The sequence below is a fragment of the Mobula birostris genome, chromosome 4 (genome assembly GCF_030028105.1).
Source record: "Mobula birostris isolate sMobBir1 chromosome 4, sMobBir1.hap1, whole genome shotgun sequence".
Taxonomy (NCBI): domain Eukaryota; kingdom Metazoa; phylum Chordata; class Chondrichthyes; order Myliobatiformes; family Myliobatidae; genus Mobula; species Mobula birostris.
Genome location: NC_092373.1, coordinates 159,735,916 through 159,858,340, shown reverse-complemented (window position 1 = coordinate 159,858,340; position 122,425 = coordinate 159,735,916). Strand labels below are relative to the sequence as shown.

The 122,425-nt window shown below is 39.4% G+C and overlaps 3 protein-coding genes across 6 annotated transcripts; 1 reads left to right on the top strand and 2 right to left on the bottom strand.

The window, feature by feature from the left end:
• Positions 1–7,650: 7,650 nt before the first annotated feature.
• Positions 7,651–52,131, bottom strand: helq (helicase, POLQ like). 4 transcript variants are annotated; one of them, XM_072256331.1, is made up of 18 exons: positions 51,254–52,131; positions 47,029–47,794; positions 45,427–45,605; positions 43,424–43,624; positions 37,643–37,715; positions 36,049–36,146; positions 35,496–35,594; positions 34,255–34,400; positions 30,368–30,607; positions 28,142–28,283; positions 26,269–26,373; positions 25,236–25,461; positions 24,840–24,997; positions 22,695–22,793; positions 20,628–20,801; positions 14,617–14,730; positions 9,583–9,717; positions 7,651–8,133 (listed from the first exon to the last, which is right to left on the bottom strand). In XM_072256331.1, the coding sequence occupies exons 1-18, from the start codon at positions 51,449–51,451 to the stop codon at positions 8,056–8,058; spliced, it is 3,231 nt and encodes a 1,076-aa protein (XP_072112432.1). In that variant the 5' UTR covers positions 51,452–52,131; the 3' UTR covers positions 7,651–8,055. The 4 variants fall into 4 exon arrangements, 3 of the variants coding, with proteins under 3 accessions (XP_072112432.1, XP_072112434.1, XP_072112433.1); XM_072256333.1 differs by lacking the exons at positions 43,424–43,624; positions 45,427–45,605; positions 47,029–47,794; positions 51,254–52,131 and adding an exon at positions 42,022–42,526 and having other exon boundaries at positions 7,652–8,133; XR_011885778.1 differs by lacking the exons at positions 7,651–8,133; positions 9,583–9,717; positions 14,617–14,730; positions 20,628–20,801 and adding an exon at positions 23,028–23,249 and having other exon boundaries at positions 22,735–22,793.
• Positions 52,132–52,306: 175 nt separating this feature from the next.
• On the top strand, positions 52,307–66,148 carry mrps18c (mitochondrial ribosomal protein S18C). The gene is made up of 6 exons (XM_072254768.1): positions 52,307–52,399; positions 58,756–58,808; positions 59,975–60,058; positions 62,536–62,593; positions 65,377–65,436; positions 66,005–66,148. Exons 1-6 carry the CDS (start codon positions 52,369–52,371, stop codon positions 66,079–66,081), a joined length of 363 nt encoding a protein of 120 aa, XP_072110869.1. The 5' UTR covers positions 52,307–52,368; the 3' UTR covers positions 66,082–66,148.
• A 5,733-nt stretch (positions 66,149–71,881) lies between these two features.
• Positions 71,882–114,516, bottom strand: abraxas1 (abraxas 1, BRCA1 A complex subunit). Its single transcript, XM_072256330.1, has 9 exons — positions 114,325–114,516; positions 108,658–108,748; positions 104,068–104,104; positions 101,414–101,480; positions 96,743–96,936; positions 96,489–96,608; positions 91,172–91,256; positions 82,023–82,137; positions 71,882–74,942 (listed from the first exon to the last, which is right to left on the bottom strand). Exons 1-9 carry the CDS (start codon positions 114,514–114,516, stop codon positions 74,500–74,502), a joined length of 1,344 nt encoding a protein of 447 aa, XP_072112431.1. The 3' UTR covers positions 71,882–74,499.
• Between the last annotated feature and the right edge of the window lie 7,909 nt (positions 114,517–122,425).

Genomic DNA, 122,425 nt, shown 5'->3' with positions numbered 1-122,425 from the left:
AAAAAAAGAGAACCCATTAGGTGTACAACCCCGGAGCCATGCGTCATACAATAAGCTTCTAAAAATAAACATCAAACTGCCAGCAAGAAAAGAAAATATACTAAAAAAATTTACAATTAGATCGTGGAAAAATTATATCAATTAACTCCAATGATAATAACGAGCAAATGAGCCCCATCTTTTCTCAAAATCAAATAAAGATTCAAAGGTTCAACTTCTAATTTTCTCCAAACTAAGACATAGCATCACTTGAAAGAACCATTGTGACAAAGTGGGAGCTGATGTATCCTTCCACTTCAACAAAATGGCCCTCCTAGCTATCAATGTATCAAATGCAATAACATGTTGGTCAGACACAGAAATACCGTGAATATTTTGAGGAACTATTCCAAAAAGCACAGTTAATTTATTAGGTTGTAAATTAATTTTAAGTGCTTTAGAAATTGTTGAGAAAACCGACTTCCAGAACTGTTCCAATATAGAACAAGACCAAAACATATGTGTCAGTGTAGCTATCTCAGTTTTACATCTATCACAATGACTATCAACATTAGGAAAGATTTTAGAAAGTCTCTCCTTTGTCAAATGATAATGATGTACAATTTTAAATTGAATCAATGAATGGCTAGCACAAATTGAAGAAGAGTTAACCAACTTCAATATCCGCATCCAATCCTCCGTCATAGAAGTCAAATTAGGTTCCTTTTCCCAATCCTGTTTAATCTTAGACAAAGGATGCTATCCCATTGTAATAGTAAATTATAAATTCTTCCAATAGAACCCTTAATCAAAGGATTCATACTCATAATAGTATCTAACAGGTCAGTCTCCAATATGTAAGAGAAATTACTTAAATATTTTTGTAAAAAATGTCTAACTTGAAGGTATTGCAGAAAGTGTGAGTATGAAAGAGAATATTGATCAATTAATTGTTCAAAGGACATCAATCTATCTTCTTTAAATAAATCCAAAAAAGAATTAATACCTTTATTTTTCCAAAGTAGAAAAATTGGATCACTCAAAGAAGGCTTAAAAAAGTAATTTTGGTAAATTAAACTACAAAGTTTAAATTTTAAGATTATTTAGAGGAATCTAATGGACATTGAGATTTATATAGCTCAGCATAAAAGTCTTAAAAAATGTTATTAATTTCCTCATATTCCTGAGCTAAGGTACCACCTTTCCTACGAATTTTCATGATTTGCATTTTGGCTGCAGCCATTTTTAATTGAGATGCAAGCAGTTTATTAGTTTTACCTCCAGACATATAAAATTGGCTCTTTAACTTAAGCAAATAACCTTCAATGGGATGAGTTAATAACAGGTTATATTGTGATTGAAGTTCCACCCTTTGTTTAAGTAAATCAGTATTGGGGGAAATTGCATAAATATTATCTAAATCTTTAATTTGTTTTGAAATTCTATCTAATTCTGCTTTAGTTTGTTTTTTAAGTTTAGCTGAATAAGAAATAATCTGACCGCGTAAAAATGCTTTAAATGTATCCCATATAACTAATTTAGACATACCCCCTATATCATTAAAAAGAAAAAATTCTTTTATCTGGGTTTCAATGAAAGTGACAAAGTCAGAGTTTTGCAATAATGTCTGAGACATGTACCAAGGTGGGCGGGCAAGAGTGACATCATCAAATTCAAAAGACAAACTCAGAGGCTCATGATCAGATATAGCAATAGCGTCATATTCGCAGGTTTTAACACTAGGCAAAAAGCGGGGATCGATTATAATATAATCGATCCTCGAATATTTTTTATAAACGTGTGAGAAGAAAGAATATTCTCTATTGTCGGGATGAAGATACCTCCACAAATCAATCAACCCAAAATCAATCAAAAAGGAATTAATAAATGATGCAGATTGATTTGGAAGTCACTGATTGGTTGAGCTCTTATCAATCATAGGATTTAAACAACAATTAAAATCCCCACCCATTATGAGCATATATTCATTTAAGTCGGGCAGTAAAGCAAATACCTTTTTTAAAAAAGGATCATCTAAGTTAGGACCATACAAATTAACCAAACCAACTTTTCTGTTACAGATTATTCCTTTAACAATTAAAAATCTACCATTAGAATCTGATTCAATATCCTCTTGAATAAATATATTAGGTTTAATGAAAATAGACACACCTTTTGTTTTACTCTGAGAAGTAGAGTGGAATTGCAAACCATTCCACCATCTAAAAAATCTATTTTGATCTCCCACCCTGATATGTGTCTCTTGAGCAAAAATTATATCAGGTTGGAGTTGGTTAATAATTTTAAAAGTCTTTTGTTTAATAGGATGATTCCAACCATGTACATTCTAACTTATTATATTAATCCGTTTGAACAGCATACTATAATTTCATTCTACTTCATATATGCACAAAGCACGTACCAATGCAGGATGTTCAAAGATGGCAGTGATGAAGAATACAGCCAAGTAAAAAACACGCATGCTCCGGAACCACCCAATGGGAAAAAACTCCTAACTCTAAACCCACCCACCCACAGCCGGAAACCCGAAAAAGGCAAGCGATCTATGATAGAATTCAAAGCTGCTGACTACTTTGTCTGTGCTTTCTTTCCCTCCCCCCAGTTAGTAAAAAAGTAGAGTAACCTTGTGAAAAAGACAATAAAGTCTCAGGAAAAAAAGGTATTTACATTCCATCGACTGATAAACAAGAAAGAACCAAAATAATGTTATCTCTTAGAGAGAAAAACCAGCACCATGATTAAGTTTAATATTAATTCCCTAAAAAAGCTTTAAGTTCAATTATAAAATGTTATAATAGAACAGAAAAATATATAAAAAGCCCTATTAGTAGGAAAAACTACCAATTAGCTACGAAGTATTAAATTAAAGGAACAAATCGCCTTATCTTCTTCCCTCAGTCATAAAGTGTCCAGAGATCATTTGAGCAGAGATACGTAAACCATAAATCTTTCCAAAGGAAAACCAATAATATGCAAAAAGAACAACTCCCCATGTTCTTTAATTAGTCTCTCGATGAAATATACAAGTGACCTTCATAAATCTTCTTTCCAAAATGCGAATAATATACAAATAGCCAAATAGCCTTTCCGATGGATCACTCAACAGCGGTCTCGGTGACAGCGGCAGGCAAAGCCTGAACAAAATCCAGTGCAGCTGTTGGATCAAAAAAATTACGAGGAGGAGAATTAGGAGGGAAAATTTTAAGTCTTGTCGGATACCTCAGAGACGGGAAAAGATTCTTATCATATGCTTGTTTCATTACCAGGGCAACTTTTGATCTTTCTTCCATTACCTCTCTTGGATAATCTTCGTAGCAGCGGAGCTCAGATTCCATAAACCTAAAAACTCTTTGTTTTCTTGCCTGTCATATTATTTGATCTTTAATTTTAAAGTGATGAAAGCAAACCAGAACAGATCTTGGTTTACTAGAGTCCTTCAATTTCGAGATAAACACCCTGTGTGCCCTCTCTATTGCAGGCGGCTTTGATAGAATGGTAGGAAATAAAGTGTGGAAAAGCTTACCAAAGTAAGCCGTTAGATCTCCATCTTCAGCTCCTTCCTGCAGCCCAACAATTCTTATATTCCTTCGTCGAGACCTAGTCTCCAGGTCTATAATCTTATTTTGATATCTTTCCAAATGAGTTGTAGCTTCAGACAGCTTTTGCTTAGTTATCTTCAATTCCTCTTCGTGTGAAATAACTTGAGTTTCCAGGTCTTTAAGTTTTCCCGGAAATGACTTCATTTCATTACTGTTCTTTTCCAGTTGGTCTTTAATTGATCCATTCTGATCCTTAATTGAATTCAGTGTCTGAACGATATCTTCAGCCCACGATGGCATTTCATCAGATCTTTCCTTTTGCACCTTTCCTTTCCCATTACCTTTATCAATAGGTTCAGGTAAATTCTTCCCACTTCTTGTAGACATAGACATATTGATCACCCTCAAGAATCAACAAGTAAAAATTTTAAATTCAAAGCTTAAACTAGGGGGAAAGAAAGAAAACTAAGAGCAGCAGAAAAATACTGCTACTCCATTGGCAGACAGGGGCGGTCCTCGTAAACTTCTGACACACTAGGAAAGTGATGAAAGAAATAAAAGCTGAAATAAATCATTCTCTCTACTATTATTCTGACATTTCACATTCTTAAAATAAAGTAGTGATCCTAACTGACCTAAGACAGGGAATGTTTTCTAGGATTAAATGTCAGGAATTGTGAAAAACTGAGTTTAAATGTATTTGGCTAAGGTGTATGTAAACTTCTGACTTCAACTGTAGATGAGTAAGGACTGAACCAAGGGGAATAGAATAGGGTTGAGGTTTGAAGATATGAGTTCAGTAGAGCAGGAGTAGGCAGAAACAACGGGCCTACCTGGACAGGCAGATTTGTGGATCTTGGGTAGGAGATAGAAGTGAGCAATGTGGGGTAAGGGAACTGTGAGTTTGGTGGCGTGGATGGTAGTTCTCCAGAGTTGATAAGGTCAGTGATGGTGTTGGAGACATTTTTCTAATGGTCTGCCGTGGAGTCCTCTCAGGGGTAAGTAAGAGGAGGTGTCTGAGTTGCTGCCTGGCCTCAGCAACATAGAGGCCAGTCCGCCACACACCACCAGTACTCCTGTTGTCTGCAAGTTTGACAGCAAGGTTGCGATTGGTTTGGAGAGAGTGGAGGGCAGTATGTTCAGAGATGCTAAGGCTTGAGGAAGAGTGAGGAGTGCCGAGTTGAGCCAGTTGATGTCTCGTCGGCAATTAGAGATGAAAAGATCCAGGGCAGGCAGAGAACAAAAGTGGAGTCCAAGAAGAGGAGGAAGATTGGAGACAGACAAGGTCATTCTTATGGGGTGGGGAATTCTGCTCAAAAAAGTGGGCTCGGAGACAAAGGCGACAGATGAAGAGATCAGCATCGTGGCAGGCACGGAACTCACTGAGAGCGGGCGAAAGGCTCTTTCTGAGGACAGAATGTTCCTCCTCAGAGGAGAAGGTCAGAAAGAATGGTGAAGACATGATGAAGGCAGGGATTAAAGCTGGGATCAGAGGGGGGAGGAGAGTTGGTGATGTCAGAGGAGAGGGCAGGTTGGGGTGTTCAGGGAATGTAGGGTGGGAGATGGAGCCTCCGAGGATCCAAAAGGTGACAATGGAGCCTGAGAGACTTGGGGTAGGAGAGTGGTGATGGGGAAAGGGGAGCCCAGGGGCCCAGCAGCAACGTGGAATGTCTTGGCCTGGAGGTGCTGCCTCCTGAGGTCCAGGCTGGAGCTCTAGATAGAGGTCGCACAATTCACAGTCTGGAGCCAGAGTTGCCGGTGGTGGAATCTGCAGTCTGGAGCCAAAGACATCCAGGGCTATCAGAACCAGGGTTGGAGTTGGCAGGATCCACGGCCTGGAGACAGATGATCTTCTGATCATTCCTGATGTGAGGAACGCAAAGAACTGGCAGTTGAAGGTGTGGATCCAGCAAAGGACTAAATGTCGGAGAGGTCTATGGCAGATGGAGAAGAGAGAGGCGGGGAGCTGTGGCAGAGACTGAGACAGGGCTCACAGGTATCTTGCATTGCAGTGATGGTTGGCACGCAAAATTCGGAGGGAGAAGCAGCAAGGGAAGCAGTCAATCAAAAACAAGTACCTGGGATCCTCAGTGGGTTCAAACCAGGAGGCCTGAAAACGGAGCTGGAAGACATGTAGAACAAGATGGCGGCGAAGACAAGTTCTCAAAAGGATAAGTGGCTGTGGTAGCAAATCTGGGAGCGTATATTATTGAAGAGTCAGAGGGCAGTAGAGATCACAAAAGAGGAGAAGTGAGAGAGGATTTCACTGAACACTCGAAGAGAAGATTTAAACTTCTTCAGGGTAGGCATCCCTTGCAGAGATAGTGTTCATGGACTGTTCAGAAATCTGACGGTGAAGGGGGAAAAAGCCGTTCCTAAAACCGTAACTAATAGAAAGAAAAAAATCAGATGCATTTTCATGAGCTTCAGTGGCAAATACTGTAAACAAATTAAGAAAACAGCACCAATGGATTTCATTCTGAAAGCATCAGGCAGAATTAGGTTGTGGAGGCCAAGAAGAAAAACTGTTCAGAATGACTTCACAGTGCATATTCTCTGAGTTGGGTGAAGGCATTTTCCCAGGGTGTTTAGAACTGGGAAATGGGCTATAAAACAGATTACTTCAGCGGGATCACCCAGCATCATTAAACTGCAGAGCTTAATTAGGGGTTTTCTAGTTCAAAATGAATAAATATTCTGACATTCCAACAATCAAAAGTTGAAGTTACTAAATGGTTAAAGCAAAATGAAACTACTTAAGAACTTACAGCAAATCTCTTTTGATGTTGATTAAATTGAGTAGTTGGATATTATCTTTATCCTGTATAGTATTTAGGCCATTGAATTATTTATATCGTGTTACAACATTAGAGCCCATTTAGCCCATTGAGTCCATGTCAGCTCTCAAAATAACCCCATCAATCCACTCCTTGACTCATCTACCTGTATTTACTCTCATGTCTGTCATTTTCCTACCACCACCTTTACTCAGAATGTTACAGTTGGCAATAGTCTTACGTTACCCACATCCATGATTACGGTAATAAATTCAAAACAATTATCCTACAGTATTCAATTATCCACGGCCTCCTGTACTGTAAAGATGAAGCCACACTCAGGTTGGAGGAACAACACCTTATATTCCGTCTGGGTAGCCTCCAACCTGATGGCATGAACATCCACTTCTCTAACTTCCGCTAATGCCCCACCTCCCCTTCGTACCCCATCTGTTACTTATTTTTATACATTCTTTCTCTCACTCTCCTTTTTCTCCCTCTGTCCCTCTGAATATACCCCTTGCCCATCCTCTGGGTCCTCCCCCCCCACTGTCTTTCTTCCCGGACCTCCCGTCCCATGATCCTCTCGTATCCCTTTTGCCTATCACCTGTCCAGCTCTTGGCTCCATCCCTCCCCCTCCTGTCTTCTATCATTTTGGATCTCCCCCTCCCCCTCCAACTTTCAAATCCCTTACTCACTCTTCCTTCAGTTAGTCCTGACGAAGGGTCTCGGCCTGAAACGTCGACTGCACCTCTTCCTAGAGATGCTGCCTGGCCTGCTGCGTTCACCAGCAACTTTGATGTGTGATCCTACAGTATTGTAGGAGTTGCACTTGTCAGTTTGAAGCCTACCTACAAACGAGTGTGGAGTTAATTTTACTTGCGTAGTAATGGTAGGAAGGAAGTTTATGAAGGGTGAGATGCACTGGATGAGTTAGCAGTTTTGTGAAGTGGTGAGAGTGGGAACATGGAGACGGCTGCATGTGGAAATATTGGGAGAAGTGGGAAAGCAAGGAATAAACAATGAAATGTTACAAAATGCACAAGGCATGGGGAACAAGTATTAGGGAAAGTAGTGAATGGTTGTCTATCACAGGAGAATCAAATTGGTTTACTTTTTTCAATGGACAAAACTACCAAAATAATGGCAATTAATCTATTTTCATAATTTCATTTCTGCTCTTTATTTAACCTACTTGATTATTTTTGAAGGTCATATCTATATATTGATTAAAAATAATCAATTAACCTAGCACTATCTTGTGTGAATGTAAAAATACATCATCCACCCTGGAAGCATTAGGTCAGTGTCCAAATGTCAGAATCATTCACTTCAATAACACACATGCATTTTCTCCCTCGGAATCCCACTCCCCAGAACCACTCAAAAGCATATAAGCAATATAAGTTTCTAATATTTTATTGCACTTGCTTTATGTACTTTTATAAAAAAGGTATGAACACAAGTTTGAATAATGGCACAATTTTGAAGTTACTCCATTCTTTCTACATGAACAACTATATACATTGTAGTTTAGACAGAGGCAGTTTTTGCATACTTGGACAACTTTTCTACTGAGTCTAAAAATATAACAAAATAAGCTAAAACCCCACTTAGTTCAAGAATGTGTTGCAGTTGCATGTGCAGTACAGATTACATCTCTTTGTTCATTAGCAATTGTGAATAACAGTAGTTGCAGATTGGTAAATTGATGGCAAAATCCATTAGGTACACCCTCTTATAGTAAGTCAATGGGTCGTCTCATTAGCTCTTCTACTTCTTCTAGTAAAGCTTCTGCTTTTTCATTTAGCAGCATCTATAAACGGAGAAGAAATCAGTGTAATTTTAAAATAAAAACAGATAAAGCTGGAAACATGAACCAGTCTGCATTATGTAAAGAGAAAAGTCAGACATTGATGTGCAATCAATGACTACTCTTGGTAGTCTATATTCTCACATCATACAGTGTGAAAATTATGACATTTTCGAATTCTTCTTGCATAATCAGATAATTTCCTAATGTGGCAATAAAATACTTCTCCTTTAATTAAATGCAACTCGAAATACCATGTTTACAGTTCAGAAAACAGATGTACATTATGCTTTTGGGATGGAAATCAATCGAGGGTAGAGTAGAGTGCAACATTGTTTGGGAGTGAATCACATTTAACAAAAAGTGTAAGGACGTTAGATATCATTTCTCCAATTTTTTTAATATTCATTTATGGGATGCATGCATTGGTGGCAAGACCAGGATTTACAGATTCATTTGGGATTTATTCCTGCATCATTTTATGAATATTTTATTCTGGTAGGACTTCATGAACAATATACACCTACAACCGAAAGCCTAAGATCACCTTGATTTGGTTGTTCCAGTTTTGCAGGGATCAAGAAATTGTTGTCTTAGACTGTATAAATCAGCAAGTGTATGCAACTACTGGTCATTGTCTTCTCAGAGAATGAGAGGAAAGAAATTAAGTTATTTAATCATCCATTTCTGAGATTAAGAAAGAAATGAGAAATAATCATTCCACTTGCAGAGCAGCCCTGCATAAACCAAAAACAGACTGAGAGTCAATGTGAAGATGCACTTGGTGCGTTTGGTTATATATAACCTCAGCATATTAGTATGGGAGAACTAGGTACACACATCTGCCAACTGTAAGTCAAAGTTTATTGTCATACACATGTGGTTGTATGCCCAGGTGCAATGAAAATTTATTTGCAGCAGCATCACAGGATTCTCAAAAAAGGTAGTTCCTTTCACAAGTTCAACATGTCATCATGTGCTTTACAGGCATGGTAGAAAACTACAGCAATATTTAAATCTATGATGCAATGCCAACTCCATATGTCAAATGTTGTATAATTAGCAGTTTTACTCATGATCGGGACCTATTTGTCAGTCATTATGGAATTCCTTCAGGGTAACAATGGACTTAAAATTCAGCTAATAATATCCAGCTGAGAAGCAACAAACGTACTCTACTCGCTACATTATCAATGTAGTCCAAACAATAATTTATGCCAGTAATGAAAACAGAAAATGCTCAAAGCACTCATTAAGTTGGTCAGCAACTTTGGAAAGAAAAAAACGATTAATATTTCAGGTCCAAGAGTATGACAGAAGGTCTTCAACGTGAACCATTAACTGCTTCTCTTTCACAGATGCTGTCTGACCTGCTGAGCATTTCCAACATTTTCTATCTTATTTCAGGCTTCCAGCATTGCAGTTAAGAAAAATCCAGTAAATGTTCCTTACCTTAGCAGAAGAAACTATTTGATTAGCTTGGCGTCTGGACATATGTTCAACTGATTTGACCAGTGTTTCAGGGCTTACATTAGCCAGATACGATAAAGACTTATAACCAGCATTGTATAACTGTCGAGCTCGAGCCTGCAGACCAAAGCAGTATACAACAGTCAGAAATGTTCCTAAAGGGATATCAAACTTAAAGGAGATGCAAATAAGTAACTAAAGGAAATGTTAAAAAATTATAAAAGATTGTAAAGGTTAAATCAGTACTGAACAAAGTCATTGTTTTGAGCACAGTTCAATTGAAATTTTATGTAACTATCAAAGTTCATGGGGATGTATTGATCTGAAGTGCTATTTTGTTCTTGGTTTCATTTTAACTCAACCCTCCATTACATTAAAACTCTGATAAACTAGCATCGTTGAGGCTTTGGTGCTGAACTAACAGATTTTAGGGAATCCTGGATGTTACTCTTATTAATATCCAAAATACACTTTTATTCCACTTTTGTTTTACATTTTACACACTGGTATAATTTTAAGTGAATTCAGTGAGATTAATGAGAACAGGAAATATACAAGCACCCTGAACCCTGGATTTGTTAGGAGGTAACACTAAAATAGGTAGCACTGCTGGCAGTGACGATAATCATCAGGAATTACAGAGGGACCTTCATGAACTGGGTAGTAAGTGAGCCAAGGAATGGCAAATGGAGTTTAATTTGGATAAGTGTAAATTGTTGCATTATGGAAAGACAAATTAGGTTAGGACTTCTACAGTGAATTATAGGGCCCCGGGGAGTGCTATAAATCAGAGAAAAGTACATGGTTTGCTGAAAGTGACGTAACAAGTATACAGGATAGTGAAAGAGGCTTTTGGCACAATGGTCTTCATCAATCAAAACATTAGGTAGAGAACAACAGAAAATCTGCAGATGCTAGAAATCCAAGCAAAACACACAAAATGCCGGAGGAAGTCAGCAAGCCAGGCAGCATCTATGTAATAGAGTATAGTCGATGTTTCAGGCCCGAAATGTTGACTATACTCTTTTCCATACATGCTGCTTGGCCTGCTGAGTTTCTCCAGCCTTTGTGTGTTGATTAGGTATAGAAGTTGGGTTGTTATATTGCAGTTGTGTAAGACATTATTGAGGCTGCATTTGAAATGGTGTGTTTAATTTTGTTCACCCTGCTATAGGAAAGATGTCATTAAGCTAGTAAGAGTGTAGAAAAAAATTACAAGGATATTGCCAAGACCTGATGGACTGACTTATGGAGGGATTCAGTAGGTTGGGACTTACTATGTTGGAGTGTTAGAAAATGAGGGGTGATCTTTTAGAGGTGTATGAAATTATGAAGAGCAGACATAGGTTCAATACTCTGTCTTTTTCTAGGGGTTAGTGAATCAAGAACTAGTGGGCATAGGTTTAAGTTGAGAGGTCAGAGATCTAAAGGCAACCTGAGGGACAACAGACATTGTGATACTTGAACTGCTATTAGGGAATGAAACAGGGCAGGTGACAGAAGTTTGTGTAGGGAAACACTTTGCACCTGGTCATCATAACGCCATTAGTTTCAAATATGGGAAAAGATAGGTCTGGTTCGCAGGTTAGGATTCTAAATTTGAGAAAAGCCAATTTTGATGGCCTCAGAAAGGATCTGTCAAGTATAGATTGGGACAGGCTGTTTTCTGGCAAAGGTGTACTTGGTAAATGGGACACCTTCAAAAGTGAACTTTTGAGAGTACAAAGCTTGTATGTGTCTATCAGAATAAAAGGTAAAGATAGCCAGGTTTAGGGAACCTTGGTTTTCAAGAGATATTGAAGCCCTGGTTAAGAAAAAAAAGGGGAGGTGCATAGTAGATAGGAACAAATGAGGTACTTATGGAGTATAAGAAATGCACAAGAACACTTAAGAAATCAGCAGGGCTAAAAGAAGGCCTGAGGTTGCCCTAGCAGATCAGCTGAAGGAGAATCCTAAGGGATTCTACTGATATGCTAAAGGCAAAAGGATTTCAAGGGACAATATTGGTCTTCTGGAAAAACAGAATAGTAATCCATGCGTGCAGCCAAAGAGATGGAGAGATCTTAAAGAGATTTTTTTCTGCACCTGTATTTACTCAGGAGATACACAGCCTATAGAAGTGAGGCAAAGCAGCATCAACTTCATGGACCCTATGAGGAGGTGCTTGCTGTCTTGAGGCAAAGTAGGGGGATAAATCCCCAGGCCCTGACAAGGTGTTCCCTCGGACCATGTGGGAGGCAAGCGCAAATATTGCCAGGGCCCTAAGAGATATTTAAATCATCTTTAGTGACAGATGGGGTATCAGAGGATTGGAGGATGTCAAATGCTATTCTGCTGTTTTAGAAAGGCTCCAAATATTATCCAGGAAATTATAGGCCAGTGAGCCTGACATCAGTAGTGGGAAAGTTATTGGAAAGAATTGTAAGGGACCGGATATATGAGTATTTGGATGGACATGGACCGATTACGGATAGTCAGCATGGCTTTGTGTGTGGTAGGTCATGTCTAATCAATTTCAGAGTTTTTCGAGTAAGTTGTGCTGGTTGTGAACTACAGGTTCACAACCAGCGAAAGGCTAGCCCCTATTGACATCAATCGATCTGCGGTTGAGAGTATGATCAGCTTAAAGTTCCTCGGCATAAACATCACTGAGGATCTCACGTGGTCTGTACATGTCGGCTGTGTGGTGAAAAAGGCACAACAGTGCTCTTTCACCCCAGACAGTTGAAGAAGTTTGGTGTGGGCAGTTTCAGTCCCTCGGCATTCAATGTAAGGTAGTAAAGTGGATTAGATATTGGCTGTGTGGGAGAAGCCAGAGAGTGGCAGTAGATGGTTGCTCTCTGACTTGAGGCCTGTGGCTGGTACAGTGCCACAGGGATCGGGGTTGTTTGTCATCTATACCAATGATCTGGATGTTATGTGGTGAACTGGATCAGCAAATTTACGGCTAACACCAAGATTGTGGGTGTAGTGGACAGCAAGGAAGACAATCAGAACTTGCAGTAGGATCTGGACCAGCTGGAAAAATGGGCAGAAAAATGGCAGGTGGAATTTAATACAGACAAATGTGAGGTGTTGTACTTATGTAGGACCAACCAGGAACTGAGGAGTAATGTCGAACAAAGGGATCTGGGAATACAGGTCCCTAACCCATTGAAAGTGGCATCAGAGGTAGATAGAGTTGTGAAGAAAGCTTTTGGCACATTGGCCTTCATAAATCGAAGTATTGAGTACAGGAGATGGGATGTTATACTGAAGTTGTACAAGACGTTGGTAAGGCCAAATTTGGAGTATTGTGTGCAGTTTTGGTCACCTCCCTACAGGAAAGATGTAAATAAGGTCAAAAGAGTACAGAGAAAATTTACAAGGATGTTGCAGGACTGGAGGACTTGAGTTACAAGGAAAGACTGAATAGGTCAATTGGTTGAAGAATTGATTGAAAGATTGAATCCTTATTCCTTGGAACGTAAAAGATTGAGGGGAGACTTGATAGAGGTATACAAAATTATGAGGGGTATAGATAGGATGGTTGCTTAAAACTTTTATAGCTAGGGGTGGTAATGGGGACAAGCTCCCACTACTTACTAAATGCTCCCGATGGCGTGCGGCTCAAATAGCCTCTGACAACCAGGCCCAGCTCATGGCTTTCACATGTGGCTTAGTTACTAAGCCCGGAGGAACCATGGTTACTGGCGCCTTAAAACCAGTCGCTTTGGGCAGATGGGGCTTGGCAGCTATGGTGGGCAGCTCATCGAGGAGAAGGAAAACTCTGATCTCAAACCTCTGCTGCCTTGTGGCTATAGCTGGAGTCCCTAAGGTAGTCCTACACTGAGATCAATGCTGACTGGCAACTCCTGTGACGCTTCTGGTACTAAACTGTATCGGTCTCTGCCATTCCTTTTGGTTCATCAGATGCGTGGAGAGGGGGTGCTTGCTACATGGGCAACAGCTTGCACACTGCCCAGGCTTGCGTATTGAGACAGCCAGGACACAGCATCCATGGTCGACTCTGACCGACTGAGTCCTCAGACTCAGATTCATTTAGATAGGATAAATTGAAGCAGGCTTTTCCCACTGAGATTGGGTGGGACTACAACCAGAGGTCATGGGTTAAAGGTGAAAGGTTTAAGAGGAACATGAGGGGAAACTTCTTCACTCAAAGCATTGTGAGAGTGCAGAACAAGCTGACAGCATAAGCTCGATTTCAACATTTAAGTTTAGATAGGATGGGAGGGGTATGGAGGACTATGGTCCTGGTACAGGTCGACAGGAGTAGGTAGTTTAAGTGCTTCGGCACAGGATAGATGGGCTGAAGGGCTTGTTTCGGTGCTGTACTTTTCTATGACACCAAGAGATTGGTCAGTATATGGAATGAGCTGTCACAGGAATTGGTTGAGGCAGATATACTAACATTTAAAAGGTACTTGGACAGGTACACGGAGAGAAAATATTTATAGAAATTTTGGCCAAACGCAGGCAAACAGGATGTGCTTAGGTGGGAATCTTGGTTGGTGTGGACCAGTTAGGCTGAAGAATCTGTTTCCGTACTATATCTGCTGTTCCCACCCTGACTTTGTCTGCACAATCTAGACCCTGGCTGCACACTGGAAAACACATTGCGCATTGTTTCACTCTGGACTCCCAGCTCATATTTCCAGATGAACAAGTGACCCAGACTGCAAACCAACAGCATTCCTGAAAAACTGAATGCCAGATTAACAGACTTTCACAGTACTTCCTTGCACCTAGATTGTGATTTTGGGCAGCACAGTTAAATCTCTGGTCATTCATAGATTTCAAACAATGGTTAAGCAGTGGAGAAAGCTTACACTATGCATTTTTTCTTCTTCTAAACTACTCGTCCAATATTTTTTAAATCTCATCCCTCAAACGGAGTAACCCAAATCTGCATGAGTTGCATTTTCCTTCTTTACATCCTAATGCTGTAAAACCTTATATTGTTCTTGTAAGGAATAGCAGCATTTTATAAAGAGAATAAAAATCCAATTTACAAACCTCTCGGACACCTGATACTTCCATAAGAGGAATAAGTTCCGGTTTCACACAGTATGATAGTTTCTGAGTCAGATCTGTAAAGAGAGCTCGATATGCCCAGAATTCCTCTAATTCCTATAGATGATAAAACAGTAGCGGATCCAATTAAATTAAATATAACACCCTGGTTAAGATTTTTACTGTTATGCTGTAGGTATTTCATTTTAGCAGTTCTGTAAGAGTAGTCTGCTCTGCTTTCAACCTGTTTGGGTTTGAGCTGAGATAAGGGGCTTTGTTGTTCAACTTAGGAATGTGCTGCCAGCCAATCACAATGGTGGAATTGGGAGAAGGTGTCTAGAGGACACTGGTGTAGGTGGAGATCTTTTTCACGGGAGCTGGAAGAACAGAGGAGGGAAGATGGCTGAGGATACACAAGGTGCTTTGTGCAGATGAATGGCTTTGAGGAGGATGGACCAATATTCCCGTGGGAGAGCTCATTTGTTTGAGATGGATTTCGAGCGACATTCGGAAGGTGGTGTGTTTTTTCATGCAGTCCGAGGGTCCAGCGTGTGAGTTACCAACAACTTCAAGATGAGCTCCAAATTATGTACACAGTTGACTGCTTAATTATAATGGGCCCTTTTTGTTTTTTTCTTTCTTTTCTTTAATAACTCTTTGATTAAGTTAACGTTCATAAATATATTTCCTTTATAATTGTATACAGCGTACTATTTGTTATTTCTTGCCAACAGGCAATAAATCACACAGCATTCACACAAACTGGGGTTTGGGTGAAGGAGACATCCCAACCTCATGGGCTTGGCAGGACCAAATATACATCCTAGAATTACAGAGCCTGAAAAAGGTGGTTTCCTTGTTGCGGAGTCCAGTGGCTGTTAGCTTGGGGCTAACGAGCTGCATTTTCAGAGACACCCAGTAATAAAGGGTTTCATTGGAGATTATCATCCTGGATTGAATTCATTGAATGCTGTGTGATTGCCCTAAGAATTGATTAAGGGGTTTTATGTTTAAGCTTGTGTTAAACTATTGTCCGGGAATGTGAATAGGATAAGTGGTCATGAATGCTGCAGGGATTATGCATTGGTGCAATTCAAAGAAATTCCCCATAACTAATGCCTGTGTTCTGAGTGGGGTGGATATCCACAACCCAGATGAATTGGTGACTAAGGTTTTAAATTCCGTTAAACCAGGGGTCCCCAACCTTTTTTGCAAGCAGACCAGTTTAATATTGACAATATTCCTGCAGACTGGCCGACCGGAAGGTGGGGTGGTGTTCAAGTAGGGTTAAACTCACCTCAACATGTCTTTTACAGTTAGGGTTGCCAACTTTCTCACTCCCAAATAAGGGACAAAAGTAGCAGTCAAATCCCGGGACACTTGTGTTTACCACAAGAAAGACTACCATGAAGCCTTGCGCGGGCACCTATGTGCGCATGCGTGACGTGCGCATGCGCGTATGTGCCAATTTTTTTCTCCACAAATCAGTTTTGGCTTAATCTTCCCAACTATACTGTACATACATTATTTCTACTTTATATAGACTGTGTATTTATCATATCATTCCTGCTTTTACTGCATGTTAGTGTTATTTTAGGTTTTATGTGTTATTTGGTATGATTTGGTAGGTTATTTTTTGGGTCTGGGAACGCTCAAAAATTTTTCCCATATAAATTAATGGTAATTGCTTCTTCGCTTTACGCCATTTTGGCACGAAAGGTTTCATAGGAACGCTCTACCTTACCGAGGGAAATACGGGACAAGGGCGGTCCTGTATGGGACAAACCAATCTAGCCCAATATACAGGATGTCCCAGCAAATACAGGACAGTTGGCAACGCTATGTTTAAGTTCAACAGTGCGTGACAGGGAATGAGGAAAAGGTGCAGCTGACTCATATCATTTCCTCGCGGCCCAGTAGCACATGCTTTTCGGCCTGGTACCGGTCCGGTGGTTGGGGACCGCTGGGTTAAAGCATTAAGGAAACTTACGATCATGGAGAGGCACTTTGACCAAACAGTGGGCAAAGTATGGGTTTAGTTCAGACTTGTGATGTCGTGATGGCAGTCGATCTGCCTGTTACTAATGGGGTCCCAGGACAGGCAGGGCCAAGCAAGGGCTGTCCATACTTTCAGAGAAGAGGGGTGTGTAGGCAAAGCTGCTGAATTGAAAGTCAAGTTTCCCTAAGCTGAGGGCGGAGACTTTAAAGGAAAATTACTCTCATTTCTGCGGAGTGAGAGGAAGGAGTTGTCTGATGTGATAGGTCCAATGAGTCCTTCAGTTGTTGATTTAAATTCTGAGCTCATTTTGGCTATTACATCACTGGTTGATAAATGCAGAAGTATACCTGTGGAGAGCCACAATTATTGTAGGCTGGGAGTGTTCTCTAGGGTCAAGATCACACCTGATGCGGAAGAAAAATACGAGCCTTGGGCTGAGCAGACATCTCAGTTACTGGGTGAATGGCGGTGCTCAGATATTATGAAAAAACTGAGACCGGTAGAGAGCTTAAAGGGGCTGGTGGCTGATATAGTGAGGTTCCTCAAGGCAGAAAATCCATTAGCCACGTCAGCTGATTATCTGCAAGTTCTGGAAGATGCTTTTGGCACTGCTGGAAGTGCAGCCGATCTCAGGGTGAAGCTTAGGCACACATTCCAGGAGGAAGGAGAGAAGTTGTCTGCCTACATTTTCAGTTTGGAGAAGCTGCTGCACTGTTTGTGCCACAAACGGGGCACTCAGCTGTCTGAGAGAAATTGCTTGAGGATGGAGCAAGTTTGAAGGGCGAACTGTCACATGACGTGATTGCTCTATATATTCAAATGATCCACAAGATGCACCCTTCTCCATCTTTTACCAAGTTACTCAAAGAAGCTAGAGAGGGGGAAAATGCGATGGAGGAGTGGGAGATCTCCGTCAGCAGGGCACAGTCCTTGGTAATAGCCTCTGTTGCTGAAACGACCTCTAATGCCACACAGGTGGGGGTTTTGCAGGATTTCGTGAAAAGATTTGTGAGCTGAGGTGTTCTGGTTGATATTGGCACCAAGCATGACAAAGTCTATAGGGAGTCGGACCCACTGATGGGATGTACTAAGCAGAGGGCTGCTGTTGAGTGGGGTCCTTCAACCAGGGGAGTGACCGGTGTTTTCTGTTACATCCGTGGAGAACATTGACATTTCAAGCAGGAGTGTGAAGGACACACCAAAATCTTCGGAAAGTAAATCAGCAGTTAATCAAACAGAAGAAAAGAGGTAAAACTACAAAGGGACCCAGTAAAGGAATGGGCTGACATTTCAAAGAGGATACGTTCCTATCAGTGTATCAAGGGTAATACTAAAGTACCAAACACTATTCCTGAAGGTTTAGTGGGACCAAGCTCTGTTGTTTCTATACAGATTGAAGGTGTTTATGCTAGAACCATACTTGACACAGGTTCTCAAGTTACTTTGCTTTATAGATCCTTTTACAACTGGTATTTGACGCATTTATCATTGACACCACTCAGTGCCCTTGAGATTTGAGGGCTTAGTACCGATGAGTACTAAGACAGTTAATTGTCATTGAAGCTAGAGTTTTTGGAAGCAGATGTCAGAGTAACTGAGACTATTGACACACTACTGTTGGTCTGCCAGGATCCAGTTGAAATGGGTGGAGCTTCCATTTTTGTGGGAACAAATACTACTGTTGTGAGAAGGCTCCTGGGAGCGTGCAAGGAGAGAAATGGAGAGAACTTTTTGAAAATCCTGTCCATTCACCTTGTGTTCAGAGCTGCTTTTGAGAGGGTGCAAGTTTCTCCTAAGCAGGATGATGAGCAGAAACGAGGAACTGTGTGGTAACCCAGTCTAAGCCTGTCGCGTTACATCCTGAAGTAGTTAGAGTGCCAGGAACCCTGAATTTGCCGGAATGTCTGCAGAATGTAGAAGGTCAACTGAGAAGATGTTGGGGCATGAAGAGGCATTTTCTACTGACGAGTCTGATTTTGGTTACTCCAAGAGTACTTGCCACACTATTGAAGCGACCGAGGACACCCCTTCCGAGAGAGATCGCGCTGGTTAGCACTAGTGGAGGTTCAGCATATTTGGCTACACCGGCTTAAACTGATGGAAGTAAAATTCGGTTAAAATTTCGGTTAGGGGGACTCGAGTGGAAGACACGAGTGATGGACAGGGAGGGGCACCCTCTAGTAGACAGGAAGGGTCACAAAGGGTGGTTGAAGCTGGAGGAACTGAACATGGGATAAGGAGGTCTCAAAGAATCAGGACACCCCCAGATAGGTTGGCCCATGATGCACTGGGAGAAGAGTGTTGCTTCTATTCCCCCTAATGAAATATGGCACTACCATTTACAAATGGATTGGAGGTCCTGACATCACAAAATTCCTTTGAAAACTGTGTTAATAATGATGGGTTGATAAATTTCAAAGTCATGAGGACATGACTATTTTAGGTAAGGGTTGAGTGTAATGCCCTGATTAAGATTTTTACTGTTATGCTATAGGTATTTCAGTTTAGCAGTTTTGTAAGAGCAGCCTGCTCTGCTTTCAGCCTGTTTGGGTTTGAGCTGAGTTAAGGGGCTTTGTTGTTCAGCTTAGGAATATGGTGTCAGCCAGTCACGATGGTGGAATTGGGAAAAGGTTCTATTTGGTGGAGGGAGGTCTTTTTTGGTGGGAACTGGGAGAACACAAGAGAGAAGATGGCTGAGGATGCCATCTCTGTTGCACAAGGTGCTTTGTGCAGATGAATGGCTTTAAGGAGGAAGGGCCAATACTCTCGTGGGAAAGCCCATTTGCTCGAGATGGATTTTGAGCGACATTCAGAAGATGGTGTGTGCTTTCACGTAGATTGAGGGTTCAGCGTGCAGTTACTGACAACACCAAGATGAGCTCCAACTTGTGTGCACATTTGACTGTTTAATTAGAATAGACCCTTTTTGTTTTTTACTTTCTTTTCTTTAATAATTCCTTAGCTCAGTTAACGTTCACAAATGTATATTCTTTATAATTGCATGCAGTGTACAATTTGTTATTTTTTGCCGACAGGCGATTGCAGAGGGGCGGTAAATCACACAGCATTCACACAAACTGGGGTTTGGGTGGGCAAGATATCCCAGCCTCAGGGGTTTAGCAAGACCAAAGTCATATAAACCTAAAATTATGGAGCCTCAGAGAGGTGGTTTCCTTGCCACAGAGTCCAGTGGCTGTTAGCTAGGGGCTAAGGAGCTGTATTTCTAGAGATGCCCAGTAATAAAATATTTCATAAATGTTTGAACTTTAATCTAAGCCAATAATATATTATTTCAATACTGGTGCTATGGATTAAGTACAGCAAATTTGATTGTAAATGTTTTATGTTGTTTTTCAAGTAGTTCCTCAAAAAAAAACCATGGTGGTTAAAAATAAATGTACTGACACAACACAGGAAGAGCCAGCTTTGCCGCATTTGCAGGAATCTGGGTTCACCTCTGACCTGACCTTATTGCTGTATGGAGTTTCCACATTCTCCTTACAACAATATGATTTCCCCCGGATACTTTGGTTTCTTCCTACATGTCAAACACATCCTCTGAGCTAATTTGCTGTTGTAGATTACCTCTAACGTGTGGAGGCTGCGGGCATAGATGGTTAAGGTACGTGTGATAGAATAGGTTGGAGGGAAATAAATAGGAAAAAATGGTATTGGTCTAAGAACCGGCGTGGTTCATGTCATCTCCCATTTTGTAATAAAATATGGAAATGCAGATCAAAGCTAGTCTATGGAATAAAAGAGAAAACCCCATTGCAAAGTTATTCTGTATATGCTTAGCATAGTTATATAGTTATTGCTTAAAAAAAACAGTACTGTCAAGATGATGTCCAAATTTTATGTTTAAATAGTTGCTTATAAAGTTACATTACAAATACTAATCTTTGTAAATACGTTTTCAACAGTAGTTTACCATTAAAAAATTGTTCAGTATATTATGGAACTTTAACAACCACAGGAAGAAACTGCTCTGAAATAATTCAAATTTTACAAATACCTCACAGAAATGCAGGACACTAGAGGAGAAAGCTGCTGCCGAACTCAACAAATTCTGAATAAAGCCACGGGGTAGGTTAAACTTCTGTGCCACAGCCCACATGTTCATCTCTTTGAAAAGCGAGTAAAGGACCAAAGTCAGGTACAACCTTCTTACGACAAACCAATTTATAGCCTGAAGAAATAAAAATGTATTTGAATATCTACTACAGCTTGAAATAATAAAATAGGATTCATTGGCAAACATACGTACAGTACTGTGCCAAAGACTTAGGCACAAATATATAGCTAGGGTACCTCAGACCTTTGCACCGTATTGTACTTGTCAACGTGGAGAGGAGAGCAAGTTTGTAAATCTGGCAGGAGCAAAGGATGTTGAGAATGGTGAGGGTGAAGTGACATGGGAGGGATGTTAAACAGGTGGTAGAGAAGAAGTGCCAGGGGCAGGGAGGTGACACTGGTGCAGACAGACCCAGCCCTGAGACACCAAGCCAGATGATTTGATTCCAAACAATTGGTTTATTGATCATTACAGAATGTCTCTAAGGTGCTTCCTGTTCCCTTTCCTCTTCCCTCTCCTCTTCCTTCCCTCTTTCCCAATCATAATTCCCCTTTTCCTGACCCCTTCCCACTCACTCTCAGTCCACAATAGAGAGTCGTTTCAGAAATCACTCATGCATGTTAGGAAATCTGTTTTTTTTGTGGCAGTAGTACAGTGCAATACATAAAAGTACTATGCAAAAGTCTTAGGCACCCTAAGATTTTTGCACAATACCGCACATACTCAATGTAATTACACCTCCTCTCTCGCTACCATTCAGAGCCCCAAACAGTTCTTCCAAGTGAGGTGACACTTCACCTGTGAGGCTGCTGGGGTTATGTGCTGTATATGGTGCTTCCAGTGTGGCCTCGTGTATATTGTTGAGACCCGCCATAGTCTGGGAGACCGCTTCACGGAACACCTATGTTCTGTCTGCCAGAGCAAATGGGATCTCCCAGTGGCCACCTATTTTACTTCCACTTCCCATTCCAACATGTCAATCTTGGCCTCTACTATTGCAATGAGGCCACGCTCAGGTTGGAGGAGCAACATATTCTGTCTTCAACCTGATGGCATGAACGTAAATTTCTCAAACTTCTGGTAACGGCCAACCCATCCCTCCCTTCACCATTCACCTCCCCCTTGCTCTCTCTCTCTCTCTCTCTCCCTCACCTTATCTCCTTACCTGCCCATCTCCTCTCTGGTACTCCTCCCCTTTTTCTTTCTTCCATGGCCTTCTGATCTTTTTCAGTTAAGAACTACATATATAGGACTTTTCATATCCATAAAGTCATTAAATTAACTTTGAAATGTAAATAAAGTTGCTAGATGTCAAAGTAATGACCAATGTGATGTGCTAGTTGAGAGAGACATATAGGCCTTACTATTGAGAGAACGTGTTGTTCTCTGAGTGAAGATTTTCTATGTCTAATTTTCATCATACTATAGTACACAACACAATGGTTTCAACTGGTATGTGCGGCTTTTCTGCCAATTGATGAGGGAACTAACTGAATAATAAACTATGAAACTTACTGTTTGAGAAATAGCATCATAATAGGTGCAGTAATATTCTCCTTCCCAAGTAATTTCAAAGTTCAAAGTAAATTTATTACCCAAGTACATATATGCCACCTTATACAACTCTAAGATTTGTTTTCTTGCATCGTACTCAATAAATCAATAATGATTCCTGAAACTGGTGGTGAGAGTCCTGAGGCTCTTGTACCTTCTTCCTGATGGTACAGCAAGACAGCATGACCTAATTGGTGAGGATCCACCTAAAATAGGTCCCCAGAGAAGTTTAAACACAAACCTTTCTAAACAAGTTTCATGGTAAAAGAACATCCCAAAGTGCTTCATTAAAGACTTCACCTATATAGCATCATTTATGTAGAAATACGTCCTGAGGGTTTGATTATTAGAAAGAATGTGGAAAAACCTCACAAACTTCTAAAAATCCACTTTGGATCAGAAATTACAAATAATAAAAGGCTGTATTTTTGTTTATTTTGTGCTAGATCTTACCTTCTTGACTGCTTGACCAGATGCCTTCTTTGTAAGGAAGCTTTCTGGTACACCTACAGTGGCGAAGACCTTTTGTTCAATTACATCCAACTGATGATACTAGGATTAAAACATAACACTTAAAAGTAATATTCAGCATATTTGTACTGTAAACATTTAAATATTTCTCTAATCTCTACATAGAAATAAAAACAAATTCTGAAGCAATTATAATTGACCTCAGTAACTTGAAGTGTATGAAAAAGAAATTGCATAATGAGGATCAAGTGTAGTTATGAGAATTATCAATTTTAACAATTTCAGTAGCAAGTTTTATATATAAAAGCTATATACTCAATCTGGAATGTGCGAGCCAGTGAAAAGATCGTTCCACATTGCCAAAGGGGGAGGGGCTTTCTCCTTGAAGTGTTATATTTCACACACTTCCCCCCAGCTACATTATCAATCATGTTCCTTCCATCATAAGTAAGGTTGTTCATTCAGGATTATGAAAAGTTTGGTTACATTTACAAGTTCTTGGAAATGTAGCAGTCACTGTATGCCTGCAGCAAGAGACTGAAAGACATTAAAATGACAACAGAGTCAACAGGTATGGGGACAAAGCAGGAACAGTGGTTTTGATGGCAAGAATGAATCAACTATGATCTTATGGAATGGCAAAGCTGGCGCAAGGACTAACTGGCATTCTGCTGGTTCTTGTATTCTTAAGAATTATGCTATTGAGTAGCATGTAACATTTGTACTGTCCTTGTCAGGGAATAGTTATCTTCACTCAACTTTCAACAATATTACCATTGCTAAGTCCCCCAGCATGAACATCTAAGAGGGTCTTCTTTGATAAGAACCTCTCCTAGTCTGGCCATGTAAATACTGTGACTACAAGAACAAGTCAAAGGTTGGGGAGTCTGCTGCAACCAACTCATTTCATGATTTTAAACCAACTACAACATGAAAATCAGGAATATAATGGAATACTTTCCACTTGCTTGATGGCTGTGTCCCCAATAACATTCAAACTTGGCAAAACTTGGGCAAAGTAGCTCACTTGATTAGCACTCCACCCACTATCTTTAACATTCATTCCCTCCACCACATCATGGCTACATGTCTAACATCTACAAAGTGCACAGCAGTCATTTACCAATTGTATTTCATCAGCAGCTCCAGGCTTATCTTGACCTCTATTTAGCCCATGAACAAAATATATATGGGCTCCCCATGACACTCTACCCTAACTTGAGTATACATCACCACTTCTTCATTGTTACCAAGTACAAATTATGAAAACACATCCCGAAAAGCAAAAGGAACTGTCTTCACTAGAAGGATACAGCAATTTAAGATAGCAAAGGCAAGAAGTACCAAACTTGCTTATGACACACTTGTGCCAGAAAATAAATGACATTGAATTAGATAGCACATTCCAGGGTATCAAGCCAGTAATGATGAGGCAACAGCTAAGTAAGCCTACGTCAGAATTTGGAGGGCACCCACCAGGTATAATATAATACTTAATTACAAGGATACTTAATGGTACACTGTAAATCAACAGAAAATTTCAAGGGAAATAAAAATTAAACAAGTTCATTGTGGCATTGTATTCGATGGTGTTCACTCAGTTTTTGAAACCTTATACAGTGGAATGGAACTCTACAGAGTAGGGTGGTGTAATTGGGAAAAATGTACATAATTCACAACCACTGAAATTGAATTTGGGCTTCACTTTAAGAGGCTGGTCTGATATGATGACATTATTACATAAAGATTTTTAGCGCGCTTAAGTATTTAGGTTTCGGAGTTTAATAAAATATGTTACAGGTTTCATTAAACATAAAATGCCTCACTTAGTTTTATTTGCAAAATGTTACATTGGTGACCCTGATGTTATTTCCACAATGGTATTGTATGTTCTCAACCTAATTATAGTTTTACACTCAATTGTTCATAAATCAGAAAAAAATCCATGCATGCTCTCAAAATTTTCTCTGTTCCAGCCAATGAAGTTCAAGCTTCTCATTATCAATAATCAAATAACTGACTTGTTCAATTTTGCCCTGTGAGTCCAAGAGTATGCACCAAGCTAAACACTGACGTGGTGCTTGTGTTGCTGTGAATGATGTGAAAAATCTCCATACTGTATCTTACCTGTCTAAAATAAATCATCCAATCTGGAGAACATTGGGAAACCATATCATATGGTGTTACCAAGTGAATTAAATGAAGGTAGTTGTCAAGCACCAATCCCTCCAAACTTTTCTTCAAATCCATGTTTAAAGTATCACAGTAAGCCAAGTCTATTGACCCTAGAAGATATCAATAAATATTCCTGAACATACATACTAAAGAGACTGAAACACTTTCAACAGATCTAGTCCGTTAATACACAGTTAGTAAATCAGTCCCGTGGGAAGTTCCCCAAATGTGCAGAATATGAAGAATGCTTCAGAAGGAAAGTTCACTAATTTCAATACTGCAATCAAAAGATACATGTACTCTTTATTAAGCAAGAATCCAGCAGACGAAGGTAAGTATCTAGCTCACCTTTGTAAGCAGCGTGACCCAGATTTGTGATTTCCAGTTGACAGCTTCTCTCTTCACTTTCACTACTCCTTGATACTCGGCTTTTTATTAAACCTTTTTCCATCAAAGGCTGAAGAGCTTGTTCTATGACTTCCAAAAAGCTTTTTTCTTTGAAATGGTGTTGCTTCTGCACTCCAAGCAAAGTGATTTCCATGAACTCAACAATTTTATCAAGTGTCTGAGCAATCTGCAAAAGACGGGGGGTGGAGGTGGAAAGACAATATAAACAAGTAAAAGGTAAATCTGTGTTGACATTTTCTCCACAATCAACACATAAAGAACACTTGAAATTAAAAAAAAATACATTTAACTAAATTATGTTATATTTAAAAGTCATTTCCTTGCTTCCTCACAGCTATTCTTCTTCATTCAAATAAATGGAGTTATCACAAGGAACTGTAGATTGGTCACAGTCGGCAAATTGCACTCTACAAGTTCACAATATCCATGTTTTTGCAGGAATCCTGAACAATATGTTACCAACAAATGGAAATAAATGCTTGCAGCTCTGCATGGCATTGTTATTGCTCAAATACTTTACAGCTTTTCTATGACTGTTGAGGCAATAATACACATCAACTTTACTGTATTATTTGCCAACAGTCAATTACAATTCCTTTTTGTAATGATTTTATAATTAATCTTTCAGCATTCTTTGAGCATACTACACAATCATCTGCTGCAATGACAGTTGCTCTGAGCAAAAGCAGATTTTAGAAGATAATTAAATATTCCCAAAGTCCTTAAAACACATCTAATATTTCACATTATGTTAATAGTGAAATCCAAGATCTACAGCACCCCTACTACAACAGCAGATCAAGAACTTCGGAGAAGATAAGCAAGTGAGTTGTACACCATGGATTACTTGTGGAAGTACTAGACCATGGATGCGTGCTTTTGTGATTACAGCCAATTAGTTATGACCCAGTAGTTTAAGTGAACAGTGCCAATCAACTATTATATTTTTATTGTATGTGATTATATACTGTACCTTTAGTCCAATAAGGGATAGCAGCAGATCTTTAATTCCTTTTTCACCATCTTGTATAAGATTGCTGTAGCAACACTCTACTGGTCTACTTATCAAGTCTGTAACCTGTAGACAAAAAAATGTAAAATGTAATTTTAATGTAGTCAATGTAGAACTGAACTTATAAATGACATCTTTGTTAGTCAGAGAATTCTAATTCCCACCTTGCCTAACAGGCAGAACAGGATATGTGGGGAAGGTGGCAATTTTCCATTTGGATCTATTTCAATTCACACAAAACTGTGCTAAATTCAGAAGTTCCACTCAAACTTACCTGCATACGGCTGAACATAAAACTTGCTATGAATCAATGCAATCAGGCAACATTTTAGAAAGGAATTTAGAAAAAACTCCCTCAAAAATGCAACTCGATGCAGATTAACACATTAAACATCTCAAGCACTATCTGCAAGTAACCCTATTTTATTTAATAATGACTTTAAAATTAGGACAGAATCAGTTTCAAGTTACGTTGGTTACTGCACTTGTTATATGTTGAGTTTTTTTAAAAAAAGATCATTAGCCAGGATATGAAAATATTGCAGCAAGCTACCTTAGAGAAGCATATCAGTTCATCCCGAAGTTACTCGCACATTGGTATTGGTGCAAGAGTGGGGTGGTTGTGGCTCCAGAATTTAGTCAGAGCAAAGAAATGATATATAATATTTTCAAGCCAGGATGCCATACAACTTAGAGGAAAACTTTGAAGATGGTAGTTTTCTCAAACATTTGAAGACTTCATTAATGGTTGCCAGTTTAGAAAGTGCTGTCTAAATCGCTCTGGTGAGTGCTGTGATTTTTTAAAAAACTCACTTTTTACTAAAATAAATGACTGTACTGCACTGCTATGGCCATTCTACATTCCGCTTGTCAATGCTCTGAAACTAAATATCTCTAAAGGCGTTATAAAAATTACTCTAATGATATAAAAAATTTTAGGCTGTGCTCAGGTAATTATTTTTGTCTTTACAGATGTCCATAAGTTGATATAGTCCTTATGTCAAAAATACACAAAATTCACTTAATAAGGTAACTATAGCTCCATGGTATTGTAATTAATGGCATCACAAGCATACAAAAATAATAAGAACAATTTGGAGAAGGGAAACTAGTTCTGCCTTTTTTCAGAATCAATATTTTTATTCATTAGGAAGTTTCATTTTAATATTACAGAGCTAGTTTATAAATCAAGAATAGTATTTCACTTTTCAGATCTAGGCCCTTTACATTAAATACTCCATTAGCATCCTTGCCTAATTTTCCACTTGTGAACCACTTCTGAGCAAATTGTGCAAATGGATTCAATCCAATTTCCATTCCAATGCATAACTCACAATAACAACAAATATTTGTCTTTCTCAAATTTAAGATGAAGACCTTCACACTTTCCCTCATTGAAGTCCAGCTGCAATATTCTACCCCTTTGCTTCATCCTTTTCACTTTGTGACTTCATGCCACTCCCAATTTAGTATAACTTCCAGACTTGATATATACAATTTCCTACTGTTTTGTCCACTATTAATAAATACATATAATATAGAAAACAGGTATTTTATTGCTGCTCCCATCCCAACCACTTTTTTGACACCACATCGTCTCTATTTTCAAGGAAGATGAGACCATGTATTATATTCAAGGATAGTAGGGTTTCCTTTGTCATGAGTGAGACCTAAAATTTTGGCTTAACTATATTGAATACTTTCACCTTTTTCCAGGATATTAATAACAGAACATAGCTATATAAAATAATAAGTAGCATCAGAAGTAATCCCATTGAGTTCAGCAGTCATGTATAATATTAAAAAATCATTTTATTGCAAAAAGTGACATCACCAGCTTCTTATCCTGTTCCTGTGTTATCAGAATACTTTCTCCTTCTGTATCAATACCAGCTCGGCCAGCTCTCCCAACCATCTGTCTGTACTGATTTCTTTTTAGAAAATCTCTGGCAACATAAGGAGATCTCAGAATAACCCTAGGAAGTTAAAAAAAAAAAGGAAGCACAAGTAAAGTCTGAATATTTGGAGTATTAACAAAAGATCAATCTAAAACTTTTTTTCCCCTTTCTCAGCGATAGTTTGAGTATTTCATGTATTGCAGCCTATTGGCAACCTCTTCCCCAACACCTCACAAATAAATATTGCCAAGTCTGGATATAATGTTTTTTAAAAAAAACTTTCATTTCAATGTAATTTCCATTTCAAAGACAAAAGCCAATTTTCTTTATTCTTCCCAACAGTGGAGATTATATTATCAATGATGCAGCTGTTGGGCAAGACTGCTGAATTTGCTTCACCTGATAGGTAACTGCAAGCATAGTAACAGAACAAAGTTTCAGCAACATGACTCGTCGACTAAAATGCATGTGCCTAACCAAAGGGATATCCTGTTCAGTATCCACAGCCTTACCCTCTAGTTGGGGCATTACCAACAGTACTGGGTAAGGAGGGAGCTGTATTCCTTGGAGTTTATAAGGATGAAGGGGGATCTCATTGAAATCTGTTGAGTATTGAAAGGCTTGGATAGAGTGGATGTGGAGAGGACGCTTCCACTGGTGGGAGAGTCTAGGACCAGACGGTACAGCCTCGGAATAAGAGATAAGGAGGAACTTCTTTAACCCGAGGGTGGTGACTTTGTGGAATTCACTACTGTGGACAGTTGGAGGCCAAGTTATTAGATATATTTAAAATGAATAGAGAGAACTATCCTTTTGGCTTATATCTTTCATGAGGATTTCAGAGTTCCTTTGGGCACTGAAATCTGAGCTCACTCCCTTCAGTAGATATTGTGCGCATTGCTTCTGGCCAAATGCCATAAGGCATTTTTGATTTTCATTGAGTTATATATACTGTAATTTCTAATGAAGAATTCCAGCCTTGAAGGCCCCCTCCACTGTCCAAAAGGATCTTCATCTATCTCTTTTGCCCTCTCGTCTGACAAAGACTCTTTGATCTGAACCACTAGCTGTTTCTCTTTCTACTGACGCCACTTGACCATTTGAGGGTTTCCAGCGTTTTCTGTTTTTATGCCACAGGGAGAGTGTTTCTATTTATTCATAAGAATTGACTTATAATACGAGGTTCTGTCAAGGAAAGTACAGATTCCCACTATAGTAAACGGAAGAGATTCTGCAGATGCTGGAAATCCAGAATATCACACTCAAATTGCTGGAGGAACTCCATACGTCAGGCATCAATGGAGAGCCAATGCCTCGGACAGAGACTCTTCATTAGGGCTGGAAAGTAAGTGGGAAGAAGTCAGGTCCTCAGGGATCTTGGGGTTGTATATGGTGACATACTGTATATGTACTTTGATAATAAATTTACTTTGAACTTCAAATTTTAGTTTGAGATCCCACATAGTAGATCTTTCCTGATAGCACATTATTCCTGTTCCAAACTTCTTTTTAGCCAACTTTAATGCTTTCTGAGGACATAAATGACTGCTAGCAATAAAAATAACTACATGTAACAGATGTTTTAATTAAAACTCTTATTAACTCTAGCCTGAAGAATGGTTTCTCCTTAATTCCATTTATTTCAGTTTAACTGCAGGGTTCTTTCGTATCACACTTTGTTAAATGAGATCTTCATCTCAAGGGTTTTGTTTCTCACCGTCTTTGCAATTCAACTGCTTTTTCTATGGGTGCAACAATAAGCCCTGATATGGGAAAACTGCACTGATGAACTTAGACTTGATTGGTTGAACAAAGCATATAAGCCGTACTTGTGCTATAATTGTGCTGTGCTGTTCATAAAAGTACCCAGATAACAATTGTAATAGTGATTCTATAAAATTCAACTTGTATCAAAATACAATAAGCTAATTTAAAAGTAATACCAGGTAAAACAGTGTTAAGTATTTTACACCAAGTTTTCATTAAATATCCTTGCCTTCCAGTCATCGATCACAATACCAGGAAACAACTCTCTGCTTTGATTCACATAGCATCAGCTGGCTGAACTGCAGTACATGTTTCTGATGCAGTACTTAAATTGCTAGTCAATTAAGGTGGAAGAAAACCCATGAATGATGGTTCAGTAACGATTCGGCACTGACCTCCGAGCTGGTAGGTTAACACCAGCAGCAAGTGTGGATGTACAAGTTAGCAAGCAGAGTATTCCTGCAGAGTAGGCCTGCTCTAAAACTTTTCTTTCATCATTTGTCAGCCCACTATGATGGTATGCTAATCCATATGGCACAGTTCCACGTAAAACTGGGCATATCACACCATTTCCTATGTTTTTCAACTCCTCAATCAGAGCACACTTCTCTTTCTTCTTGACTGAAAGCAATGACCTGGGGAAAAAGAAACAAAACTGAGAGGATTAACAAAACAACCATATAAACTTGAGAGAAAATTAAGAACATAAATATAGTGTTCAATGTTTTTGATTCGATATAAAATTTCTATTTTAAATGTACGATATACAACATGGACACAAATTTTTTGGAGTTCCCCTGTGTTTACCTTATCATGTGAATGCAGTTCTATTTATATCTACTCACACTTTACCAATATCCCTTCACCTCTATCCTTTTATTGTTTTACTCAATCTAAGATCAGTTAAAGCTCAGTGGAAAGACGTACAGGTCACCATAACAACTCTCTATTGCAATGATGATTGATCCATTACCTTTTGCTTTTAGTCATTAGTGAGGATAATGGCTAATATTTACATTCTTAAATTGGGTTAGCAATTGCATAATTATTTTCAGGCAAGGTATTAAATCAAAAAACTTTTACACCACAGCTGATGTAAGATGATTTCCTTCAATAGACAATAGGTGCAGAAGTAGACCATTCGGCCCTTCGAGCCTGCACCGCCATTCTGAGATCATGGCTGATCATCTACTATCAATACCCGGTTCCTGCCTTGTCTCCATAACCTTTGATTCCCCTATCCATAAGATACCTATGCTCCTTCTTGAAAGCATCCAGAGAATTGGCCTCCACTGCCTTCTGAGGCAGTGCATTCCACACCTCCATAACTCTCTGGGAGAAGAAGTTCCTCCTCAACTCTGTCCTAAATGACCTACCCCTTATTCTTAAACCATGCCCTCTGGTACTGGACTCTCCCAGCAACTGGAACATATTTCCTGCCTCTATCTTGTCCAATCCCTTAATAATCTTATATGTCTCAAACAGATCCCCCCTCAATCTCCTTAATTCCAGCGTGTACAAGCCCAGTCTCTCTAACCTCTCTGCGTAAGACAGTCCGGACATCCCAGGAATTAACCCAGTGAACCTGCGCTGCACCTCCTCCACTGCCAGGATGTCCTTCCTTAACCCTGGAGACCAAAACTGCACACAATACTCCAGGTGTGGTCTCACCAGGGCCCTGTACAAATGCAAAAGGATTTCCTTGCTCTTGTACTCAATTCCCTTTGTAATAAAGGCCAACATTCCATTAGCCTTCTTCACTGCCTGATGCACTTGCTCATTCACCTTCAGAGACTGATGAACAAGTACTCCTAGATCTCTTTGTATTTCTCGCTTACCTAACTCCACACCGTTCAGATAATAATCTGCCTTCCTGTTCTTGCTCCCAAAGTGAATAACCTCACACTTATTCACATTAAACGCCATCTGCGAAGTTTCTGCCCACTCACCCAGCTTATCCAAGTCACCTTGAATTCTCCTAACATCCTCATCACATGTCACACTGCCATCCAGCTTAGTATCATCAGCAAACTTGCTGATGTTATTCACAATGCTTTCCTCTAAATCACTGACGTAAATCGTAAACAGCTGTGGTCCCAATACCGACCCCTGTGGCACCCCACTAGTCACCACCTGCCATTCCAAGAAACACCCCTTCACTGCTACCCTTTGCTTTCTATCTGCCAACCAGTTTTCTATCCATATCAATATCCTCCCCCCAATGCCATGAGCTCTGATTTTACCCACCAATCTCCTATGTGGTACCTTATCAAATGCCTTCTGAAAGTCAAGGTACACCACATCCACTGGATCTCCTGCGTCTATCTTCCTGGTTACATCCTCGAAAAACTCCAATAGATTAGTCAAGCATGACTTGCCCTTGGTAAATCCATGCTGGCTCAGCCCAATCCTATCACTGCTATCAAGATATGCTGCTATTTCATCTTTAATAATGGACTCTAGCATCTTCCCCACTACTGATGTTAGGCTAACAGGGCGATAGTTCTCTGTTTTCTCCCTCCCTCCTTTCTTAAAAAGTGGGATAACATTAGCCATTCGCCAATCCTCAGGAACTGATCCTGAATCTAAGGAACATTGGAAAATGATCACCAATGCATCCGCAATTTCCAGAGCCACCTCCTTTAGTACCCTAGGATGCAGACCATCTGGACCTGGGGATTTGTTAGCCTTCAGTCCCATCAGTCTACTCATCACCGTTTCCTTCCTAATGTCAATCTGTTTCAGTTCCTCTGTTACCCTATGTCTTTGGCCCATCCATACATCTGGGAGATTGCTTGTGTCTTCCCTAGTGAAGACAGATCCAAAGTACTTATTAAATTCGTCTGCCATTTCTCTGTTTCCCATAACAATTTCTCCCAATTCATTCTTCAAGAGCCCAACATTGTTCTTAACTATCTTCCTTCTCTTCACATACCTAAAAAAACTTTTGCTATCCTCTATATTTCTAGCTAGCTTGCCTTCATACCTCATTTTTTCTCCCCGTATTGCCTTTTTAGTTAAGTTCTGTTGCTCCTTAAAAATTTCCCAATCATCCGTCTTCCCACTCACTTTAGCTCTGTTATACTTCTTTTTTAATGCTATGCTATCTCTGACTTCCTTTGTCAACCACTGTGGCCACTTTCCCCCCTTTGAATCCTTCCTTCTCCGGGGGATGAACTGATTTTGCACCTTGTGCATTATTCCCAAGGATACCTGCCATTGCTATTCCACTGTCTTTTCTGCTAGGATATCCCGACCAGTCAACTTTGGCCAGCTCCTCCCTCATGGCTCCATAGTCTCCTTTGTTCAACTGCAATATTGACACTTCTGATCTGCCCTTATCCCTCTCAACTTGCAGATAAAAACTTATCATATTATGGTCACTACCTCCTAATGGCTCCTTTACTTCAAGATCACTTATCAAATCCTGTTCATTGCACAACACTAAATCCAGAATAGCCTTATCCCTGGTCGGCTCTCGTACAAGCTGCTCCAAAAATGCATCCCGTAGGCACTCTACAAACTCCCTATCCTGGGGTCCAGTACCAACCTGATTTTCCCAGTTCACCTGCATGTTGAAATCCGCCATAACTACTGCAACATTTCCCTTGCCACATGCCATTGTTAACTCCCTATTCAACTTGCACCCAATATCCATGCTACTGTTTGGGGGCCTGTAGATAACACCTATTGGGGTCTTTTTGCCCTTACTGTTCCTCAGTTCTATCCACACTGATTCTACTTCTCCTGATTCTATGTCCCCCCTTGCAAGGGACTGAATCTCATTCCTCACCAACAGGGCCACCCCACCCCTTCTGCCCACCTTTCTGTCCCTTCGATAGAACATATACCCTTGTACATTCAATTCCCAGGTCTGATCCCCCTGCAGCCATGTCTCTGTTATCCCAACAACATCATAGTTACCCATTCGCACCTGAGCTTCAAGTCATCCGCCTTATTTCTGACACTTCGTGCATTCAGATATAGAATTTTTAACCCATTTCTCCTCTCTCTGTTTAAATCGCTGCCTATTGTGCATAACCCAGCTCCCCGAACTCTCACTGGGCTATACGCCCCTTGAATTGTGTTGTCCTTCTTAATTCAGATTAGAATCTCGAGAGAAATAATGCAAAACCATTAAAACATTAAATGGTTGAATCAGATTTGTGATCAGAATTCAACACCTGCAAGCCTATTCTCTATTAATAACTTACTTAGGTGATTGCTTGAAATTCAACAAATAATATTCCAAAACGCAAATGTGCATTAAATGTGTGCATACTTGTTTAAATACTTGCAGAGCATCTTGCTCACGTTTTCGCAATTCTTTTTGGTTGGACAGAACAAAAGACAAGAATACTTCGGGATAACTTCAGTCACAAGTGCAATAAGATGATCTGGATCAATTTTCTCCATTTGACTTGAATACTATAAGGGAAAACAAAATAAGAAATTATAATATCTTGCTCCCACAATAATAATATATTCTGATAAATACTTAATTCATCATGATTATTTATTCTATTCACACAAGTATAACAATATCAATATTGATGGTGTTGATAGCCTAAAATTTTTTTCATAGTCATAGTCATACTTTATTAATTTAATCCCGGGGGAAATTGGTTTTCGTTACAGTTGCTCCATAAATAATAAATAGTAATAGAACCATAAATAGTTAAATAGTAATATGTAAATTATGCCAGTAAATTATGAAATAAGTCCAGGACCAGCCTATTGGCTCAGGATGTCTGACCCTCCAAGGGAGAAGTTGTAAAGTTTGATGGCCACAGGCAGGAATGATTTCCTATGACGCTCAGTGCTGCATCTCGGTGGAATGAGTCTCTGGCTGAATGTATTCCTGTGCCCACCCGGTACATTATGTAGCGGATGGGAGACATTGACCAAGATGGCATGCAACTTGGACAGCATCCTCTTTTCAGACACCACCGTGAGAAAATCCAGTTCCATCCCCACAACATCACTGGCCTTACGGATGAGTTTGTTGATCCTGTTGGTGCCTGCCACCCTCAGCCTGCTGCCCCAGCACACAACAGCAAACATGATAGCACTGGCCACCACAGACTTGTAGAACATCCTCAGCATCGTCCGGCAGATGTTAAAGGACCTCAGTCTCCTCAGGAAATAGAGACGGCTCTGACCCTTCTTGTAGACAGCCTCAGTATTCTTTGACCAGTCCAGTTTATTGCCAATTCATATCCCCAGGTATTTGTAATCCTCCACCATGTCCACACTGACCCCCAGGATGGAAACAGGGGTCACCAGTACCTTAGCTCTCCTCAGGTCTACCACCAGCTCCTTAGTCTTTTTCACATGTGGCTTAGTATCAATTTTGCCTGAAGCACTTTGGAACATCTTAATAAATTTATAGTTATACAGAAAGACTCCCACAGCTAAGTACCTAAATTGAAATGAACTGGTAATTTACTTTAGAATTGCAGTTAGGCATTAGCTTAGATATCTGCCATTTGGAAAGCTGAATCATTTTGTATTGTACTTTACCTTGTAGTTCAATAGTCGAGCAAATACAAAACCATCTTCTGATTTGCTGTCCACCTCGTAAATACTATCACGAATTTTAACATATTCTTTTAACTGGACCTAGAATGTAATTTTACTAAAGTTTAAAATGAAAAAAAAACTCACAACAAAAGAATGCCATTAAATGAAAGTATTAGAATGTATATCAATTTTTTCTTTGACATTTTCTACACAAAGGGGATATTAGTAACTGGAGTGAAAAATTTCTGCTTAACGCCTCATTTCAGGATCAAAAATCAGGTTATGAAAGAGCCAAACAATTTCTTACATAATAAGCATGCAAAAAGACAAGTTACAAAGTTTAAAAAAAAATTAGTATCACTAATATCCAGTATTGTGTTATCTTAAAATATCTCAGTTATAAGTTACATTTACTGACAAACATGCAACTTTTGAAGTATTATTTTGAGGTCAGAAACTGAAAAGTCAAGTCCAAATATTAAACAGAAAAAGCGATCAAAAGAATTTAAATACAAAACATCCATGTACTGTTGTTACATTTCATCTTACTCACAGGTCGAAAGTTGCTGGTATAATGTTCTGCCTTCAGAAATTGCTGCAAATCAGAGACATTGCTCAGGGTTGCACTCATTCCAATGATTTGTGTGGTTTCTGGATACAGAAACAAAAGTTAAATATCAAATAGTATGCAGCCATTTATTTGGTAAATTAGATTTTCTTGTCAGATAGTTATTTGTATATACTTAAATTTGCCCTGATGGCTACTCTGACAGCAGAAGATCAATAGAGATTAAAAAAAAACGCTCTTTAGAATTCCTTGAACCATTCATGAAATGGCTTGCTTTTTTGCAAGTTTTATTTCAGTTAAGTATTTACAAAATAAACCCTTCAATTACCAACATTCTGGGACCAGCACTTTGTACTAATAATTATCTGTCTGAAAACACCAATAATAAAAATGGCTCATGGAAATGTTTCCATTTCTTACTAAAACGTTAGATGTATCCAGCAGATGTATGTCAGGAGGGATCTCCCCTCTGTGGACTCTATCAGTAACGCAGCCAACACAATCACAGCTGACCCCTCTCCCCATGGATTTTCTCATCTGCCCCCTACCAGCAGTCGGAAGATACAAAAGCCTGAAAGCATGTCCCATCAGGTTCAAGAACAGCTTTTATCCTGCTGTTATAACACTAATGAATGGACCTTTTGTATAATAGGATGGACTCTTGACCTCACAATCTACCTTGTTATGGCCTTGCGCCTGCCTACACTCTCTCTGTAATTGTAACATTTCATTCTGCATTGTTATTGCTCTTCCCTTGTAGTACAAGTACAATATATTGTGATGAAATGGTCCATCTGCATGGAATGCAAAACAAAACTGTTTTGTTTTGCATTCAGTAAATGTGGTAAATAATAAACCAATTCACTAAGCCTCAGATGGTAGTTAAACTCTTTACTTCATTCTTGTAATTTACGAGATGCACTCCCTCTGCCGTTTGTATCATTAGTTTAAGTTATTGGGTCATTTTCATGTAAGTAGAGATTCACAACAGAACTCAAGTCCAGCCACTACTTGGTACCTTACTAGCCGTTCAGTATGTTCTATCATCTGAAACCAGACTACAGACTACTTATGGCTTATCAGTTCTTTTTGAATTCTGGACATAGGCATTAATTATCTATTATTTTTTCCAAATGCAAATCAGATCAAATAATAAAGTACAAGCAAGGTCCCATCTAATAGTTATAACAGTGGTGGGTGGTAGCAGTATGACTGCAAGTGAGGAAAAAACTATTATCAGCTTCAAATCAGAGGAATTTTATAGCGAATGCTGGGGATGTATTGTAAATTAGCAGGACAGTGTTTCTCAATTTTCCAATGCCTTCACAACATTAAACTGTTATCTAATCTGTGTATTCTGTTGCTTTGACAAACTTTGATCAGATTATCTGCACAAAGGTCTTACCACATCCTTCACCCAAACTGAGAAACAGCTTAGTATATACTGCTTCTGCCAATAGCCTGGATCTACTTCTATGCTCAGCAAATAACTTGACATTGAAAAGGTTCCGAGGGAGGGGATTGTGCAGGTAGATTTGAACAAAAACCGAACACCAAAATGTTGCTAGATATTACTCACTGGTCATGTAGAGGATTTTAGACAATGTCATTTCCAGTACTGCTCCGCGGCTCCCTTCACCAAGCATGTGCAGCTATGATTAAAATAGAAAAAAAAATCTAATGATAAACAAGTTTGCATTTATTTTACATTATTAACTTCCAAAAAATTGCACAAGGCACTTCAGAAAGGAGTAAAAATAGCCAACATGCATGACTGGGCACAGAGACAAGGTGACAAATGGTTGCATGTTTAAGTTTTGATGAGTGATGGGAATTGAGGGCAACAGTAGAGATGATTGTTTGAACTAGTCTCTCCCATTAATGTGCACACTTGCTAGTGGATAAGCATTGCGAGAATAACTCTGTTAATAACATGACTGAATAAGACAGATTGACCTAACCATCCATTTTACTTGTGTGTATGGCAAACTGTTAATAGCAAAACAGAAGAATAAACTTGAAAAAAACAATCTTACTAGAGGTTAGATTGGAGGTGTGGCTATAAATCTAAAATAGAGTGGTAAGTGTTAATGTTGAGATTTTTATGAACAAAATGGGAACACTGAGGAAGGGAGAATCTTTTGAATACTGTATTGAAGTACAATAAAACAGAGCGCAGATTAGTGGAATTAGCAAGATTAAACGCAAGAACTTGTAAGACACAGAAACAATACATTTATTGTGATGACGTAGAATGACTTCCAGGGTTAGTAGTTGAGACAACTTTAGTCAAAGTTAAAGATTAACCTTGATAGGAGAATGCGAAATTATGAGATTTAACAATTAGGGGAGGAAGGACCAGTTGTAATTAAAATTATTTGCTTGTAGAGTATACTAAAGGTATGGTTTCTCAATACTTCTGTTCCACCAACTGCAGAATATCCATGTGAAGAGCATTTCCATCAAAATTCTTAAATCTGCATTTCCTATGTATATCTCGGCAGTAAACATTGGGAAGCACTACCACTGGCAGATGGTGTGACAGATTTGCACTGAAATCAGTATTTAAATGGTAATTAATAAACAGAAAGAACAATAAATACACAGATGAGTATTTTAAACACTGGTCTGTTTAGATAGTATAAAATAAAGCAAAAAGCTTTCCACAATACTTTTTGAATTGGGATTCAAGAGAAAAAATATTGCCATGAATCTTACCCTAACCAACTCAAACCAATAACTAGATTATATGCAAACAACAGGAATTCTGCAGATGCTGGAAATTCAAGCAACACACATCAAAGTTGCTGGTGAACGCAGCAGGCCAGGCAGCATCTGTAGGAAGAGGTGCAGTCGACGGTTCAGGCCGAGACCCTTCGTCAGGACTAACTGAAGGAAGAGTGAGTAAGGGATTTGAAAGTTGGAGGGGGAGGGGGAGATCCAAAATGATAGGAGAAGACAGGAGGGGGAGGGATAGAGCCAAGAGCTGGACAGGTGATAGGCAAAAGGGGGATACGAGAGGATCATGGGACAGGAGGTCCGGGAAGAAAGACGGGGGGGGGGGGACCCAGAGGATGGGCAAGAGGTATATTCAGAGGGACAGAGGGAGAAAAGGGAGAGTGAGAGAAAGAATGTGTGCATAAAAATAAGTAACAGATGGGGTACGAGGGGGAGGTGGGACCTTAGCGGAAGTTAGAGAAGTCTGCCATCAGGTTGGAGGCTACCCAGACGGAATATAAGGTGTTGTTCCTCCAACCTGAGTGTGGCTTCATCTTTACAGTAGAGGAGGCCGTGGATAGACATGTCAGAATGGGAATGGGATGTGGAATTAAAATGTGTGGCCACTGGGAGATCCTGCTTTCTCTGGTGGACAGAGAGTAGATGTTCAGCAAAGCGTGTCGGCATTCGGTGGGCTGGTTTATAACAATGCAATACCGGCTACCAACTTCCATTCTGTTTATTGTTACAATTTGTAACAGTGTTGTTATTTGAAATACTGACAATGTAAATACGTTGAGGCTCTAAAATGTTTCAAAGTAAAGGCTGTGGTACATTTATTAGTTAGAAAATTTATGGATTATATTCATTAACACATAATAAATTGCAAGGTATTTCACACTTATATTAACAGATTTCAAAATTATATTAGCAATATTTCAAAATTATATAATGCTAATATAATTTTGAAATAGTTGGTTGTTGAGTTCCTCTCTGTGCCTTGTGGCACATCGGGCAGCAACTTTACTGTTTCTTTAGCATGTGACTGTCTTTTTTATGAGGCCAACTTGCTAGTTCGACACTCAACCCAGTAAGGATGGAAAGCGTGCAAGGAGTCAGCCGGATTCGAACCTGGGACCATCTACATCAAAATCCGGTGTGAATGCCACTACACCACTGGCCAGCTAATTTTGAAATTATGTTAGTATTAAAGGAAACATCCAACTGCGTGTCAACAAAGCTATGGGTGAGGGAACATTTCAGTTATTGTGTGCCCAAACACCCGCACAGATTAGAGGGAAAAGTGATAGCAGGAATAAGCCATCTGGCCCTCCAAACTTGGTATTCCATTCAATATGTTCATGGTTGATACTCTATTTCAATGCCATATTCCCAGTCTTTCCTCAGACTCCTTGACATCTTTTGTGTTTACCAGCTATCTGTCAGTTTAAGTATGCTTCTGTCATCTGTGGTACAGAATGCCAGATTCACCACCCTAGGTAAACATATTTCTCATCTCAGTCCTAAGATCATAGCCATGTAGTTCTAGACCCTCCATCAAGGAGATGCATCTGCCCCATATCCAGTTTATCTAGCTCTGTCAAAATCTTATAAGTTTCAAAGAGATCCCCTATTATTTTGCCAAACTCCAATGAATGCAAGCCTTACTGACTTAACTTCTCCATACACGATGGCTCTGTCATCAATCTGGTAAATATTTGCTGCACTTCCTCAATGGCAAGTTTATCCCCAAGTTCAAGAGATGAAAACTTCAGACAATACTCCAAACTTATGGTCTCACCAAGGCTCTATATAATTGTATTAGGACATTCTCCTTTCTGTATCTAAAAATTCTTTCAATGATGCTACTATGCTTTATTAACTGCTTGCTGTACCTGAAAGTTTCCTATCAATGATTGGTATTGGATAATAAGGCAGCCTTAGCACAGTAATATTTCCCGACTTGTGCTAAATAATTTACTGTCTTTATTTTTATCTACGCAAATACAAAACTTTATATTTATTTGCAACATGCTATATAGCTGCTACATATCTGCCCACTCAATCAACATGTCTAGATCACCTTGAAGCCCCTTTGCACTTGTGTCACAATCCCACCCAGTTTTATGTCATTGGTAAACTTGTAATTTGCTCCTTTGTCAAAATCATTTATGTATATAATGAATAACTGGGGCACAAGCACTGATCCCATTCATGCACTTTCAATCAATTCCCCACTCACTCAACTTTTACACCAAGGCAAGTTATAATCAATTAATTTACCAACCATTCACGCCTTTCGGATGCACCAGAGCGCCCAGGGGAAATCCAAGCAGTCACAGGGATAATAAAAAATTCTAACACATGATGAGGTCAGGACAGAATACCCATCAGTACTGCTGTGAAGTAGAAGCTCTACTATCTGTACCACCAATGGATCTACGCACTCCAGTGACATGGGTTCAATCTCAACTTTCAGTATCAACACAGAATTTGTACATTTTCCTTTGAGTCTGTCGGTTTGCCCCAGATGCTCTTTGTTTTTCTTCCACATCCCAAAGAAATGCTGTAGCCACTGAAAATTGCTGCTGGTTTGTAGAGTAGTTATTGTATTGGGGAAGTTGATGGAGAAGAGGGGAAGAATTAAAAACGGGATTAGTATAAATAGGTGTTTAATGGTTAGTGTAGGCTCAGTGAGCTCAAGGGCCTCTCTCCAAGCTACAGGACACTTTCACTCTACCAATGGCATTGCTTTGCCACTGATCATAAGTTCTATATTAATAAATATAACTGGTGTAATGCCCAGCAATGAAGGAAATTTGCCCTGGAGTGAGCAAGTGCACAACCTGTAGAATACACGTGTAACTGTAGTGCTAATTAACTCAGTAAAATGGTGACAAAACAGAGGCAGGAAAAGCTACTTTGCTGCTTGAGCCAACTCCACTGTTCAATAAGATCATGGACCCCCCCCCGCCCCCGCCAACACCTTATCAGTTACTCATTTCTGCATTAGTCCCATATTTCTCAATTTTCTTGGTATCCAAAATCCTACTGATTCAGTCTTTAATATGATTATGAAGACACGTAGTCCTCTTTTATTGTCATTTAATAATGCATGCATTAAGAAATGATACATTATTTCGTCCGGTGTGATATCACAAAATACAGGACAAACCAAGACTGAAAAAACTGACAAAACAACATAATTATAACGTATAGTTACAAACAGTGTAACAATACCATAACTTGTTGAAGAAGTCTGTGAGCACAGTAAAGTTCAAAGTTTCTCAAATGTCCCACATCTCACGCAGACAGGAGAAGGAAGAAAAACTCTCCCTGCCATGCCGACCACAATCCAACTCTGAGTCGTCCGAAAACTTTGAGCTCTGATCAGCTCTCCAACACCGAGTACTGAGCGCCATCTCTGTCCAAACGTTTCGACCTCCTTCTCGGTCACCAAAAGCAGGCAAGGCCAGGGATTTTGAGGCCTACCCTCTGAAAGATTCACGACCGCACAGTAACGACAGCAGCGAACAGGCGTTTCAGAAATTTCTCCAGATGTTCCTCTGTGCTTTCACGTCCATTCTCCATCAAATCAGAATTGTCCACGGCCCCTATTTAATGGATACGATATCATTTTTACCGGAGAGCTGCGCACGCGCGGCGCACTGCCATCTTCTCCTCCTGCCGAAGTGACTGAGGGTCCATTGCCCTCTTGTGCAGTGAATTTCAAAGATACATTAGATCTGGGTAAAGAAATTTCCTCACATCATAATCCGGAGCTGTTGTTATGACACTCTTACTCTTGGTTCTTATACACCTTGATCCAGGAGAAACATTATCTCTATATTTACCTTATCAGGACCTGCAAGAATATTCTATATTTCATCTTTCATTCTTCTAAAATCAAGAGTATAACCCCAAACAACTTAATCTATTCTCATAGAACAGACCAGCTATGCCAACAATCAATCTGACTGCACTTCACAACTGCAAGCAGATCACTCCTTAGGCTGGAAGGGTAAATCCATAAACATAATATTTCTGGTGTCATCTCACCAGGGCCCTGTATAAATGCATTAAAACCATATATTCGCAGCAGTATTAATCTTGTGACTGACCACACTATTACACAAGTTGGATCTCAACAGGCAGCTTCTGCTTTTTTGTGACCACAAATAAAAGGTTAAAAGGGAGATTGAATTGTAGTTAACGTGACTCCATACGAGTGAAGAACAAACTAAATTTTCACTGGAAAGTACAAGCTAATGCAAATTTTAAAATTATATGTGCTTGCCCTAATGATCATTGGTCAAGTAACACATCGTTAACAACCTACTTCCCCATGTAAGGATGAGACGTTTTAGCAGAATTCTTCATTCAAGTAGTAAGAAGCCTGCTTATAGGAACTCTAAAACAGGTGACTAGAACTGAGACTTCTATTTGTACTGTTTCCCTCTGAAAAAAAGTTGCCCTGCTGCTTTTGTATAAAGTGTAGTTGAAACCGAGTTAGGTGTGGAGAATTGAATCTACATTAGTCCATCCTATGATGCTGCACCACTACACCACCATTTTGTTTTATTTTTGGATTCTTTAAGATAAATCAGTGATCAATGTGACAACAATCAATCAGCAAACTTACCTCATCAACCACAAGAAGACCCAAAGCATTAATCCTTTCTGTTTCTATTAGGGAATTAACTAAACTGTGGGCTTTCTCAATGGTTGCAATATACAGAGAATTCTTCTTTCTTCGCTTGATTGGTGGGAACCTGCCTTTAGTTCCAGCATACTCTTCCACTAAGAAATTACATTCTATTCCGAAAGCTGAAAGATCTCGCACCTAAAGGAAGTGAACATTGTTGCTTTTAATTCATCAGGTTATTAAAACAACAGAATTCCTTTCTCAAATTCCCTTTGACCCTGGTTACATGAATTCAATGGACTACGTACAGGTCTAAGGTTACACTGGACAACAAATTTTTTCAAAAGTGTTGCTTTCTCAGAATATTTTTTTGTTTATGACAGACTACTTGAAGATGAACACAAATATAACTTCAGACTACTTGTATCACATAGGAAACCTTTCACCATGCTCGTCACTAACAGCACTAAGATTTGCAGGGAAGATGTCTAAATGGGAATGCAGAAAATGAATCTTTAGTGACACGTTGCATTTCATGGTTTTATATGCTTGAAGCATGCTTTCAACCAGCTGCATGTAGTTTAGTGTTCTGTAGATGCCGAGAAAAATTTCAACAACTTCCTTGAATGCCTTCCATGTGATTTTCTCTGGTCCCACTAGAAATTCTTCAAATTCCCTGTTATTGATGACCTGTTCCTGATTTGTGGACCAACAAAAATGCTTTCCTTAATCTTGGCATCAGTTATTCTGGGAAGCATCTGTCTCAAATATCAAAATCCTTCATAGAACTCTTTGTGCCTGGTGTTAGCAAATTCCATCCTTACAGTCCTGAACCCAATAATTATTACTAAAACCTGTCCTGCCATGCAGCAGCTGCGCCGCCTAAGCATGCCCAAGCATGCCTGTACCAGATAGGAAACTTTCCAGCTTACATTGTAGGCAAAATTTTAATTGACTTGAATTATGAATTGAAATAATAAACGTAAGTTTATTAAAAAATGGTGCGTGGTAGGGAAATTTCATGGTAATTTTCATGATCAGTAGACCAAAATTCATAAGATACACCTAAAGGTGTTCAGGAAGCAAAATCTTTGTTGTCCAGTGTTATTAGTCTCTAAACAAACTCCCAGACATGGTCTATAATGTTTGGACGAACTCAGCATCTGAGTTTCATTTGATTTAAGATTAAGCTTTTCATTCGAACAGAAGTTTATTGACAGGTGTACCATCACAAAGAACATGCTTTATTCACTGTTCTCCAACTTAGTATTCTAACAATCAAGTAAATACCTGTGAAAAGGAGTTTTGGTATAAACCTTTTTTTGTATATCAACTATAATATTATCTGCAACAGGGTTAGGTTACAGTTCACAATATAACTAACTCTGGTGTACATTACATTAATAAGCAATTTTTGGCATTATTTACACAACTTCCATGATCAAAAATCAACTTCTGGCTGTGACAAAATGAAGACATGCACGATCACAGCAATTCAGTGGAGAAAATCCTGATTTATCTGAAATGTTTAACTTCCATTCTCCCTGACATCAACTCTATATAATGGAACAAATGACCAACATCATTATTCAGGTCAGTGGGTTCAAACTGTGTTTATTAGCAACGTATCAGATTCTAGTACCAATGTTTGGTCACACAATATATTATTTATAATTATGCAATATGTAAAACATGAATTTATTGACCTACAACTACAATAACGATCTTTACTATTTTAAAATCAAAGTAGATTTCTTCAATAATTTGAAAAGTGGAATGCACTTTGGTAAGAACCACTGGGCCTTTAAGACCCACTGACATAAATGCAATAGACTACATCTTTATGAAGTTAAAAAAATTCAGAATATGCAGCACAATTGACAACATTATGGTGTGTTATACAACTGCCATAAACTGAACATAATTCCTAATATTCCTCACCTTTATTCTAATTCCAGTTTTAAATATAGAATTGTTAGTTACTGAACAACTTTCCTCACCTTCTCCTGGACAATAGCCACATATGGCAAAATAAACAGTGCATCTCTTTTCCTGCACAGTAGCTCCTGCATGATCAAAATTTCAGCAACCAATGTCTTCCCACCACTCGTTGGCAGAGAATAAATAAGATTTTTTCTTTCTTGCACAGATTTTAATGTCAGGCAAGCATGTTGCCACTCTGTGAAGTTTAACAATAAAAACAGCTTTTTATTATAAACAATGTTAAAACAAAGTCGATATTAAGTATAATTTGTACTCATTTAGCTATATGTCATTTTGCAAAAAACGTTGAATTCTATGAAAAAGTGTAATAATAAAATCATTCACAAAATTGGCAAATGAAATAAAATTTTCCAGAATATTCTGATAGTGTATTAATAAAAACAAGATATTAAGGAAGAAAGGTCAGGAATTACCAAAAATTACTGTCATTAATATAAAATGCTGCATTAATATATTATCCTAGTCCTTATCTCATTTGTAAATGCCACAAGTATATGAAAATAAAATCAGCAGTAGGAAATGATTACTGAGTGAGTAACGTTGAGTTGACATTATTTACTGGTAAAGTATGGCTATTGCATTACCCGATTAACAAATTTCCTAATCAACAATTTTGGAAATTAATTCATTAGAGGCTATATCCAAGCCAGACAAAGTTGACAAAGTATTCCCATCTATTGTGATAAAGCATATGTCCAAGCCATAGAGGCATATCACAAAAAAGGTCCCTTCAGCCAATTGGTCCACACTGACTGAGATTTCCATCTAAGCTAGTCTTACCTGCCTGCATTTGACCCACATCCTCTGAAAGTTTCCTTTGCATACACTTGCTCAAGTACTTTTTAAATGTTGGTGACGTACCTGCTTCAACCACAACTTTTGGCAGCTCATTCTACATAATGAACACTCTGGAGAAAAAGCTGCCCTATGCCCTTTTGTCTCGATTCCCCAGTCCAGGGGAAAAAGACCATGTGCATTCACCCCATCTGTGACTCTCATGATCTTCTAGACCTCTAAGTTTACCCCTCATTCTCCAATTAAAAAAGCCCCAATCCTTTTCCACAAATCATTCCCTCAAGTCCTGGCAGCATCCTCAAACCTCCCCTGCACTCTTTCCAGCTTTATGACATCTTTCCTATAGCACAGTAACCAAATCTGAGCATAATATTCCAAATGTGGTCTCACCGGCAACATAACATCCCAACTTCCATACTTAATGTCTTGACTCATGAAGGTCATTATGCCAAAACCTTTCTTCACCACCCCGTCCACTTGTGATGTCACCTCCAGGGAACCATGTACTTGTACTCCAGGTCCCACTGTTCTAGAACACTTCCCAGGGTCCTGCTATTTACTGAGAGAGGCCTTCGCACTTCAATGACATGCAACATATAGAGTACAACTTTAACCCCTCTCCAACTGCAACATAGTATCACTGAACCTTGTTAGCAGGTTATTTTGCCAATCTGACCAGTTTGCCTATACACTTTGCATTCTAACTTGTTACTATTTACTAGAATGAGTTCTAGATCATAAGGTGCAAAAAAATCACTCCTTTTATCATTATATAATATTTAAAATTTTTTCCTTTCTTTTACCGTAAAGCTCTTTGATGCCTTTGAATTGGAACATCAAATCCTTAACTTTGCTTGGAAGTCCATAAAAAGGGCCCATATCAATATCTGTAGTAGCTTCAATAGTTTTCATTGCAACATCTATTTGTTCAGATAGGATAATCTCCTTCAACTGTTTACTTCTTGATAACTGTGGTGTTGGCGACTTAGCATTTTCAGCCATTACATTTTTCATCCGATCTTTGAGGCTTAGCTGCTTATGTGTTCCAGAATTTGGTGTCCTCCATTGGTTTTGCGCATTATGATTTTCTATTCCTTTATTCAAGAATAAAGGATTGCTAGAATGGCCCTCCACAATGCAGTTCAATGGCAGGTTGGCTTTTGGCTCTACTGTTTTGCTTTCATGTTTTACCAGTGGAGAGTCAAATTCCTCCATTAGTGCAAGCTGTGAGCTTGGTAATTCATCCAGTTCATCTATATTTCCAGCATGCAACACAGACAAAGTTTTAGAACAAGACTGTTCAGTTCTAACAGTACTTCTGCTCCTACAGGAATCTTTAATTGATTCAACATCTTCTGAAAGTTTGTGAATTTTCTCATCATTTTGTAAATTAAGCGTGCCAGAATTCTGAAATGTTAGATGACCCAGAGTATTTTCCCCTTCATTATTCGGACTTGAAGTACAAACAAAATGTTTTCTTTCTGAACCTTCAAACTGTGCCTGTAACCAGCTGTCATCTCCAAAACCATCATAGTCTCCAAAGAGGTCCTCTTGACTGTCGGAGTTAATCTGAAATAACACAATTTCTTAATTAAAACAGTACACACAAGCAGATCAAGTAATATATCAGCAATACAAGCACTAAGTAGATGTTGGTGTTGACAATCTAAAACCTAGGTTATGTTATACTGTATAGGTAATTGTACCATTTATAAATATAAAGGAGGAGAAACATATTTTCTGTTCAGTATTCGTATTTTTATGATTGATAAAACATTAAAACTGTAGTAACCAATGAATGCAAATAGGACTATGCAGTCATAGACTGCTCACATTGTCCTGTTCTTGCATTGGATACTATGGCCTGAATTTTGTGGTCAATGACAAAGTGACAATACTCATAAATGATCTCAAAATTTAGCAATCTAAACTGAGGATTTTGTCTTCGTTGATCTCTACTGCTGCCTCTCCTCCACTCCCTTCACCAACACCCGCTCCCCAGAAAAAAAGCCCTAAAAGAACTCTTGCGATGTCTGTCAAGGAAGCTAAGCTGTGAACACCATGAAGAGTTATACAACAAACAAACGAAATGAATGTCAACTAACATTTTAAAATACTATATTTAGCATTACAGAATAAACATTTAAACATATACACAAGATTAAAGATGGGATAAAAATGTTACTTAAAAACAGATGCTGCCTGCGGCGTAACAGGCAGTACGTACTTAGAAACATAATTTTTAATTACCCAAGGAATCTGCATATTACTTTTCAGTTTTCAAATTATAAATATGGGTCAGTACTCAAGTTAAAAATTTACACTCCATGGTACAAAGTATTATATTTTTAGCGTGTTTTACTGTCAGTTTCACAGCTTCATTATAAATGAAGAGCAATACTTTTGGTTACAATTAGTCAATGGAAATAGCAACAGTGTATAAAGGTCAATTGATACAAACAGTAACACATGAACTTCAGGAACAAAGGGAAATTCCTTCATATATTGCCTGTTTGATCCCTCCACCATAGTTTTTCCATTTTAAATTAATATTCTCATTTTGAAATGTGTGAAAATCTGTTATGCAATTTCTCACTATCCCCTAACCAGGTGCTGTAATCTCTGCATTATGAAACCGTAGAGGCTGTACTCCTTATACATGTGACAATGTGAGACTTTAAAATCTGAGCTGATTATATTGTGTACCCTGATTCAATGACAGCCTTCTAACCATGCTTCACCTTGCCTAAACAAAGATACTTTTGACTCAACCTCATTAATTTTACACTATGTAATTAAAATTCACTATTAACCAATTTACTATTACTCATTTTACGCAATTTTGTAATGTCAGAATTCTACTCTTACCCACAATGAAGTTTAACTATAATTTAAAAAAAACAGCTGTAACTTGGTTTAAGAATTAGTAGTTTATTCTCTAAAAGCATTATGAGAACAGCGGTGAGATATTATACAGGTAAGTTATGCTAAACATTGTGTTGATGGATATAACAACACGTCCTAGAATACTAGTAGACATGGAGGGCATGGTGGGAGTGTTCTCTGATAAGTTGGTTGGCTCTTACTGGTTCTCTTTAAAAGATGGGCACATTAGCTCTTTATAGAATTAAGGGTCCATCTTTACAGCAATACAAGGTAGAAACTATTCTCAACACATACAACCCTTGTAATATAATCTTAATTTTTTTCACTTACCCATTTAAATATTTATTGTAAGTATATGCTTACAGTAACTCAGTTTTTCTTCTCTATATTTATCATGTAATTCATTGTACTGCTGCTGTAAAGTTCACAAATGTCACGACATATGCTGGTGATGTTTAACCTGATTGTGACTTGTATGTGTTTGGAGCAATGAAGTAGATTCAGTAGAGTGATTCAATATACCCATAAATGTGGATCCCTAATTTCTCTGTAAATTACATCAAGAGTTATATCTGCATTTTTGTACATAGTTTAAGACAATTAGATCAAGTATCACTATGTGCATTGTTGGATTTTGTTATTCAGACCTTGGCTGTTTGTCATACCCTACATTTCTATACAACTTAAAATACAAGTATGACCCATTAACTCATGGAAGCTCTACATTATATATTAATGACTTGGATGAGGGAATTAAATGGAGCATCTCCAAGTTTGCGGATGACACGAAGCTGGGTGGCAGTGTTAGCTGTGAGGAGGATGCTAAGAGGATGCAGGGTGACTTGGATAGGTTGGGTGAGTGGGCAAATTCATGGCAGATGCAATTTAATGTGGATAAATGTGAAGTTATCCACTTTGGTGGCAAAAATAGGAAAACAGATTATTATCGGAATGGTGGCCGATTAGGAAAAGGGGAGTGGTCATTATACACCAGTCATTGAAAGTGGGCATGCAGGTACAGCAGGCGGTGAAAAAGGCGAATGGTATGTTGGCATTTATAGCAAGAGGATTTGAGTACAGGAGCAGGGAGGTACTACTGCAGTTGTACAAGGCCTTGGTGAGACCACACCTGGAGTATTGTGTGCAGTTTTGGTCCCCTAATCTGAGGAAAGACATCCTTGCCATAGAGGGAGTACAGAGAAGGTTCACCAGATTGATTCCTGGGATGGCAGGACTTTCATATGAAGAAAGACTGGATGAACTGGGCTTGTACTCGTCTGAATTTAGAAGATTGAGGGGGGATCTGATTGAAACGTATAAGATCCTAAAGGGATTGGACAGGCTAGATGCAGGAAGATTGTTCCCGATGTTGGGGAAGTCCAGAACGAGGGGTCACAGTTTGAGGATAGAGGGGAAGCCTTTTAGGACCGAGATTAGGAAAAACTTCTTCACACAGAGAGTGGTGAAGCTGTGGAATTCTCTGCCACAGGAAACAGTTGAGGCCAGTTCATTGGCTATATTTAAGAGGGAGTTAGATATGGCCCTTGTGGCTACGGGGGTCAGGGGGTATGGAGGGAAGGCTGGGGCGGTGTTCTGAGTTGGATGATCAGCCATGATCATAATAAATGGCAGTGCAGGCTCGAAGGGCCGAATGGCCTACTCCTGCACCTATTTTCTATGTTTCTATTATGATAGTGTCAAGGCGGTACTGTTTATAACTTGAACATTAGAATGCGAAATTTTAAAATCAGAAATCCAGAGCTTTTCCATCAGTTCCACTCACTGTTCTCTTTCAAAATCCCTTCAAGTCTCCCAATTCACTGACAATAGGAGTAATTTACCAATCATAAGATATGGCAAACAGTCAGCTCATCTTTGGGATGTGGAAGGAAACGGAACAGTGAAAACATGCAAATTCCATTAGTGATTAGGATCAAACCTGAAGCACGGAAACAGTGAAGCTGTCCCATTTTGTAGTCAAATATACTTTGCTGTCCTACTGTGTCCTTATATTTAACATTCTGTTAGTTATTTCTATAATCTCAATCTTTTCTTCTGTATTTGTTCTATATCGCCCTTTTGACACATAAAATCCAAATTTCTTATCTACATCAGGCAAATCTCTGAAGTTTGCTGTGTTACCTGGTCCATATGGTCCTGGATTACTGATGCTTCAGACTGCATGTCCTCCTTTTGCTTCTGAGTCATTTCAGAAACACTGATGTTGTTATTGCTTGTTTTCTTACTAGGTGGCAGGGTCTCCTTAATTTCCCTAACTCTCTTTCGCATGCAAACCCATTGATTATCATCTACATTCTCATCAGCCTGGTCCAAATCCATTTTAAGGCATACATAAAGTCACAGCAGCTCTGTCTTGTTCCTTTGTATGCCAAGGGACATAAAGTCCACTTCATTCTGCAGCATCACCCCAGAAAACCCAATGCTGAAAATGTACTCAGCTATTAAAAATTACAATTACATCCCCAAATATTTTTGAGCCTTAAAAAATCTACAAGTGTTCATATCATAAAAGAAATCATAGCTCAAAAATCCTCCTGATGATCACAGGCATTAAAAGTATTATAATTAGATGGTCTTAAAAAGTCCTTGTGTTTAGGTATCACCTTTCAAGTCCTTATCAGAAAATAATTTTAGAACAAGAGACTTTTGAAAGTGAAGTCACTCTTTTAATACAAGAATCTGATCAGCGATTACTCTTTCAACACTTTCCCACAATATGAAAGTAACTGACTGGCAGCTTAAAGTTCATCCCACTAATACCCCAAAATTCACCCACTCCCATACTTACAATAACAACCCCAAACTTCCACAGACCCTAAAGTTCACACCCACATTGGCAGTGTGCCACTAACATATTACATTCACACCTTTAATTTTCCCATACACGTGAACATGCAAAGCCATATTCACACTGAAGGAATCTCAACCTCTCTCTTAACGTCCCTACAGCGGTAACTTAAACGGACACGAACTGAGACAGGACTCCCTTTGCCATCCAGCTCCCACTAAGCGCGTACTGCGCAGCTGCACGGACCCGTATCTCGGCGTCATTTCCGGACTCGAGCGCCCCTGACTGGCAAACAGAAAAACCGCCAATTTCGTAGAGCGTCGCGCGTTTGTGGTGCAATCTGCGCGTGCGCGAACTGCAGGTCTGCCCATGAGTGTGCGGGAGAGGGCTGGGAAATCGCGCATGCGTAGTCCTGGTTTCTGGGTCGCTGGCAACTTCGGCTGGTGGGATGTTACGGGTAGTGAGGACATGGCGTCCAGGTAATGAAGCTGGGAGGAGAGAAGTTTCTTGGAAGGTTTTGCAAAGGATGATGAGGCACCTCATGGTTTATAGGACTGAAACAAAATAGCTGTGGTTCCTGAATCTCTATGAAAAAGCGAATTTGTAACCCCCGGCCTGGTCCTTTCGTAGATTTTAGGAGGTCTGAACTATGGAGAAGGTGCTGAGGCGATTTCGTGGGGTTGGTAATAAGGTCGAGGGATTTCAAATGCGATTATTCTTGTTGGAGTAGGAAAATTAATGATAGGTGTTATACTGGAACACAAAATCATAGGACAAGTATTTGTATTGGCTGGCACTATGTCTTTGACTAGAAGACGCAAGCTTAATTGATAAAAGAAGATAAATGCAATATTTTCTGTGGCATCTTATGAGTTGGAAGTCGCAATTCGCAATCGGCTGTCGCTGTTTAAACCTGCATTTAATATCTGCTTGCTGTCCTAGATTAGGTTCTGATAGACAGGCATAAATCTTGCCTTTCTCATGTTCTTACATTTCCGTTCCTTAAGCAATTTCACTTTTTACAGGCAACAATGAAGTAACTTTGATTTCTAAGTAAGAATGATGTTGTGACATGGAAAGGCATTAGAAGTTGAACCAATGCTCTGGATGACAGAGTTTGTAGCTGCTGGATGGTGGTTACGAGGTGTCAAAGAAGCTTTCATGAATGAAGCCTTAATGCATTTTGTCACGTTATACAATGTGACCCTATTGTACCAGAAGTGGATTTTGCTAATCAGGCAGGCTTACTTAAGCTAATTTGGTGTACAGATTCTTTTGTGTTAGACCTTAAAACAACGGTCTTTACTGTTTTCATTTAAAAGAGACAAGTTGTGGGCTAGTTACAAAATTTCTAAATATACCTCTCTTTAATTACTCTCACTGCAATCTGCAGTCTGTAGTTTCCCATTAAGCAACATAGCTTTGAACCAGCTTAATGAATTAGTGATTTCACGATCTTCTGAAGGATTCGTTGGACTTAACTCCCAGTCACGCAGGTACAGCGCCTATAAGCAGACCAAGGACTATGGCCAAAAGAATGGGAGGAGGGGAAGGCTCCAAGCCAGGCTGAAACGCAGAGGAATGAAGCCCATCATCTTGCTTGCAAATGTGCAGCTGCTGGAGAACAAGATTGAAAAACTAAAGGCAAGAACGCACCAGACCACTGCTATACTATGGTAAGGAATGCCAACTGTTCCATGCCTAGAATGCATTTTGGGAAATCTGATCACTTGGCTGTCCACAGGCAGAGGCTAAAGAGCAAAGCTCCAGAGATGAGAACAACAAAGAGGCAGAGGAGTGGCTATGGGATTACTTCCAGTCAGTGGACTGGGAAATGTTCAAGGATTTATCAGAGGGAAAAAGGAAAGGTACGTCGCATCTGGAATTTCCCTGGTTAGTGGACGATTTCCCTCCACGCCTCTCTGACGTAGTGGGGAACCACGTACGAGGCAAGTTACAGCAGTATCTGAATCAAAAAACCATGGTTGTCACAGGCTTGATAAAACAATCGTAGATGAGGGTGTCCCCACAAAATCAGTCTTCTCCAACCGTAAGCACTGGATGAACCATGAAATCTGCAATCTGCTGAGGGCCGGGTCAGTGACAGATCTTGTGTGACCAAGTAGGATACAAGAGGTCCAGGTACAATTTCTGGAAACCATCCCACAAACGAAGTGGCAATTCCAGACCAAACTTGAGCCAGTGAAGGATGCTTGACAGCTGTGGCAGTGCTTGAATACTACATAGATAACAACAAGACTTTACTCCCAGAATGAGCTCAATGCCTTCTCTGTCTGCTTTGACTATCAAAACATGGAGGAACCTTCACAAATTCCCACAGCCCCTGATTTCTGTCTGATGCTGAAGTGAGAGCATCCTTCAGGAGGGTGAACCCACAGAAAGTATCCAGCCCAGTGGGGTACCTGGCCAATTACTACAGACCTGTGATGATCAACTGGCTGGAGTGTTCACCGATATCTTTAACCTCTCGCTTTGGCAGTCTGAAGTACCCACTTGCTTGAAGCAAGCTTTAATTGTACTGGTACCTGAGAAGAATGTGATAATCTGCCTTTACTTGCTATATGCTTATGATTGTAAGGCTAAACACAGCTCTGATGCCATCACTGTCATTGGCCAAATCAAAGGTGGTGATGAATCAACATATAGGAGGGAGATTGAAAATCTGGTTGAGTGGTGCCAGATCAACAATCTCTCATTCACTGTCAGCAAGACCAAGGAGATGATTATTGACTTGAGGAAAGCAGGGTTCCATGAGCCAGTACTCATCAGAGAACTTGGGAGGATAAAGGTATTACTACTCTTCAAGGTATTAATGGGGCAAGTACTATCCTTAGCTTTCAAGAATTGGTATCTTGATATAATATTGATAATCACTCTCTTCTACTTTCGAGTAAGATCAGCTTGTAAAGCCTATGGCGTTCCCTGGGGGTCAGATTTAAAGGACCATCCCATTTTAAATTGGATACAGAGTGCTCCAGGACAGATAGTGTCATACCTATGATAAATTAAACTCCCAGAAATATATGCCCACATTGGGAATGAAAACCTGGGATAGGGACATATCTGAATTGGGACAAGACATAGACTGGGATGCGATTTGAGATAATGCTGCTGGTGCTTCGAAAAACCCAAATCATCGGTATATACACTTGAAATTTTGTCATAGAGCATATTTAACACTGAGAATTAGACACCAAATGGGACTGGTTCCTGACCCATATTGCTCCCACGGAACCATTGGCTCTTTTATACTTGTATGGGAACGTCCAGGGGTTTTTGGTTTGTGGGGGAAGGTTATCAGTACTCTTACAGAACCAACAGGGGTACAATTACCAATGGACCCCACTGTACATCTTCTAAATGATGACTCCCACCTTTCCCTTATGGAAAAAATGCGCAAAGTCTGGCTGGCAGGCCTGACTGCAGCTAAGAAGGTGAAGATTGTAGTTCAGCGTTGGAAACCACCCCATGATATTTCAAATACTCAGATGCACAACCAAATACAATCTTAATGTGGTCAAATTTGATACCTAACTTAAAAGATCTTTTGTTAAAATAGGAATGCTTTGTCTGTGTATGTACTACTATTCAGTTGGTTGGCGGAGGGGAGAGGGGTGGAGGGGGGATGGTGATGAAGGTTGGGGGGGTGGCTGGGTTAAACAGTCAAAATGTAATTGGCAACTGGTTGTATTGAATGTAATTTGGTGTTGCAATAAAAAATTAATAATAAAAGAGATAGGATCAGAGGAGCTGAGGGTCAGTAACTTTAAATTCCTCGGTGTTAATCATTTCAGAGGATCTCTCTGAGCATGTAAGTGCAATTATGAAGAAAGCATGGCAGTGCCTCTACTTTGGGAGTTTGTGAAGATTCGGCATGACATCTTAAAACTGACAAACTTCTATAGATGTATGGTGGAGAGTATATTGACTAGTTGCATTACAGTTTGGTATGGAAACACCAATGCCCTTGAATGAAATATCCTACAAAACGTAGTGGATATGGCCTAGTCCATCACGGGTAGAGCCCTCCCCACCATGAGCACATCTACACAGAGTGCTGTTGCATGCTCTTTCCTTGCTGCTACCATTAGGAAGAAGATACAGGAGTCTCAGGACCCATATTACCAGGTTCAGAAACAGTTATTACCCCTCAATCAACAGGCTCTTGAATCAGTGGGAATAACTTTAATCGCCCCATGACGGAACTGTTCTCACAACCTGGTTTCTTCATCTCATGTTCTTGATAGTTATAACTTATTTATTACAGATATTTATTTTATTTTGTAATTTCAGTTTGTTGTTTGTCCATTCTGTTGCGTGTGGTCTTTCGTCGATTCTATTATGTTTCTTGGATTTACTGAGTGTGCATCTCTATCTATAGAGAAAGAGAGACGAAGACTTTTGCTCTGTACTGTATTTGTCAACATGGAGCGGAGAGTGAGTTTGTAGATCTGGCGGGAGCAAAGGATGTTGAGAAATAGCGAGGGTGGAATGCACGGGAAGAGTGTGGGAAAGGTGGCAGAGGAGTGTCAGGTGGGGAGTGACGTGGGTGCAAGCCCTGAGACACCAGGCAAGGTCATTTGATTCCATACAGTGGGTTTATTGATCATTACAGAACATCTCTCTGGTGCTTCCCTCTCCTTCCCCTCCCTCTTCCCCTTTTCCCAACCATGATTCCCTTCTCCCTATCCCCTTCCCCTCGCAGTCCACAGTAGAGACCCATATGAGAATCGGGTTTATCATCACCCACATATAACACGAAATTTGATTTTTTTTTGTGACAGCAGTGCAGTGCAATACAGAAAATTACTATAGTGATGTGCAAAAGTCTTAGGTACTCTGGTTATAGACTAAGACTTGTGCAGTACTTTGATAATAAATTTACGTTAAACTTTGAAGTTTTTTTGCATATATGGTTGTGGAGCTTTGTGAAGTCAGATGAATTACTTCCTGCATTCTCAGCTTTGGATTTGCTGTTCTGCACACAGTCACCGTTCTTGTTGTATTTCAGCTTGAGCAGTGACTTCCTGACAAAGATTGGGAGACTGCTTCACCAAACACCTATGCTCCGTCCACCAGTAAAAGTGGGATCTCCCAGTAGCCACCCATTTTAATTCCACTTCCCATACCCATTCTGACTTGTCAGTCCATGGCCTCCTCTACTCATGATGATGCCACACTCAGGTTGGAGGAACAACACCTTATATTCTGTCTGAGTAGTCTCCAACCTGATAGCAAGAACATTGGTTTCTCAAACTTCTGGTAATGCCCCACCGTCCTTCACCATTCCACTCACCTTATCTCCTTACCTGCCCATCACCTTTCTCTGGTGCTCCTTTCCCTTTTCTTTCTTCCATGACCTGTCTTCCACCAGAATCCCCCTTCTCCAGCCCTATATCTCTTTTACCACCAAATCCCCTGTTCTTTACTTCACCCTCTTCGCCCCTCCCTCCACCACCTCCTGGTTTCACTCACCATCTTCTGTTTCTTCCTCCTCTCACCCCACCTTCTAACTCTGACTCCCCAGCTTTTTTTCTCCAGTCCTGATGGAGGGTTTCGGCCCAAAAAGTCGATAGTACTCTTTTGCATAGATGCTGCCTGGCCTGCTGAGTTCCTCCAGCATTTTGTGTGTGTGGCTTAGAAATGTAGCTTGTTAATTCCAGGCTTTCAGCTCTACAACTGAGATGGCATTGGGTCCCATTGTCAGTATTTTTGATACTGTGTAGAGCAGATCAAGTTGATTGAAGGCAAGTTTCACTGAGGGTAAGGACCTCAGGAAAGACCATCCACTGACAGTTCTTGCAGAAAATGATTGCATGTACCATAAAAAGGAAAGGTACGTCGCATCCGGAGAGTTTCTTCAGTTAGCGGACAATTTCCCTCTAAGAGGCAAGTTACAGCAATGGTTTGCCATTGCCTTCTGCTGCATGAGTTTCCAAAGAGATTACCAGCTCGTAACCCAGCACAGATGGAAAGCGTGCAGGGGAGCCGGCTGGATTCGAACTCGGGACCTTCCGACCCGAAGTCCGGCGCTGATGCCACTACACCACCAGCTGGGTCAACACCCTTTACTTCTACACTTGCCCTGGCATGCCATTGTTGAGGATGGAGCTACCAGACCTTGTTGATTGTTCACCATCTCTTGTTGGATGTGGTAGAACAGGAGGGGCTTGATCTTATCCACTAGCTTGGAGAGAGCTAGGTTTGAGAAAAGAACTCAGCTTCGGTAACTTGGGATATGACTCAAATTTAGGTATGACTGTCATTTAAGCCTTTCATGCTCCTCTGAGCTACATCAAATGAATGGCCTTCTTACCTTGATGGTAATGTTGAAGGTTGGACTGTGGTGTGGTGAGTAACTTGGAATTGTATTTGTCACAGATAATTTTAACTGAAAATCACTCCATAGTATCAATACAAACTGACATGATGCCTTCAGAAATTTATGTAATGCTCAACTGATGGTTGCAAACACAGTAAAATGCATGTGTTTATCTTACACAAGAGTCTGACCTAATGCATAAACATTTTATCAGATTTGGAAATGTTTACAAAATAGATTTTGTTATTAAGCTAACATTTTGGTATCAATTGATTGTTTTCACCACATACCAAGATGCAGTGGAAAATTTGTCTTACATTCTGTTCATACAAATCGGAAGTATTAATTGCAGAAGTTTAGAAGTGCCTTCGCTGATGGAATCTGGTATTGCACTTCTATTCCTTTGTGAATTGATTATTTACAATTTAACAATATTCAAAGATGAATTGAAAGCTGAACCACAGTCTAGATATTCAAATGTTTGTTTTGCAGGGTACTGGCAAAGGGGAATCACCACTCAACAGATTCCAAGCGTTTCTGATATGGTAAGAAATAGGACTAAAAATAAATAAACCTGCAGTTGATGGAAATTTGAAATAAAAGCAGAAAATAGTGGAAATGACCTGCATGTCAGGCAACATCTATGGAAAGAGAAACAGAAAATGCTTCAATTTTCATTAGGGGTCTAGGAAACAAAATCAGAGAACATTAAATAATATGATCATTAAGAAATTCAATTAGAAGTGTAGAAGGAAGCTCTATTCAAAGAGCTATGAGAACATGGAACTTGAGGGCATTAAATTGGAACCAGGAATCCAGAGAAGGGGAAATGAGGGAATGTTATGTTGATGGTTTGATAAGGAAAGATGGATGTGATTCAAGCTCAAAAGTAGTTCAGCTGAAAAACTTGTTTTACCTCAACTGGTATTACATAGATTAAGATTCAAGGCTCTTTAGAACATTATTAATTGTTTCTATTTTGAAAACTTTTTAATCTAAAAACTTATTTGTTGTTCAAGTAGGCTTTTGTAAGCTTTTAGTGAAATTCTTGTGACATGCTCTTATTGTCCGTTTTCTCTATTTTTTTCCCAAATATATTTTCCATACTATATTTCTTCTGACATTAATTTGCATAGTAATCAGCTCTTGTGTTTGTTACAGTTAAATTCACTTCTACATTAAGTTTAGTTTGCCAAAGCTTTCTTTATGGCTTTATCACTTTTAATTTTGACAGTTTTCATTTCTGTGGCTTTTGGTTCTTGTTCATCGTCATGCCTGACCTTTCTCGTCTACATTGAAATTTAAAATTCTTATCCCTGTTCATACATCCCTTGATTCCGATCTCTAATCTTCACCAGCTAACAAATTGTTCTCTGTTCTTGCTGTTTGTTTGGCTCTGGTGTACGTTGCTGCCTTTTGCTTACAGTGTGTCTTTGGTCATCTGAATTACAGACTACTCCTTGAAGGAATGTTTCTGTGTTTTTACCCTTTACATTTATCATCCATTGAAGTGTTGAGAGCTTTGATGTTATGCAAATTATCCTAATGCAGAGGATATAAAAGGAACATTGCAAACTTTCATTGAATATTTTTATCTTAATATGATTGTTAGTCAACTAACAATTTGGTTGTTTAGTCATTGAAGTGATAGTGGAGAAACAGCTTGATTATTAATGTTTCAAATACTCAAATACCTTCCACTTTCTTACAGCCAATAAAGCTAGAAAATCCTTACAAAGAACCTCCCAAGAAGTGCATTTTATGTGGCATTTCAGTGGATTACAAGAATGTACAGGTTTGTTCATTTTACTGATTAGGGTGATAATGAAATTCAATAAATGTAGGAGGTAACATATGCTCAAAGGCTATATTATATGATAGGATATTGAAGAACAGGAATTTTGCCATGATAATTATATGTACATCAACACCATTTACTGGACTAGAATGCAATAATAATTGTGTGGAGTGACATTTTATGAATGCAATAGCCAATATTCTTTATGCAGTCTTCAGATAAAATCTAATTTAGGCAAATAGCTGTTCAGGAAAGAATATTGTAAACTGTGAATCTCATCTTAGAACATAGAAACATAGAATATAGAAAATCTACAGCACATTACAGGCCCTTTGGCCCACAATGCTGTGCAGACCATGTAACCTACTCTGGAAGCTGCCTAGAATTTCCCTACTGCACAGCCCTCTATTTTTCTAAGCTCCATGTACCTATCTAAAAGTCTAAGAAGACCCTATTGTATCCACCTATATCACCTTCGTCGGCAGTGCATTCCGCACACCCACCACTTTTTGTTTTGAAGGCTTCAAGTCTTTCACTCTCAAATTGTAGTGGGTTTTTAATCTAAATTATAAAATAGATCTATGATCTGATTAGAAAGATTATAAAAATAGGAGGCTAAGTTTTGTGGATAGCAATGCTGGAATCATATTCTCCCATCACTACACTAACATTTACCCACAGGTCTTGTGGGCTTTTCAGCGCAGATGATCTGATATCAATTGTCTGCTGAAGTGCTGCTTTATCCATGGGTGAATCATGGTTACCTGTATTAAAATTGGAACAATGGAACAATTGGAACAAGCATCAGTTAGTAATTCTAAAAAACTGTTACCCCATGTGTGTAAAATTACATTTTCATATCCAGAGTTTTGCCCATATTTAAGTGAGCATGTGGGCAAAATTTGTTTACTCTTCAAATACATCATTTAATTTTTGAGAGAGCAACCTGAACTTCCTGACAATGTTTAATTAGGAAGGTACTGCTGTTGCTTGGCCTGTGGAGTTACAGCACAATTCAAACTAAACCTCTGATATTTGCATTTTAATTACTCATATTTATACCTCGGAAGTTCAGTCAGCCTCACCATTTTCTTCTCGAAGTTAGGACTATCAAATCAAAACCATCTGTGTCCTTGTGATGTTATAGGTAAAGAAACTGCATTTGCTTATGTATTTCCTGACTTGAGCGTCATTGGACACAGCTATTTAGCCAATTTTGATTGATGTTGGATCATAGTTGGAAGGCTCATTGTTCTAATAGAAGAAAGTGAAGCTAAATACCAGGATACATAGTTCTGGCCACATGATATATTGGTCCAAAATGTTATTTCCTCCAGTATCTATCATCATAAGGATCTGTAATATGGCAAACTTTGAAATTAGGTAGTAGTGCCTCATAAAGGCGGCAATCCATCACTAAGGACCCCCACCATTAGGAAGGAGGTACTGAAGCCTGAACACACTCAACAATTCAGGAGCAGCTTCTTCCCCTCTGCCATCCACTTTATGATTGGACATTGAACCCATGAACATTACCTCACTACTTTTTATTTCTGTTTTTTGCACTAATTTAATTTTAACTATTTAATATGTACTTACTGTAGTTCAGTTTTCCCCCTTTCCTATCATGTATTGCATTGTAGTGCTGCTGCAAAGTTAAATTTCAAGACGTATGACAGTGATATTAAACCTGTTACTGATTCTCCAAAAATGTTAACTTGGCCAAAGTTGTGTTGTTACTTATAGTTAGATTACTTGCCTGATTTGATTGTGGAATTCCTTTTACTATTGCTATATTGTGAGTGTTCTTCTGTTGCTTGTGATAAAGAAGTTGCATTGATGTAATTAATTAAAGCAACATCAGTGAGATGGGTTTTCTCACTGTCAACTCTGTTTTGGAGACTATGTTCATTAATATTGATATTGAGGGCCAGAACACTTTTTCCCTTGTTCAAAATAAAATTATTTCCAAATCAGATGTGAATCCAAATGCAAAATACTTCAGATGCTGGAATCTAGAGCAAAATCTGAATCATGTCATCTGAAAAATGAATCTTTCTCTATTTAGCCTTTAATAATATCCCGTCATTTTCACTAAGTACATTTGAAACCGAAGTTTAATGAAATTAATTCATCAGAATTATTATCACTGACTTGGATGATTTGATATTTGTTTTGCAGCAGCAGTACAATACAAAGACAAAATTATTTTAAATTACAAAAATAATGTAAAATCAACTTGGTGGTTAGAGAGGAAAAAGCTGCTTCTGAATTATTGAGCACGGGTCTTCAGATTCCCATTCCCTTCCTGATGGTAGTAACAAAGGAGGGCTTTTATTGGAGAAATGAAGACATTTTAGTGCTTTAATAGCTTAGGTTTGAACTGCATATTGAATGTTTATATTTTAATCTGGTGAATATACTCTGACACTAACATACATTTCATTTATTCTTTATTCCCTTTTTAAAACAAGCTTTTATCCCAGTTCATCTCTCCATATACAGGTCGTATTTTAGGCAGACATATAACTGGTAAGATACTTACAATTTTGCACTCTTTAGAACTCCAATTGGAAGAATTTGGGCTTTTCATTATGGCAGGCATGTATTTTGAAGCAGAGAAGATGTATAGTTTGCGTAACGTTTTATTTGAAATTGTGTAATGTTAATACTCCAAGATGCTCTAGAACGAGGTATCCTGTTAATTTCAGTAAATATATATTTAATTGAATTTTCAAGGTTTGAATTTTTATAAAATGTCAAGCTAATTGTTTATTTTATCCATGCAGTGGCTTTTTAAACCTATATATGCTGAACAAAGTATTAATTCCTAGAAACCTTACATGCAGTCACACATACCAATTAAAAAATATGTAAGTGTAAAATCAGGCGTGGAGAGAAGGCTACAGATGACCTCCGTCTTATGGCTAATTGGATTTGTAGAAACTTGCAAAGGAGTTCATAAATTATTGCCATAATTTTGAAATGCAATATAAAGTCTCTCTCAGAATATGCGGGGGGAGAAAGTAAAATCTGCATAATTTTTTTATCACCTCTCATTTCATGATTCACTCAGATGATATGCGTTCATGTTACATCCTGTTTATTTCCCAGAAATATTTCCCCCTCCCACTCCCAATTCGGTGTTTTACGTTTGCCTAAAAAGACAAAGATGCAGTGATGCCAGGAAGTTTGTGAACCCTGTAGAATTTTCTCTATTTTGTATAAATATGACCTAAAATGAGGTTAGATCTTCACGTAAATTCTAAAACTAGATAAAGAGAACCCAATTAAATAAATAACACAAAAAACATTATACTTGTTCATTTATTTATTGAGAAAAATGATCCAATATTACATGTATTTGTTGAAAAATTATGTGAACTTCTGGGGTAATGCCTTCTACAAAAGCTATTTGGAGTCAGGTGTTCCAATCAATGAGATGAGATTGGAGGTGAGGATTGTAGAGGTGCCCTGCCCTATAAAAAAGACACCCAAAGTCAGGTTACTGACAGAACTTGCTCTTCTCAAGAAAGATCTGTTTACGTGCACCAAGCCTTGATCAAGACAACTTTCAGAGGACCTTAGAAGAAGAATTGTAGAGATTCATCAAGCTGGAAAAGGCTACAAAATCATTTCTAAAGAGTGTTCATCAGTCCACAGTAAGAGCAGTTGTCCACAAATGGAGGAAACTCAGTACTGTTGCTATTCTCCTTAGGAGAGGACATCCTGCAAGATCACACCAAGAGCACAGTGTGCAATGCTGGGAGAGGTGAAAAAGAACCTGAGGGTTACAGCAAAAGACCTGCAGAAATCTCTAGAATTTACAAAAATCTCTTCCTGAGTCCACTATAAGAAAAACACTGAACAAGAATGGTGTTAGTGGAAAGGCACCACAGAGGAAACCACTGTTCTCCAAAGAAAAACATTGCTGCACGTCTCAAGTTTGCAAAAGACCACCTGGATGTTCTACAACACTTCTGGGACAATGTTCTGTGGACATAGGAGACAAAAGTTGGACTTTTTGGCGGAAATACACATCGCTATGTTTGGAGAAAAAAAGGGCATTGCACACCAACACCAAAACCTCATCCCAACCCAACTGTGAGGCATGGTGGAAGGAACATCATGGTTTTGGGCTGCTTTGCTGCCTCAGGGCCTGGACAGTTTGCAATTGTTGAGGGGACGATGAATTCAAAATTGTATCAAGACATCTTACAGGAGAATGTCAGGGTAGCAGTCCGTTGCCTGAAGCTGAATAGAAATTGGATAATGCACAGGACAATGATCTGAAAAACGAGTACATCAAGAACAGAATCATTTAAAAAGAAGAGAATTTGTGCTTTGGAATGGCTGACTCAAAGTCCTGACCTTAATCCTGTAGAAATCTGGGTAAAAAACTGAAGTACGTAGTTCATGCAAGGAAGCCCACCAACATCCCAGAGTTGAAGCAGGTTTATAGGGAGGGATGTCCTAACATTCCTCAAAGCTGATGTGTAGGACTGATCAAGTTACCAGGAACATTTGGATGAAGTTATTGCTGTACAAGGTTGGGGGGTGGGGGGTGGTGATCATACCAGTTAATGAAAACAAGGTTCACGAACATTTTCCAACAAACATATGCAATATTGGATTATTTTTCTCAGAAATAAATGAACATGTATAATATTTTTGTGTTATTTATGTAATTGGGTTCTCTTTATCTAGTTTTAGGACTTGCATAAAGATCCGATCACATTTTAGGTCATATTTATGCAGAAACAGAGAAAGTTCTACAGGGTTCACAAACTTCCTAGCATCACTGTATGAATTGCATAAGGAGTGAAATGGGGCAAAACAAAGGACAATACCTATGAACCATTGAAACTATTGATACAATAGGGTATGTTTGCTTTGTTTATAAACAGAATCATGTACTGCAATTTCTTTCACATTGATTAAGATATGGTCTGTGCACACATTTATAGCACAAACACGAGAAAATTATAAAATTGCTGTTAGAATGTTAATTCCATCTTGAATTTTGGCAATACAAAGAGCCAATACCTTTAAACTGATTTATTTTACAAGTTATAGGATAGAAGCCTACTGTGTCAATTAGCATGAACAGGAATTAGAAGTATGCTTTACAATTCAGCACCTCATTTTAAAAAGTGCGAATAGAGTAATGCCAATTTATTAAGGCGATAGAAGCTTTAATTTTCCGGCTATGAGGAGATCCAGTAAACAAATGGTAATTAATGATTTTGGATAAGTTGTTAAGAAAATGAAGCCTACACGGAGATTTAAATAAATTGTTTATAATTACTTTCTAGGTTTGTGTGGAAAGAAACAAAAAGAAATTTCTAAGACTATCAAAAAATCCCAGCGGATGGGTATGTTCTTTTAAAGATGTCCTTAAATTGAAAACCAATACAGCTAATTGCAATATTTTGACTGAAATTTGAATTTGTTTAGATGCTGTGATCCTGCTTTGTGGTGTCATCAAAGCTTTTAAAATACAAATACTTAAATTTATCTAACTGTGACTGACCTGATATCCTAAGTGTTATAGAAAGAAGCTTATAATATTGCCATAAGGAGTAGTAAGCCTGAGGATTGGGAAAAATTCAGAATTCAGCAAAGGAGGGCCAAAAAATTGATGATAAAAGGGAAAGTAGAATACAAGAATAATTTAGTGAGTAATGTAGTGTGCTAACTTCAAAAGATATGAGAAAGGAAAAGATAAGCAAAAGTTAATTTCAGTCCCCTAGACTAAAAAAGAAAATTATAATGAGGGAAATAGAGAAATTAAGCTTATGAAAAATCTTTGAATAACAATGCATAGATGATGTGTATTTGCCTTTTAAGCATTTTGAATATTTCATTATTCACCTATGATAATAAAATAGAACATCAGCTGCTGAGAGTTATTTTTGGTTAATTTTTTTTTATTTTTCATAGGATTTATGTCGGTGACATTGAAAGACCCAGCTTTCATAAAGGATACAAACATTTGTGATTACAAACTGTGGGAATAATGAATGTATTAATCGTATGATGTTTTGCATTTATATTCCAAAAATAAACTAGATTAAACTGCTATAAGATTTGTTTATGAATTTGTACTAAAAATTTTCAGAGTGGGTAGTGGTGGATAACTGTGTCAGATTGGAGGACGGTGTGTAGAGGTGTGCCTCAAGGATCTGTACTGGGTCCAATGTTGTTTGTAATGTATATTAATGATATGGATGATGGGGTGGTAAATTGGATTAGTAAGTATGCAGATGATACTAAGATAGGTGGTGTTGTGGATGATGAGGTAGGTTTTCAAAGCTTGCAGAGAGATTTAGGACAGTTAGAAGAGTGGGCTGAAAGATGGCAGGTGGAGTTTAATGCTGAAAAATGTGAGGTGCTACGTTTTGGTAGAACTGATCAAAATAGGACATGGTAATATATACATAATATAATACATGTACAGTTCTGGTCACTGAATTATGGGAAGGATGTCAATAAAATTGAGAGAGTACAGAGAAGGTTTACTAAAATGTTGCCTGGGTTTCATCTCCTAAGTTACAGAGAAAGGTTGAACAAGTTAGGTCTTTATTCTTTGGATCGTAGAAGGTTGAGGGGAGACTTGATAGAGGTGTTTAAAGTTATGAGGGGGATTGATAGAGTTGACGTAGTTAGACTTTTTCCACTGAGAGTGGGGAAGATTCAAACAAGAGGGCATGGGTTGAGAATTAGAGGACAAAAGTTTAGGGGTAACATAAGGGGGAACAACTTTACTCAGAGAGTGGTAGCTGTGTGGAATGAGCTTCCAGCAGAAGTGGTTGAGGCAGGTTCTATGTTGTCGTTTAAAATTAAATTGGATAAATATATGGACAAGAAAGGAATGGAGGGTTATGGGCTGAGTGCGGCTCGGTGGGAATAGGAAAGGGTAAGAGTTCGGCACGGACTAGAAGAGCCGAGATGGCCTGTTTCCGTCCTGTAATTGTTATATGGCTATATGAAAGCATGTTGAAAATGCTTAGTTAATATTTGCGCAACTATGTTGCAGTTGTCATGTGAAACAGTATTTGCTTTATTACACTGAACCTTGAAGCAACTTTAGGAATAGCTATAAAGAGTTAGATATGGAAACATTGCTGCCAATGATATCCTGCTCCTTCTCCATAAATCAGAAACCCATCAAGAACTTTAGGAAGTTAAACTGTTCATTCCATTTTAAAAAAATATCAGTCCCTCATTTCATTTTCAGGCTTCTCATGCTCCTTTTTGTTCAAGTGTTTAAGCAGAGAAACATAGAAAATCTCCAGCACAATACAGGCCCTTCGGCCCACAAAGCTGCACTGAACCTGTCCTTACCTTAGAACTACCTAGGCTTATCCATCAAGGAGTCTCTTAAAAGACTCTATCGTTTCCGCCTCCACCACCGCTGCCGGCAGCCCATTCCATGCACTCACCACTCTGTGTTTTTAAAAAAAACAACTTACCCCTGACATCTCCTCTGCACCTACGTCCAAGCACCTTAAAACTATGCCGTCTTGTGCTAGCCACTTCAGCCCTGGGAAAAAGCCTCTGACTATTCACACGATCAATGCTTCTCATTATCTTGTACACCTCTATCAGGTCACCTCTCATCCTCCGTCGCTCCAAGGAGTAAAAGCCGAGTTCACTCAACTTATTCTCATAAGGCATGCTCCCCAATCCAGGCAACATCCTTGTAAATCTCCTCTGCACCCTTTCTATGGTTTCCATGTCCTTCTGGTAGTGAGGCGACCAGAATTGAGCACAGTACTCCAAGTGGGATCTGACCAGGATCCTATGTAGCTGCAACATTACCTCTCGGCTCTTAAACTCAATCCCACATTGATGAAAGCCAATGCACTGTATGCACTGTTTAAAATACTAATTAGGTCATTTTAAATTTTGTCCAAACCAATGTTAGTTTTAAATTTTGATAGATCATAATCTCCACAGTATTCTGCCATTTTGGATTACAGATTTGTACTATATCAAAGTACTCCTTGGACAAAATTTTCCAACTAAGGATATGGCTTCTCTGTTTTTATCAGACTCCTTAATCACCTTAAATCTTTCAAGATGGTTCCAGGGTGATCCAACTAACTTCAAAGAATTACAAATAAAGTTAATACAACTTTTAGTCATTGTGCCTAGTCTTAGATCATAAGATATAGGAGCAGAATTAGGCCATTTGGCCCATTGAGTCTGCTCCACTACTTCATCATGGCTGATACAATTGTCTTTTCAGCCCCAATCTCCTGCCTTCTCCATGTATTCTGTCATGCCCTGACCAGTCAAGAATCTATCAACCTCTGCCTTACATAGGTAAAGACTTGGCCTCCACCGCTGCCTGTGGCAAAGAATTCCACAGATTCATCTCTGGCTAAAGAAATTCCTCATCTCTGCTCTAAAGGGCTGTATCCTCTGGTCATAGAACCCCCCCCCCCCACCACCATTGGAAACATCCTCTCTACATTCACTCTATCAAAGCTTTTCACTATTCAATAGGTTTCAATGAGGTCACCCCTCATTCTTCTGAATTCTAATGAATATAGGCCCGGAGTCATCAAATGCTCTTCATATGACAAGCCATTCAATCTCCTTTGAACCCTCTCGTTTCAGCACATCCTTTCTAAGATAAAGGGCCCAACTTTCTCACAGTACTCCAAGTGAGGCCTCAGCAGCGCTTTAAAGTCTCAAAATTACATCCTTGTTTTTATATGCTAGTCCTCTTGAAATGAATGCTAACATTACGTTTGCCTTCCTCACCACAGACTCAACCTGCAAATTGACCTTTAAAGAATCCTGCACAAGGATTGTTTGTATTTTCCCTCCATTTAGAAAGTAGTCAACCCTTTCATTTCTTCTGCCAAAATGCATGACCATACATATCCCGACACTATTCTATCGGCCATTTCTTTGCCCATTCTCCTAATCTTACTGTCCTTCTGTAGACTTTCAACTTCCTCAAAACTACTTGCCCCTCCACCTATCTTCATATCATCTGCAAACTTTGCAACAAAGCCATCAATTCCATCATCCAAATCATTGACATATAATGTAAAAAGCAATCCTAACATAGATTCCTGTGGAATATCACGAGTCACCAGCCAGAAAAGGTTCCTTTTATTATCACTCTTTTCCCCCCTGTCAGTCAGCCACTGATTCATCCATATTAGAATCTTTTCCGTAATACCATGGGCTCGTAACTTGTTAAGCAGCCTTGTGAGGCACCTTGTCAAAGACCTTCTGAAAAACAGTACACAAAATCAACCGATTCTCCTTTGTCTATCCAACGGATCTGGCAGGCAAGGTTTTCCCTTGAGGAAATCATGCTGACTGCTGTCAATTATATCATGTGCGTCTAAGCACTTTCAAACCTCATCCTTAATAATTGACTCCAACATCCATCCAACCACTGAGATTAGACTCCTGTCTATAGTTTCCTTCTGCCTCTCTCCCTTCTTGAAGAGTGGAGTGACGTGATGTTTGCAATTTTCCAGACTTTCAGATCTCTTCAGCCACTTCTTCCAGAACTCTGGGGTGTATACCATTTGGTCCAGATGACTTATCCACTTTGTTTCCCCAAGAACCTTCTCTCTAGTTATGGTGACTTCACACCATACTGCTAGTGTCTTCCACAATGAAGATTGATTTTGTTGTCCTTCATTACTACCTCTCCAGCATTGTTTTTCCAGTGGTCAGATATCCATTCTCACCTCTCTTTTACACTTGTATACCTGAATACTTTGTATTTTCACTGTCTTCTCACTATTTAGAAAATAGGGCTTTCTTTTCAGATTCAATTCCTATATTGAATTGCACCTGAGAGGCATATGTTTATGTCCCTTTTATAGTTCTTCCTTGCATTTACATGGCCTACAGTCTTTGGTACTTTGAAATGGTTTGTCAAAATTAAACCTGATAGAGCTTTTATTATTATCAACTCTTTAATAGGGTAGATTGGATTAAATGAATTAAAACCACCATCAGGTGTAGAATTGAGGCGGTCTTTAGAAACTCTGCCAAGAATTGAAGTTGTCAAAACGAGTTAAACTTGATGTGTTTCTCAATTAGCTTTTTTGTGCTTGACAAACCCACAACAATAAAATTGTCCTTGTCAAATATTTTGCAAGTGCTAAAATACAATACAAAGGATAAATGCTTCTGGCCACTTAATTTTCTTAAAAGGTGATTTGAAATTTCTCTCGATTTTATAGGTCCCAACATTTTCAGTAGCCCTTTTCAGGAACTCAAAGCACTTTTTCCAGCAGAAATACAATTTTAACTCCAATGAGTTAGCTACACTTCTGATAGTCTTGGCATCTCTAGTGTTTCCAGTAATATGAAATGTAACATTGCACTAATTTTTGTCTTGCAATGAAAAACTATTATTTGTCCCTAAATGTATGTGTGCAGAGTATAATGAGCTTTAAATAGTATATTGTCCAAGCAGAAATATGGATGCAAATCACACCAAGTAAAATCATAATGTAAGGATTGCCTTGAAACCCAAGGGTAAGAGAGGTGTTACATTCAATGGCAGGTTTTTACCACAGTAAAATAATTTGAGAACAGGGAAATCTCTACTTATAGTCATACTTTATTAATCCTGGGGGAAATTGGTTTTTGTTACAGTTGCTCCATGTATAATAAATAGTAATAAAACCATAAGTAGTTAAATAGTAATATGTAAATTATGCCAGTAAATTATGAAATAAGTCCAGGACCAGCCTATTGGCTCAGGGTGTCTGACCCTCTAAGTGAGGGAGTTGTAAAGTTTGATGGCCACAGGCAGGAATGACCTCCTATGACGCTCTGTGCTGCATCTTGGTGGAATGAGTCTCTGGCTGAATGTACTCCTGTGCCCACCCAGTACATTATGTAGTGGATGGGGGACATGGACCAAGATGGCATGCAACTTAGACAGCATCCTCTTTTCAGACACCACCGTGAGAGAGTCCAGTTCCATCCCCACAATATCACTGGCCTTACGAATGAGTTTGTTGATTCTGTTGGTGTCTACCACCCTCAGCCTGCTGCCCCAGCACACAACAGCAAACATGATCGCACTGGTTACAGACTCATAGAACATCCTCAGCATCGTCCGGCAGATGTTAAAGGACCTCAGTCTCCTCAGGAAATAGAGACGGCTCTGACCCTTCTTGTAGACAGTCTGTGTTCTTTGACCAGTCCAGTTTATTGTCAATTCATATTCCCAGGTATTTGTAATCCTCCACCATGTCCACACTGACCCCCTGGATGGAAATGGGTCACCGGTACCTTAGCCCTCCTCAGGTCTACCACCAGCTCCTTAGTCTTTTTCACATTAAGCTGCAGATAATTCTGCTCACACCATGTGACAAGGTTTCCTACCGTAGCCCTGTACTCAACCTCATCTCCCTTGCTGATGCATCCAACTATGGCAGAGTCATCCGAAAACTTATGAAGATGACAAGACTCTGTGCAGTAGTTGAAGTCCGAGGTGTAAATGGTGAAGTAAGAGGGAGACAAGACAGTCCCCTGTGGAGCCCCAGTGCTGTTGATTACTCTGTCAGACACACAGTGTTGCAAGCACACGTACTGTGGTCTGCCAGTCAGGTAATCAAGAATCCATGATACTAGGGAAGCATCCACCTGCATCGCTGTCAGCTTCTCCCTCAGCAGAGCAGGCGGATGGTGTTGTACGGACTGGAGAAGACTTAATGGTACTTCAGCACCATTAAGATGTGAAAAGATTTTTTTTAAATGCCCAGTGTAAATTAACTACAAATTGAACAAGTAAATAGTTAAATACACAAGTTAAAGAATATATATTTTTTAATTTTTGTGAAGATTGCGCACTTGGGTTTTGCATTAGTACAGTATATTTTCAACAGCAGTAACATTTACAGGAAGGCACGTCAATGGCATAACTATATACATTTAACTTTAGGATCAGGGCAAATGTGAAATTGGAGAACTCAATGTGAACATAGAATTTTCTTAAGGATTTTTGGGTGAGAATACATTTTTTTGCATAGTTCAGGGTAATTTCTGGTGAGCTCTCACCATTTGCAAAATCTGTTTGCCGACACAAGTGAATTTTAGTTACAGTGGAGTTAGCAGCAGCACTACCTTGCAGCTGCAGAGACCTGGGTTCATTCCTGTCTGTAATAAGTTTGCACGTTCTTCCTGTGACTGTGGGTTTCTTCCCACATCTGAAAGACATGCACATAGTAGGCTAATTGGTTACTGTAAATTGCCTCTAATGTGAAGGTGAACGGCAGAATTTAGGAGCTGTGGGGAGAATATAAAATGGGATCAATGGGTTTGGTGTTGAAAGGTTAGTCATCACTAACTTGGTCAACTCGTTTCTCTGCTTAGATTCAAGGCATAACTTGGTGAGACACATGACCTTCATTTTACCTTCCATAATTAACTAATATGGGTAGGTTGTTAATTCTTTGGGTGGGAAAGCATTCTCGATTTAACAGGTAGTTCCCTTAGGCATCTATTATGGTAACTAGTCTACGCCATATAACAGTGGTATAGGAAAGATATAGTGAGTTGCTCCCCCACATCCGAGTTTTTTTGGATGATAAAGTTATCAAACTAACTTCACAAATACAAGCAAGAATTTTGACAGCCAAGGATAAACTAGAAGTTATAGTTTAGTAGTTCAAGTGCTTGGCGATACAAGAAAGATAAAGTGACTCAAAGCCATCAGGGAGCAAAGGGATTGATGTGTCTGTGGACACACCCCTTAGAAGTACTGCATCAACAGAAAAGGTAATTTAAAAGGCATATGGAAATCTGGGTTTATCTCAGAAAAGTTGGAATGTAAATGTAGAAATATTTTAATTTACCCTCACATGAAATGCTGCCTGCATGCCATCCCTCAGCAATATAATAATTGGATATACTCAGATTCACAAGAAAAAATAGTTTGTTATGGAATGACATGTTGCATAAACAATTTTTTTCCTTCAGATTAGAAAGGATGATCTAATCAAAGTTAGAGAATGTTTAGATTTAACCAATTGAATACTTTGGTAATTTGTTCTCATGGGAGTATTCCAAAGCATAGGACACATTTCTAAAAGATTAATATTAAGATTGAGATTTCCAGAAAAATTTCTTGCAGAGCTTATTGGAATTTCAGAACTCTATCCCCAAAATGGCTGGATTCTGAGGCAATTTAAATATTTATGTATACAGCTTAGTTGCAAGGGTACAAAGGTATTTGAACTGTAAAAATGGTGTCAAGTTACAGACAAGCTAAAACCTTAATCAAATAACACAAGATATGGCAAAATAGTCTATTCTGTGCACAGAGCACGTGGGCATAAACTGCCTTTTTCTGTAACAATGAAACTTTGGTTTAAGTATCAATCTCATGTCCAATTTCTACATGGCTTTAACTTATCTCTGCAACCTCCCCAGTACTATTGCAGAGAATACTGTAATCCTATCTTCATCTGGATCTTCCAGTTGCCTGTCAACTGACAATTCAACAGTCTCCAACCAGCTAAGTCTGAGCTCTAGAATTCCATCTCTAAAAGTCTTTACTGCTAAAATGTGCTTTCTAACCATCTCATTCATTTTTGGTCCTTGCTTCCCCTTTGGCTTGGTGTTGATTTTTAACAGGTTATGGTTCTGTCCAAGTAACTTATACTCCTTTGAATGAATTAGAATGAGCTTCACTTCGAAAGAACATTTAAAAATCATTCACTTCAAAACATCACTTTCTATCTGCAACCTTTCTTAGACTTTGAAAGATTTGTCAAATCAGTGTCAAACAATGCCCATTTTGTAATTAATCAACACAAGATAACATTATTTTTATTTTCAATAAATAAATAAATTGTTTCAGATTGCTTCAATTATATGCCAAATCTTCTGATCTGTAACTTGTTTCTAGACTCATGAGCATGAATTTTACCCAGTATCAACTGCATGCTATTGTCTTGTGTTCCCAGGGAACTACCCATCTTAGATGGCTGCTAAGATGTTGGGTGTTCCATCTTTTGGAGGAAGTTTATTCCAAGTTAGCTGAAGTGCACAATACAAAAACCGGTGTCAAAGTGGTGGAAACACACACAAAAAAACCCAGAAAAAGAACTCTTTTCAAAAGTTAAGAACAGGAGAGATTTAATCTCTTTAGGCAATAATCATGAAAAAACATTACTGTATTCCAAACTGTTCCTCAATCTTTGTTGCTGTTTCTGCAAAACATTAAAATTTTTGTTAACGTCTCCAGTATTAGCTGTCAGACATTTCAAACAAAACTGAAGGAATCACCATGATGAAAACAAAACCATGTGCTTCTCTTGCATCCATACCATAGCATGCTTTTCAAATATAGCATCCTTTTCAAAATGTATTACAAAGATTTGGCACTTTGCTTTTGTTGAATAAAAATGGCTTATCAATTTTCAGGCCAGAAATGTTCAAAAAGTTGGTGAAGCTGTTGACATGATATCATTCACATAATCATCCAGTTCTTCTTCATTCTCTGATTCAGTTTGTCTGATCACCAATTCTGTTTCACTGCCCTCACTGTCTCTATGTGATGACCTTCTGGTCTGAGACAAAACTGCTTTCCGTTTTTTACTCCAACTGGGGCGATTGTGGCAGTTCTTTGTCTTCCGTTTACATGTAATCCCAGAAGCATTAGCCTTTTCTGCGGGTGATGTGTGGGTGTTTTTTGATGAATCCTGTGCGACAGTATCCTTTAAATTCAATTGATCAACTTCACTGTTGCAATGAACTGGAAGAACTTGACCACTTCTTGTAATTGACATGGATTGTAAAAGTTTTGACTGAGGAAAAGCTGCCTTCAAAGCCTCTGCTAAGTATTCATTTTTCTCTATATGGTCAGATTTCTTTTCATCTATATTTAAAAACAAAATAAAAGGTTACTATGCATAAGTGCTTCTGTACATTGTGGTCTACCAGACAAAAGTCACATTAATATTGTAGCTTCAGGAGTCGCACTGCACTGTAAAGATCCCCAGCATTTTTTTAAATGAATAGAAAAATAACAATTGTGCAAAAATGTGTTCTTAAAAATGAAAATTCAAAACTAGAAATCAGCTTTTATATGAATTAGGAGCCATGTATCTATTTTCTATCTAGCTGTATTGTATTTTGAATTGCATTGTATATTATGGGTAATTTGTCACGTGGGTTGTGGTATGGTAGAAGCAAATGACCATAGTTAAGTATTCTCACTTTGTCTTAGTCTAGTCGAGAAAGGGTGAGCCGGGGAATGATATTTCTTGTTGACCACTAATTTTGCTTAGTTACACTAATTGGAAAACTTATTTCATTAATTATGTTCAAATATGTTAGTTATTCTTATTTCGCTGTATCACTAATTTAGTTTTGTTAGTTTATCACTACAGGATCATCTATCTTTGCTGGCTTCATAATAAAAGATAGAATATATTTTTTCTTGACTTCGAACTCAGTTATTTTGGAAGTGCATCATAAAATGTCAACTCCTGTATTCAGTCTCTCAGTGGTTTTGGTTTCTTTTCAAGTAACCGCTATATTTTATTAACACAAAAAAGGAAAAGCATCGCCTTTGACCTGTTGGTGAAATTGGAATCGCAACATTGAGAAGCTTGCAGTAGGGTTGTGTGCAACCTTTTGTTGATTCATGCTGTGTATTTGTGATTGGAACACAGTTTTGAATGCCTGTCCATTGGGAACTGTTGCTCAATTGTATGCCGTTTGCCTGAGGGTTCATCGCTTTGTTTTATTGAAATCCTGAAACAGTTGCGAACATTTGAATTGAATGCTGTTCGTTTGGTTTAAGCACTGTGGATGTGCTGTCAGTTCGTTGTCAACACTTATTGAATGGAATGTTGCCAGTGCATTTTGTAAATGTACCGTGGACAAACAAACAGCAGGTTGTGCAGTAAGCAGAAAGTAACATGAGTGAATCAAAGCGTGGAACTAACGTTAGTAACCTTGAAGTCAAGACTTGCAAAAGAGAAATTAAACTTATTTGGAAAGCTTTAGTGGGTAGCGGTTGTGAGAAATAAGGGAAATGCCTTACATGTGCAATCTCGTTTTGAGGATTTGACTAATCTTTGTGAAGCTGTTGCTAAGCAACATCACGTTAATCTCATTACTTCCTGAGGACGAACAGGGAAAGCAAAACAAATGTTTTTCAAGCATTGTTAGCCATTGTATGTCATTCATAGAGGATGTTAAACAATGGTTAATCCAAAAATGTTACTTTGAAGGTCAAGTTGCTGCAACAAGTGAATATGGATCTCTACTTCTATCAATTTCTCAAATTCCAAGGCATGTTTTGACTACGCATATAGCACAGCATCCACAAGATGATGTAAGCCCGAGTGACACAAAATCAAATGTCACTGCTTGAGCTTCTGTTGCAGGAAGAAAACCTGTATCTATTAACTCCTCTGCAAATATTAAAACAGAGGCTAGTTTGGTTGCATTAATGGCACGTCGACAATTATTGAAGGATAAAAATGCGCTGGGGGAGCAAGAGGAACGATTAATTGCTACAGAGAAGGAAAGAACAGCTTAAGTTGGAAGAAGAAATTGCTGCACAGGTGGCCAAAGTTAATGTGTTAAAGGCTTTGTGGTGAGTGCTAAAAGTGCTCCAACAGGACTGTTCTGTGGTGTGAGTTCTTATATTGAAAAGGCCAGAGAAAAACAAATACTCAATGTCAATGTTGATTCATTTGTTCCTCAAGTATCTGTGAAACATGAGCTAGACCCCCAAGACGTAGCTCAGGGTGTTTACTCTCGGTCTGCACTAATAAGGCTCTCTGAATCTATGTCATATTCCACAGCTTGAAGGGCTCATGGGGACACTCACTTACAGCATGGAAACACTCTTGTTTCAGATGAGAGGTCAAAACAGTATTATTGTTATTATGAGGAAGCAAAATTAAATAAAAACCTTATTGGCACAACAACAGTGCCTTTCATCTTTGCCTAAAGGACAGATTCAAATCTTCAATGGTGATCCATTGCAGTATCATGCATTCATGAAGACTTTTGAAAACAGTATTGAAGGCCAAAATGATGGCCATACTGACTGCCACTATTTCTTTGAACAGCACTCTAGGGATTGCGCTAAAGAACTTCTCAGAAGTTGCCAGCATGTCTACCCTAAGAAAAGATATGTAAAGGCAAAAAGACTTTACTATAGAACATTTTGGTACTGAACAGAAAATTGCATCCGTCGACATGCACAAGGTTCTTTCTTGGGTACCTATCAAATCTGAAGGCATGAAAGCACTTCAAATCTACACTTTTTCTTAGAGGCTGGTGCAATGCTATGGAAGAAGCGCAGTACATGAGTGAGTTGGATATGCCTGCTTATATGTCGATTGTCGTATAAGCTTAAGGACAAATGGAGAGCAGTGGTCTGTGAACTGCAAGAAAGGCACAAGCTTAAGATTATTTTACTAATGTTGTTGATTTTATTGAAAGACAATAATGTTGATGACTGCCTATGTTTAGCATCCTTTAAGGAAGAAGCAGTATCTCTCTATCATGATCTTGTATCCATTTGTGCTACTCACGAAGTGGATAAGCAGCATATGTAGTGTGCTAGCTCTGATACCAAAAGAGCAAGGACTGAAAGACATGAGGGATTTAGGTCTGGATCAAGATGTACATTTGGTGGAGAGAGTACTGGGAGTGCAATAGTGCATTCAGGCTGATACTTTCAAGCTTAAGATCATGATCCAAGACAGACTGCTCACCAGAAGGGGGACCCTCCCCACAGTTAGTTCCATCCATGATCCTTTAAGTGCTATCTGATATGAAGATCCTACAAGATCTTTGTAAGAAAGCTTGCCTGAGATAACACTATGGCAAAATCAGTTCACGAGTGGACAAGCTGGCTGGAAGAACTCTGCCAGTTGGAAGAATTTAGGTTATTAAGATGTTTGAAGCCTCTGGATTTTAGAGAAGCTACTGCGCAGTTACATCACTTTATAGATGCAAGTGAAGATGGCTATGGAGCAGTGCTGCACAACACATGCTCTCTCTCTCTCTCTCTCTCAGGTGCACAGTGCTTTTTATCATGGGAAAATCTAGGTTAGTTCCATGCCTCATATGGAGCTCACCGCTGCTATGAAGGAAAGCCGTATTAACACATTGTGGAGGAAGGTGTTGCACATGCAGCTTCATGACTCAGCTTTTTGAACTGATTGTACTTCTGTGCTGAAGTACATAAAGAATGAAACTTCCAGGTTCTGAACATGCGTTGCGAACAGAGTTTCAGAAATTCTTAAGGTCTTACAAGCATTTCAATGGAGGTATATAAACACTCCAAGTAACTCGGCAGATGTGGCCTCTAGAAGGCTGAGGGTGAAAGCATTCCAGAAGAATGACACAGTTATCAGGGCCTCAATATCTTCTTCAGCCTGAAAGGGAATGGGCTGTGAATCCCAGCTGTTCTGGAGAACTCCTGCTATACGATTCAGAAGTCAAGAGAAGTGTTACAATGAATGCCATGCTGATTGAAGAGCAGATGGATGCAGTAACACAAATAATCCATCACTTCTTGTCCTGAACCCATTTAAGGGAGACAGTTGCGTGGCTTCTTAAATTTAAGAACCTGCTCTAGTTTCTTAGCCAGAAGAGGAAGCAACTGAACATCGCTGTTATTCAGTCTGAATTGGATGAATAACAATAAAGGTATTACTTGGAGAGGTTGTCTCTCAGTGGAGGAGCTCAGAAAGGCTGAAATGGAGATCATCGGGTTTAGCCAAAGAAAGATTTCCAGTGTAGGAGTGGACTACTTTAGACCTTTTGAGGTGATGAGCAGAATGAGTAGAGTGAAGAGGTAATGGGTCATATTTACCTGTCTAGCTATATGAGCTATTCACATTGAAATGGCATCTTCTTTAGACAGAATCCTTTGCTGATGGACTTTGACGCTTCATAGCAAAACGAGGACAGGTTCGTGAACTGCACCCTGATAACGCAACAAACTTTGTTGTTAATGAGTGTGAGTTGCGAGAAGCCATCGAGAAGTGGAATCATTCACGGATCAGTGGTGTCCTTCTTCAGAAAGGAATTAAGTGGATTTTTAACCCGCTGGCTAGTTCACATCATGGAGGAGCATGGGATTGATCATGTCTGAGTGAAATGATCTCAATTCCACCAGATCTTGACGAAGGGAGTTTCCACACAGTCCTCTGTGAACAATGGTCATCCAGTTACTAAGGCATCCTCCAATCCCAATGATTTGGAAGCACTAATACCTAACCACCTGTTGCTTCTGAAGACCTCACCATCCTTATCAACAGAAGAATTTGAAAAAGAAGACACTTACACTCATTGTAGATGGAAGCAAATCCAATACATGTCAAACTAGTACTTACCCACAATTATAGGAATATCAGAAGTGGTTAGGTATAAAATATAATTTCTTCCCAGGAGACATTATACTTATAGTCAATGACACAACACCTTGAAATTCATGGATCATTCAAGACATTCTAGACAGAAGAGGATTTGTGTGGCAGGTCTGCATGAACACCAAGACCAGCTGTCTGGACAAGCCTTTTACCAAGATCGGTCTTCTACAAGACGCTACAGCTCTAGAAGCTTCATGACTGAACAACAGTTGAGGCCAGTTCATTGGCTATATTTAAGAGGGAGTTAGATATGGCCCTTGTGGCTAAAGGGATCGGGGGTATGGAGAGAAGGCAGGTACAGGGTTCTGAGTTGGATGATCAGCCATGATCATACTGAATGGCGGTGCAGGCTCGAAGGGCTAAATGGCCTACTCCTGCACCTATTTTCTATGTTTCTATGACTTTGACTGGGACTTACTGACTTGACAGAGAGTGGTGGTAAATATCACTCTGTACTGGTCTAACCGCTGGTAACCTCTGGCCTGGATGACTGTTACATGACTTAGCTGGAACATTAAAAAAGGAAGATACACATTTTGCATAAATGTTAAAATGTTTATCCTTATAGATTTCACATTTCCTAATTTTTAGCATTATGTAGTTCTAAGTATTATAGCGTAATAATTAGGGGCTGGGACGTAGGAGTCATTTACCTATTTTCTGTCTGTCTGTATTGTATTTTGAGTTGCATGCCTATCATGGGTAACTTGTCATGTGGGTTAGGACATGGTAGAAGCAAATGAGTATAGTTACGTATTTTGTCTTGGTCAATTTAGTGTCGTTGAGAGAGGGTGAGCAGGTGAATTTTTTTTTGTTGACCTCTAACTTTGCTTAGTAATGCTAATTGGAATGTTTATTTCATTAATTATATTTAATTACTTTGGTTATTCTTATTTCTCTATATTGCTAATTTAGTTTTATCAGTTATTAAGATTGCTTGTCTTTGCTGGTTTTGTAATGTATAATCGAACAAAGTGTGTCGTACAATGTCAATTCTCATACTCTGTCTCTCAATGGTTTTGGCTTGTTTTCAAGTAATGGCTACATATTACACCAAACATTATCTTACACTTACATTATAAATTTCTACATTGCCATGTAAAATGGAAATTTTCTACGAAAACATGTTATGATGCCGTTACATCAGTACCTTTACTGGTAGTAGGATGTAATTAGAAAGGTAAATATAAATTATATATGTGGACATTGGAATTTTGGTAGTGTGTATGTTAAAATGCAAAATGTTCTTTTACTGACTTGTTGTATTTCTAATCATCTTTCACCTCATCACTTAAAAATTTGGAATCATGCCTGGTACCCTTCTGAGCACCTTCGTGAAATGGCCCCTCTTTAAAACTAAGCAAATGCAAATGCATATTAATGATTTATGTCAACCCATCTAAATTATGCATGGATCATTAGGAAAGCTTCCTAAATGTGGATCAAAAGGAACTTGTCTGATATTTCTCAATCTGCTGAAATTAGTCATTACAATGTCATTTTAGTTTTGATCGGTTAGCTTATCTCAAATGAGGTCACACTGGATGAATGCAAAGATAGGTTATTAAATGATTAATATTTTTATATTTTTGTTATAATCAACCTCATTAAATGCTCTAAGGAGCAAAAAACCTGCAGACTTTGAAATCCAAAACAAAAACAAATTGCTGGAAGAAATTAAGCAGCTCTATCTGCAACTGTGGGAGAGAAACTGAATTAATATTTTACATCAAGGACCCAGATCGGAACTGAATCAACAAATACCTTTCCTCTCCCCACAGGTCCTATTTTATCTCCTGAGTACTCCCAGCATTTACAGTTTTTGCAAATCATAAATACAAGAAAATCTGCAAATGCTGGGAATCCAAAGCAACACACACAAAATGCTGGAGGAACTCAGCAGCTTAGGCAGCATCGATGGAAATGAATAAAGAGTTGACGTTTCAGGCTGAGACCCTTCTACAGTTTTTGCTTTGGTCCGATGAACATCACAAGCAGTCTAACGTCCAACAATATCTTTGTGGATAGCATTCATGGGTTGTTACTGAAAGTACAGTAATTATCTGTAGTTGCTTTTAAATTGTATGTAACAATGCATGCATTCTTTGAAACATTTGAACTATCTGAAAACCTAATATGAATAACTTATAATTAGAGAACATTATTATACACCTCTTCTATAATAACACAATTTCAATAATTAGTTTCTGATCCTGAAGACCATCAAGTTGGTTTATTAAATTTACTCTAGTTCCCACTTTAAAATATTAGTGTCCTATAATGACTGTAATATTGGTACAGATTCACCCCAGCTTACCAATGCCTGACTAATGTACCGCCTGGATTTATGAGCAAGCATTTGAGTTACTGGCAGGGTGGATTTGCCAGCTGCTGCAAGACTATAGGCAATTTTCTGTTGGTTGGGAACTCTGTTCCCACAAGTTGTGAATCGCTTGTTTACAAATAGCTCACAGGAATGGAACCCTGCCACAATCCAGGAGGACTTGTACTGTTATATAAAAATAATTGCTTATGATACAAGAAGTTCTTACCTTGAATCACTGTGCATAACTGTTTCTTCTTTGATACCTTCTCTCTCAATCCTTGTACATCAGCAAGTAAACATTCCACTGTGCGTTCACTCTCTTCTACCTTTGAACAAGCAGTCTATGACCATGTGGGATTTAAGTAATGAAAATAGGGAATTTATTAAATACATATATTGAATGGGCTTGGGGTGAAATACATTGCTTTTACCAAAACAATACTTTTAAGTCTTACTGTGATAATTGCACCCTACAAATAGCATAAAACTCTGAGTGGTGGAGTCTGGCACCAGAGTCTTTCTTATTAACTCCAATTGGTACACAATAATCTGTTTAAATCATTTCTCATTCTCCATTCACTGGCACAATTTACTGTTTATAAGTCATGAAAGCTTCAGGCAGAGTAAAATAGTCACCTCTACATGGGAAAAGCATTTTACAGGAATACATCATTTTGTTGCAATCAGAGACACTGACTTGAGGCAAGCCATAGTAAGAATGAACGATTGACGAGATAGATGGTAACTGTCTGGGAGCAGGGAAAACAGCTTCAGCATTAGGTTATGTGATGAACATAAACTAATCACATCTGTGGGGAAAATGTATGCAGATAGTTAATTAACAAAAAAATTAATGTTTTATGAAAATAATTACTAATGACACAGAGGTTTGGTTTGGCAGAGGACTAAAAGATGATGAAGAAAAACAGATTTGTGGAATGGGATGATAGGTGAAAGGTACACATTCATAGAATGAGCTTCCAGAGCTTGTTGTACAGGCAGGTACAGTTACAATGATTTTAAATGACATTTAGACAGGTTAATAAATAGGAATAGTTTAGAACATAGAAAAGCACAGCACAGTACAGACCCTTCGGCCCACAATGTTGCGCCGACCCTCAAACCCTGCCTCCCATATAACCCCCCATATACCTGTCTAGTAGTCTCTTAAACTTCACCAGTGTATCTGCCTCCACCACTGACTCAGGCAGTGCATTCCACGCACCAACCACTCTCTGAGTAAAAACCTTCCTCTAATATCCCTCTTGAACTTCCCACCCTTTACCTTAAAGCCATGTCCTCTTGTATTGAGCAGTGGTGCCCTGGGGAAGAGGCGCTGGCTATCCACTCTATCTATTCCTCTTATTATCTTGTACACCTCTATCATGTCTCCTCTCATCCTCCTTCTCTCCAAACAGTAAAGCCCTAGCTCCCTTAATCTCTGATCATAATCCATACTCTCTAAACCAGGCAGCATCCTGGTAAATATCCTCTGTACCCTTTCCAACGCTTCCACATCCTTCCTATAGTGAGGTGACCAGAACTGGACACAGTACTCCAAGTGTGGCCTAACCAGAGTTTTATAGATCTGCATCATTACATCGCGACTCTTAAACTCTATCCCTCGACTTACGAAAGCTAACACCCCATAAACTTTCTTAACTACCCTATCCACCTGTGAGGCAACTTTCAGGGATCTGTGGACATGTACCCTCAGATCCCTCTGCTCCTCCACACTACCAAGTATCCTGCCATTTACTTTGTACTCTGCCTTGGAGTTTGTCCTTCCAAAGTGTACCACCTCACACTTCTCCGGGTTGAACTCCATCTGCCACTTCTCAGCCCACTTCTGCATCCTATCAATGTCTCTCAGCAATCTTTGACAGTCCTCTACACTATCTACAACACCACCAGCCTTTGTGTCGTCTGCAAACTTGCCAACCCACCCTTCTACCCCCATATCCAGGTCGTTAATAAAAATCACGAAAAGTAGAGGTCCCAGAACAGATCCTTGTGGGACACCACTAGTCACAATCCTCCAATCTGAATGTACTCCCTCCACCACCACCCTCTGCCTTCTGCAAGCAAGCCAATTCTGAATCCAGCTGGCCAAACTTCCCTGGATCCCATGCCTTCTGACTTTCTGAATAAGCCTACCATGTGGAACCTTGTCAAATGCCTTACTAAAATCCATATAGGTCACATCTACTGCACTACCCTCATCTAATGCCTGGTCACCTTCTCAAAGAACTCAGGCTTGTTAGACACGACCTGCCCTTCTCAAAGCCCTGCTGACTGTCCCTGATTAGACCATGATTCTCCAAATGCCCAGAGATCCTAACTCTAAGAATCTTTTCCAACAGCTTTCCCACCACAGACGTAATGCTCACTGGTCTATAATTACCCGGATTATCCCTACTACCTTTTATGAACAAGGGGACAACATTCGGCTCCCTCCAATCCTCCGCTACCATTGCCGTGGACAACAAGGACATAAAGATCCTAGCCTCGCCTCATGGAGCAGCCTCGGGAATGTTCCGTCAGGCCCTGGGGACTTATCCGTCCTAATGTATTTTAACAACTCCAACACCTCCTATCCCTTAATATCAACATGCTCCAGAACATCAACCTCACTCATATTGTCCTCACCATCAAGTTCCCTCTCATTGGTGAATACCGAAGAGAAGTATTCATTGAGGACCTTGCTCACTTCCACAGATTCCAGGCACATCTCCCCACCTTTATCTCTAATCGGTCCTACCTTCACTCCTGTCATCCTTTTTTTCTTCACATAATCGAAGAATGCCTTGGGGTTTTCCTTTACCCTATTTGCCAAGGCCTTCTCATGCCCCCTTCGTGCTCTTCTCTGCCCCTTAATCTCCTTTCTTGCTTCCCTATATTCCTCAATAGACCCATCTAATCCCTGCTTCCTAAACCTCATGTATGCTGCCTTCTTCCACCTGACTAGATTTTCCACCTCACTTGTCACCCATGGTTCCTTCACCCTACCATTCTTTATCTTCCTCACTGGGACAAATTTATCCCTAACATCCTGCAAGAGATCTCTAAACATCGATCACATGTCTATAGTACATTTCCCTGCAAAAACATCATCCCAATTCACACCTACAAGTTCTAGCCTTACAGCCTCATAATTTGCCTTTCCCCAATTAAAAATTTTCCTGTCCTCTCTGATTCTATCCTTTTCCATGATAATGCTAAAGGCCAGGGAGCGGTGGTCACTGTCCCCCAGATGCTCACCCACTGAGAGATCTGTGACCCAACCTGGTTCATTACCTAGTACTAGATCTAGTATGGCATTCCCCCTAGTCGGCCTGTCCACATACTGTGACAGGAATCCATCCTAGACACACTTAACAAACTCTGCCCCATCTAAACCCTTGGAACCAATCAGGTGTCAATCAATATTAGGGAAGTTCAAGTCACCCATGATAACAACTCTGTTATTTCTGCACCTTTCCAAAATCTGCCTCCCAATCTGCTCCTATCTCTGCTGCTGCCAGGGGGCCTATAGAATACCCCCAATAGAGTAACTGCTCCCTTCCTGTTCCTGACTTCCACCCATACTGACTCAAAAGAGGATCCTGCTACATTATCCACCCTTTCTGTAGCTGTAATAGGATCCCTGACCAGTAATGCCACCCCTCCTCCCCTTTTTCCACCCTCTCTATCCCTTTTAAAGCACTGAAATCCAGGAATACTGAGAATCCATTTCTGCCCTGGTGCCAGCCAAGTCTCTGTAATGGCCACTACATCATAATTCCATGTATGTATCCAAGCTCTCAATTCATCACCTTTGTTCCTGATGCTTCTTGCATTGAGGTACACATATTTCAGCCCCTCTACCTTACTGTCTTTACACCGTTTATTCTGCTTCTCTTTCTTCAAAGCCTCTCTATATGTTAGATCTGGCTTTACTCCATGCACTTCTTTCACTGCTCTATCGCTCTGGGTCCCATCCCCCTTGCAAATTAGTTTAAACCCTCCCGAACCATGCCAGCAAGGATATTGCTCCCCCTCGAGTTCAGGTGCAACCCATCCAATCTGTACAGGTCCCATCTTCCCCAGAAGAGATCCCAATGATCCAAAAATCTAAAACCCTGCTCCCTGCACCAACTCCTCAGCCATGCATTCAACTGCCATCTCCTCCAATTCTTACCATCACTGACACGTAGCACTGGCAGCAACCCTGAGAACGCCACCCTTGAGGTCCTGTTCTTCAGCCTTCTGCCTAGTTCCAGAAACTCACACTTCAGGACCTCATCCCTCTTCCTGCCTATGTTGTTGGTCCCAACATGTATCACGACTTCTGGTTGCTTTCCCTCTCGTACCAGGATGTCATGCACCCGGTCAGAGACATCCCGGACCCTGGCACCCGGGAGGCAACAAACCATGCGGGTGTCCTTCCCACGTCCACAAAATCTCCTGTCTGCTCCCCTGACTATAGTGTCTCCAATGATGACAGCTCTCCTGTTCTTCGTCCCACGCTTCTGCACCACCGGGTCAGACTCAGTGCTGGAGGCCCTGCCACCGTGGCTCACACCTGGTCGGTCGTCCCCGCCAACAGTATCCAGGACAGTGAACTTATTATTCAGGGGAATGGCTACAGGGGTGCTCCACACTACCTGTCTGCTCACCTTCGCTTTCCCCGCTCTGACTGTCACCCAACATCCTGCTTCCGACAGCCTAGGTGTGACTACCTCCCTGTAGCTCTCATCTATGACTACCTCATTCTCCCTTATGAGTCGAAGGTCATCCAGCTGCTGCTCCAGATTCCTTACACGGTCTTCCAGATTGCCCAGCCGTATGCACTTCTGGCAGATGTGACTCTGTGGGAGAGGGGCGTTTCCCTAAGACGGTCACATCTCACATGAGATATACATCACCGTCTCAGGAGACATTGTAAAGACTTAACTGTGAGCAAACTTGTCCTCCGCCTCTTCTCGTCGAAGCCTCTCGAGTCAAAGCCTCAAAGCTCGACTCCTTCACTGGCCCACTCACTCACTGGCTGCTTTCCACAGGCCACTTCACTTGAGCTATCCCTCTATTTACCTGTTTGAGCTTTTCAAAATGCTTGATCACCTGACCTCGATTGCCCAATTCGCTGCTTTCTGCTGAGTCTGAGCTATTCAAATCTTGATTGTCTAATCAACGGCTTTCTGCTGATCTATTCAAATCTTGATTGACTTGATTGCACAGACCAGCTGCCAAAACTGCCAGAATCTCTCGAGTCAAAGCCTCAAAGCTCCCCTCCTTCAATGGCCCACTCACTCACTGGCTGCTTTCCACAGGCGATATATGGAGAGATATGGGCCAAATGCAAGCAAATGAGACCAGGTCAGGAAAGCATGGATGAGTTGGGCCAAAGGGCATTTTCTGTGCTATATAACTCATGACTGATGTAGAAAAACCTCTGGAAGGAAAAACTGAAGTAGGAGGATACATTCAAAAGGGATATTGAACAAATAGAAATCTACGAGAAAATATATCGTAGATGCTAGAAATTGGGAAATAAAAAGTTAGAAATATACAGGAGATCAGGAAGTGGAAAGAGAAACAGGATTAACATTTCAGGTTAATGACTTTTCATCAGTTGCCCCTGAACCTTCCAGAATGGGAATAAGTTTGTTCCGACCTGCCAATGCCAGTTCTTTTAGAGAATTAACCACGTAGTCATTTCACCTGTTTTTTTTCCACAGCACAAGCTTTTCCTTTACAATTTCCCTTTGTAAATTACAGTTGGATATAAATCACTGACCTTTCTCAAAGCGTATTACAGATTATAACCATTGGATAAGAGCCATTTTGTTGAAAATATTAGTGAAAAATAATGGATGGGCCTTTGACCTGCAGGTATACCCATTGTTGTTTCTTTTGGGCTGATAACTTTTCTCTTCCACTAGTCTGATGACAAATGGAAAATAGAGTCATTGAATACTACAGTACAGAAATGGGCCCTTTCGGCCCACCTGTCCAAGCTGACCATGATGTATAGCCCTTTTGTTTGCATTAGATCTGCATCCCTTGACACCTTTCCTAGCCAAGCACCTTTCAAACATTGTAAATTTATTTGCTTCCACCACCTCCTCTGGCAGTTTGTTCCAAATAGCCATTACCCTGTGTGTGGAAAAACCTACCCCTCAAATTATTCCTCTTTCAGCGCCTTAAACCCGTGACTTCTAGCTCTAGAATCCCCCCTCTCCGCAAAAAGACTGGTCTCTCATAATTCTATAAATCTCTATAAAGTCATCCCTCAATCTCTAATGTTCCAGGGAAAATAAACCCAGCCTAGCCAATCTCTCCTTATAACTGCATGTCTGTTGCCTGTCTGTCCAATATTTTCTGCAATCCCTTCATTACCACCACATCCTTTGGCATTATGGTGACTAATACACAATACTCCAATGTTTTGTACAGTTGCAACATAATGTCCCAACTCTTATACTCAGCACCCTGCCTACGAAGGCAAGCATACCAAATATCTTCCTAACATATTCACCAGTGTCCCACTTTCAGTGAGACATGGACTTCCTGAGGTCCCTGCCATTTACTCAATATAACCCATCAGAATTGGACTTCCCAAAGTGTATTAGCTCAAACTAGCCTGAATTAAATTCCATCAGCTGCTTATCATCCTTTAATTACAACTCATGAACAATAAAACATGAACGCTTAAAGCCATGATGAACTGTACTCTACCAAAGGATCTCATTACCCCACTGCTTGAAATCATGTCAAACTTGAGGAGTGAGGAATTCAAATTTGGGAGAAGAATTAAAAAATAATCTTGTATCCTAAATTTTTAATGCATAATAGTTTACACTTCCAAACTAAACCAGCGGAATGCTGATTTCTCAAACTGGCCATGAAGATGTCATTTAATTATACAGAAATTAACATGCGTAAATAAGTACATAAACATAATGAGACATCTTTTTGATGGGATTATGGGCACTAATTAACCTTATCCAGCATTGAGATATGGAGACAATGAGCTGTAAAATCCTATATTTGCATACTGCTAACGATTTATGACAAATTGTACAAGGTAACTATTATGGAATAACAGAAACTAAAGTACAACGTTGCACAGGTAAGCTATTCTGGATAAATAGATCTGAAAATACACAAACTGAGCAAATAAAAATGAACCAAAACAGTAAGATCCAACACAATAGTGTTTTGACAAACTTTCTGCTGAAAGATTATTGGATCAAGGTATGAATTATTTTGTTCTCTTCCATGTGCAGCTTAATCTGAGTACTTCCAGTTTTTCTAATTTTCCTGTGGTCCTTATCAGCCAAAAGCGTAGCTCGAATAAATAAACAAACATTCTATAAAAGCAATCATATCATTTTGGAGTGGATTACTTTACACTATTGTTTTAAAAAAAATCATAAGAGTTTTTACTTTTTTGGAGATACAGCGCTGATCAGGCTCTTCTGACCCAATGAGCCATGCCATCTAACAACCCACCTACCTAACACCAGCGTAATCACAGGACAACTTATAATGACCAATTAATCTGCTAACTGGAATGAGAGGAAACCCATGTGGTTCCAATTGAACTTTGAACTACAATGCCCTGAGCTGTAATAGTGTTGCACTACCCACTTTGCTACCGTGACACCCACTTGACTGAAAGTTGTCATGATACCAAACTAGTAATTACGTCAGGATTTCATCAGCATTGAACCTGCACTGAGCCAGCAAATTATTTGCATTCACTCCCAGTAGGTGAACTAGTGCCACCAAGTTACCCATGCTGTTGGATGATTGGAAAAACCTTAACTTGGAGTGAAGGAAAGAACAATAGGAAACATTTTACATTGGAGGTAGGTAGGTGGGCTGGTAGATGGTAATATGCTTGAAGAGTGTTACAGTGACAACTTGCCACAAAATTAGACTCAGCCTCATCCTCGCAACAGGTTATCAAGTCTTGCACTGAAAAAAATGTATGATTCTTTTAAAAACATCCATGTTAGACTTTAAAACTACATGCTGGCCATCATCCCAATGAAAACTTATGGAGGCTGCTGCTTCTTATCTGACTGAATATTGTCCTGCAAGTGCATCAAACGACATTTTAAATGACAATCAGAATTGTGGGGTTTTCTGATGCTACCAGCCCCAGCCCAGTTCCCTCTGTTATGACTTTGTTACAGGAGGTAGAATCATCTTCTGGCTGTACACCCAACACGAGAAAAACTCTGCAGAACTTCCCTTAGCAGATCAGTCTGCACAGTGTAAATGGAAGTCTGTGCAATGATCTACCCAGTTTTACTTCACAACATAGCAAATCAATCATTGTGCAGTTTTGGACATCCACTTCCTACAGAATTTACTAATATGATCTGAAGAACAGTTTGGCACAGATCTTTGCTTGCTTTTCACTAACTGCCCACCAACAACATATACTTAGTACTTAATTTCAGAACCTTCCCCAACCCAGCACCTGAAGTAGTTAGCTCTGTTATAGGATATGATTCCACACTTTAGTCTTGCCCTAACTTTACTTTGCTTGAGGTTACTCAGTCCCAGGTATACACCGACATAAACCAACCATTAAATCCATGAATTTCCTGCTCTGTTGAACTGATAGCAGAATCTAAAACTAGGGTTCTTAAAGAAAAGACAGGGAGCATTGCATTGATCGTATAGTAAGTTGAGTAAATTATACAGAAAAATACATGATAGATCAATTAATTTTAAACCAACAATAAATCTTTGATAGCCCTGGAACCAAAGATGGTGCATGGAGCCAAGATGAACATCAGTCACAATCTGAATGAGTGGCAGAAAATACAAAGAAATCAATGGCAGACTCCTGTCCCTACGTTTTTGTAAACAGGAGAGCATTTGTCTGATTCTCTGTTTATACTAATGTTTTAATCGCAGCAGTCACAACTTCCTTTAACAATGTGAAGGTGTCACTCTCATCCTACTACTACTCTTGAAAATAGAAGCATTGACAAAGGCTACAGTTTAGTCATTTTGGAACTAATGTAGGGTTGAAAGACTGGGAAGGAGAGAATTTGAACAGCTGACCTCTACAGTGAAGGTTAAAATTCTAATCATCGTATAATTTATGCTGAGTAATGAAATATAAAAACATTTATATTTTGTAATTCCAAGGCAAACTTTAATCAATTCCATCTCAAATATGAAAAATGGCAGAATTCATTTTAGTTATCAATTTTCTGACAAACCTTAAGACGTTGAGTATTAGAATGATGAACAGAGTGTAAACAGAACAGCTCTGTAAAATAACTAAGGATAAATGTCTTTCCCTTAGAGTGAAGTGTGAAATACTGATATCAGAACAATAGAATTTAACAAATTTATTCCAGTTACCTTCAGTTCCTCTTGCAGTGTATTATATATGCATTTAATTCTCTGAACCTCTTTTAAGGACCCATGCTGATCAAAAAATGCGCATCTGAGGGGTTTAAAAAAAAGTTAAGTAAATTTATTCTGCTTTCAATTTATCCTATTCATCATTTTGTCATTTATAAAATAACCAAGCTCTTTTACCCAAGAAGGATGTTAAACAATAAGTACATTAACCTGCCCATGAGATGCTTTAATTAACCTGAATATCTGACAGTTGTATTATTTTGGTCTACATCAATTATTGATCCAGGCTCAGTCACTGATTAATTAAAGTTTAATTTCTTTCAACTCATTAATTCTTACAGCTCAGCATTCAATTGTATGTTTAGCTGAGAATGATGCAGGGCCTTAGCTAAGATCTTGCATTATGTATACTGTAATTTCCATTCTCCAGCCCAATGAAGGTCAATCCTTCCATTTTCCAGAAGATACAATGAGAAAAACCCTAATGAAACACAGCTAATTACTAACCAATGATCTACATTCAACGCATTGGTGAGAGAATACATGGTCTAGTGAAATTAAATTGATTTTCAAACATAACTAATAAAGAAAGTTCTTAATTATGGTTCTAGTTTCACTTTATGAATCAGTGTTCTTTGCAGGAGAAAACACCTGCTTTGCTCAACAATTAGAAGTTATTTTAATTCTGAATGCATGTCTTCAGAGTGCGCTAATAACATTATTTCAAACTGCCTTGACTTATTTGAAATAGTTAATAGCATTTTGTTTGGTTCCAGTTTATAATTGCAATTCAAATTTCAAAATATTGTTTGAAACCTTGTGCACTAAATTTAAATCAATAAGAGCATTTTAATGTATGTTAGCCTGAAATCTCTACTAAACAAAAAGGAAAAATACCTAGAATGCACCATATATGAAATCCATCTTCAATCTTGAAGTAACATAAAACTAATGTCTACACCAACTATCATTCTCAATTCCTTTAACAATGCAATAAATATTCTGCATGAAATCACTTGCTTAATCAATGCAATGTACCATTTTTTTTTTGCAAAAGACCATTCATGACATGGAATCCACCATCCAGATGATCTATCAGGAATTTTTCTAGGACAAATCCCAGAAGGATATGCATCCTCACTGAGCAACTTTTATTCATGTCATACTGCACTGAAAGCAAATGTGTTTAATTTTACTTACCGTCCTCATTCCCATTTTGGCAACATTGCTGAATGATGTAAAATTAAGGGACTCATATATCCTGCAGTTCAACTTTGTTAAAAACTTAAACATACTTTGAGGTTAAGGCAATTTCAGTACTATTACTGCCATTTATTTTTACCTGGAGTCTTTAAACAACCTACTATTTACCATTATACTACCTGAGAGAGAAGTTACCAAATTTATTTTCTGTAAACTTAATACAGTATTACTGTTTAATCAATAAGAACATAAACAGAAGTTAAGCCACTCGGTTCCCTAGGCCTGCTCTGCTATTCATCAGTATCTTCAACCACAGCCATATTCTCCTATAAAATCCTCACTTCCCTTAATCACTTCAGTTTCAGAATTGCTGTTTTGAACACAAATGATCACTTTCTCATTTGTTTTAGATGAGGGAAAACATCCTCTCCAAATCAGCATTTTTAAGCCCTTGTTGAATTTAGCATATTTCAAGGAGGTCACATTTCATTCTTTCAAACTCAGCAGAAATGAAGACCAGTTAACTCAATCTCTCATTGCAGTAGTGGACAACTCTCGTAGAAATCAATCTTGTGGACCTTTGCTGCACTCTTTCTATGTAAGCATATCTTTTAAGTAGGAAACCAAAATTGCTTTTCCTGGCAAAGATTTTTCTTTGGGTTTAATATTAACTATTTTCTCCTGTAACGCTTTTTTTGTGATAAGGAATATATCAATTGCGGATATAGTTAATAATTAAAAATAATCTATTTTAAAGGTATCAAGCAGTTTGTTTCTGGCCATATGATAACTTTATCATAATTGTATATAGCTTCGACACAAAAAACGCTTCTAAAACCTTATACACCCATTATTTATTTATTTGTTCGTTTCCCTTTTTTTCCTCTCTCTGTCCCTCTCACAATAACTCCTTGCCTGCTCTCCATCTTCCTCTTCCTCTGGTGCTCCCCTCCCTTTCTTTCTTTCTCCCCAGGCCTCCTGTCCCATGATCCTCTCCCTTCTCCAGCCTCACATCCCTTTTGCCAATCAACTTTCCAGCTCTTAGCTTCATTCCTCCCCTTCTTGTCTTCTCCTATCATTTCAGATCTCCCCCTCCCACTTTCAAATCTCTTACTAACTCTTCTTTCAGTTAGTCCTGACGAAGTGTCTCGGCCCGAAATGTCGACTGTACTTCTTCCTATAGATGCTGCCTGCCTGCTGCGTTCCACCTGCATTTTGTATGTGTTGCTTGAATCTCCAGCATCTGCAGATTTCCTCGTGTTTGTATACACTACCTTACTACCTACAAATGATGCCATGGCTGCAATAGCTAAAATTACCGTGAACATGTGGGGAAAATTTGAAACACCAAACAAGGAAGAGAGGAACGCTTTGTAAGTCTGTTAAAAGCCAGTTGCCAAGGAATGGAACTGGTTAGACACCAATTCAAAACCGGACAAAGCAAGACATTTAATAAACACAAGAGATTTTACAGATGCTTTAAATACAGAGTAACACACACAAAATGCTGTAGGACCTCAGCAGGTCAGGAAAATACAAGTAAAAAACAAAATTTAGAAGAGAGTTAGATATGGCCCTTGTGGCTACGGGGATCAGGGGGTATGGAGGGAAGGCTGGGGCGGGGTTCTGAGTTGGATGATCAGCCATGATCATAATAAATGGCGGTGCAGGCTTGAAGGGCTGAATGGCCTACTCCTGCACCTATTTTCTATGTTTCTTATACTTTAAGGACTAGACAAAGTAAATATAAAGATGATGTACCTCTTGGTTAGGGTATCTAGAAACAAGTATTTCAAAACTGATGAAAGGTCATTAACCTGAAATGCTAACACCGTCTTACTCCCTTTAAAGGTGCTGCACAACCTGCTGAGTACTACCAGCACATACAGTACTTTATTTTCAAGTTTCTAGCATCTGCAATGTTTTGCTTTTCAATATTCATGAGAGATTCAGGAAATGAAAGGAAGTATGAAATGGCAAATCAGGTACAAGGAGTGGGATGGCCGCCTCCTGTTTCTAGAGTTCTGAAGAGGACCCTGAACCATTGCCATTTCTAATAACAATACATCTGTGCTCTAATTTTTTCCCTAAATCATCTACAAGATAGAAATCTGCTTATAATACAACAGAATTACAAGGATTTGTAAACTGAATCAGTTATAAAATTTTATAAATACAAACTGTCCAAGTAGGTCCATTGTGTCTGCCTGCTTTTGCCCCACTGAACTCATATCCACATATCTTGACTCCATTTTATCCCCCTTGATTCAGCCCTTTCTCACCAGCATCTGTGACATTTCACATGCTCTTGATCTCTTCAACAACCTTCAATTCCCTGGCCCTGATCACCTCATTTTTACCATTTATGCCTAATCCTTATATACTTCTATTTCCCTTCCGGAACCCCCTAAAGCTCTCCGCTTCTTTCTTGACAACAGTCCCAACCAGTTCCCCTCAATCATCACCCTTCTGTCTGCTGGAACTGGCCTTCACACTCAACAATTTTTCTTCCGGATCCTCCCACTTTCTACAAACCCAAGGTGTATCCATGGGCATCCACATGGGCCCAAGCTATACCTGCCTTTTTGTAGGTTGCGTGGAACTTTCCATGTTCCAAGCCTTCTCTGGTAAAACTCCCCAACTCTTTCTGCACAACACTGACGACTGCATTGATGCTGCTTCATGCACCCATTCTGAGCTTATTAATTTCATCAACTTTGTCTCCAGCTTCCACCCTGCCCTTAAATTCACTTGGTCCATTTCTGACATCTCTCTCCCTCCTTTCTAGATCTCTGTCACCATCTCTGGGGACAAACTGTCTAAAATCTTTTCTAAACCAACCTTGACTATACTTCTTCCCACCCTGTCACCAATAAAAAAAGCTATTTCCTTTTCTCAGTTCCTTCATCTCTGCTACACATTTGTTACCAGAATGAGGCCTTCCTTTCCAGAACATTAGAGGTCTTCCTTCTTCAAAGAACAGGGTTTTCCTTCCTCCACCATTGATGCTGCACTCACTCACATCTCCTCCATTTCCCAGACATCCACGCTCACCCCATCTTCCTGCCGCCTTAACAGTCAGAGTTCCTCCTGTCCTTATCTACCTTACCATGAACCTCCGAGTCCACCACAATATACTCCGCAACTTCCACCAACTACATCCTACCACCAAACATCCTTACCTCCCCCACTTTCCATTTTCTATAGGAGGTCGCTCTCTCTGTGATTCCCTCGTCCATTCATCCCTCCCCACTAATCTCCCTCCTGGCACTTATCTCTGCAAGCAGAAGTGCTACATCTGCCTATTCACCTCCTACCTTACTTGCAATCAGGGCCCCAAATAGTCCTTCTAGGTGAGGCAACATTTTACCTGTGAATCTGTTGGGGTGGCCTGCTGTATCCAGTGCTCTCGATGTGGACTCCTCTACATTGGTGAGACCCGACATAGCCTAGGGTACCACTTTGTGGAGCATCTTTGCTCCATCAGCAACAAGTAGAATTCCTGGTGGCCAACCATTTTAATTCCAATCCTTACTCCCATTTGGACATGTCAATCCACAGTCTCCTCCACTGTCACAATGAGGCCACTCTAAGGTCGGAAAAACAACACCTCATATTCCGTCTAGGTAGCCTCCAGCCTAATGTCATGACCATCAATTTCTCTAACCCAGAAGGTTGCAACCTGAAAATTCGACTCTTCATTCCTTTCCATAGTTGCTGCCTGACCCACTGAGTTCCTCCAGTATTTTGTATATTACTCTGGATTTCAAGTATATGCAGAGTTTCTTATATTTAGGACTTCATCTCAACATTTCAAAACAATTAGACTACTTGGTAAATTCAAATCTGTAAAGTGTCAAAATGACCTACATCCAGCAGATGGCAGCAACATAATTGCAGGTTCAGCAAAGGCACAGTTCTGCAAAAGAAACTAAACATTACCACCCATAGCCATATTTATTCTTTCACCAAATCAAGCAGAAGAGTCCCTGCATCTCTCCATTTCCCATTCCCCTCCCAAGTCAAGCCTAAGCTTTTTGAGACACTAGCCACATTCCACCGTATCAACTCCAGTTAACTCAACAAAGTAGGGGAGAACAGAGTTTTCTACCTGTGTTTCTTCATTGCTCGACAATAACCCCCAGCATCACTGGGTCCAGAAAATGTTTTATAATCTTGTTGTTCAAACATTCCTAGATTGGTCACAGATACAGGTATTGGCTGAACGAAACTGCATTTGAGAGAGAAAGATAAACATTAACTTCAAATATTATTAAAATGTAGACTACAAAAATAATTATTTCTACTACAGTTCAGAAACGGACTAGCTGATAACATTGCTGAAAGAAATGTGGCATTACTCACGTTTCTTGTGGATCATACAGTGTGTACTCCAGATTGTGTGTGGAGCCATTCTCTCTGCTTAACTTGGTTGAAAGGAGAAAGAACACCAACTGTTGGTTTTTCAGATGCTTCTGAAGGGTCCTGTGAAGGAGACGTTCTCGGAATGTCATGGTCTGATTTGTGTTACGTCTGAACTTATACCAACCAATAACTTTCTAAGGGGGAAAAAGTATAAGTAGATTTAGATCTAAATCCAGGTTAAAAATAGGCGGGACAGCGTGGAAGCGCAATATCACTTAAAATTTAAGCATTTCAGCAAATAAGTCATTAATAACAGGGCTTGCTATCACTGCGCATTATCTAACAGCTCGACTACAGGCAACTCATTCAAAAATTAACCAATTACATAAATTGCACACAAATGTACACATCATACAGGATAATAAAACAGATCATAATTTAAACCTGAACTGCAAATATTCATTTTTAGGCTTTCTTTTAACCAATGTTTACTACAGGGTAACTATGAAATGATTAAATTTCCAACTGATCTACATCTCATTATATTCTTTGACAACCTTCCTCTTTATCTACCACTCCACCTATTTTTGTATCACCCACAAGCTTAATCAGTAACCTACATTTTCATCCAAATCATCTACAGTATATATCACTATAACAAAAGCCTTGGCATTGACCCATGCAGAATACCACTGGTCTCACTTGTCCACTGCAGTACTGAAGTTCATATGGACAATATCCATTGCCATATACTGAGCAGTTATCTTCATAACCTCAATTAAATCAAGCTCATAAGACATGACCTCCCCCACACAATGTTGCGGTGACTATCCCTAATTCCCAATTGTCCTTGTTAAACAAAGAAACATTGGCTATTCTCCAGTGGAAATCTTTCCAGTGGTGAAGCAGGGAGTACAAAGATATTTGTCAGAGGCCCTGCAATATCTTCTCTTGCCTCCTTCAGTCATCTGGGATATATCCCAGAAGGCCCAGGGGTCTTATCCACCTTAAAGTTCTTCAAGAGACCCAATACCTTCTCCTTCTTGATATCAACACACCCTAAAACATGAATATATCCACCCCAATCTTACTATTCTCCATAACAAATACCAACGTGAATACTTGTTTAATACCTCACAAACTTCCTGTCTCCAGGCATAAATCAAAGGTGAGGCCACCTTCTGGGTGGAGGAGAACACCTCATATTCCATCTGGGTAGCCTCCAACCTGATGGCATGAATATCAATTTCTCCTTCCTTGAAAAGAAGTATATTCCTCTCCCCCCCCCCTTATTGTTCTATGCCCCACTCTGGCCTCTTACCTCTTCTTACCTGCCTATCCACCCACTGCCCCCCCTCCCCGGGTCCACTCCTCTTTCCTTTTCGCCTAATGTCCACTCTCCCCCCAATCAGATTCCCTCCTCTCTAGCCCTTTACCTTTCCCACTCACCTGGTTTCACTTATTACCTTCCAGCTATCCTCCACCCCTACCCCCAGCTTTTTATTCTGGGGTCATCCCCATTTCTTCTTAGTCCTGAAGAAATGTCTCAGCACAAAACATTGATCATTTATACATTTTCACAGATGCTGCCTGACTTGCTGAGTTCATCTAGCATTTTGGGTGTGTCGCTTTGGATTTCCAGCATCTGCAGAATTTCTCATTTATAATTTCCGATTCATGCATTTCTCATCCTAAGGCACATAAACTTAATTACGTATTCAAAAAAGGCAGCTGCACACTTTGAAAGCAACCAAATTATATTTAAAGATACGAGGGGTGACTCATAAGTTTGTGGCCTAAGGTAGGAGTCAATTTTAGAAAACCTAGCACATTTATTATTCCTACATTTACACACTTAGTCCAGCGGTCATGGAGCTTACGGATCCCTTCTTTGTAGAAGTCGGTGTCTTGGACCTCCAGAAGTGGTCCACAGCAGGGGTGATTGTAACAAGAGCTGTATAATTCATCCCCTTCTACCTTAGGCCACAAACTTATCAATCACCCCTGTTGTGGACCACCTGGAGGTCCAAGAAGCTCTCATTACATGCATGTGCAGTTCAACTCTGAGTGATAATGCAGAAAGTTTGGAGTTAAAACTCATCTCCTTCTACCTTAGGCCATGAACTTATCAATCACCCCTGCTGTGGACCACTTCTACAAAGAAGGGATCCGTATGTTCCACGACCACTGGACTAAGTGTGTACATGTAGGAGGGGACTATGTTGAAAAATAAATGTGTTAGGGTTTCTAAGATTGACTTCTTCTACCGTAGGCCACAGACTTATCAATCACCCCTTGTAGAATACATTTGATGAAAAATCCATATCTCCAGCCTTTGAATCTCAAAAGAGCTAAGTGAAATACTAACCTGAAGTTTATCAAGTGCTGACTCCCAATTAATGAGCCAATTTAAGATATCAGGTAGGATAATTTACGACACTGAATACATTGCTTAGTGTCATAACAGCAAAAGGCCAGATGAATCAGTTCAATTCCTTTCTTGGTTTTGGAGCATGTGCTTTTTCATCATCCTTAAATTGAGGAATTATTGAGGAGTCCCTCAACAATTCTCCTTTGGCTCCTCCCACTTTCTCCAAACTCTCGGGTTAGCCATGGGCACCCACATGGACCCCAGCTACGTGTCTGCCTCTTCGTTGGTTATGTAGAACAGTCCACATTCCAAGCCTTCCTTTGTAATGAAGTCCAGCTCCTCCTGCGCTGCACTGACAACCACATTTGTGCTGCTTCATGCACCCATATTGAGCTCGTCAATTTCATCAACTTCGCCTCCAACTTCTAACCTGGCCTTAAATTCACGTGATCCATTTCTGACACCTCTGTCCCCATATCTAGAGGCAAACTGTCTAACAACGTTTTATAAATTGACTGATTCCCAATGCTATCTTGCCTTTACTTCTTCCTACCCTGTCTCCTGTAAAAATGCATTCATTTTTCTTAGCTCCTATTCTGTCCCAGGATGAGGCTTTCCTTTCCTCCACTATTAATGCTGCCTTCACCCACATCTCCTCCATTTCCCAGACATCCACGCTCACACCATCTTTCTGCTTTAACAGAGACAGAGTTCCTCTTGTCCTCAACTACCAACCCATGAGCTTCCGCATTCAACACATTCTCCTCAAATTCCGTCATCAACAAACACGTCTTTAGCTCACACCCCCCCCTCCCACAGGGATTGTTCACTCCGTGACTCCCTTGTCCATTCATCCCTCCCCACTAATCTCCCTCTTGGCCCTTATCCCTACAAGCTGCCAAAATGCTACATCTGCCCATTCACATTCTCCCTCATCTCCATCTAGGGCCCCACAGAGTCCCCTCCAGGTGAGGCAACACTTCACCTGTGAATTTGTTGGGATCACCTATTGTATCCAGTGCTCCCAATATGGCTTCCTCTACATTGGTGAATCCCATAAATTGGGGGAAATTGCTTTGTCAAGCATTTCCGCTCCATCCGCCAAAAGTAGAATTTCCCGGTGGCCAACCATTTTAATTCCTAGTCCCATTCCCATATGTTGGTCCATGGCCTCCTTTTTAGCGATGATGAGGCCTCTCTTGGAGTGGAGGAGCAACACCTCATATACTGTCTATTCTGTCTGGATAGCCTTCAACCTGATGGCATGAACATTGATTTCTGCTTCCAGTAACATACCACTCCCTCTTCCATTCCCCACTTTGGACTTGTACCTCTTCTCCTCACCTGCTTATCACCTCCCCCCTGCTGCCCCTTTCTCTCATTGTTCTCACTCCTATCAGGTTCCTTCTCCAGCCCTTTACCTTTCCCACCTACCTGGTTTCACCTTTCTTCTAGCTAGTCCACCTTCCCCTCCGCCCACCCTTTTACTCTGGTGTCTTATCCCTTCCTTTCCAGTCCTGAAGGTCTCAGCCCCAAACATCAACTGTTTATTCATTTCGATAGATGTTGTCTGACCGGCTGAGTTCTTCCAGCATTTTGGGCGTTGCTCCCAACTGAAGTGATGGATAACCCATAACGTGAATGTTTTAGTAGGCCTTAATATTTCCGACCATTTCAGAAACTAGAGGCAAATTTACTAGACACAGTACTGCTAAATAGCATCCTGGCTTGATTCAACATTACGTTCTGAATGTTGTGCTTTGTTTGAACTAGACAGATGCAAAATATCACTAACATGGACCTTCATAAATTCCTGAAATAAGCAAATCTATACATTCAGACTGGTTGCAGAGAAATTTCACTTACACTGAATGCTCCTTAAAGGAAGTAGATGGCAACATTTTTTTTATCATATCCTCTTTCTGGAATCATGACCTCACCTTTTATCACACTGAAATTTTAGAACCTGGTATTGCTGTTGTCACATCCAACATGACCAGGAGAGGTGCTTAGTATAGGGTCTAAATTTCCAACCATCAGAAATAGAACTCAGAGTTATCCCTTAAGGGGACAACAACTTTAGCACTTGGACTCAATTATATTAAATCAATTAAATGTTAAATCACAACTTCATATCACATTTTTTTTTCCAAATTTCATTCTATTAGGTTTCATATTTATCTGTAGCATTATCAGAAAAATATAAAACACACAATATTCAGTATATTTCAACATGAATGATTTAACAGTCAGTGTGTTCTAATGTTTCATTTCCTTATTGCTGACATTCTTGACAATACCTTTTCCTGATTTATCAGCACTTTCTGCAATGCTTTCTTGTCCACTTCACCAACAGCATTGTAAAAGCTGCAAAAAGACAGACAGGACATTGGTAACATGATTTCAATTCACAAAGTGCTATAAATCTTGGCTCTTGCTTTCTAACTAATTTTATATCCTCTTTGGGCAGAATGCCCTCACTTACAATGTTGGGACTGTTTATTTTATCGCCCACTATACTAATGACAGATTTGGCACACCAATGTGATTATGTAACACACTCAAGTGTGAAAACAGATCTTCATACCTGCAGACTGAAATAATGGTGTGTGAATAGATGGATTAATAAAGAATTGGACCAACAGGACACAGGTCACACATACGTTTCTTAATATGTTCTCTATTATTCATATGTTCTATTATTAAGATTGAGTAACATTTTTACCCAAATGATGCTTTTGGAAGGTTGTACTGAGACCTTTGTTATAACCTCATTACTACAAGAGATAAAATGGTTCATATTGCCTGGTCAGATTCGAATCAGTTTAATAGCACTGGCACGTCATGAAGTTTGTTGTTTTGGAGCAGCAGTACATTGCAATATATCACAATATAAAATAACATTTAAAACTATAAATTACAATAAGAATATAAAAAATAAATTAAATTACTGCAAACAGAGACCAAAAAAATTTTTAGAAGTTACAATGTATAGCACTGTACAAGAGTCTAAGGCACATATATATAGCTAGCGTGCCTAAGACTTTTGCACAGTATTGCATTTGTCAACATACAGAGAGCAAACTTGTAAATCTGGTGGGAGAAAAGGATGTTGGCAATGGCAAGGGTGGAGTGCCATGGGAGGGGTGTGGGACAGGTGGCAGACATGAAGTGCTGGGGGTGGGGATGTGGTACTGGTAGTACAGGTGCAGACATACCCAGCCCTGAGTCAACAGGCAAAGTCATTTGAATCAAAGCAATTGCTTTATTGATCAGCACAGAATGTTTCTCTGGTGCTACCCATTCCTTCCCTTCTTCTTTCCCCTTTTCCCAACTACGATTCCCCTCCACCTGCTCCCTTCTCACTCATAGTCCACAACAAAGACCCATATCACAGGTTTACCATCATGTCATTAATTTTTTAGTTTTATGGCAGCAGTAGTATAGTACAATATATAAAATCACTACAGAACTGTGCAAAGGTCTTAGGTACCCTAGCTACATATATGTGCCCAAGACATTTGCAGAGTACTGTAGCTGGACATTCCATTTTGTCTATTTGTCAACACTTTGTGGACAACAACCTAAAGCAAGAAACTTCAAATCCTACCACAGAAACTACAGAACAAAATTCAGTAAACCTGACATTAAATAATCAAAATTGTCAGATTGTTGCAAAGCTCAATAGGTTCCCCAATGTCCTGTTAAATGAGACCCAATCTAACAATACATAGCCAAGAATATTTTAAAAAAGTAGGCCATACAACTCCTCAATCCTGCTTTGCTATTCAATGACCTGATCTTGGCCCCAATTCCACTTTCTTGATTGCTCTGCAAAATCTTCAAGTATCCTGTAAGTACATAAGCTAACTTAATGGCCTTAATACAACTAGGAGCATTGTCCTCTCTTTCCAAGAGGAAATTAAATTTTTAAAAATGTTTCACCTTCAATAACAATACAAAAGGAATGCAAGAATTTTCCTATTTTCCTTTCACTCTCAAATTGCTTTCCCTCCACTGACAACTCAACTTGATAGGAATTACCTTTTTTTTTCTAAAAGTACCTATCTCGATGTGTCATGGCTTGGTATTGCAACTACTATGCCCAACACTGCAAGAAACTGGAGTCATGAATACAGCTCAGCACTTCATAGAAACCAGCCTTCCCTCCATAGGCTCTATTTACATACCTTCGATGCCTCAGTAAAGCAGCCAACTTAATCAAAGATCCCACATGCTCCAGACATTCTTTCTTCTTCCCTCTTCCATCAGGCAGAAGATACAAAAACCTGAAAACACATGCTACCACCAGGCTCAAGAACCATTTCCATCATCTCTTAATACAAGATGGACTCCTGACCTCACAATCTACCTTGTCATAGCCTTGCAACATATTGTCTGCCTGCAAAGCACCTTGTGCAACTGTAACACTCTATTCTGCATTGTTTTCTCTTGTACTACCTTGATTTAGTGATGTGATGAAGTGATCTGTGTGGAAGAAAATTCTTCATCGTACCTCTGTACACATGAAAATAATAAACCAGTTTACAAGACCAACATTAGAAAGTAATCTTGAATAAGAATACAAACTATCATGTGCCTATTAAAGCCCAGGTATTTATTTGACTTGAGGCAGTGAACTCACTCCCATTACCCATTTACTTTCGGAGTTCACATTAGAATTGGAACAGAAACTATCCTGTAATTCAGGATTTCGTGTTTCAGTCCACAATGATGCTTTCAAATAAGATGTTTACAGAGTACAGAATTTATTTAATTTAAGCAGCACAAGTATGTTCCACAGACTCAGTTTGAAATTGCAAAAAAAAACCTCAAAACATAAAATAAAGCAGGTGTGTATTTTTCCATGAATCAAGTGAAAACTGAATGAACAATTCCCACTGGAATCAAGAGTTGTAAAATGCAAGAGTAGCTATCAACTGAGCTCACGTACCTGAATAGCCAGTAACATGGAATATGTTTCTGTATATCTAGAGGGGAAAAATACATATCAAAGTTCAGAGGGGAGTAATAATTTTCACATGTAATACCAACTTCCAGGAGGGAAATTGTACAGAAGGGTCAGAGGGGATTCATGTTTTCATTTACAAAATCGTTCCCTTTATCCTTTAAAGGCCATTCACAGTTACATTCTGAGCGAGCTCAATTAATATCAGCAAGTGACACCATACAAGTTACCCTGTCCTTAAATGGTTCTGCTACTCCAAACCTTTTCATTGACAAGAACATTAGCATTAAATGAAAAAAACCGACACTGGATAAACATGCTCAAATGTTTGTATCATGGTACATTTGCTGTTTAACCATTGCCTATTCCTGAAAGTAAAATAAGTAACACAAGTAAACCAAGTAATAACATTAAAAGTGAAACTCACAAGTCTGTGACATATACAAATATAGTAAATCCATAAACAATGCAACACTTATCTTTGTATGAACATGCATACACACATACACATTAGAACATAGAAGAGTACAGAACAGGAACAGGCCATTCATCCCACAACGTTATGCTGAACCAGCTAAACAGCAAATCAAAAACACCCAAGAGCAAATCAAAAACACCCAAACGCTAATTCCTACACCATGTCTATATCTTCCATCTTCCTTACATCCAGGTGCCTATCCAAACATCTCTTAAAAGCCTCTAATGTACTTGTTTCTACCACCACACCAGGCAGTTCATCCTTAACAATAAACTGTCTCCTTGCATTTGCCCTGCCAAGGTGCAACACCTCACATTTATCTGGGTTAAGCTCCATCTGCCTTTCCTCTGCTCATATCTGCAACTGACCTCTATCATGCTGACAACTCCAGGAAGCCAGGCATCATCCACGAATTTATTAACCTACCCATCTACATTTTCATTGATGTCACTTACATACAAACAACAGAGGTCCCAGCACAAATCTCTGTGGAACTCCACTAATTACAAATCTCCAGCTCAAATAAGACCCTCTGTCTTCTATGTACAAGTCAGTCCTGAATCCAAACAGCCAATTTGCCACAGATCCTATGCAAATTAATCTTCTGGATTAGCCTCCCATGAGGGACTTTGTCAAATGCCTTACTAAAATCCATGTAGACAACATTCACTTCCCTACCCTCAACAATCTCTTTTGTCACCTTGTCAAAAAACTCAAATCAAATTGTTAAGCATGACCTGCCATGCACAAAACCATGCTGGCTCTCCCTAATTAAATGAGGGTTTCTAAATGCTCAGATATCCTATCCCTAAGAATTTTCTCCAGCAATTTTCCTATAACTGACTGTGAGACTCACCAGCCTATAGTTTCTAGGATTTTCCTTTGTTCTCTTCTTAAATAAAAGTACATTAGTCACTCGCCAGTCCTTCGGGACCTCGCCTGTGGCTAGAGAGGGCACAAAGATATTGGTCAAGGGCCCAGCAATCTTGTCTCCTTCAATACATAGGGTAAATCCCATCAGGCCCTGGGGAGATTCACCGTCATACACATTAGGAGGCCCAACCCTTCTTCCTCCTTGACCTTCAAACACCCTAATGTATTTATATATTCAGCACCGATCTCCTTGGTCCTCACAAATTATGCTTCTTAGTTCCTGACTAATATCCTTGTAATTTACCCTACTCCAATTACAAACACTCCCACAAGGACCATACTTACCTCATCTATAAAGATAAGCAGTTGTAGTCACTGTTCTCTAACTGTTCATCCACTGAAAGGTCAGTCATCTGGCCAGGTTCATTAGCCAACACCAGGTCCAGTACAGCCCCTCCACCCCTTGGACTGTCCACATTTTGATTTTAAAAATCCTCCTGGATGGACTTAACAAATTTAGCCCTGTCTAAACCCCTTACAATAAAAAGGTCACAGTTACATTACGGACGTTGAAATCCCCCATGAATACAACCCTATTATTTTTACACATTTCCTTTACCTGATTACATATCTGTTACTCAAAGTCCTGGTAGCTATTAGTGAGTCTGCAGTACAATTCCATCAGTGTGATTGCACCCTTCCTATTCCTGAATTCTACCCAAGTGAACTCAGAATCTGACCCTTCCATTATGTCTCCTCTGAGTGCTGCTGTGATATTGTCCCTGATTACTTGTGCTTAACTCCAACTCTTCTTTTACCTCCTCTTCTATCTTCACTAAAACTTCAAAAACCTGGTATATTAGAAGCAGCAGTAGGCCACTTGACATCTCAGGCCTTCCCCATCAGTTACTAGCATCACTAATACTCTTAGTTTAACCTACTTCTGTATTCCAGCCTTCCTTGTAGTAACATTTTACCTCAACTATCAAGTATCTACCTCAGTCTTAAAAATGTTTGAAACTCTACAACCCATATTGAAGAGTCCATAAGATTGTCAATTTTCAAAATAAAGCCTCTCCATATACATCCTGAAGAGACAATTCAAAATCATATTTGTTTCAGTCAGGTTCCCCTTTAATCTGCTAAATTCAAGATGAGATTTAACCATCCTTCTAAATAAGATCCCTACAAGGCAGGGTATATTCCCCAAAAGCATAAGTTTCAGAAATGTTAGCTGGGTCAAGCAATGTTTTTGCCAAAACCTAAGGAAATTGAAATTTTAATTCAAAAAGGGAAAATTAAAAAATTTATTTCTTGTATGTATAATTTGATTCAAGAACAGACAATTAAACAAGGAATCCATAAGTCAAAGCAAAAATGGGAAACAGATCTGAATATTAATATTGATGAAACAAATTGGTCAAGACTTTGTCTTGACAGTGTGACAAATACAATAAATGTTCGACTTAGATTAGTACAATATAATTTTTTACACCAATTATATATTACACCACAAAAAATAAATAGATTAAATTCAAATCTATCCGATAAATGCTTTCAGTGTAATCAAGAAATTGGTACTTTTTTACATTCTATTTGGTCTTGTTTTAAAATTCAACCCTTTTGGATAAATCTAAGAGTCTTATTGGAACAAATTACTGGAATTCAACTTCCACATAACCCTGTATTATTTCTATTAGGTGATATTGAAGGGATAAAGCCGAAACTTAAATTGAATAAATATCAGAAAGAATTTATAAAAATTGCATTGGCAGTAGCTAAGAAGACTATAGCAGTTACTTGGAAATCTGATTCGTATTTAAGTATGAATCGTTGGAATAATGAAATGGCTAGTTCTATTCCACTCGAAAAAATTACTTATAATTTAAGAGATAAATATGTAACATTTTTGAATATTTGGCGCCCTTATTTTCAAAAGATAGGATGGCATATTTAAGTGCTCCGAAAAAGATTTTGGTCCCTTGGGGAAAGTAACGAATAATTATACCACATTTATTTTGAATCCCATGGAGCATGTGGAAACCTTCCAATACCCAGGCGGCTCTTCTTTTTTTTTTCTCTTCTTTCTTTTAGGTAGGACTTTATATGGGGGGGGGGGGAGGGTAGATTTTATCTTTCATGTATTCTTTTTGAAAACTCAATAAAAATTATATTATAAAAAAGAAATGTTATACACTTAATAAAATGAACATTGAAATACAAGATATAGAATTTCACCATAAGTAGTACTTCTTTAGAGCCATAATACAGGCTTGCAATTGATTTAAGACAAGTACTATATTTTTTACTGATTCTCCAACATGCCCGGCTCATAAAACAGTAAAAACCTTTGGATTGGCTGCTGGAGCTCAGTCCACCCATCCCAACTGCCTCTACTCCCAACAAAATTTCATTGTTGTCTTCCACAACAGTAACATCTCAAAATCCTCATACTCCTTTTCAAATTCTCCCATTGGCCTTGCTCTATTTGTATCATCTTTGTTCTCGTCCCTCCAAGTTCAAGTCTTCTTCTAATTCTGGCCTCTTGCTCATCCACTGTTTATCTTGCTCCACCTTTGGTGATTTGCTCTTTGAGTCTATTACTCGACTTGCCTTTAATTATTTTCTTTGATTTTAGCTACTATCATATCTCTTATTTCCTTCCTATACCATTTTGAACCCATCCTCTGGCTGACTATGGACAGTGAACCTCCATGAAGATCAGGGGTTCCCAATCTTTTTTATGCCATGGACCAATAGCATTCAGGGGTCCAAGGACCACAGGTTGGGAACTCCTGATGTAGATGATGACAGTGAAACAATACATCAGCTCACAGATGGTGACAGACACACAAGGTAGCAACACAGAGACAGAGATATTTGTAGGATTCATACAGTTGTCTAGCTCAGGTCAGCTAATGCAGCAACACCAACAATGTATCGTTACCTTAGTACAAAACATTGTGCACTAACCCACTAAATCATCAGGAAAAATTTATTAGTATAGTCATACTGCTATTCTGTTCAATGGACTCATCAAAAGTACAGTCACACTCATTATACTTAACACTCACTTTGACTCCAGAGTGACTGGTAGAAGTCTGCCAGTTTTAAAAATAGGAACAAAATTAATTCACATTCATTAATTCCAATTGTAGGGATTACATACTGAAATTGTTTTTAATCCCTACAAAGGAATTTACACTGCTAATGAAATAACTTACCCATAGTATATACAACCTCAATATCATCCATCTGAAAATCAGTAATGCTGTTTTTCGCTTCTGTTTTGATTTCACCCAGAAGAAACCCCTCCTTTCAAAGAGAAACAAAACAGGGATTTCAATAGTTTTCTAACACATTACATCTTTATTCTACTGATAGGATATGTTGTTAAAAAGAAAAGAGATAAAGCACTACAACTGTGTTTTATTTAGGAGAACAATGCATATGGATTATATTTTAACACCGGTGGTCTTTAACACAGCCTGCCACCTTTCATCACTGCTATATTTTCTGAGGATTATGAAATAATTGGCACTCGTCTATCAATCCAAATGCAACAGCTAAAACTGTGCAAATACATTATTTGAATCAAAAGTTCTTGGTTCCAATTTCTGCCTATAGAATTTGGAATATTGGGAGGCCATTCTTAACTACAAGTTTAATTCCATTCATGTTTATATCTTCAACTGACCAAAATGAAACTAGTTTGTCAATTTCCTACACCACATCATAGTTGCAAACCAGTTTAGTGGGTGCAAGGTTTAATTTAATGCCCTAACCAATACATACCCTTTAAATAGTACCTTTGCAGAGAGAAAAAAAAACTTGTAGTTATATAGTGCCTTTCATAGCCTGAAGTGCACTCCAGTAAATACTGAGCTCTAACTTCATTTCACTGTGAAACTTTGGCAAATTAGACTGTCAGGCTGTGCTCCTTTTCCCCGCAAACAGAAGCTGAAACACCTGGATCTGGTACAAAAAGTAATACAGTGCTGATATGAGGAAAAAGGTGAGCTTCTACACAACTGCTTTGAGTTGATAAGATTCTGCAGCCAGCCTAGATGAGCATGCCATTATCATCACAGACTTTATCAGCACGTGTATTGAGGACTGGGTACTAAAGAGGACAATCCCAGGTTGCTGCCAAACTGGAAACCATGAATGAACTAGGAGATCCATTCACTACTGAAGCCTAGGATCATGGCACTCAAATTAGGTAATCCTGACCAGTACAATAAATCGAGATATGACCTCCTTTAAGCTATTAGGTATGCCAAGAAACAGTCCAAAATAGAGTTCCAAAGCAGTCATCAATTGTGGCAGGGCTTACATGCAATAAATGGACTACAAAACAAATTTGGGGAGCACTGGAGCGACAGCATCTCTCTTCCCGATGAGCTTAATGCATTCTCCGCATGTTTTGAAGAGGAGATTGGAATGTCATTACCCATACCCACAGCCGCCAAAACACCAGAACCCACAATCACAGTTACGGATGCAAGATCAGTCTTCTGGAAAGTCTTGAGCATTTTGACATTAAAGACATCTATGCTAGACTTATTTATTGACGATAGCTCTGCTTTTAATACCATAACTATAAGCAAACTCGTCTCTAAACACCAAGGCCTAAGACCTCTGTTCCCTCTAAGCTGTGTGCGTGTGCACACGTTTTTCAACCAGCACACAAAGGAAATTAATGTGCGCACAAAAGGTTAGTTACCTAAAATAATGTAGTAATTAATAATTATACTTATTGAAAGTAACCTTTCAGCTAAATGTTTCTGCTAACTAGTTATTTGGTTTTTCAAATACCACAATGCGCGTCACTAATTTACGTCACCTCACCTATCCTGTTCCGGAATCTGGGAGACAATGTTTCGTGGAATGGCAAAGTTAAAGTTTTGCTAAGCCAACAACGTGAAGAAAACATCACAGTAGATACAAGTTCACTGTTGACCTTTATAAATAGTCTTTGTGTTCATTTAGAAGAAAGGTTTCCTGAAGATGAGGTACAAGAATGGTCAGCTTGTGATTTCTCTGCAATTGCAGATTGTGACTTCACATTTGGGCGATGAACAAGTTAATGCCTTATGTCTAAAATATCATGATTTTCTAGCTGAAAATACTGTAATAGTTAGAAAGTTTAATGATTTCAAATTTTCCGTAGAAGAAAAAATTAAATCCAAACTGATTTCAAACTTTGCTCAAACAGTGGCATTTGTACTTCAAAATGAACAGTTTTGTGACCATGCACAGTTGATGGACATTGGGGGAACCTTTCTTGTGTCTAGTGCGGACTGTGAGCGAGGTTTTAGCCTAATGAGTCAACTCAAAAACAAGCTGAGAAACCATTTAGGTGAATGTCATTTGGATATGTTAATGAGAATCAAAAGCTATCATAGAACCATAGAACATTACAACATAGAAACAGGCCTTTTGGCCCTTCTTGGCTGTGCCGAACCATTTTTTTTGCCTAGTCCCACTGACCTGCACCTGGACCATATTCCTCCATACACTTCTCATCCATGTACCTATCCAAGTTTTTCTTTTTTTTGTAATTTATTTTTTTTATTGAATTTCATCATCAAACATTTCCATAAGATTTATTGCAGATACTGTACATATATAATCATATTTGTCACAAATCCCCACATAATATTTATCTGATAGAAAGGAGAGGAAAGAAAGAACAATCGAAAGAAGAAAACTATGTACAGAGTAGGGAGTGATTTTTTTACAACATATTCATTGACGTGAGAATAAAATCAGGCCTATGAGGTATTATGTAGTTAAACAATTTTTTCCAGTATGAATAAAATTGTTCCACCTTCCAACACAGATGTTGTTATCTTCATTTTGTAAATGTCCATTGTAATTTCAATCCATACATTTAGAGTTGGGCTTTCCTGTGATAACCATTTCCTGGTAAGGGTCTTTTTACCAGCCACCAGCAGTACATTCATTAAATATTTATCTCTTTTCAACCATTCTTGAGGTATATACCCAAAATATATAACCCTCCTGTTTGCTGGAGAAATTGTGGAAATCAAAATGCAAACGATTATCATATTTTCTGGGAATGCCCTGTTATCAAAGACTATTGGAATGGGATACATAATGCCCTACAAGACATCTTTAAATGTGAAATACCCTCTGAAAGTAAGACCATATCAATTGGATGGAAGTTCTATTAGTCTAGATAGAGCTTACAAAGAATGGGTAAATGCCAAAGACAGGAGAGAGAAAAAAATAACTGAGTGACTTAAATATGTTATTTTGTTGTTATTCTGTGCAGTTTTATGTCAAATATTTTGTAAAGCTACATAAACTGTGCCATGTGTGCAGTCAGTGTGCACATACTTTTGTCACAGGGAAAAATTTGCACAACATAAGATTTTTGCGCACACTGACTACTAAAAATTTGAGGGAACATTGCCTAAGACTCAACACTCTCCTTTGGAACTGGATCCTTGACTTCCTGACCAATGGTCACAATCAGTAGCAACACTTACACCATGATTACTTTCAACATTGGTGCCCCACAAGGTTGAGTCCTTAGCCCTGTACTCTACTCCCTCTGCACTCACAACTGCGCGTCCACATTTTGCTCTAACTGCATCTGCAAGTTTGCAGATGATACCACCATAGTGGGCCATATCTCCTATAATGATAAGTCAGAATATAGGAAGGAAACAGAGCCTTAGAGACATAGGATGCCATACCTTCCATAAAATTCCAGCTCACTACAAGCTCTTTCTCAGTCTGCAACTTGCTGACTTGATCAATTTAATAACCCCTTGTAATGTTTTCTTACTCCCTAAATGTGTGCAAACCCATAAGCTCCCTCACTCCAATATCAATGCACTCTGTCTCAAATGCATAGTACCACACAAACACTGTATTTTGGCTCCTAAATGCCGAACCAGACTCCTCCAAGGGCATGATTTCATGTCCTGGTCTGTGTTGAACATCATGCAAGTAGGAGTTAAATTAGATGGCAATGTAATATTCTCTTAACTGCATCTGGTATTTTAAAGTTAGGCAACTATACCACATTGATGCAGGTCAATACTATCAAGATAACATGTGGTCTACCCAATCTGCTCAAAAAAAATAGGATTACATGAAAGCATTATTAAAAAAAAACACACACGCACCACAACATTAACCACTTACATATTAGACCATAAGATACAGAAGAATTAGGCCATTCAGCCCATCGAGTCTGTTCCACCATCCCATTCGGCTGATCCCGGAACCAACTTAATCCCATGCACCTGCCTGCTTGCCACATCCGTTGATGCCCTTACCAATCAGGAAACTATTAACTTCCACTTTAAATATACCCATAGACTTGCCCTCCAACACAGTTTGTGGCAGAGCATTCCACAGATTCACTACTCTCTGGCTAAACAAACTTCTCCTTACCCCTATTCTAAAAGGTCACCCCTTAATTTTGAGGCTGTGTTCTCTAGTTCTGGATACCCCCACCAACAGAAACATCCTCTCCACATCTACCCAATCTAGTCCTTTCAACATTCCGTAGGTTTCAATGAGATCCCACCCGACATTCTTCTAAATTCCAGTGAGTACAGGCCCAAAGCTGCCAAATATTCCTCATTAGTTAACCCTTCATTCCTGGAACCATCCTTGTGAACCTCCTCTGGACTCTCTCCAATGACAACATATCCTTTCTGAGACATGGGGCCCAAAACTGTTGACAATACTCCAAGTGCTGCCTGACTAGTGACTTATAAAGCCTCAGCATTATTTCCTTGCTTTTATATTCTATTCCACTTGAGCTAAATGCCAATACTGCATTTGCCTTCTTTACCAGAGACTTAGCCTGTAAATTAACCTTCTGGGAGTCTTGCATAAAGACTCTACTCTATTTGTCTTCAGTCCTGCGTGTCAACAAGTATCTTTTTGTCATTTTCATGAAATGAGCAGAATTCTCCTCAAGCCAGCTCATTAGCCCACAATTTTTAACCTTCTGACTGTGCTGCTTAGCTTAAATAAGGCAGAAGGCTAAACGTTTGAGACAGGTCAAGTGGCAATGAAGTGGGTAAAGAGACGACAAGGGAACAAAAAGGGTGGGCAGAGACCAAAAGGCAGATGGTTGGTGTTGGGGAGGAGAGAAAGTTGGGTAGGAGGCAAGTAGAGAGAACCTCTGGAACAGAGGGAGACAGTTAAAAGACATCAGTGGGAAGCAACACTGGGAAAAGTGGGGTGCAAAGAGATGCAAAGATGTGGGATGGGGTGGGGAGAAGGGTCAAGAAGAAGGGGCAGGGTGAGGCAGGAAAGGTACCCCTAGGATAGGGGAGGGTGGAAGACTCACAGAATAAAAAGGGAAGGGAAATGTATCTGGGGACAGGGATGGAGGGAAGGTTACTCATTTGAACTTAGGCAAACCACGAGAGAGAGGGAATAAGATTTCTAGGAATTATGGGGTCCAGATTCCCTGGCACGGTGGGATGGGGGAGATGGGAAGCACAAGGGTATGGGACAGTTCCCCGGGGGCGGGGGAGGTAGGTAGGGATGAGGAAAATCCCCTTGGCAGTAGCACAGGTGGGTAGCTGAAACATTCTCCCAGTGGAGTAACATGAGAGTAAGGTGAAGCTCCTCAGGGAGTGGAGTAGGGTGGGGAGGGAAAGAATTGAATGCAGTGGAAAGAGTGGGATGGGATTCTCATTGGGAGTAGATAGTGGGAAAGTTCCTCGGGGCAACGGAATGGGGGTGGAAGAACAGACCCAAGAGGGGAGAAGGGATGTTGACACGCAGACGTAGGGAAAGGAACCACCGGGCCGAGTGTCTCTGCTTCCGGGCTTCGCCAGCTGCAGTGGTGCCTCCGGAAGCTGTTGGGCGTTCTAGCCCACCGTACTCACCGCGTCCGAATCGGCGTTGAAGGACTGGAAGACTAAGGATCCCAACAGGAAGCCAGACACGGAGGCCCCGGACACACCGCCTACCTGGGCCGGCTCTACCGCCATAGCAATCTCAAACCGCGAGCGAGCGCCCCCACAAAAGGTGACTCCGCAACCGGAGTCAACGTGCGCGCACTGAGAGCATTGCGTCATCGGCGTGTGCGCGACCCCGCCCGGGCGCGCTCCCCGGACTGCCTTTCCAGTTTGCGGGATCGTGCTACTGCTTCAATCTGACCACCAACGCGAACGGGAACAAGTGGTTTGTTGGCTCACCGGCTCAATCCAGAGCCAGTGGCTCGTCCTACCTAGAGTTAAGTAGCAGGGAAACAGGCCTTTCTGCCCATTACGTCCATGCTGCGCGGAGCGCGACCCATTTGCTCCATAGTAGACTCAGTCCATCGCCTCCTGAGGTAGGACAGCCTGGTCTCTACCATCCCAGCGTGCTCCGGTAGCCTTAAAATCAAATCATCCTGGCGGTTGCTGCTAAGTAACCTTCACTCTACCTCTGGGTTATTCTGTTATTGTCATTTTAGTATCATTTTTTACACTACTTCGGATTAAAGTCTTTTCACCATTCTGCTCTTTGCACTCGTTGTATTTATTGTTTTATTTATTATTGTTCTTCTGCATTGTATTACTTCGTACTGTAACTACTTATGCTAAACTCATGTGAACAAGGAATTTCACAGCAACTCAAAGTAAGAGAATAATCTGATCTAATCCAAGAGGGAACCCAAGGCATCTGGCTGTTTGCAAAGCATAGCTGTGTAATTCTAACCTGAAGATGATATCCTGGTTTTCCGCACATTAAACGTTCAAACTTCAGGAGTCCTTGCTGTGGTAGGAACAGGAAAGTTCTCAACGTATCCACGGATAATTGAATCCAGAAAATGTCAGTGAATCATGTGTGAATTTTTTCTCCAATACAGAGTGCAAAAGTTGTAAATGTTTACCAAATCATACAGGACTTGTAAACAATAAGTTATATGGCTGGAGTTTCAAGGCAGCTAGCAAGGAACTAACTACATATTTGTATTCCTGTCGCTCCTTAGTATGTTCCAGAAATCACGGACAACACTGTGATATCCAGGTTATTATTTTGTTTAATAAATAAATATTGAACAAGAAAGAATAACACAATAGGTATCTTTGACATTCAGGTGGGAGGATATCTGACCTTGGTAAACTGCTTTCTAACTACTAGCCTAGATTTTGTGCGTAAAGTCCCTGGAGCAGGAATTGAACCTACAGTCTTACTCCCCTGAAGCAAGTGTAGTATCAACTCTTTATTTTCAGATTTCCAATAATCTAATATTTTGATGTTCCTTTGTACAGTAGTATATTGATTATTGAGTCCTGAAGAAGGGTCTCGGACCAAAACGTCGTCTGTTTGTTCATTTGTATGGATGCTGCCTGATCTACTGTGTTCCTCCAGCATTTTGTGTGTGTTTTTAAGTTCTGGAAAAATAATTTCAAATTCATATCAATAAATTATATAAAACAATTATACATTATATTTTTAATTTCATACATTAAGGATTTTGTATAAATTCAAGTTGTTTATATTACTTTAATTACTTATTCAGTCAATATGTTTTTTAAACAATGCTAACTTTTACATGGTTTATTTACAATTCTTCTAATTCAATTTCACCAGCATCTGCCATAAGCTATGCATCTCATAATTATATTTCTTCTTATAATACTTCAAGTTTAGGGTTATTTTAACCTCAGTTTCTTGTGTCTGTCATTTCTGTTCCAATTATACTACCTTTGATAAGGTAGGTTCTGAGAAGACTTTTGGCTCAGCAAAGGATCAGTCACTCCATCCAATTCCCACACTGTCACTGTGGCTGATAATAATTCCCTCGCTAATTGCTGTTCTGCTGCAAGCTATTATACTTCCTCTGTCTCACACTAGTCTCACTTTCTTTTGACTTTTGAGCCAGAATTTCTATTGCTATTAAATCATGCCAGTTCTCTGTGTAACTGTATCCAATACTTCTTTCATATCCCCTCCGTCCTTCATTGCCCTCTGGCCACTTTCACCCACCACTTCCATTTTCTTGGTTCCAAACTTTTACTTGCTTATAAGCAGTTCACATCTAAGAACCTTCCAGTTCTGAAATGACCTGAAACTATGACTTGGTCTCTCAAGCCAAATGTGGAGTTTGATTGGATGTGCACTTAAAGTATTTTCTGATATTTAGACTACAACTACTAATTTTCATATTTTTAGATGTGATATGGAATTGTACTATAGAAAAATTGATCCAATGGGATCTATATCAACAAATTTTTCCTGAATTTCTTTTGACTTTTTATTTAACATGATTTCCTTTAATTCTAGTTATTATTGCTTATAATTAGATATAACCTCAGAAATGTTGAATCAGCTGACCTGTTTCCAGTTCTTCAATGGATAACTAACAAAGACTGTGGTTTATATAACATATACGAGAAATCCCAGGTCAAAATATGCATTCTAAAATATCTGGTTTAGTAATAGTGAGATTTGTTGGCAGTGACATCATGATCCAGCACTAATTCTCCAATTATGCAACCAAATAAAATAGCTTGATATGGAACACATTCCCATGGCATGATGTGCAAAGATTAAACCCAGTTAAAATCCCCTGAAGAAAATAAATGCCACAAGAAGTTGTGCAATGCACAAATATTGACATTCCTTTATTATCAGTAGTACATACAGTATAGTGTATGAATATGATTGCAATTTACAAACTTTTCTTTTAATTGCTGATGGGGTGTTTTAAATTTCTCAATAATAAAGAGAAACAAGGTTAAGTACATTTGCTTATTAATTCAAATATTTATATAGTCTGTCATTGGCCTGCAAAGTGAAGTACAATAATTAAACTAAATGTTAAAGAAGCATTGGCACAGAAATTTATTCACAATAATGAAAATAAAGAACTTGCTTTTAAATTTTCATTCTTTGGAGATCTGGAAATTGTAGCTAAAGCCAGCATTTATTGCATTTCCCAATTGCCCTGAAGGTGGTGGTGATGAGTTAGCTTCTTAAACTGCTGCATTCCTTCTGGTGACAGCCCATGTTGCTGTCAAGGAGGAAGTTCCAGGATTTAGATCTAGTGATGAGGAAGGAACAACAATGTATTTCTAAACAGAATATTATGCAACTAGAGTATTCCCATGTGAGTGAAGATCTTGTAACTTGAGTTATGGAGTACTGCTGGAGAAGCCCAGATGATTAATAGCAGAGTGATATGTAGCTGGTACACACTTCATTGAACAAACACAAGAGGAAATGGATGCCCAGGGTGAAGGTGGGATACCACTCAAGTGAACTATTTTGACCTAGATGGCATTGAATGTTGGAACAGTATTTCTCCTGGCAAGTTGAAATTCCTGGTATGATGAATAGGCTTTGGGTGATTGGGAATTTGCTCCCCAGAAGATATCCAGCCTTTGATCTGCTATTGCAGCTGAAATATTTATGTGGCTAGACCTCTTTTATGTCTGGTTAACAATCATCTCAGGATGTTGTTGGCGGGGCACTCAACAATGGCATTGAAATTGGCTGTCAGGAGTAAGCGATTAGATGTTCTCATTGCGAGGTGGTTATTACTTGCACTTTTATTCAATTTCTTCATTGTAGTGGATGTCTTTATTTGCTGAGCAGTTGCAAACGGAACTGAACATTGTAGACTAGTCCAGCAAAAATTCCCATTTCTGACTTTATGATGGACGTTGAAAATGACTGGATCTCAAACACTGCCCTGAAGTCTCCGCAGTGATAGCCTCAGACTGCGATGATTGACCAGCATCAGCAACCATCTTCCTTTGTGTGAGGTATGGTTCCAACCATACAAGTGTTTTCCTCTTGATGCTATCAATTTCACTTTTAACAGCTCTTCAATGCATTTTTTGTATCACGGGCCTTTAATATCACCTCACCACTTATAGTGTATATTCAGCTCTTTGGTCCTTGAATGAATCAAGACTATGGTGAAGACTAGTTCAGTGTGATACCAGCAAAACTCAAATTGGACTTCTGTAAGTACCACTTGATAGCACCATCAGTGATACCTTTCACCATTTTGCTTGTAATCAACACTTAACCCAGTTAGATTTGTGTGATTTAGCTATTTCCATATCATTGATTAACTGCCATTGATGTGACTGTATTGGAACAGGCTCGCTAGAAATAAACCTGTTGCATGTGCAGTCTGTTGACAGAGCTGTAGTACAACAGTTGGGATGTTGTCTAGCCACATGGACTTTGCTATATTTAATGCTCTCAGCTGCTTCTTGATGTCATATGATATGAATCATATTATCTGAAGGTTAATTTCTGTAGTGACGGGTATCTCAGAGGAAAGCCAAAATGGATCAGTCACACAAACAAGAAATTTGGCAGATACTGGAAACTAAAGGAACACATATAAAATGCTGGAGAAACTCAGCAGATCAGCAGCATCTATGGAAATGTATAAACAGCATTTTGGGCTGAGTTCCTTCTTCGGGTCTGGAAAGGAAGGGGAAGACGAAAGAATAAAAAGATGGTTGGAGGAGAAGGAGCTAGTTAGGAGATAGGTGAAGCCAGGTGGATGGGAAAGATAAAGGGCTGGAGAGGGAAGGAATCTGATAGGAGAAAAGAGTGGACCATAGGAGAAAGGGAAGAAGGAGGGGACACAAGGGGAGGTGATCGGCAGGTGAGAAGGGGCCAGAGTGGGGAATAGAAAAGGGGGTGGGTGGGAATTTTTTTTTTACCAGGGGAAATCAATATTCATGCCATGAGGTTGGAGGCTACCCAGATGGAAGGTGTTCTTCCTCCAACCTGAGTGTGGCCTCATCGTGGCAGTAGAGAAGGCCATGTACTGACATGTCAGAATGGGGATGGGTTGTCTCCAACCTGATGGCATGAACATCGATTTCTCGAACTTCTGGTAATTGACTACCACCACCTCCCTTCACTATTCCCCCATTCTTGTTTCCCTCTCGCACCTTCTCTCCTTATCTACCCATCACTTCCCTCTGGTGCTCCTCCCCCTTCCTTTTCTTTGGTCTTCTACCCTCTCCTATCAGATTCCCCCTTCTCCAGCCCTTTACCTCTTTCACCAATCAACTTCCCAGCTCTTTACTTCATCCCTCCCCTTCTCCTTGCTCCACCTTTCACCTGCCACCTTGTTCTTCTTCCACCCGTCTCCCTACCTTCCTAGTCTGACTCCTTTCCCTTTCCTTTCCAGTCATGATTAAGGGTCTTGACCCGAAGTGTTGACTGTTTACTCTTTAACATAGATGTTGCCTGATTTGCTGAGTTCCTCCAGCGTTTTGTGTTTGTTGTTTGGATTTCCAGCATCTGCGGATTTCTCGTGTTTCTAAACATAACTACAGTATGTTGCTCACAATTCTGACAGCCTGAACTGTAAATAATTGCAGTCAAAGAATACTTTTTATGTTTTCCTCAAAATTGTCAATCCATACATCTTGATCACATTAACTACTCTTATTGTGGATCTGTACAGCTTGATGCTTCTTTGCAATTTCTTGCACCAAGTTTTCTGTATGTATTGTATTCAAATCCTTTCTAAGCTCACAATGTAACGTATGAGGAAAGAACTATCATCTGGTTGCTTGGTGTGCACTGTGTCTATAAATCTCATCACCATAATTTGGCTATTTTCGTTGCCAACTATGTACATTCACCACAATTTCCCCATTCTTTCCTTATTGCTTTCCATTCTTGGCTGCTGCAAAATTTCCTGTTGCGTCAATCTCACCCTGAACACATGACTAAAAGTTCAGTTTCTCAATTGTCAGCCAAATTTCCAACTTCTGTGAATCTCTACAAACACAACCTCCATCTTGCTGTACTTGGTCAGAGAATTGTGCTTCTTAGTCATTGGCCTGTTCTTGCTGCTAATTCTGGTTGTGCAAGATTGCTTGTTGTCTTTTCTTCCCTTCTAATTGGGAGAAGTAAAATGAAGAGCCAGTAACCATTGAGGGAGAGGATAATGGTCTGCCTCCATTCAAATTTGGGTGAAGACATAAATTATAAATCTGAGTTTCCAAATATAATCTAGTTTAGCACTGTTGATCTCTGGGTATAATCTGCTGAAATTATTAGCAGTGCTGCTTTCTCATTACCTTTGAGAACTGTGTCCCTCTTTTCTCAGTATATGTAGCACCCTTCCAGCTTTTGGACATTGCAGAACCTTTAGAACTTACAATAGACTTGTCCGGTGACGCCTGTGGGCATCATTAATTACTGAGCAGTCTGCTCCAATATCCACACTTATTCATTTCTTGATCTCCAATTGGCAAAACCCTAATCACTACAGTTTACCAACTTTGACCACTTTGCACTAAAATGGATATTGTTTTTACTTGTTCTAATTGAGTTTTCTTGCAGAAATTGTGTACAATTGTTCAGGTTTTTGTAAATACTGCCTTTATGATATAATGAGCCCGTGATGTTGCTGCAAGTTTTCCATCGTACCTGTGCAAGCCAACAGGTTCGGGAACAGTCATTACCCCTCAACCATCAGGCTCTTGAACCAGAGGGGATAACTTCACTCAATTTCATTTATCCCAACACTAAACTGAACACAACCTATAGACTCACTTTCAAGAAATGTTCATCTCATGTTCTCAATATTTATTGCTTATTTATTTATTTGTTATTTGCGCAGTTTGTTGTCTTTTGCACATTGGTTGTTTGTCCATCTTGTGTGTATCTTTCATTGATTCTATCATTTCTTTGTGTTTACTGCGAATGCTCACAAGAAAATGAATCTCAGAGTTGTATATGGTGACATATATGTATTTTGATAATAAATTTCCTTTGAACTTTGAATAAATTCCGCTTTGACTTTGACCACCTTGACCGTTATTATTAACAAAGAAATTCAACAGATGCTGGAAATCTAAAGCAACGCACACCAAAATGCTGGAGGAACTTGTGTATTTAATATCTTAGTAATATGTTGTTCGTCCATCGTTGTCGTCGATGAAGACCTCGACACCATTATGATGGTGTCGAGACCAGCGCTTGATTTGGATTTAAGTGAGTGAGGGAGAGTTGCACAGCATCAGCCTCACTCTCTCTTCCCAATTCCCATCTGGATCCAGCGGCAAGACAAGAATCGAGACGGCTGGAGATGGGACTACGCGCAGTGGATGACCAGGGCATCTTCTGTGTCTTGTTCTGCTCTACACGTTCCACGGCGCTTGCAGAGACCGCCTTCTTGACCGTTGGACCTTCCGTTGGTCTCGTCCGTTTAGTCCGCCGGGGTCTGTCTTCACATGCTGGGATAGACAACTCCGTATCTCACTGAGGGTTTGAGACCCGTCAGCTACCCTCACCTGGTTTAGCCAGCTTGTCGAAGCCATTGCCCGGGGTGTGGCCGCTGTCGCATGCAAACAGCTACGAGGAGCTACAGGTGATAGCTGAGTGCCAGGTAGGGACCAAAGGTGGACAAACCACCCTGAAAAGGACGCGACATGTTCCCCCACCAGAGGTACTACCCCTCCCTGACACCCCATACACCACATCTTAGTAATATAGAGTCATAGAGAAGTACAACACAGAAAAAGGCGCTAAGGCCCATCTAGTCCATGTTGAAAACTATTTAAACTGCCTACTCCCATCAACCTGCAGTAGAGCTTTGACCAAGAGCCAACCCAGACATCGGAAGATTGGAGAGGAGAGGACCAATCAGCTTCACGGCCCAAGGATAAAAGGCAGGAGTTGTTTACAGCAGTGTAAAAGAGCTTTGACCAGTGGTCAATCTGGACATCGGAAGATTGGAGAGGAGGGGACTTCACTGCCCAAGGATAAAAAGCAAGAGCAGTTAGCAACAGCGTAATAGAGCTTTGACCAGTGGCCAATCAATGTTTGGGATTGATTAGTGAGAGCAAATTAAAGGAAGGCAGGGACAAACACAGTGGCCATCGTCTGAGTGGACACAGAGTGGTGATCTTAAGTATTTAGCTCTTTGAGGCTTCACTCAGAGAAAGCAGAAGAAATAAAAGCTCAAGTTTTTTTCCTTCTCTTCTTTATATATGCTCATCTAGG

Coding starts and splice junctions, on each gene's coding strand:
- helq (XM_072256331.1), bottom strand. CDS start 51,451: ATGGATTTGGACCAGGCTGATGAGAATGTAGATGATAATCAATGGGTT. Junction 37,716..43,423: donor GTCTTCTTGTGGTTGATGAG/GTAAGTTTGCTG, acceptor TTTTAATCATAG/CTGCACATGCTTGGTGAAGG. Junction 34,401..35,495: donor CTCGACTATTGAACTACAAG/GTAAAGTACAAT, acceptor TTTCCCTTATAG/TATTCAAGTCAAATGGAGAA.
- mrps18c (XM_072254768.1), top strand. CDS start 52,369: ATGTTACGGGTAGTGAGGACATGGCGTCCAG. Junction 52,400..58,755: donor AGTGAGGACATGGCGTCCAG/GTAATGAAGCTG, acceptor TTTGTTTTGCAG/GGTACTGGCAAAGGGGAATC. Junction 65,437..66,004: donor CAAAAAATCCCAGCGGATGG/GTATGTTCTTTT, acceptor TATTTTTCATAG/GATTTATGTCGGTGACATTG.
- abraxas1 (XM_072256330.1), bottom strand. CDS start 114,516: ATGACGCAATGCTCTCAGTGCGCGCACGTTGACTCCGGTTGCGGAGTC. Junction 96,937..101,413: donor TGCTGATAAATCAGGAAAAG/GTATTGTCAAGA, acceptor TTTCCCCCTTAG/AAAGTTATTGGTTGGTATAA. Junction 82,138..91,171: donor CACTGCAAGAGGAACTGAAG/GTAACTGGAATA, acceptor ACATGGTCATAG/ACTGCTTGTTCAAAGGTAGA.